Source organism: Vanessa cardui, chromosome 25 (assembly GCF_905220365.1).
Source record: "Vanessa cardui chromosome 25, ilVanCard2.1, whole genome shotgun sequence".
Classification (NCBI taxonomy): Eukaryota; Metazoa; Arthropoda; class Insecta; order Lepidoptera; family Nymphalidae; genus Vanessa; species Vanessa cardui.
This window is the reverse complement of record NC_061147.1, coordinates 8,431,239-8,538,815: the sequence shown is the minus strand read 5'-3', so window position 1 is coordinate 8,538,815 and position 107,577 is coordinate 8,431,239. Positions and strand designations below refer to the sequence as shown.

Genomic DNA, 107,577 nt, shown 5'->3' with positions numbered 1-107,577 from the left:
AAGAAATAAATTTATTGTAAACATACTTCGGTCTTAACGTACATCATAAATCCACAACAGATCGCGATAAAACTTAAACATCTGTACTCTTTACTACTTTAGGCTATTTTTGTTCATCACCTGGTCACACCGAGTCATCTGGGCGGGCTGCCCGAAATAGCGCGATGCAGGGGTGGGGGGTACGGCTGCTTACGATTTTCAGTAGAGCGGCGACGGTGGCGCCGACAGCACGCGATGGCGTCCGTCGCCGCATGGCTGCCGTTCGCGCGCGCCGCTGCCATCGGCTGGGTACCCATAGCCACGCACCCGCTTCCTCCCCCGCCCGTCCCCAAGGACCGAAGACGCGCCGAGGACGAGAAGCTCCTCATCAACGTATCCGGACGACGTTTCGAAACATGGAGGAATACTCTCGAGAAGTATCCAGACTCCCTCCTCGGATCGTCCGAGAGGGAGTTCTTCTACGACGAGGACAGTCGGGAGTACTTCTTCGACAGAGATCCAGATATATTCAGGCATATACTCAATTACTACAGGACTGGGAAGCTTCATTACCCAAAACATGAGTGTCTAACTGGTTACGATGAGGAGCTCGCGTTCTTCGGCATCTTGCCGGATGTTATTGGCGACTGTTGTTACGAGGATTACAGGGATAGGAAACGTGAAAATGCGGAACGTTTGATGGACGATAAGCTCAGTGAGGCGGGAGACCAGAGCCTTCCCCAGCTAACAGACTTAAGGCAGAAGATGTGGAGAGCGTTCGAAAACCCTCACACGTCGACGGCCGCTCTAGTATTTTACTATGTGACGGGATTTTTCATCGCTGTCTCGGTGATGGCCAATGTTGTAGAAACGGTTCCGTGCGGGCACCGGCCCGGTCGCGCGGGCACCTTGCCCTGTGGAGAGAGATATAAGATAGTATTCTTCTGCCTGGACACGGCCTGTGTGATGATATTCACGGCCGAGTACCTGCTCCGACTGTTCGCTGCACCGGACCGCTGTAAGTTCGTGAGATCTGTCATGTCAATTATCGACGTGGTCGCGATCCTTCCGTACTACATCGGCCTGGGGATCACGGACAACGACGACGTGTCGGGCGCGTTCGTGACCTTGAGAGTGTTTCGAGTGTTCCGTATCTTCAAATTCTCGCGGCACTCGCAGGGGCTCCGTATCCTCGGTTACACGCTCAAGTCTTGTGCCAGCGAGCTTGGATTCTTAGTATTCTCCCTGGCGATGGCCATTATCATCTTCGCCACTGTCATGTTCTACGCTGAGAAGAACGAGCAAGACACCAACTTCACTTCCATTCCTGCCGCCTTCTGGTACACCATCGTGACCATGACCACACTTGGGTAAGTTTAGCTTAGTTGTATTACATTTATTATTTACATATAGTATGAGAAAAGAAATTCTGTTATATATTGGAAGCGCGGAGCTGCCACCTGTCGCGGACATTAAAAATTCAAGCCCTGTCATGGCGTCGAAGATTTCCCTCCATAAAGAGCTTAACGGGTGAAATATTGATGCTAAGCATTCAGTTTTAATTGTCTTTTCATTTGTGTAAAAAATTTACGATCGTAGATTATTAAGTCATTTTCAGTCATTTTCGTTAGAGAGGTTAATTGGATCTGGGTATTCAATCGTACAAAGATATTTTCTTGAATTGGCAATGCTTTGATTAATGGAATTCAGTTTTAGAATCAATGAAATTATAGTCTTATTATTAATTGATAATCATATAAATGTAGCCTAATTAGTAATTAATTTTACATTATACTGATAAACACAAATAAAAAAACTATTGTACGTGATGCTAGAAATACGAGTAGTATAAATTTACGTGTTTTAAATTCACCAATGCGAATTTATATATTAATAATGTGTTCGATTATTATAATAATTGAAATTATTGCATTGATATTGAAAGCTATAATTTAACTGATATTTTAATATATAAAACTAGATATAAGTCTTTATTGCAACACTTAGTTTTGATGACAGAACTAAAAAGATGAAGTAAAATACTTATAACATAATACATAAAAACAAGTGTATTTACAAACAAAAAAATACATGGGAATGAAACACTTCTAGGCGTACTGCCAAGTAATGGTAAACAATTTCTCTATTCGGCGCGAGTTGATCTTCGTGAAAAAATGTTACACAGATTAAATAAACATAGAAAAAGTATTTATTTGATACATTTTTTAAATTTTAAATTTGATTGATGAATCCACATTTATAAAATATACCAAGCGCGAGTAGGCCTCCCAGACTATGGGTTATTGGTATATTTAAAAAACGACAAAAAAAATCATTCAAATCATTACTGCTATTAATCCGTCATCAAATAATAAACGCGGTGAAAATAAAAATATCCCGTTTTGAATAACTGTAATACCAAAAATAAATATGTTATTTTAAAATCTTATATAAAAAAAATATTCTGTAATATGGAAGCTTTAAGCCTTAAATATTTACTTCAATCTGTTTTTTATTTTTATAGAGGAATTTTTCAACAGTAATAGATTATCTGTGAAAATTTCAAGTGTCTATCATGGCTTATGCTGACAGTCGATAGATGGACAGCGGAGTCAGTAATAGGGTCGATTTTACCCTTTGTGTACGGAACCCTAAAAATATACTTAATAGAATATTAAAATGATTGATTTTTATATAAGGGACGTCCCTAACTGGGTCTGACGTGATGAAATTTTTGCAAAGGAATTCGTTATGCAACGAAAATGAGGTAACAGAAAGTATAAAATTTATCTCCTAAGGGATTTAAATGGAAGATAAAATTTTGTACGGAATTACTATTTCTGATATTACAATATGGTAATTGGTATTCAGACTTATGTCAGTGAGATGATAACGGCTAAATTTTATGCAAATTCATCACCCAAGAAGGTGAAACTAGGGATGAAAGTTTGTAGCTTTGCCTTCTCTCATTGTTTCAAATATGTGAATAAATATTTATTCTTCTGTGCATGGGTTAAAAAAACTGATAACTAATTAAAATTATAAATCGTTTAAGTTATTTTATATTTATAAGTAACAGCTGTTTTCGATAGGAACCCATCGCATAGATAAAATAAATATCTTTTTGATAAAAATCTCGATTTTTCTATCTACATATATTTTTACTTTATAAGATATTTAAGTCATGAAGCTTCCCGTCCTTTAAGGGTTGCAGATTGAAAATCTTTCGACGTTCGACACAAAGGGATGATGGGACGTTGATGGGACCCTTGCTTTGAAAACCTAATGGTGTCTTGCGTCAGGATATTCAAAGATATGCTAATTATATCTCTTAACTTTTGGTACAAATGCCTTCGAAATTACCATTTATGAAATTTGAATGACAAGTTTTTATTACTTATATACAATTAAAATGCAATGATTTTGATTTCATCCTGAGGGATGAAATGAGAATCAAAATATATTCTATTCAAGGCCGTAAAATGCTCATTAACTCTTAATTTCAAAAAGTAATATTTAAACGTTTTAGCTTTTCTTACATTTCACATACGATATACTACCTCCAAGTTTTATATCATGTCTTATATTTATTGAGTAACATAATTAGGGGTAATAACGATGTTACTCAATAAATAAAGGTAACAGTAATTACAATTACGAATCCTAATAGCATTACATAGTATGGCGGTTTCGACATTTCTAAAATATGATGCGATATTAGCTCTTGAAATTGCTGATAAAAGTCTATTTTCGTAGAATATATTAAATTATAAGTTTTTTAATAACAATAATCTTGTTCATATAATAGAAAAAATGTTATAAAATAGCTACTGAACTGTTAATATCATTCTTTTGTTAATAATTATTTTAAAAATTCCGAGGTCACGATTTCTTTAAAGTTCGACAGTTCTCATTATAAATACAATTATACTAACAAACACAAATTACAGACTTAACTACAATATATAACGATACATCCTGACAGCTTGACAGACAACAACTTCCCACTTATCGAACGCAAAGAGTCCTAAAAACAAAAAGTGTCCGTGACAGCTGCGGTATGTATGTGGCCTAGTGTCCACAGCTAATGATAATGTATTTTTTTCTATGTAAGTTTAAAAATACTAGCAAAGATTTTAATGATTACTTTCACGTATTTAATTATATTTCTTATGTGTAACTTGTGTTCTTTTTGCGAACTATTCCCCCAAAGAACGTAATGTTCATATTGCTTATTACAAAGGTGAAATGTTAAACGTCACAAGTCATATGTGACGTAAGGCTCGCTAGATTTTTTTACTATGTTGAATGCGTTTTATAATAAACTAGTGACCCGCTCTGGCTTCGCACGGTTACAATGCTCACATTAAATATACAGTATGTCTTACAATGTTTTCAGTTTTTCAATAATTCTCTACTATATTGTGCACTTATTATACATACAAACCTTCCTTTTGAATCAATCAATCTATCTATTTAAAAAACCGCTTCAAAATCCATTGTGTAATTATAGATCTAAGAATAGGGATAGAGCGGTAAGCGACTTTGTTTTATACTATGTAATTTTTTTTTTATGGGATAGGTTGGCGGATGAGCATATGGGCCACCTGATGGTAAGTGGACACCATCACCCATAGACAATGAAGCTGTAAGAAATATTAACTATTCCTTACATGTTGTGCCACCGACCTTGGGAACTAAGATGTTATGTCCCTTTTGCCTGTAGTTACACTGGCTCACTCACCCTTCAAACCGGAACACAACAATACTGAGTACTGCTATTTAGCGGTAGAATAACTGATGAGTGGGTGGTACCTACCCAGATGGACTTGCACAAAGCCCTACCACCAAGATGTAATGTAATGACAGTTCTCACTGTTTCATATAACTGTATATACATAGAGTAGTTTAAATAATACGTGGTGCCAAACTAAGATATTAAACCTAGAAAGTTTCACCTTCGGTTACGTAAGAACCTTTTCTGGGTCGAACCATTTGGAGTTCAGACGTGATAGACACATAGACGCCTCCCAACGAGTGGAAGGGGTTGATAGCAATGTTGTTACAACATATTACCAAATATATATTTATATATCTTACGAATCTATTATATGATACGTGGTTTGAAAATGGCAAGATGGAGTCTGGTTTATTTATGTTATTATGTGTAACCCACATTTAAGTTTTTTTTTTATTCTTCACAAATATGGTGAATCGTCCGTACCTTCTTTGTGATATTTTTTTTCTTTTCGTAATTATTTAAATAAAAAATAGCAATAAAATATATATTTACATAGGCATTACTTAGATCACAAGCGGACAATATAGAGCTAAAGATAATGTGCCATTGAATAGAAGCGATATCATTGATCAAATAGTCTCTGACTAGTATAACCAAACGTTTTTAGGAATTTCAGAACGTTTGACAGGTTTTTTTTTTAATTTTATTTCATTGTAATCTGCATGACATCGACAGTTAACACTAAAATGATGATACCACTTTAAAAAAAAAAAAAAAATAAAATCAAACATTAATTTAGTTACAATTACAGTATCTCGAAAATAATTTACTTTAATTTTGTTTATAATTTGAATTATTTTCTTAAACAGCCGTAGAAGCGTTTTCCAAGTGGCCAGTAACTTTTTCCGCTCTCTAAAATTAATCCTTAAAACATAACAATTTAGTATATTGCTACGGCTCGAACTCTTCAAAATGAGACCATAACCAATATTCTAGGCAGCAACTCCCATAATCACTGGGACAGAAATCGGCTAACGCTATTAATATATAAATTTTTTACTACGGATTTGTGAATATGTTATGGAATTTTGAATATCGAAGCAGAAACAAACACCACAGGTTTGTTTCTTGGAAGTGAAATGAAAGTAGAATACATATAATTAAATATTCATCAAAATGCAAATCGCAAGGAATGGAATACGTTAATCTTTGTTTACCTTCATTTATTCCTCCATTGGAACAGGCTATATACGTATACTCTATTCCAGTCGTACAACAACAACAGCCTGTAAATTTTCTAATGGGTTTGGAACATATTCCACCACGTTTTTCTAGTGTGGGTTGGTGGAATACACATGTAAACACAGAATTTTGACATTTGACACATGCAGGTTTCCTCACGATGTTTTTCTTCACCGTCGAGCACGAGATTAATTATAAACACAAATTAAGCGCACGAATATTCAGCGGTGCTTGCTTGGGTTTAAACCCGCAATAATCGGTTAAGATGTACGCGTTATAACTACTAGGCCATCTCAGCTCTAATAATTCTAGCCATAAGAGGAGATAAGTCAAATAAACATTTGACAAATTGACGAAATACCATTGGTCGAGAGCTTGTATAGTCTATGATATTCACTATGGATTTGCCAAAAAATTGGCGTTTTAAACATCGATGAAACTGTTATCGGAATTATGGTAGTGAAATTAAAGTAGATATCAGTATTATTTTATATTATATTATTAATTATATAGTTAGAACGCGTGCATCTTAACCGTCGATTTCGGGTTCAAACCCAGGCAAGCACCGCTGATTCATGTGCTTAATTTGCGTTTATAATTCATCTCATGGTCGGCAGTGAAGAAAGACATCGTGAGAGAACCTGCATGTGTCTAATTTCATCGAAATTCAGCCACATGTGCACTCCACCAACCAACATTCGAAAAGCGCGGTTGAATATGTTCCAATCCCTCTCCTAAATGGTAGAACCTTAGCCCAGTGGGAAAATTTACAGGCTGTTGCTACATAGTAATAATAAGTGCACAATATAGCTAAAGCTAAGTTTTGTTATCTTTGTTCCTACTTCGATTGAAATAGGCTTGTTAATAGAGAAGCTAAAAGCCTGTATATATTGAAACAATGTAATATTAATGGTTGAGGTATTCGTGACAAATATTAATTAAGATCGAAAACGTGTCGCGTGTTTCAGGACCTGGGTTTTTCTAGTTCAATTGGTAGGGGCTGTTAAGTTCGTTGTATTTATTCGTTTATCGTAATGTAACCTCTTTGGTGCTATGAAACTATAATGTTAAGATTGAAACAGATTGCGTATTTATTGTTTGTTAGGAATTGACGTATAAAAACAAATTTGACGGACACGTTATGTTATAAACTGTCAAGTATAAGTTGGCGTTCCTGTGCACGCACCTGCTACACTTTTTGCCACTTTTTTGTTTATTTTACCAATATCTCACTAGAAAATAATTCTGTACGTCTCATGTTTAATAGATTTTGGGTAAGTTTTCTTAATAAGGGTAAATAAAACAAATAAAATATTATATGAACAAAAAAAAAATTAGTACATGTTTTTGCCACACGCCAACTTACACTTGACGCGCTATAGAAAAGGCGAAAATATTTCGAAATGACAAATGCACCTCGAAATATTATGTAATAAATAATTTTTGAATTTAATAATTTATTTATGTCATATGAGCCAGTATGTCAGATGACTGAAACTTCATCATAATCTAGACCTAGAAGACCGTAGACTAGGTCTGAGTAACAGGTTATTGATCTTTAAAAGTTGAATGACCATTCTGCATGACAGCATGGTCAGATTTGTTCATAGCTTTCGGCTGATTGCAAATGCAAAAGAAAAAAAATCATTTAGGTAATTATAGTGGCAAAAGGCTCATCTGATCAATGGTCATCGTTGTTAATAGTCATTGATAGTTAAGTAAATATTAATAATTCCTTACATTATCAACTTTGTGAGCTACAATGTTATTCCTTTAAGCCTTGGTCGACTGGCTTGAACAAACCATACAGAACAAAGTTGCTGTTTTTACGTAGATGGTGACGAGTGGGTGGTACTTGGTGGTAGGGCTTTGTGCAAGCCCGTCTGGGTAGGTACCACCCACTCATTAGGTACTCTACCGCCAAACAACAGTACTCAGTATTGTCGTGTTCCGGTTTGAAGCGTGAGTGAGCCAGTGTAACTACAGTCACAAGAATGTAACATCTTAATTCCGAAGGTTGGTGGCACATTGACGATGTAAGGAATAGTTAATATTTCTTACAGCTTTATTGTCTATGGGTGATGGTGACCATTTACCATCAGGTGGCCCATATGCTCGTCCGCCAACCTATAGCATAAAAAAGAAACCTTACGGATTTGCACAGAGCTCTCTCGAGTTGAAATGACGATGTATTATATGATATATAAAAGTATTACATAGTTTCTATAAATAATCGAAAGCTCAGCTTGATGAGCGAGTGCACAATTGATTAAAGCGTCACAAAGCTTCGTAATTATGAAAATAATTATTTGTTAAAATTTAATTTTAATAATACTTTGACGCGGTTTCTCGTATACAGTCAGGGGGAAACGGCAGCTGTTACGGGTTTTAATTACAACATAAGGTTATATATTTATATATGTATATGTTCAGTATAAATTACATTCTTTGTATTGTTAACAAAACTATTTGTAACCTACGGCCTCACTCGCGTTTCAAGTATTTGACATTAAAATAGCCTATTTCGTACTTTGGAGTTCAAAATTGATTCATATCAGATTTATCAGATTCAATTCCGAGAAAGACGAAAAATTAACCTCCTCCTGTTGGTCTTAGCATGATAGTATATAGCCTATAGCTCTTCCCGATAAAGGAGCTAGCTAACACTGAAAGGTATTATTAAATCTGCCCAGATGTTTCTGAGATTAGTGCGTTCAACCAAACAGATATATGTATACAAGATTAACAGATAATAATTATTGAGAAGTCGGTCTGAATTTAACATGAAAATACTCCTAAACTTTATTAGTATATGTAATCAGAAATTATAAATCAGAGTACAATTTGCGTTATGAAAAAAAATAGCAATTTTGTACAACGTATATAGACCACAGATTAAATAAATTAATTGTAAACGCGATATGCAATCTCTGACAGATTATTTGCGAGCACGAAATGAGATTACGCCCAGCATACATACCAACATATATATGACGCAGCTAGTTAGTGTAATTCGCTTTCTATAGCGCTGAATATTATTTATGTACATATATTTCAATATTAACAAGTTTTTACATAATATGTGTTGAGGTCCGTCATTGTAAATACATAGTTAAGCTTTTCTTTTGTTTTTTTTTAAGTAAAGGGATGAATACCTGATGATTAAACAAAAAGTCTTACCAGTCTTACCACCAAGTAAATTAAAACAAATACAATTAAAATTAGTGCAGTCATTCCGCATCCAAATCCGTTGTGTAATTTTAAAGATCAAAACATAGGGATAGACAGCGGTAAGCGACTTTATTTTACACTATGATGTTCCAATTGGTATTTCTTATGAGGCAGATTTCTCCTGACACACGTAGTTTCCCAATTGTTTTCATACTGAGCTCTACATATAATTATAAATGTGAAAGTAACTGTCTGCTGTCGCTCTTCCACTGCCAAACCGCTGAACCGAATTTGACGAAATTTGCTATGAAGCAAACTTGAAGTCCAAGATAAGACATAGGCTATGTTTGCCTGACACATGACAAGAAACTCCTAAAGAAACTCCTTTACTTGGTGGTAGGGCTTTGTGCAAGTCCGTCTGGGTAGGTACCACCCACTCATCAGTTATTCTACCGCCAAATAGCAGTACTCAGTATTGTTGTGTTCCGGTTTGAAAGGTGGGTGAGCCAGTGTAACTACAGGCACAAGGGACATAACATCTTAGTTCCCAAGGTTGGTGGCACATTGACGATGTAAGGAATATTTCTTACAGCGTCATTGCAAATGAAAAAAAAAGCAAAGCCGCGGTCACAAGTAGTGTATTATGTACACAAATTAACCACTATGTTGCTTGCTTGTATCACAATATAATATAGAGTCAAGTTGTGTGTTTGTATCAATCAGTGAATTTATTGTGTTAGCCAATAGGGCTTCAGTTACACTGTAGTTCATGGAAGATAATCGGTTTATTCCAACCGATTCTAGTAGTATCTTCAAAGTACATTTATATACTATATCAATATATATAAGAGTGGGTGTCAACTGATTTTTATATATTTCTCTCCTGATTGCAACTCGATTGGTTCCTAGAGTCTGTTTCCTATGCGCATTTGTTTTTGGGCAATTTTTGTATTTCCACTATATAGGTCGTATTTTTCTATGTCCTTTTAGTCCTTTCCAACTCCGAGCCAGATTTATGAAATGCCATTTTAGAAAATATGAAATTTTAGTATAATTTGGAGAATGTCTAAAAGAAGTGATAATTATTTGACGACCTCCATGGTCGAGTGGTGTGTACACCGGTTTTCATGGGTACGCCACTCTGAGGTCCCGGGTTCGATTCCCGGCCGAGTCGATGTAAATTACCATTAGTTTTCTATGTTGTCTTGGGTCTGGGTGTTTGTGGTACCGTCGTTACTTGTGATTTCCATAACACAAGTGCTTCAGCTACTTACATTGGGATCAGAGTAATGTATGTGATGTTGTCTCATATTGTCTCATATTTTATCAGATGAAATTACAGCTGATAAGAGGAGTTAGACTAATTCCAATTGGAGTAGAGAGTCCAGCCAAAAAATATTCATTGCACTTCAAATGTTGGACAAGATTAACTAATGAGTTTCTTGCAGGTTCTTCTCAATAGAATCTAAATTCCTAATTAGAACCAATACGTTTAATTCAATGTAATGACGATTCAAATATGCCTGGAAAGCCTAGTTGAATAAAGTCAATTTTGATTGTGATAACATACTGTTTTTGTAAGACAAATTAATAGTGTATAGAGAGGTGCTTATCTGCTTCACTTTGTGGAACCAGCTTTCGCAGCGAAAGTAAGAAGAAGATAGGGGACATCATCTTAGTTCCTAAGGTTAGTGGCGTTTTGGCAATGTTAGGAAAAGTTCCTTAAATTACTAACATTCGTCTTCAGACACTTCTGCCTCGCACTACCACTTTGTGGTAATTTTCGCCGGCGGTTTTTCCGAACCGACACGACATGGGAACCTTCGAGAAAAGAGCTTACTTACTCCTTCCTTAAAGGCCGGCAACGCACCTGCAAGCCCCCTGGTGTTGCAGATGTCCATGGGCGGTGATAGTCTTTTTCCATCTAGCCTCCTGCTCGTTTGCTACCTATCATATTTTTATAGTATTTTTCACATAAAATATATACTAATTATATAAGATATACAATATAACGACACTTCTACTTTTCTTTTGTTCCACGATTTCTTTAGTAATTTACTTATGCTAAGCGCTTTAGATCTAAGTAACTTAAAGTTCACGCTTTAAGCGGATTTCCTTCTTTACTATGAATCTGTTTCGTTAAAGCCAGTAGAGCCTGATTAAGAATAGTGTGACTTATTTAAAGATTTCACTGATATTTTCGTAATCAAAAAAATCATTCAATTGAGTTAATCTGAAGAGCTAAGATGGCCCAGTGATTAGAACGCGTGCATATTAACTGATGATTCCGGGTTCAAACTCAAGCACCACTGCTTAATTTGCGTTCATAATTCATCTCGTGCTCAGCGGAGATAGAAAACATCCTCACATGTGTGTTCCACTAACCCGCATTGGACCAGTGGGAAATTTACAGTCTGTTGTTGTTGTTTTGAGCTATTCTGTAAGAAACTCTATCAAGACCGTAGGGCACGATCGTGAAAATACATCGTAATTTACTCGTGAACATTTTTTAATCTCACCAAAGATAATATAAACAATTGTTTAGGTGATTTTATGGACGAAATATTTATGCACCCAGATGTACTATATATTGCCTAAGCTGATAGGATAGCATGAGATCACCTTTGTGAGTTTACAATGCAGAACTAACAGCTTCACGTGCTTTCTCAGGCACGCTAATGAAAACTGTAAAGATCTAAGCTGAGAGATTTCAATAAATTGACAAAAACACTCATAACATTGACAGCTTGCAAGACTGCTAGGCATCTTCTCCCAGTGAGAAGAAGGTTTGAAGCATATGCTCCAATGAGCACCGTTGTGGAATATGCTTCAAACCTATCCATTGGGATACACATGTGGCAGAATTTAGTTGAAATTAGACACATGCAGGTTTCATCACGATTGTCTAACACGAGATGAAATATAAACACAAATTAAATAAAACTTCCGTGGTAGTTTGATGGGTTTGAACCTGTAATTATCGATTATATTTTGGCAATTTTACATAAAATGAATGGACAATTATATCTCATTGAATTTGTTGAAAAAATGGTAGAGTTTGGTTACGCTATTTACCGAACCGAATCTTTAAAACTATAATCACATTTATAAAGTAATTCGTGGACAGACGACGAAACGACTTCGATAACAATGTCTGAAGCGATTAATCATCGAATCAATTTGTCATTCGAATTAATATACCGAGAATTCTAAATGCGGAACAAGAATGTGTATAAAGCCATTATAAGTAGATTTCTTTGGATAAAACTCAAATAACGTACGTAACGGCATACGAAACTGTAGTAATACTTGTTATGCGTCTCGACTTTGTACGATACGACTTTTTTTTATATATTTTTAAAATGTTATAACAATACAAATTTATATCAGAATTTTAATTATATATATGTAAAGATGTTTGTTTGCTTGTGTGTTTATAAATCATCTTGTGATCGGTAAGCGAATATTTTGTAAGGATTTTTTTTTTATAATAGCCCAACCATGACATTTTCATACTAATTTTTTCGTATTTAATAGCTAGATTAACTCGCGGCTTTGCTCGTTAGCAATTCAGTTTTGACGAAAATCCATCTATCGACGAAGCGAGGATGAAAACGAAAGTTATTCAAAAAGTTGCGTATAACCCTTCATCACCGAATCCCTTTAGGGATGAAAAAAGTATCCTGTACTATTGCAAATTTTCACGAAATTGGTTCAGTGACTTAACCCTGAAACATAAAAAAACATCTATATGTGTATTTGTACACATATAGATTTTTGTAATATTGTAGTCATCTATACTAATACTATAAATGCATTTTCAAGGCTGTCCATATATTGCTCGTTCATAACCAATCCACTAAATCCATTTGGTATAAAGCTTTAACTCTAAGAAACGACATGGGCTACTTTTTATGCTCAGGCATGGGTATAAGCACCTAATGTGCTGCACGTAAAACGTGAGCAAAGTCACGGACGACATCTAGTAGTATACATCACCCAAGGGGGTGATAAAATACCATATTAAGTGGGTGAAACCATACAGAGAAGCTAGTTTAAATAACACATTAAAAAACGCTACAGTATCGAATGAATGCATATATTGAAAAAAGCTGGCGTTCGTCCAGTTTTTTGTCGAATACGATACATTTGGCCCTTGAAACGGACGGCTTTTGGCACGTCGCTGAATTAATCCCTTTAGAAGTATTTCGTTCGCTCCTTATCTATTGTGCTTTGTTTGTACATAATATTATAATATGAATTACGTAGGGCTGCCGTTGAGGATGCAGAATGAAACCGAACGAATTTAACTTATACGTTTATTTAAATAATTTAATTTAACAATTAATTATTTCTAATTTATAATATACGTGACAGTCTGTTCGATGTTAGAACAAAAAGTGAAGTTCTGTAGTCTGAATTACATATTTATATACGAAATCGGTAAATCACTGAATGGTCCCCACGGTAAGGTGATTCTTGGTAGCGCTCGATGTTCGGGAGGTCTTGCGAAACAAAGCAGCGACGCTGGCAACAGGTGGTAGCTTCAAGGAATGCATGGTGTGATTATTTCTCACGGTATGGTAATTCTTGGTAGCGCTCGATGTTCGGGAGGTCTTGCGATTATTTCTTAACAACTCCCTCCGCAGGATCAGCAGCTATTTGGAGACTTTTGTCGAAAATAGTGCTGATAGAGACATAGGATCTCTGGGGCTGTCCTGGACTTCTTGTGTTCTGGTTGCCTCATTGTCCTTCTGGTTGGTATTTCTTAAATGCATACATTTGCGACGAATGAGGACGATGCTAATAGTGAGTACTGATGCACCGATGAGTAGGTAGACAGGTATAGTCGTGTGATAGAGCGTGTCTAAGTTCGACAATTCCAAAGTCACTGGTTCTTGAGAGGCAATCCTGGTATTGGTTGAATGTAAGTGAGTCAAATCTATACTGTTCAATTTCAAGATGTTCTTCGCTGTCGCTTTGTATGGATCTTCATTACTATATTCTATATTCAACATTTTCAAAACTTGTCCTTTTACTTGATCATGGTGGTTAGTGATGGTGAAGATGGACGTTTGTAGAGCACACCCTTTAGGTATTTCAGCTAGATAGCTTCCGAGAAGGTTTTTGTATTGATCTTGAGAACAGGTTAAATGAACTTTCGTTAAGTTGGGAAAGCTCAGAACATAGTGACGATCATCCAATTGTTCCATGGCTTGAGAAGATAAGATTACTGGAGTAACCCGACAGGTTTCATGGATATGTTGCTGGAGTATAAGATGTTGAATGCAGCTCGTTTGCTCTCCATAGTGTCGGTTTAAGTTGTCCTCGCAAAGATGACCGTGACTGTACTTCGGACATTCTGTCTCTATATACAGTAGATCTTTCTCGTTAATTGCTACGTATGGATAGGTAGGGATTATAATTTTATCATTACTATTAGGGGCTAAGGACAATTTGTAAAGGATGTAGTTATTGGGATTCATGATTGGAAACTTAATTACCAAGATTATATTATTATCTTTATAATAATATCCTAATCTTAATAGATCTAAATATTCCCTAAAATTAATATCTAGCACTACATTTGAATTGTATAAACCTTTTAGTTTATTTAACATAACTATATAAGTGTCGTAATCGAGAACGGAATAATGGATGCTTTTAGCTCTTATGAATGCCAATAGATTCTGTAGTTTTGACAACTCTTGTGACAAATTGTCTATGTCATCACCTAGTATTGTAAGTAGCTGGGCTAAATGAAAATACTTAATTGCATCTTCTTCTTTCCTAACATCATTATCTAAGATGGTTTTAATAATGTTCTCTATTTTCCTCTGGTTTTCTACTATCCTATCTGTAACATTTGAACTCTGAGATGCCCACTGCTTGCTTAAACTTATTTGATGATTTATTTCAATGGCTAAGTTATTTTCGTTCTTTTGTAGAATAGCAATGGCATTTTCGTACTTTAGTGCGTCCGTATAATCTAAATTTCCGGAGATTAGGTACCCGTTTCAGGCGCGACTTGGGTACGGGTCCTCTCTTTCTCTTTGTATAAATATGTATAGGTAAATCTGTTACAACCGTATCGTTCGTATAGCGGGCAGCTAATTTCTGTCTATTAGCTAGGGGATTTCTGACATAGATTCGTTGATCAGGTGCATATGTTTTATTTTTTATGCCATTTCTATTAATGTTCTCGGTTATTTCAGTACGACGCTGAAGGGCGGTTTCATTAATGATTTCGTATACCTTTAACATTCGCTTACGGTGATCTAGTATATATTCCTGCAATAGGTGCTCTGTTAAATAAGGATCGTAATAATCGGCATATTCATCGTATATAGAATTGTCAATGAAACTATTGTAATTTACTTCTTTAGATTTAAAGTAGTTCGTAGGGGGTGGGTTCCCGGATTTTGAACCTTGCGATAAAATAGCTAAATCGTTATATAGAGCGGTCTCATCTCGTTGGTCCGCGAAGTTGTTCACTAAAGCAGTTCGAATGCCTTGCCAGTCGGATGGAATCCCATTAGAATTAATTAAGCGAGCAGCAGAGCCTGTTACTTTGTTAAGAATTCCGTTGAGAAGAGCACACCTACTTAATTCACTACTACTATCACTACAAAACTGTCCTACCAATTGATCACATAATTTTAAAAATCTAGTAAGTACATTTGGGTTCCCGTCGAACTCGGGTACCAACCTTAAGGCTTTATAAATGGTGTCTAACTCAGACATTTCCGTTTGTTCTTCTATACTACTTAAACTAATATCTCTTCTATTATCTACGAAAGTTTGCCTACTACTAATAACTATCCTAGGTTCCTTCGATTTTCTTAAATGAAAAATCTTGGCAAATTTTATTAACACACAGGTTAGTTAGGCTAGGATTGAGCAACCACTAAAAAGAATCTAGTGTACTCACATGAACATGTTTCGGTCTCTCTGCGTTATCGATGTCTGGATACCTCTCGTGCAGCACTACTCGTAGATTCGGATGCTACGGATGCAGCAGCTAGACAAGCTACGGCGGGGCTTCACGCGATTACGGAAATCTTCTACGCGAAACGTTCCGCGAGCATCCTACCGACTGCGCCAATTACGTAGGGCTGCCGTTGAGGATGCAGAATGAAACCGAACGAATTTAACTTATACGTTTATTTAAATAATTTAATTTAACAATTAATTATTTCTAATTTATAATATACGTGACAGTCTGTTCGATGTTAGAACAAAAAGTGAAGTTCTGTAGTCTGAATTACATATTTATATACGAAATCGGTAAATCACTGAATGGTCCCCACGGTAAGGTGATTCTTGGTAGCGCTCGATGTTCGGGAGGTCTTGCGAAACAAAGCAGCGACGCTGGCAACAGGTGGTAGCTTCAAGGAATGCATGGTGTGATTATTTCTCACGGTATGGTAATTCTTGGTAGCGCTCGATGTTCGGGAGGTCTTGCGATTATTTCTTAACATATGTGAAAGTATCTCTGCCTGTATATATATATCGTTCTTTCACAAGCAAACCGTTGAAACGAATTTGATGAAATTTGGTATGAAGCAAAATTGAACTCCAAGAAAGGCATAGGCTACTTTTTTTGTTTGACACAAGACAACCGCGGGTGACTACTAGTATTTTATATAATATATCAATAATAATCACAAGCACAGCACAACAGCCTGTAAATTCCCACTGCTGGGCTAAAGGCCTCCTCTCCCTTTGAGGAGAAGTTTTGGAACATATTCCACCACGCTGTTCCAATGCGGGTTGGTGGAATACACATATGGCAGAATTTCTATGAAATTTGTCACATGCAGGTTTCCTCTCGATGTTTTCCTTCACCGCTGAGCACGAGATGAATTATAAAGACAAATTTAGCACATGAATCAGCGGTGCTTGCCTGGGTTTGAACCCGCAATCATCGGTTAAGATGCACGCGTTCTAACCACTGGGCCATCTCGACTCGAGTAATAATCATCATACTAGTAAAAATGTTTCGTTGGTATGGATGTGTGAGGAGCAGAAACATAGGTGACTAAAAGAGAATGAACATAGAAGGAGAAAGAAGACGAGGGCGATCTAAGAAATGTATTGAGTGTGTGAATGGGGGATATGGATGTGATGAGGTGATGTATAGAATAGAATGGATAGATAAAATATGCTGCACCGACTTCAAATAAATTGGGATATCAGCAGCGAAAGTAAGAAGAAGATAGGGGACATCATCTTAGTTCCTAAGGTCGGTGGCGTTTTGGCAATGTTAGGAATAGGACCTGAAATTACTAACATTCGTCTTGAGATACGCCTTTTGATTATTGAAAGTTAAAAGGATCTTTAATTTCGTTACGGAATAAGAAAACCCATGACGCATCAATAGATATCACAGATCAGAAACTTTGTGGAACAATACGACGTAAAGTCAAAGTGTTGTAATAAATATATTTACATATTTGTGACGACGTGATTTTGTAATATATTACAGGTATTTTGGAGTATCGAACCTTGGCCCGTGACGTAAATCCAGACATTGACCCATATGCTTTGATCGATATGATGACGTCACTCGAAACCGTTTAAAAAGCGATATTTCATTGTTTTTTTTTTCTTGGCAAATGTCCGATTTGACAAGTGGATATATGTTTTAATTTCAAAGAGTATTTATTGAGTTTTTAGTTAGTTGTTTTTTTGTTAAATGCTAACGTATCGTATTCTAATTACTTGACTGGAATTGGGCCAAGTGAAATGTATATGTTACGGTGAGAATACTTTTTCCAGATAAAACTGGTTTTGACCAGTTAAAACCAATTTTGACTGATTTTGATAGACAGCTTGAATTGAGTCTTATTTAGTTGATTTTTATTTGAGAACCATTTCGTACATACGTAATATAATATACGCACATGGAAATACACGTTTTCCATTATCGTTAAATCCCCGTTTGGTTGATACGTGTAGCAAATTCAAATTTATTCATCCAATATCAGAAGCATTACACGTACTTATTGAAAATAATCAAAGCAAAAAACTACCAATGATTTGGAAAAAGAATTACTTGAAATATCTTAGTATTCCAAACTTAAATATTTGTATTTGTGTTCCATTTTCGAAAACCAAATTCAAATGCAAATCTGATAAAATTAAAAGCAATTTATTTTTAAGAGCGATCATTTTGTTCTTATATTATTAGTAATTTTATACAGTGTAAGCGAACTTGCTTCATTTCATAATTAAACGATATTTTTAGGTTTTCTTATATGAAAACTATGTATATTAAATCAATTTTCCCGCTATGACGAACATCTGCCAGTGTTAATGTTACCAGATTAAAAAATATAATATTATTAACCAAACAAAACTACTTTTGTAAAAAAATTTTTGCCAGGATATAAAATATTAATCATTAACAACAAAATACTTCAATCAATTTCTGGTTTTCTAATATTATTACAAAAACAGTAAAACAATGCTATGCCTGACCGTATTTCGCGCCACCTCCCGCAAAAAAGAGAAATAATTTTAAAAGTCATCTGTCAGCTTGACGCATGACGTTCGGAAAGTCACACTAATTCTCCTTATATTATTATAATGATTAATATACAAATTGACAAAAACACTGTTATATATTATGATAATAATAAATCTGAAAGCTTAACTTGGCTAGCTATATAGCGAATTAGACCAACAAGATAAATCAAGACATATATTATATGTTACAATACAGAAAAACAGTGGATATAAAAATATTTTACCCTCAGATTATTAAGCTAAAAGGCTGTTGGAGCGCATCGAACATAATACTGAAGTAATAAAAGCGAATACAAAAAAATCAAAAACGAATATGCGTGTAATTATTTAAAAGCTGGACGCTCGCCAAAATAGTAGAGTGACAATAACTGTAATGAAATCAAATTATATTTATTTAATAAACGTCATTAGTTCTATTAAAATTGACGACGTTATTTAACTCTTCATAAAACCCTAGTCTTTAACGCTTACACCTGGTCTTTAGCACTTACTTTCTCTGGTTGAACTGACGCGAGAATCTTTAGCGACGAATAGCGTCGAATGGCGCGACATGAAGTTATTTCTATTGGTCGAGTAAATCGGCAGTTATTGTTTGTATTTTCATTTAATTGCATTTTCCTGTGGCTTCATTTCATGCGAAATGTGCAAAAGCACAAATTTTCAACCGCCGTTTAACCTTCGTAGGGGTAAAATTGCGTAATTTCCAAATGTCTAACACCCTATAAAGAACGTTTACAAATTTGAAATTTTGAAGCTGTATTTAAATTCTCAGATTTTGTGATTAATTACTGAGGTATCTTTCGCTTCTTTATATAGCTAGTCTGGCTTAGCTTAACCTGTGGCTTTACCAGTGCAAAATTTATAAAACACACAAATCAAAATAAAATATACTTCAAACCTTTCATAAGCACTTTTGAATCGTCATTTAACAACTATTTTAAAAATCAAAATCAAAATCAAAATCAAAATAAATTTTATTCAAGTAGGCTTTTATAAGCACTTTTGAATCGTCATTTTACAATGTGAAGCTTCCACCGGTTCGGAAAGTAGATTCTACCGAGAAGAACCGGCAAGAAACTCAGTAGTTACTCTTTTTTAACATTTAAAAAATACAACGTCATGTTAATTAAATACAATTATTTCAATTAATGTATCCTGCTTGGAAGTCAACAGGTATTACTCCACGCTTTTTTATCATCTACAAAATCTTGTATCGAATAGTATGCTTTTTCTACCAATGTATTTTTAACAAACGATTTGAATTTACTAAACGGCAAAGTTAAAAATTTCTGCGGAATTTTATTATAGAAACGGATACCTGGCCCCAAGAAGGATCCATTGACTTTGCGGAGTCGGAAACTTGGCGTTATAAGTTTATCCTTACCTTAAGTGAAGTTACCATCAAACTTCCAAAAAAGGATTAGAGTTTCGTAAAATCCTTTCTTAACGGGAGTCTACACTCTATAAGGAACCAAAATTAAAGTTTATAACTGTGATATATATTTGCTTTTATATACATAGATTATAATTACAATAAAATTTTATTACTTGTATGAATTTAGAAAATATTATATGAAATATTTGAGCGATGTTCATAATCTAATAGGTTAATTATTTTCATAGTTTAGCGCCAGTTGCCAAGAACGTGACCAAGTTACTTTCAAAACGCAAAATCAACAAGTGTAAACGAAGCACGTGAATCGTGATTTTTTCACTATACAGCCGTCAACAATATTGCGGGTATACATTCAAGCGTTAATTTGTAGGCGGAGAAACAAATTTTTTTGGAACCAATTTTTACGCAGCTTATAGTAAGCTGGCAATATCGGCACGTAAGAAAAAGACTTTCCCTCGAGAGAAATAGATAATCTCTCTATATTTTTCTTATATATGACTTTTTATATGACACTATTGAAACAACAACAACAACAAAAACAGCCTGTAAATTCCCACTGCTGGGCTAAAGGCCTTCTCTCCCCTTGAGGAGAAAGTTTAGAACATATTCCACCACGCTGTTCTAATGCGGTTTGGTGGAATACACATGTGCCAGAATTTCTATAAAATTTGTCACATGCAGGTTTCCTCACGATGTTTTCCTTCACCGCTGAGCACGAGATGAATTATAAAGACAAATTAAGCACATGAATCAGCAGTGCTTGCCTGGGTTTGAACCCGCAATTATCTATGAAGATGCACGCGTTCTTACAACTGGGCCATCTCGACTCTTACCACTATTGAAAATTATTATTAATATTAAGTCAAGTCACATTCCTTATACAGCTGTAATAGTTTTATTTAAAAAAAACACGCAACTGCAACATATACAGTATACTGGAGTTGGGTGTTGGGTGTCATGTATTAGCCAAAAAAGGAGCATATGTCCTTTCTTGGAGTCCAAGCTTTCTTCATATCAAATTTCAACAAAATCGGTTTGGTCGTGAAAGAGAGACAGACAGACAGAGTTACTTTCACATTTATAACATTAATATAGATTAAAAACGCGGGCAAACCCGCCATTACTCATGTTACCGCTAAACAGTAATGTTTAGATAGTTAATATTTTATTCAGCCATTATAACTACATAGGCTCAGGACGTAACGTATTAATTCCAACGTTTTGGTTAGGTTAGGTTTGGTTATTCATCAGCGATGTAAGGAATGCTTAATATTTCTAACAGTGTCTATGGGCAGTGGTGACTTATTACCATCGGTTGGCACATTTCTTCTAAAATAAGTGCTTATTAATAAATCATTAAGTCATTCGGGTTTTCATTATGTAACGCAAAGATTTGACAAGTGATTTCATTTTTCACCTTTGTCTATTTTACTTTTTTTAATAGAAATGTAAAGTCATTCTCCTGCCCTTATCCCAATTTTATTTGGGGTCGGGGCAGCATGTCTTCTTCTTCCATACTGCTCTATCTGACGTCTCAAGTAACATTCTTTCTAACCATATCGTCTTTCACACGGTCCATCCATCGTTTCTTTGGTCGCCCTCCTGTATATCCATCCACATCCATGCTCAAGGCCTTCCTCACAATATGTTCTAATTGGAATGTAAACTCTTGTTTAAAAATCGAATTTATAACAATCACTTCCGATTTTTAGGCTACAATAAATAATGGCAATAGCCCAAATGGATCGCTCTCAATACCTAAATTAATATTTTTTACAGAACATTATGAATAATTTCAGAACGAAAAACCAAATGAAAGTATTGTTTGTTTTAAGACAATGAAGCGCGTGCAGCGCTTTTTCATAATATTTACAAGCGACCTAAAATGTTTCTGTTTACACGTGACTTCGCCATCTCGAAACTATTCTTTGTATTAATTGGGTTAAAAAAACCGTTTTTATTTTTTATCCGCTGACTGTAACGGCTTTATGCAGCGCTGGATTTCCACGAGGTTTTGTATTCATTCGTAAAGATGGCGATTTGAAAGTCGATCTAGTTTCTATGGACTATTATGTTCGTAATAAAAGTCAGTCGTGAAGCTGGAGGGAAATGCTTCTTTACTTTTCAAAAATTTTAATTGCTTATAATTTTCTGGTGTTAAGTTGACTTTTATGAATATTATGATTAATATGGTAACATTTATAATATTAATAACTGTTTTTTACTAAATGCATACCTATGTATTTATTATTATACATTTACCAAAATATATATTTTTTTTCAATTTTTATCTGTCTCTCTGTTCCGGCTGATCTCTGCAATGGTTGGTCCGATTTTAATGAGACTTTCACTGTCAGAAATGAAATAATTTAAATTTAAACATCCGCAAATTCGCGGGCATGGGCTTGGCATAAGCTACATTTCATTCTACATATGAAGCCATTTTAATAACATAGGGAGGTGACTCAGGTCAGATGCTGTTCTTCATGGTAGCATAGGTAAGCAATCCAGTGGCGATCTTTGGGTATTCTGGTGTACTAGGGCGCACTTGATCCTAGGCAAGTCCCACATACACTACATACACGTGAAGAAAGCAGCGTCATAAAAAAATATTAAATACTCTAGCATGGCAGGGGAAAGCGATCCCTTGACATCCTTGTTTTTAATGGTTGCCCATTCACTTATGTCCTGGAGACGAGAAGTTTTACATACCCACTACCCTATGTTTGTTTGTACCCTATGTTTTTTGTAACAAAGTATAAGTTTGCGTTAGGATTGAATATATAATTATTATAACACTCGATTACTACATAGTTACTGTACGGAAAATTGCTTCGAGCTAATTATAATTAGTCTGTACGGCCGGCGGTCTTATGACTAATTAGTTATCCCCTCCAGACAACATTACCGAAGATAATACGCAAAAGAAGAATACTTTTGATTTTACATTTAGATTTAAAAAATGCATTGGCAAATTTACCATCTGATTATATAATTATCTCTAATGCCCATAGACATTGTATCTGTAAGAAATATTGATTCTTAGTGGTAGGATTTTGTGAATTTGTCCGTATTTGAATTTAACAAAAAAGTTGTGTCACAGCGTATCGTTATTATTATTTTATATATAACTCTAAAATTAAAGTTGCCTAAGTTACTCCTTTTTAGATCAGCTATATGTCAGTGAAAGTCCCATCAAAATCGGTCCAGCCGTTCCAGATATTATTCGGAACAAATAGTCAGTCAGAAGAAAATACTATACAATATACAAATAGACACTCCAATTTGATTATATGTATAGACTTCAGACTTACTTCAGTCTTTGCTAACTTCGGTTTAAATGGTCAGTGAGTCAGCATAAACAGCACAAGGGACATAACATCTTAGATCCAAGGTAATCCCATTGTCGATCTATAGTTTTGTACTTCAATGCGCCACCAACCCTTGGCTGATTAATATATCACACGGCGCCAAAGTCTAAGGGCCAAGGTTGATTAGTTATTTCAAAAAAATAAAGGCTTAAATTAACCAACGCAGTCACGAAGTGCTATTTATAAAACTCATTAGAGAAATTAAATAAAAATTCTAACGCAACGTAACTAAACAATTGTACTTGGAATATTATAATTCGCACACACACACACAACACACACACATACACGCCTACGTGCAACCAAAGCAATTAAAATCCAACGCTTTTAACTGTTTTATAATTGAGGCCATTTTTTTATAATCTTCCTATATAAGCTTACATCTAAGAACTCTATTAATATGACTATCTACTATATATAAAAATTAAGTTAACGAAATGTTAAATTATAGTAAATCGTATATTTCTTACTTATATAATGATTGATTGCACATGGGATTCAAACTATCTCTGTACTAACTTACATCCAAATCGGTTTAGCGGTTTAAATAAGAGGCGAGATGGCCCAGTGGTTAGAACGCTTGCATCTTAACCGGGTTCAAACCCAGGCAGGCACCGCTGATTCATGTGATTAATTTATCTTTATAATTGATCTCGTGCTCAGCGGTGAAGGAAAACATCGTGAGGAAACCTGCTTGTGACAAATTTAATAGAAATTCTGCCACATGTGTTTTCCACCAACCCGCATTGGAACAGCGTGGTAGAATATGTTCCAAACCTTCTCCTCAAACGGAGAGGAGGCCTTTAGCCCAGCAGTGGGAATTTACAGGCTGTTGTTGTTTGTTTGTTGTTTGTGAACTTTACTATTCTATATTTATTAGGGTTAAGTGGTCAGGTGTTAGGTAACAAAAATTCTTTGTTCATTTTCAGTATTCAAGTTTGCCTCTTATCAAATTTCATCAACCCGTTCTGGGGTTTGACCATGAAACTATAACAAAGTTAAAAATATATATATTAGTATGGTAAGAAACCCTATTTTTGACTTCGACGTCTAATAAATCCAAGTATATATAAATGCGATGTTGTATTAATAATTTCGTGCAAGCCCACGATAAACCCGAACGAAACGTATCCACGATTAAAGATTGTTAAAAAAATATATAAAAAAAATAGATCCCTCTGAGTTTCTTTCGCCGGTTCTTCTCAGGTCTGAGGTATTATATTCCGAACCGGTAGTTGATTTTCGACTATCAATAAGAAAGTGTAAACACTTCCATTTTGAATAAATTAAACAATTTTGATCTGCAAAATTCGTATAATCGAGTTTTTTTTTATGGTATAGCTTGGCGGATGAGCATATGGCCACCTGATGGTAAGTGATCACCATCACCCATAGTCAATGACGCTATATTAACTATTCCTTACAATGTCAATGTGCCACCCACCTTGGGAACTAAGATGCTATGTCCCTTGTGCCTGTAGTTACACTGGCTCACTCACCCTACAAACCGGAACACAACAATACTGAGTACTGTTGTTTGGCGGTAGAATAACTGATGAGTGGGTGGTACCTACCCAGACGGGCTTGCACAAAGCCCTATCACCAAGTAATCGAGATATTTCGATATTATGTCAACAACATTCAGTGACATGACAGTTCACGGGCGGCCATATTTGACGTTTACGGGCGCGTTCAGAAATTGTGTTCCAAATAATAATTTCGCGCAGAGGAACAAGTTTAGCTTCATTTTACTCTTGTGAAACCGAGTTTCTATGTTGTATAACAATATTTTATGAGACAACATCACATACACTACTCTGATCCCAATGTAAGTAGCTGAAGCACTTTTGTTATGGAAATCAGAAGTAACGACGGTACCACAAACACCAAGACCCAAGACAACATAGAAAACTAATGGTAATCCACATCAACTCGGCCAGGAATCGAACCCGGGACCTCAGAGTAGCGTACCCATAACCGGTGTACACACCACTCGACCATGGAGGTCGTCAATTTATTGCAGTTAAATGTAAATTTAATAAAAATGAATGTATATTCAAGAGTTTATTACAATTTACACAGCTCGCGAGTTTTCTACAAAGACAAACTAAATCTTAATGTTTTCATAGGTTAGGTTAGCTTTTAAGGTAACCTAGATTTTCAACGTTGAGAAATGTGTTTTGTTTGTAATTCAGTATTTATTTAGTAAGTAAAAGCCTGTACATTTCTTACTGCTGGGCGAAGACTTCTTTGAGAAGGTTTGGAGTATATTCCACTACGCTGCTCCAATGCATGGTGGACCTCATCTAAGCTAGATGCAGTGTTTCATTATTTTCTTTATCCGTCGAGCACGAGATGATTAATAAACACAAATTTAATACATGATTATTCTATGATACTTACCTGGGTTTGAAAAGGTGATTTGAAATACTTTGATATAATTTTTGGTATACACGTATCAAAATCGCGTATCAATCTAAGTTGGTTGTGATTATTATTCTAGGTAGAGTATAGAATATTTATCGAGAGGTTTCCCTTGGTCGTATATTAGTCCAGGCACGATATACCTGTTGAACGTGACCTTGGTTTGTGGATAAGGTGAATAGCTACGAAACGAAATCACTTTATTTCACTTATAGATGATTGAATTATTATTAATTGACGAGTATTGGTTTTCATGGGTACGCCACTCCGAGGTCCCGGGATCGATTCCCGGTCGAGTCGATGTAGATTACCACTATTTTTCTATTTCTCTTGGGTCTGGGTGTTTGTGGTTCCGACGTTACTTCTGATTTTCCATAACACAAGTAATGTATGTGATGTTGTCCAATATTTATTAATTTATTTAAATAGTAGAATATTTTTGAAAGCATATCCTTATTCCGATTTTAAATTTTATCATACATGATTTCTGCAAAAATAACTTCTCTAAATATAGAAAGTATATATATTGTACTTGTCTTGCAACATTTTTTATTAATACTTCATTAGGTGATAGTATGATGGTAAACAGCCTATGTACTTTTTTTAATTCCTGAGATGGAGAACATTGCCGTTGTCAGAAATATTAAGCATGACTTACTTTACCAATGCGCCACAAAACTTGGATGTTATGACTAACTTGGATGTTGGATGTTATGGATGTGATAACTAAGATGTTATGACCCTGGTGCTGTTACACTGGCTCACTCACCCTCAAACAGGAACACAACAATGGTATCTGATGAGCAATAGCTACCAAAACGGGTTAACAAAAGGTCATTCCGTCAAAAAATAATATGATTAAAAAATTATATTACCAGGCGAACAGAAATGCTGATAGGTTAAGTAATAACTCCTCATACATAATAGAAGTTAGGAGCTGAAATAAGTTATGATAACATTCCTAAAATTTTAATATAACCAAATAATAGTCGAAGTGCATGACCAATTACATAATGTCTTATGAATAAACGTTCTGTGCATATATTTTAAATTCAAAACAGATTCATTTTATTTTATTTAAGCTGTAAAATTGTATACAGCGCCCCATTTAAGGGTCGCTGACTTTATAACGTTGTTGCCATCAAGCAAAATAACTTTTTGTTGCCAGTGCTTATAATAAATATTCATTTTATAGAAATGACTTTAACATCTTTAACCAACTTCGAAAAAGAGGATGTGATTTTTTGTTTAATGTTTGATGTTAACAGGTCACCACTGGTCACATACATAAAAATAGCCTTTATTCTACCAAAAAACAAGCTCACAATATTCCAATTATATTAAATTATATATTATTTCCATTTTATTAATTATCCTTTCATTATATAATTTCATTAATTTACATACGGTCACATAAGCAAGCAAGCACAACTGAAAATTTATTAGCTTATTTTGTGTTTATAACTCATCTTGTACTCTGCGGTGAAGGAAAACATAGAGAAAACCTCGTCTAATTTCATAAAACCGAACCCATTCCAAATCTTCTCCTCAAAGACAGAGGAGGCCTTAGCCGAGCAGTGGGAAATTTACTTAGAGAAGAGTCTTCTTTCATTGAGCTGATTAATTGTGCGTCAAATAATTCAGTAAAATATGTAAAGGTGTGGTTTTTATATGTATTTATTTTTAATTCATATTTTTAAGCCGATGCACGGCGAGTGTTTTGTTCATGGCGTAATAAAAAATCATGTGTTAAATTCTGTTGAGTGAAATTTGTTTTTGCTCTGAAATTTTTTAACAAAACTATAGTTTCAAATTGCCATCAAGTGCTCTCGAGCCGCTTCTCAACAAGTTGTTCAATTAAAACGAGGCGAGCCTTTGGTTTAAAAGCTAATTTTATTATAGCAATTTTGTATGCACATTTTTGTTTATTTTGTGTTTTTATGTAACATATTTTGAGAGAAAATAAGGCTAGAATATATATCGTGTTATTGAAAATATACCTACAATTATATTTAAAATACTTTTGTGAATGGTAAAATAATGGACTGATATTTATTGATAACTTAGCATTCTACGCAAATCAAATAAAACGAAATCAGAACAACACCCCCTTTTCGAAGTTGATTCTTACAATCATCATTACATAGTACAATAAAACAAAGTACCTTAAAGCTGTCTGTCCCTATGTATATATCTTGAAAATTACACCACGGATTTTAATGTGGTTTGTTTTTTTTATAAAATACATAGACAATTTAGTAAGGAAATATTAATAAGTTTCTAATGTGATGTATTTCACCCGTGCGAAGCCAAGTCGTGGCGCTAGTTAAAATTAAAGTATTTTTTGTTTTAAGAGAACATAATAATATAATATAACGAATATAAATTATATCGACAAGATAGACAAGAATCCATACATTCCTCATTATACAAGACAAGCGAGGAATATTTATGACGAAAGCGACTCGCGCTGCTTATTGCACTAACTTTATGCTTACCGGCCATTCTTTCTAACCTCATCACTAAAGACCTCCAACAATATACACACAAGCCCGCTCATATCCCACTAAACATAGGCTTCGTCTTTATTTTTAGGAGAAGATTCGAATTGCTACACACACGTGGTAGATTCGTATGCACCACGTGCTGCCTTTGGACCATTATACTTAACTAAGAGAAAGTATATAATATTAAGTGAGAAAATGTGCATATGTAGAATTAAAACAGTGACATATCTAGCCACCATTAAGCACTTGAGCTGTTTTTTTATGGCATATCTTATTATTATTGTTAGTATTTAGATATCGATTTAGAGTATTTACCACAGCCCATAGATAATGGCGCTGTAAAAAATATTAACCATTCCTTACATCGCTAATGCGCCACCGAGCTTAAGAATCAAGAAATTATGTCCCTTGTGCCTGTAGTTAGCAAACGACAGTACTCAATATTATTGCGTTCCGGTTTGAAGGGTGAGTGAGCCTGTGTAACTACAGGCACAAGGGACATAACATCTTAGTTCCCAAGGTTGGTGGCGCATTGACGATTTAAGGAATACTTAATATTGCTTACAGCGTCATTGTCTATGGGTAATGGTGACCACTTACCATCAGGTGGCCCATATGCTCGTTCGTCAACCTATACCATAAAAAAAAATCGCGACACAACGATACTGAGTACTGATGTTTGCAGGATATGTGATGAGCAGTAGAATAGTACTAAAGCTTGTCTTCAAAATACCGTTCATATAAAGACTGTCACCTTAATATATGTCAACGTTGAACATTTTACTTAAATGTCAAAAATGTCCTTTACAAAATAAGATGAATGGACGAAGATTTTTGCTTACTTTAAAGCAATTAATAACTCCTTGAGGGGGACACGTCAGGCCCTTCTGTTGCGGCAAAATTTATTACCTGTGCTAAATATTGTGGCCTTATTTCACTCCTTGCAACGATGAAATATTTATTCAACCTAGCCGTTTTCTAGGCTGTGTTTTCTTGACCTAGAATATTAGATTTGTGGGTTAACAATTCGCTTTTTAATATTATAATTTTCAATTTAATAAAACACATTTAAATGCTGACTTTTTGTTTACATTGTTATAATGAGTACAACACAATTCTCCAAATTAAACAAAGAATTACTAATATTCCTATTGACCTCTCCTTTTAAGTTTGTGCTGGGAATGGGGATGATAAATAGCTCAATTGGTCAGGATTGACCTTGCATAATTAAATCGCTAATTAGACCTTAAAGTATTATAAATTTAAAAAGAAAGAAAGAAATGTTTTTTCAGACACGACACAATTATAAAAAGTATAAAAAATTAAATAAAAAAAGAAAGCACAAAGATAGAAAACGTATTAACTAATTATAACTACTGACTAACTTAATCTAAAAAAATAACAATAAGTCCAAATAAAAAAATAAATATATACTAGTAGTCGCCAGCGGCTTCGCTTGCGTTTTAGAGTGGTTATCATGCGTCAGGCAAAAACAGTAGCCTATAGGACATAGGCTACTGTTTTTGCCTTTTCTTGGAGTTCATGTTTGCTTCATACCAAATTTCATCAAATTATGTTCAGCAGTTTGGTCGTGAAAGAGCGACAGACAAACAGACAGGTAGAGTTACTTTCACATTTATTATATTAATACGGATTTATTATGAATACTCATGTAAGATATTTCGGTCAAACTGGATCAAAACTTCTTCGGGCGACATTGTGTGGGTGTGCGTGGATTACGTGTAAATTGAGATTTTTCAACAAATTAACTGTTTTTAAAACTATTAATGTCATAGGTTAGTATACTGGCGAATGAGTCACCTTCAATGAGATTCTATAAGTATTCTCTTCGTATCTCATCTGTCAAATTTTGACTGCTGACTAAAAATGATACGCCATCACTACATAGTATAAAACAAAGTCGCTTTCTCAGTCCCTATATCCATTTGTATGCATAAATATTTAAAACAGCGCAAAAGATTTTGATGCGGTTTTTTTTAATAGATAGAGTTATTCGAGAGAAAGGTTGTTGTATATAATACGTGGACAATATAGTAATGAAACGCTGATAATTTTAGAAGTTTGTAATGTGAAGTAAATCAACAAATTCTGTAGTAGATTTAGTATTAGTTTTGCATCTGAGCGAAGCTGGGTCGGGTCGCTAGTTTAAAATAATTGTAGTAAAAAAAAAATACAGACGAATTGATAACCTCCTCTTTTTTGAAGTCGGTTGAAAATGGTCACTAAATGCGTGACTTTTAAAGACTGAGCAGTTCCTATGCAGATTATAGAAAATCAAAATAAACTTGTAAAGTGAATAAACTTTATTGTCATTTAACAATTAAGTGAAGCTACCATCGGTTCGGATAGTACATACTACCGAGAAAAACCGGCTAGAAACTCAGTAGTTACTCTTTTTCAACATTTAAATGTATGTAATGTATCCTGCCTGGAAGTCAACAGGTATTAATTCCACGATTTTTTTAATCATCTACAAAATCTTGTATCGAATAAGATGTTTTTTTTTACCAATGTATTTTTTACAAACGATTTGAATTTACGAAACGGCAAAGTTAAAAATGTCCGCGGAATTTTATTATAGAAACGGATACCTTGCCCCGATAGCTTCTCTCATGCGAATTATTATACTGGTTTTACAGTATTCATGAAATACAGGCCGATGAATTCTACACGTAGATTTCAAACAAAGATTGCCTTCAATCCGTGTAAGCACTATTGAATTTACTTGTACAACCTTCTACAATTTGTATTCAAAATTCATCTCGCGCAAAAAACGATATAAATAAATCTGTATTTGGTGGAAATGCTCTCAAATACGTGGAAGAAATAGCGCAGAGCAATGAGTTCCAAATCTTCTTCAAAATGTAATGGCAGAGGCTGGCTTTGGACATACTAAAACCGTACTTATATTTTATCTATATAACTACATACCTATTATAAACCAAAGTCCGGTCTCGTCTATCTGTCTGTATGTTCACGATAAACTCCAAACTTACTGAGCGGTTTTTCTGAGTTTTCAATAATAGTCGGATTCATCAGATATATGTATAATTTATTAAGGTTTTTGTGTGGATAAGTCGATATAGAACTTTGTTCATCATGTAGGAAAAAAGCAACAAAAGATATATAAATAAATGGTAAAAATATAAAGACTTATGTCCACCCGTGCGAAGCCATAGAATATACGCTAAAACCCATCCGTCTAAAACGCAACTGAAAAATAATTAGCTGTAAGTGTTGCGCGTTTCGTAATCGCAATGAACTCTTAAAAGGGATCGAGTGTATTTGCCCAGTCACCTTTGAAAACGAACTGTATTTTTAAGATTTCCTGTAATTTTTACCAGTTTGCTCAACCCAAAAAATAATCAAATAATAATACAATAACTGTACTTCACTTAAAGGCTATGATGTAAATAAATTAAAAACAGTGAAATATAAATAAATAAATATTGAATATCATCACATACATTACTTTGATCCCAATGTACTCGTAAGTAGCTAAAACACTTGTGTTATGGAAAATCAGACCCAAGACAACATAGAAAACTAATAAACATTTTCTACATCGACTAGTACGGGAATCGAACCCGGGACCTCAGAGTGGCGTACCGATGAAAACCGATACACACTACTCGACCAAGGAGGTCGTCAAAAATATAATAAGTCGTATTATCCATATGTACCTACAATACGTATTGTACATCTATACATATAATTAAATAGGAGTGTATGTTTGTAATATTAAATTAGCTCTTTTTTACTCAATGAACATCTATGTATACACGGTCCATATACTAAAATAACATTTTTTACAATTTATGTCAGTCTGTCTGTCTGTTTGTTCCGGCTAAACTCTGGAACGACTTGACTGATTTTGACGGGACTTTCACTGGCAGATAACTGATATAATAGGGAGTAACTTAGGCTACAATTTTTTGTTAAGTTCAAACACGTACAAGGTCGCGGGCGCAGCTAGTGTGTCATATAAACAAACGATCATACTGTGATATTACTGTAATTGAATACTAATCGCTGTTTACTGATTTGTAATTATGTCTGATATGCACTGAAGTGTCGACATCGGTTGGTGATTTATGAGTATTTAATTGCCATTTTATTTAAATATTATTAAGTAAGTAAAGTAAAGCTACAGTCCGTAAATTTTCCCACAGCTGGGCTAAGGCCTCTTCTCTTATTGAGGAGAGAGTTTTGGAAGATATTCCAACACGCTGTTCCAATGCGGGTTGGTGGATTGCACATGTGGCAGAATTCCGATGAAATTAGACACAATCAGGTTTCCTCACGATGTTTTCCTTCACCGCCGAGCACGAGATGAATTATAAACACAATTATTAACACTTATATATCGTGGTGCTTGCCTGGGTTTGAACCCAAAATCATCAGTTAAGATGCACAGGGTCTAACCACTGGGCCATCTCCGCTCCGCTCTATAATATTATACGAGTGATATATATTGATGGATAGTTGTTGCACGCGTTCTCGTTTTGGAGGTAGGTTGTCACGTGTTTAAAGTAACCTATGTCCTTCCTTGTAGTTTAAGTTTGCTTCATAACACATCAAATTCGGTTCATTGGTTTAGCATGAGTTACTTTCACATTTATAATATGAGTATAGATTATATTAAAATGGCTACAGTTAATGTGGACCTAGAAACTTTTTTGATAAAAAGAAAGAAATTTTGATTAAATTTGGCATGAAATAAACTCAAAGTCATATTCATCAGCCAGACATTTTACACCCTTTGTGAGGGTATATTGGGGATAAAGTGTTTTATACGACCACCTGTTTGTAAGTGGTCACCACCACTAATAGACATTATGCTGTAAGAAATATTAAATTTACATCGTCAATGCGTAACTAACCTTGTGAACTAAGACGTCTTGGTAACTACCACATAGTTAGATTCACTTACCCTTCAAACCGGAACACAATAATACTAAACTAATATCTGACGGTGTGTGGTATCTAACAAAATGAGCTGGTACAAAGTGTATTCTGAAACTGGTATTGCTAGCTATACATATTTCATTAAGTTTTTAATATAAATACAATATGTAAATTGTTATTTACAAAATTAATTATTATGTAAAGCTACCCATTCGGAATGTAAATTTCACTGAGATAAACCAACAAAAAATTCTGTATTTACGTTGCGGAAAAAGATATCTCCGTATTTCAAATCTCCCAAAACTATCTAAAAGCTAATTTATACAAACATAGTTATTCAAATTCAATTAAAATTATAAATGAAACTGAAATAATAATTGAAACACATCCTTTTCAAATTTCGAACTTATTAAATATTCAAAATGGCAATTGCTTTATTGTATTCAACCTTTTTGTTCTACCATAAATTCTATAATAAAAATGAAGCTTTATTAATTTCTCAATAAAAAAATATTAAATGTTCATTTCGAAGGAATCATTTTCAAACGAAACGTAATTAATGTATTAATTTCCCGCGTTCTGGCAAGCGGCCATTTTGTAACACCATTTCGATTTAATACACTGGTAACACTGCAGTGATTTTTTTTTCTTTTTAAGCAAACATCTGCCAGTATTTGCGTTTTAGGAAATGGTTATAAATCACTTTCAATATCAGGATATGACTTCTCCAGAAGAAAAACTGTCTTAAAACTGTAAATGAACTCACGTATAATCGCCGATTCTCTTGTCTATTTCGATGGCAGAAGGAGTTAAGATACTTGTAAATAAACTAATTTGACCTTGACATTTGATTCGACAGTTTGACACGACACTAACGGCCGAGAGCTAAAATAATCAATACATATAATAAAATTGGTGTGTCTGTTTGTAATATTAAAATAACCGCATTTTACTAAATGCATATGTATGTATATATGTACAATTTTTTACTGTTTGTCTTACTGTTTGTGACAGTTAATCTCTGGAATGGCTAGACCGATTTTGATTGGACTCTCACTGGCCGAAAGCTGATGTAATTAGAAGTGACTTAGGCTACAAAAATAGCTTTTTTGTTAAATTCAAACGCGCATGAATTCACGGGCACAGCCAGTCTATAATATTTATTATGAATTCGTGAAAAATTGTTCTTGCAGTATTGTTAAGCAAACTATGAAAATTAAAATAAAGTTGATATAAATAGTTAAGTGAAATAACGTTGCATCATCATTACATAGTATAAAACAAAGTCGCTTACTGCTGTCTGTCCCTATGTATGCTTAGATCTTTAACATTACTCAACCGATTTCGATGCGGTTTTTCTTATTAATTAGAGTGATTCGAGAGGAAGGTTGTTGTATATAATACATGGACAGTAAAGTAGAGAAAGACTGATCATTTTAGAAGTCTTTAATGTGTAGTAAATAGACAAACAATGTATCAAATTTAGTATCAGCAATGATTAGTTATAAATAAAGATATATTTATCAACAATTGTTTGTAACGCATAACATTGCAGGCAGGCAATCACAGGCAGTATGTAAATTTAAAATTTGTTTAGTTTGCCGCTAGTATTAGAATACGCTATAGCTGTTAGTATACGAGTTTACAGAATAATATTATTCCTTGGTAGGGCTTTGTATATCCGTCTGTCTAGCTAGCTACCTACTCATCAGGTATTGTAATTTTAGCGATTGAGCCCGTAGCTACAGTTACAAAGGGCATAATATCTTAGTTCCCTAAGTTGGTGATTGGAGATGTAAGGAATGTTTATAATTTCTTACGCCAATGTTTACGGTGTCCACTTACCATCAGCTGATGCATCTACCTATTTCATAATTACATATAATTAAGATATATATTGGAAATGCTATGGGATAACTGACATTAGGGGACAATTGGGATATTGTGATTAGATGTGATTGTAGGCTTTTGCAAGCACTTTTGAATCGTCATTTAACAAACTATATTAAGTGAAGCTATCACCGGTTCGGAATGCAGATTCTACCGCAAAAGAAACGGCAATTCAGTAGTTAGTCTTTTCCATCATTTATCAGTACAAAGTTAAATACAATTATATATATATATATGTAATATCCGGCCCGGAAGTCAACAAGTTCAGCTGTTAGTATATCAGTTTACAGAACAGCAATTACTGAGTAAAGTTATAAAAGCATTACCAAGTTGTTAGAGGTAGAGGAAATGACATAGGGTACCTAACATCTGCACCCACCTTTATTTTTATAAGCTTTGATCTTGCCTTTATGTCATTTCGTATCTAATTATAGAAATTAATATTATAAATGTGAAAGTGACTCTGTCTGTCTGTTGCTCTGTCACGACCAACTCTCTGAATTGAATTTCATGAAATTTTGTACGAAGCAAACTCGAACTCTAAAAAAGGACATATTCCACTTTTCTTGCCTAAAGCATGACAACCAACATCCTAAAAATAATGACAATAATTTTTTTTATGGTATAGGTTGTCGGACGAGCATATGAGCCACCTGATAGTAAGTGGTCACAATCACCCATAGACAATGACGCTGTAAGATATATTAACTATTCCTTACATCGTCAATGTGCCATCAACCTTGGGAACTAAGATGTTATGTCCCTTGTGCCTGTAGTTACACTGGCTCATTCACCCTTCAAACCGAAACACAACAATACTGAATACTATTATTTGTCGGTAGAATAACTGATGAGTGGGTGGTACCTACCCAGACGGGCTGGCACAAAGCCCTACCACCAAGTAAAATATTATTGTCATTCGATATTATTTGATGATAATTTTTTAACAAACAGAATATTTTTTCGTATTGTAAAGTAAAAAAACAAAACTCAAGCTCCGTTCAACAGTGTTAAAGGTTTTTGAAATGGACACAAAAGGGAGTGTGGTAAAGTGCCATCGTGATGACGTGACGTCACAAAGGGCTGCGTTTGTACGACACTTGGACGGCGCGGCGTTCCGCGAGACAAGATAACAAATGTTTACGAGAATTTTATTAAACGTACTTTATCGTCTTTACGTGGGTACGACTTGAAATTTACGACACAGGAGACATCGATATATCATCCTTAAAGACCTATAAGATGAGTATCGCCCAAAACTGGCGTATAGTTACTTACAATATTAATAAGCTTATCATTTTTATTTATTTATTTAAAACACCATTGGTATGTTCACAAAAAACAATGTAATAAAAGTACACGGACCAGTGCAGTGTGATACACCACTACAGGCATTTACATCACTGTAAATTTCTGTAGTAGTAGTAGTATCACACTGCACTGCTCCGTATACTTTAAGCTTATCATAATTATCATTACAAAGTATAAAACAAATTCGCTTACCTATGTCTGTCCGTGTATATGTATGCTTAGATCTTTAAAATTACGCAACGGATTTTGATGCGGTTTTTTTCAATAGAGAGAGTGATTCAAGAGAAAGGTTTTGTATATAATACATGGACAATTTAGTAAAGAAACACTGATCATTTTAGAAGTTTCTAATGTGATGTCGTAAATACAGAATTATGTATTATATTTAGTAGCAGTATTGTCCGTGCGAAGCTGTGGCGAAGCGCTATTATATAATAAGAATCAATTACTTGGTTTGCCAAGCAAAGGAAAATACCTTTGGTTATTATTAAATCGTGGTATCATGCTGTATACTTGAAAGATTATATAAAAAAATAAAAGTGAATAATTGATTAGCAGGTTCCAATTATTAACATAAGGCATATATTGTTTAAGTGTGTACATAAACATAATTGCTCTATGTATTTCTTAGCTGTCATTTTTTGATCCTAATACGTCGTTACTGAACAAGTTCTGGAACAGCTTTAAGATCTCTCCAAGGCACGGGATATGACTCTAATAAATTCCAGAGTGATCTTGAGTTTCTGAGTAAATCTCGATATGAAAACGCGAAAAACGTTGAGGATTTGAATCTAGAACCTCGGGATCTAAGTTGAAATAGAACCTCTTGTGCGAAATATAAATTTTATATGATTCCGTTTCATTGACAAAGCCTTTTTAAGCGTGGCCTGATTCTATACACAGAATTGCCTCATGGCGAAATTATTTGAAAGTCAAAGGCTCATACACTAAATGTCGATAAAATGTATTTATATGTATAGCATTATTTACAAAATGAAGTCCTTAAATATATATAAATTTGAATTAAAAATAGTAACTTTGCGAAAAACCAATGTAGTAAATTCATAATTGCTAGTTGAAAACTGCTGTTGAAACACTTGGGTTTAGGAGTAGTGCAAAAAGATTCATTAAAAGTATTTCTTGTCTCCACTGGTGACACGAAAGCTGGTTCGTTTTTTGTTCAGAGGACGGCATTGTGATTAAACTGGGAAATTGCGCTAGCGTTCATAATACCATTTCACCATGATTTATAGTATATATTTTTAATTCTAATTCTATACATACATATATAAACGCGAAATACTACTCATTGATAAATCATGAAATCTCAGAAACTATAATCTACAAACTTGAAATTTGCTATCCTTTTAGGGGGTAGGTATCTGCTAAGAACGGATTATCTATAACTCTACCCCTAAGGGGGTAAAATTGGGATTGGAAGTTCAGTTATTATTTATCGTCTTTATGTATATAAGTGGTATTTAATTATTTTTTTAAATCCAAGAGAGGTTAGCTTCTTACATAATAGTAAGTAGTATTTATCTTTCAAAGACCATTATGTTGTGTCGCTAAAATGGGTAAAGTTAGGAACTGCGATCAAGTTAAGTATTTGATTGGGTGTTGTGGTTTGTGTTTGGAAGTTTGAGTAGCGCTGTCTTAATTTGTTCTTGTTCGACAAAATAGGCTGAAGTTTGAACGCTGCTGCTTTTATGATTATGATATTGATTTTGATGTAAAAGGTTGTTTAAAGTACATGAAGGTAAATAACTAAGGTATAGGTATTATAAGGAATTCTACCGCCAAACAATGCTTAGTATTGTCATCTTTTGGTACTTATCGTTTAAGATAAGTAGGTAGCCTTACTATAACTATAGGCTTATGGATATAACATTTTATCTTCCAAGTTTTGTGGTACCAATATCAGTGGTAATTACTTACCACCAAGTGGCCAACAAGCTGTGACGTAGCTATCATCGGGCAGGTAGTGTAGTGCACCAGGGCAACGGGGTTCAGGGATACCTATAAACTAAACCTAAGCTGAAGCTAGAAAAATACGACCTTGAGATTTCTTATTTAATATATTTAAAGAGGGGAACAAGGGGGTGAGGGCCCGATTAGTTTTCTATGCACCGGGACCCTTCCTCACCCAGCTACGTCATTGCCCACAAGCTTGTCACCTATGCTTTATAAAAAAAAACTATTTACCTGACAAGGATGAATTTCTTTTCTTTTTAAAAAAAACATATAAAATAAATAGTCGTAATTCAAACAAAGAATCGAAAAAGTTTTTTACGAAATCATATAAATCAATTCGTGAATGATCTAATCGATGAGAAGTTTAAATTTACTTCCAGAAATAATACGCAATTATATAAACGGAAGCTTAACTAGTTGTTAATGATCAGCGTAGCGATTAAAGTCGGCTTTTCACTAAAGAATATAAAATATAACACCCTATGTAATTATATATTACGATGGCTACTCATAGCAAAGATAAGTACGAAAGAGACATATCAATAAAGTAGATAGTGCACATAATATAAAATGCAGTTGAATATATTTACAGATTAACTTAAAATATTAAGTTATTTATGACCTTTTTGTATACCACAATGGTATGTTCGTTTTAACTTAAAAATTGACAGACTTCCAAACAAACTTTCAACATTTATTTCACCACTTTAGGGAGTAAAATATCAAAAATTTTCCCTTAGTGGGTATCTATACAATAGAACGATCCTTCTCACCACATTCGGCGATGATGAATTAGTCAGTCAGGACATGCTATTTTATAAATATAGACAACTAGCAGTTGTCCACGGTTTTAGGTTGGTTGTCATATATTAGGCAAAAAAAGTAGCCTATGTCCTTTATTGGAGTTTAAGTTTGCTTCATAACAAATTTCACCAAAATCGGTTCAGCGGTTTGGTCGTGAAAGAGCGACAGACATACAGAGTTACTTTCACATTTATAACATTAGTTTAGATTTATTCAATTCAATACTAGTAATATAACAATGAAAGTACTTTTATGAGGCTATTTGAATGGAAAATTTCATAGCAACGATATGATATTATAGCTCGTAGTGAAAAGCCGGCTTAAGACGCAGTTATTTGCGCTTTCAATCCGACACAGGATGTAAGGTTATTTACGGCGTTACGTCGATGACTATATTGCTTTTTTTCGTTTTAACGCTAGAATTTAAAACTGAATGACTTTTAAACATGATATCGACTAGAACTCGCTTCAATTAAACTGTTATTGTATTGCGTGCAATACGTTATATTCTACAAATTATTATTAAAATAAAACCTAAAAGTTAATAGTTAAATGCCGATGTGAACTAGTTACAATATTAAACCGATTTTCTTTTTTATATTGTTCAAATCAAAGTCAAAGTAAATTTTTTTATTCAAAATAGAAGTGATTACACTTGCTGATTGATAGTCAAAAATCTACCACCGGTTCGGAATTTAACACCTCGGACCAGACAAGAAGCGGTGAAAGAAACTTATTTTCACTATTGGTAGGTAAATGGTCAAATCGGTCATAACGTCAGAAGTCACCACCGTTCAAAGACAATAGCGCTTTAACAACATTTTTTTCAAATTGAAAATGAGTTACAAACTTCAATAACTAAAGTGATTTGTTGTTTCTGTAGCCACTGATTCCTTCAACCTTCGAACTTATCCCAAACCCCTATCTATAGAAAAATGAGACCTAGTTGTATCCGCCCTTAAATCTTAAAACTAAAGATACACTGGATTATTACAACTTAGAAGTTATATTTTTATTTTATTACATAAAAAGTAAAAATGATAATATGTGTTACGTTTATTTATGTATTACATTTGAGAAATATGAAAGCACTATGTGGAATGGAAGGAGGCATTATTTATTCATTCTTCTAGAATTCAGAGATAGAATTGCTTGTTTCGGTGGTATATAAACTGTGATTTTATGAAGTTTACAGGAGTTATTTATGATTATTCTCATCGGATCCAAGATTGTCTGGAACCCGAAAATTTTTTGTAAAGTTAGCACCAAAAAATGAGTAGATTCTCGAGAAGAAACAACACGTCACTACTAGAATCTACTTTATTATCATTCGTCATTTATTTGATTACATTTATTACATATGCACACTAAAATGTTTTATAGAAGTACCCAAATGCTTTTGGGCGCTGTTTGAATCCTTAGTTGAGCCCGAAAGCGCCATTGATACTTCCAAATAAATAGTACCCAACAAGAAAGCATCGACTTATCATTGATAGATTTCCAAGCAGTTATTTATATTATTGAAAACAAGTAACTACTGAGTATCTTCTTGAATCTTCGCGGATTTGTGTTCGAAATTGGTATATTTACATTTCATTTTCATAATAGTAACTCAACAAACCATAAAAGTAAAGTAACTTTTATGGCCTGTAAATTTCCCACAGCTGGGCTAATGGCCTCCTCTCCCATTAAGGAGAGGGCTTGGAACATATTCCACCACGCTGTTCCAATGCGGATTGGTGTAATGTACATGTGGCAGAATTTCAATGAAATTAGACACATGCAGGTTTTCTCACGTTTCCTGTATTGTAGACACAAATTAAGCACATATCTATAGTGGTGCTTGCCTGGGTTGCAACCCGAAATCATCGGTTAAGATGCACGTGTTCTAACCACTGGGCCATCTCGGCTCAGCAAACCATACAAAACATAAATTAGAAAATAAAACCTAAGTCTCGTTTGGCAGATTTTCGAGTGAGATCTTACGTAAAGCCAAAGATCGGTGCTTCCAAAAAAACCCAAAACAGTTATATAATTAGGATCAACAGACATATAAAACCTCATATAATAAAAACCTCCTTCGTCATTTTAATCGGTTAAAAAAGTAAATTTGAATAAAGAATATTGAAATTATTCTATTTTGTTACTGAAAAAACCTATAGTTATAGTATGGACTATATATATTTAAGACGATATATAAGAATTGTATACATAAATACTAGTCAGCTATACATAATGATGCTACGTCAAAGTCTACGGACTTTTCGACGTAGCAAATTGACGACTTAACAAATGACTCGCCGACTTTTCTACCTATACGAAATAGTCTTTAGCAATTTAAAAAAAAAGTTTTTGTTCATTTACTCAATGTTAGTTAAACTATGATGTCAACTATTACTAATTTATAAAAGATATATGAAATAAATTTATCAATTTCAATTATGTTGCCGAACGTCATACTTTACTTTAAAATATGATTAAACTAAACTTGGTGGTAGGGCTTTGTGCAAGCCCGGCAGGGTAGGTACCACCTACTCTTTTTTTTATGGAATAGGTTGGTGGACGTGCATATGAGCCACCTGATGGTAAGTGGTCATCATCACCCATAGACAATGACGCTGTAAGATATATTAACTATTCCTTATATCGTCAATGCGCCACCAACCTTGGGAACTAAGATGTTATGTCCATTGTGCCTGTAGTTACACTGGCTCACTCACCCTTCAAACCGGAACACAACAATACTGCGTATTGTTGTTTAGCGGTAGAATATCTGGGTCAACTGATAGTAAATGTCCACTGTCGTCCACAACGGCTTTATAAAAATATTAATCATTTCTTACATCAGCAATGCACTTGTGAACTAAGATGTTTCATCTCTTGCGCTTGTTACACTGCCTTCGAAATAGACCACAACAATGAACACTGCTGTTTGACGGTAGAATACCTGAGGAGTGGGTCGATAACCCCGACGGCTTTACACACAGCCCTACCACGGAATTTAATTTCCTTGCCCAGTTTTGAATCCACAATAAACAATTGCGATACACACGGTTTTACTTTGGTGGACTCTAAAGTCTATATAATCTTTTCCTTTATACCTTTCGATAAATAATATAACTTCCTAAATAGTTACGAGTTTAATTCAGTCATATAAAAGTATATAATTTAAGTAAAACATATTTGGCCGCGTTGAGAGTAAATTACAAGGTCACGGCGAAAACGTTCGTCACTTCCATCTCGCAAAAAAGATGGAAGATATGTGTTTATATAAGATAGAAAGAGATGATGATAATGATGTTCTTGACCGATTTCGGCTACAGACATTTTTAATGGAGACTAGCTGGTGGTTAGTGTTTGCGTCAATACAAGTATACTCTATCCGATTCATTTTTATAGCGATGGAACGGATATAGAACAGTAAGTGACAAAGACCTCTTTCTCAACGAACTGTCAATTTTGGTGAATTTTTTTTTTTTTTTTGTAACTCAAGACCTTAGTTTTTACAGCCTTATTAGGAAGCCCATATAATGTCAGTGAATTTCAATTATTTATTAATCAATTAAATATTGTATTGTATATATTAATACCAATGTTTTGGAAAATAGACTGGTCTGGGGATAAAAAAATACTATTGCTATTGCACTGTGTGTACTGTTTTATGCCTATATCGTTCATTTTTTATTTTTTATTAAAACATATATAAAACCTTTTTAAAAAAGTATACTCATATTTTTCGATTAATTTCGCGAGTGTGATATCATACCTACTTGTGATTGAAAAAGTTGATTCGAAATTCAAAAAAATTGAACAGAATTTTAGAGTAAGCTAGCCTCTGATAACTTCAGTCGGTGACGACAGGTGCAACTTTGTTGAAACAAAGAATATGTGTAATATGATGCAAAATATATTAAATAGTAAATAAATAAATATGAGACAATATCACATACATTACTCTACTTTTTAGATTACTCTGATCCCGATGTAAGTAGCTAAAGCACTTGTGTTATGGAAAATCAGAAGTAACGACGGTACCACAAACACCCAGACCCAAGACAACATAGAAAACTAATAATAATTTATTATTTATATTATACGAATATATACGTATAATATAAATAAGATCAGAAAAATAAGATTCGATATTCGAGATTCGATATTTAAAAATTCGAATGGAGACGCTATTTAAAAAAGACAATCGAAATTTAGAATGCTTTTGTAGTGTTACTTATATTGTCACATTTGTTGTAAAATTTTAGCATCAAAATTAAAAAAAAAATTTCATGGCGTGCCTAAATAGATACTTTGAAAAGTATTAACCATAAGATTCACATTAAAGCAATGATGTTAATTTGAATCGTTAAACGTTTAAATATGATTCGTGTTTACTTTCAGTTATCAACAAAATGGCGGACTGCCAAGATCTATCTCGTTACATGATTACACTCATTCATAGTTCCGGTTCTAAATTATAAATATTTAATTTGTTATTCATGACAGTATAATTAAAATCAATTAATATTATTTTTAATGCGAATTATGATGATTTACGATTTTATACAGATGTTAGATTAAATACAGTTACTGAGTTTTATAATTCTTAAGACTTTGCTTTGCGATGGTTTAGTAATTTTATAGCGTTTAAAAATCTAGTGCTCGACGCTGAAGGAAAACATCACGGGGAAATCTAAATATATTGGATGATGTAGATACTTGTGTGGATGCACAGCACACATATAGACAGGGTAGAGTGTTGAGAAAAAATATCCAATATACACCAATACACCAACGAAGACGTCTCTATTCTTACCATAGCAAGAAAAAAGCAAAATGACGCGATACCATTGGTCGAGAGCATGATTAGTCTATGGTATTCACAATGGATTTGCGAAAAAATTGTGTTTTGAACGTGGATGAAACTGTCGTCGGAATTTTGGAAGTAAAATTAAAGTGAAAATAAGTAGTTAAGTGTAATACTTTTGTAATATAAATAAAGATATATAATCGTACATTTTTAGTAGTGCACAATATACATAGTTACAAATCGACATAAATACGTAAATTTAAGGTTTGTTTAATTTTTTTCTTACTTAAAAAAAGCCTATAGATGTTTTTGCACCATAAGATATTCTAACACCAAAACAGAAATATTGGGTATATAATATGTTCAGTTCATAATATAATATGTTCAGAATTGTAGAGTAAGATAATGTACCCATGAAAACCGGTAGTACCGGCACTACACGACCACGGAGGTCGTATAACTCCTTCCAAAAAAATAACAATTAAATAGATCTGCATCTTATGGGATGTTATGTAATTTATCCAATACCTAATATTAATTTCTACATGGAATTTAAATTATATATGTATAAACATTTGACCTAATTGTTTATCATACATATTTACGTAGTAATTTAAATTATAAATAATTATTTTTAATTCACATTATATTTTAACCGTGAAAGTCAAAGGAAACGTGCTAAAGGTCTTAATGTCGAGAATTCAAAGAAACCACCCACCCGTTCGCAGTGAGGCGGAATGGCGAATCATCTCATTAGTGGATTTGCCTTGATTTAATTAGATTTGTAATTGCGTAGCTAAATATGTCTTATTTTTAGGTTGTTTTGTTCATTTATTTTGTAAACGTTAATCGTACAAATATTATAAATGGGAATTAAGGTGAGTCAGTTATTCGATTTCGAAAGGCTGGACAGATTTTGGTAAAATTCAAATGAGAGGTTTTTGTTTTTTTTTATATATATATACGTACTTATATAAATAAACCAACTACTAAGATGCTATGTTTTGGTGCCTATACGCTCACACACACCCTTCAAACCAACAAAAATACTAGGTATTGCTGTATTTGATAGAAAGTGCGATAAGAGGGGGATATATACACGGACTTGTAGGATCGTCTACCAACAACAACAACAACAACAACAGCAGCTTTTAAATTTCCCACTGCTGCGATAAAGCTTTATCTCCCTTTGAGGAGAAGGTTTGGTACATATTTTACCACGCTGTTCCAATGCGCGTTGGTGGAATGCACACGTGGCAGAATTTCTATGATATTTGACACTTGTAGGTTTCCTCGCAATGTTTTCCGTCACCGCCGAGCACAAGACACCAAATTAAGCACATGAATTCAGTGGTGCTTGCCTGGGTTTGAACCTGCAATCATCGGTTAAGATGGACGACCACCGAAGGAAAAACTAAATCACATAGAAGCCGTATTCAATGAAATTTTCTTTCCTTTTCCCTGGTATCTAGGTCATTACACTGCTTCCTTGATATGCAACGTCGGGAAGTATAATATACGTTTGAATGCTAATATTAAATCTATACATACATATGTTGACTTAAAGCTTTGTATAAGGAATTCAATTTATCAAATATATGCAATTCATGTTTCCTAAGAACCTTCTATTCCCCAACAAAAGCAGATATTATACGATGTAATACCATAGAGCACAGAATGTAATAGAAGTGGCTTAAGTCGCGTAGGTATTGTAACGCAACAGGTTTTTGTTTATAGTGAAATTCTTTGGAAGACTATTATTTTAGTTGTATTAATTTATTATAAGTGTTATCTTTTATTTTATTTTCGTTAGGTTTATTTTTAATAATTAATATAAGATGATATGTAAAAAGGAGATTATGTTGTATAACTGTTGGCTGTTTATAAATAAGTTGTCAATGTTTCAATAAACAATATAGAAAATTGATTTGACATAAAAATGTTACTTCACTTTTATTGGCGACAATAAATTGATATGATTCTGAATTTACACTCGTTTATTTTAATTCAAAGTCTGATTCAGATGGGATCAATAATATTTAATACTAAACAAAAATCTATCAAACATAGTTTCTATAGTTGTACAGTCAGAGCAGAGTCAGTTTTCAAATTTATTCCTATATCGAGAAACTAAACATCAAATCATTGCGATGCAATATGCCATTGTCGATCGGTAAAGCAGATTGTCGCTCGTACTGTGGACACGAAAATAGATCTTAAGATGACGAACCTTTTCTTACTCTGTCTGTACATATAAGGTTCCCAAATAAGTCTATATGTGTGCGTATATCTCTTCCAAATTACACTGTTCAGAGGAACGGAAACGTTCACATCTATTATATGGAATGTAATGACTCGTGTATTTCATATTTCAGCTGATTATTATACTTCCAATTTGGGGAGGCCAACACATCTATATGTTTTTGAGATACTACTTGTATATATTATTAGACATATTAATATCGTTGCTACATGAAATAATATTCTTATTGTATGTTTAATGTGCTAATGGGATGGTTCTTCCTTTTTTTTTGTTGTTTCATTGAATATTACGTGTTTTATTGCTATCTTTTCAATATTGAATGCTTGGCTATACTAATATTATAAGAAAGTCTGTGTCTATCTCTCTTTGTTGCTTTTTACCGCAAATTACTGAATTTGTTGAAATTTCATATGAATTCCAATAAAGTAGGGTATGGCCATTTCGATATTAACAAATTTTTTTTATTTTCTTATAATATGTATGGTATACATACATATAATGAATCATGTATTTAATAATAATTTAATATAAAAATGCATTTAAAAAAACGGTTAATTTAATATTACAAACAGACACTCCAATTTTATTTTATGTGTAGTGATCGAAAAAATAAGTGCTTACTATTTTCCATCAACCTCACAATCCGATGGGATCAATGCAACTCAACAGAGTAAAGTACAGGCACAGGACCAATGGAACTATTTACTTTTCGGAATAAACCATAAAGTCTGCCAAGTTCCAAATTCCAAGCTGTCAACATATTATTTCCCAGCATAAAATCTAACTTTAACTGTCTAATCTATGAAACGGTAAAATAAAAATGCCGTTTTTTTTCGCTTGCGTTAGCTTTGGTTGACACACGTGTTAGTGAGATATCTGTGTTATTAAAATCATTTTGTGTTGTTCTTTCAATAATTTTTTAGTGCAAATAGTTAATTTATATGGTTTCTGGGTTTTACTAACATTATTCGGTTTCGGTAAGTGTTAATTTTCTTTTATAGTTAACATATATTAGTTAGTAAGTTAAAGTAAGTAGTTTAAAAATGGATGTCGACCCTCCTCCTGAACCTCCCGATCCTGGGGGTTTGGAAACTGTTATTGACGGTTCGAAATCTTCCGCTCGGAAACGTTCTGGGGATAAAACCTCCGTTTCACCCGATTCCTCCTCTAAGAAGACAGTCACCCATCCCACTACCGCAAATCCTTCCATCCAGACTGTATATGTCAATCCCGCCTTTACTGATGGCCCTAAAAGTTACGCTAATGACGATAAGGGCCCATTCATAGTTCATGTCTCACGTGAAGTTGCTGACCCAGCTGCAGGAAACTCAATTCGTGCAATAAAATTCGGTCAATTCTTGCATAAACATAAAATTGGCTCCATTGTTAATGATGGGGTAAAAAATGTTGGCCGGAACAGAATAGAGGTACAATTTTCTTCAGCTCAAGCAGCGAATAACTTTTTAAATAACCCTATCTTGGAACTTTGTAAGTACAAAGCAACATTACCAACTTACAATGTTACCAGAATGGGTCTTGTGAAGGGTGTACCAGTTGATTGGTCTATGGAGGACCTTCTAGAGTCTGTCGAGCTTCCTCATGGTTGTGGTGAAATTATGAAACTGAGACGATTGAATCGAAAAAATGTCAATGAAGGAGTTGTGACCTGGATCCCAACTCAGTCTGTAGTTATAACTTTTAAGGGCCAAATCCTGCCTAATAAAATTTATTCCTATCATACCTCTCTCCCGGTTGAAACCTACAATCTTCCTACCATCATTTGCTTGAACTGTTGTCGTTATGGCCACATCAAGACACAGTGTAGATCCACACCCAGATGTTTTAAATGCTCAAAATCTCATACAGGTGACTTGTGTGAGGTTAATAAGGAAAACTCTACATGCCTTCACTGTTCTGGTAAACACTTTGCCACTGATAAAGATTGTCCAGAGTACTCACGGCAGCAATCAATAAAAATTGTTATGTCGCAGGATAACATCTCTTACATGGAGGCAGCCTCTCGCTTCCCAAACGTCCGCAGATCCTACGCTGAGATTGCAAAAGAAATGTTCTCCTCTCCTGTGTACACTCCGCCAAGCCCTAGTTGTCCCTCTAGCCTTCAGTCTAAATCCACCCCTCCTCTTAATAGATCATATAAACAGACCGTCTTCCGTTCTCCTCCCCCTAGAGTTCCTCTAGGAAAGGGTTATGATAAACATGCCCACCAAGCTATAGTTGGTAATTGCCCCTCCTCGTCTCCAAATGGTTGTGCTCTGAATGTTGGTAACCCCTCCCCTCCTAATAACAATCCCAACTTACTAGAATTACTAATTAAAACTCTCCTAAGCATCCTAAGTACATGTAATGAAATTCCTCTACCGTCCAACGTTGCCAATGATTTAACTCAACTCTTTAATATATTTAAAAATGGCCCCAATCAGATTCCTTCAATGGAACTGTAAGAGTGTCCGTCATAAGAAACCTGACCTCCTCTCTCTTATTAATTCTCATAAACCTGTCATTGTTGCCCTCTCTGAGACATGGTTGATCCCCGGTTCCCGTTTTCGGATTCCGGGTTTTTCCTGTTTTAGGGATGACAGAAATGACGGGTATGCAGGTTGTGCCATCCTGATCAGGCACTCTGTCCCCTTTTCCCAAATTCCTCTTCCTCCTTTTAGCCAGCATATCAATGCCGTGGCTATAAAGGCCTTCAATATTTCTTTTTTATCACTTTACATTCCTCATCCTAATCCTTCTCTTGCTCCTGAATTACTCTCCATTTTCTCTTCCCTTCCTTGCCCCATTCTTGTTATGGGAGATTTTAACTCCCACCATACATTATGGGGCTCCTATTACTGTGATGGATTTGCTCCCTTGTTGGTGGACATTGCTGAGGATGTAAATTTATGCATTCTTAACGATGGCTCGCCGACTCGTAGAGTTTACCCAAATCAGAATCCTCGTTCCGCTGTTGATCTAACCCTATCATCTCCCTCCCTATCCTCACAAATCTCTTGGAATATCCTCCCATCATCATTTGGAAGTGACCATTTCCCTATCCTTCTTTCACTTAATAACAGATCCTTCACACTCATCAAATCATGCCCACTCTTAAAATATAGACTCAACAACGCTAATTGGTTAGCATTCGCTAACTCGGTTGATGCCATGTTGGACTTTCTTCCTGATTTTGTGAATGATGAGAATGTCGTTGCCTGCTACGAACTTTTTCTTAATGCGATCAAGTCCTCTGCTGATGCTCATTTTCCTATAAAAAATACAAATAAGAAGACTTTGCTTTCCCCTCCTTGGTGGGATGAGGAATGTAAAGTCATGGTCCAACAGAGATCTGAAGCCGAAGAGTCATACACAGTCTCTATGACTCCGCAAAATTTCATCAAATATCAGCGTATTGATGCCAAAATTAAAAGACTGTTTTCAAAAAAGAAAAAGCAGGGTTGGACCAACTTCTGTGAATCCCTCAGTCCTCGGTCTCCACCTCAAACAGTTTGGACAAATCTTAAGAAATTTCGTCGTTCCCTCAACTCAGAAAATCCAAATGCCAATAATCCCTCCATATGGCTTAATGATTTTGCTGCTAAGCTTGCACCCCCCTTTGTCCCAGACAAAGATAGCTTTTTAATGCTGCAACCAACATCCGCATTAGATGATATGGATAGCCCCTTTACTCTCGCAGAACTCCATACAGCCCTAAAGGGACTTAAGGACTCGTCACCAGGGGAAGATGGCGTGCCCTACTCTTTCATAATTAACCTTAGTGATAAAGCTAAATGCGTCTATTTGAATTTAATTAATGCTTTTTTCTCAGCAGGAATCGTCCCGGAATCTTGGAAGTCCCAAATTATTATCCCCATCCTCAAACCAGGAAAATGCCCTTTGGACCCAAGTTCTTATAGACCCATTGCTTTATCATCTACATTAGTAAAAGTAACTGAACATCTCCTGAAAAACCGCTTGGAATGGATAATGGAAAGCAGGAATATTCTCTCGCCCTCTCAATTTGGCTTTCGAAAGGGTTTGAGCACTCTTGATAGTCTCAGCATTCTTACGACAGACATTCGAATAGCCTTTTCTAACGGAGAGTACCTTGTGGGTGTTTTTCTAGATATTACTTCTGCATATGATAATGTTCTTCTTCCGGTACTCAGGCAAAAACTGCAACAGCTGAGTATCCCTCCGAGGATGACTCATTTCATATGTAATCTGCTTTTTTGCAGATCAATTTCTGTTAAATACCAAAATTGTATTCTGCCCCCCCGATTAGTCTGGAAAGGTCTCCCGCAAGGCTCAGTCCTCAGCCCTCTGCTTTATAGCATTTATACTCACGATCTCGAGCTGTCTGTTAATAACTTTTGTAACATTCTTCAATATGCTGATGACATTGTATTATATCTTAGATCTCCTTCAGTCCAAAACTTAACATTGCAATTAAACTCTGCTTTGCATTATCTTGACCTATGGCTCTCTGACCATGGCTTATCTTTATCAGTAGATAAGACTCAGGCAGTTGCTTTTACACGAAAAAGGTTAATCCCCGTCTTTGATCTGTTTTGTGGGGATCAGCGTATCAACTTTGTCAATAAGGCGAAATTCTTAGGCATCATACTCGATAACAAGCTGAACGGAATTTGTCACTCTGAGCATATTATCAAAAAGTGTGAAAAAGGCATTAACGTCCTCAGAGCAGTCTCAGGTGTCTGGTGGGGAGCTCACCCCTATTCTCTCAAACTACTGTACAATGCAATAGTTCGTAGTCATTTGGACTATGGACTATTTGTTTTAGACCCATTTAATAAATCTGCATCCGATAAACTCAATAAAATCCAACATAAATGCCTTAGAATAATTATAGGAGCTATGAAGTCTTCTCCTACTAACGCCCTGCAAGTTGAATGTGTTGATCCTCCACTTCAACTGAGAAGACAATTTTTATGCGACCGCTTTGTGGTAAAATCATTACAGCTGTCCTCTCACCCTCTCTGGTCCCGTTTAAACATACTGTCCCAACTATGCGATCGCCCTAATAGTAAATCCTTGCTATTAGACAGTTTTTTAAAATTTACAAAACTCCCTCATCCTATATTAAGATTCAATCTTAATCCTCTTTTTTCCACTCCATTTAGAGCTCTTGTCTATAATCCTCCAATTGTCACAGACCTTGGTCTAATCAAAGGAGCCCCTGATACAAATGTTAAGTTTCAAAGAATTTTTCATCAAAACTGGTCAAACCACCTCCAGATATTTACTGATTCCTCTAAAATATCCCCTGATAGCTGTGTCGGTTCAGCCTGTTGGATACCTAAATTCAAAATTATCCTCCAATTTAAATCCCCTCCTGAAACATCAATTTTTTCTGGTGAAGCGATTGCTATTCTGGAAGCAATCCTATTTGCCCATTCACATGACTTAAGACAGACTGTAATTCTGACAGACTCTTTGAGCTGCCTGCTCGCAATTAGGGAAAATCCGTTTCGTAGCAGGCGAAGATTTTTTATCATTCTTAAGATCAGGGAAGTTTTGCTTGCCTGCCATCAAAAAGGGTTGGAAATATTACTAGTCTGGATTCCAAGCCACTCTGGTATAACAGGCAATGACACTGCAGACTCGTTCGCTAGATCTGCTATATCATCTGGTCTAACTAAGCATTTTAATAATTCTACTCAGGACTTGTGTGCTCTAGCGAAAACTCACCTTGATAAATCCTGGAACTCTCTTTGGAAAGCATCATCAAAATCGAAGGGTAAATTTTATGCTTCTCTCCAACCAGACATTCCAAGGCGACCTTGGTTTTCTCTTCACAGGCAAGCTAATCGTTGGGTCACCACAACTATCTCTCGTATTCGCCTTGGTCATGCATGTACTCCCATACATCTGCGTAAAATTAAAGTTAGAGATCACTCTTTGTGTGAATGTGGTCTAGACGAAGGTTCCTTATCCCATATATTGTTCTCCTGCCCCAATCTCATTCATCCTATATATGACGTTCTCCCTCCTAAAGTCCCTCGCCCTATTAACGTTGAATGTTTGTTAATGTTTGTGTTTAGTCCATTTTGTAAATTTCTATGTAAATATATTGAACGTAATAAGATTAAGTTGTAAATTATTTTGTGATTGTTGTTATGCATTTTAATAGTAGTTGCCTTATTTTATTTACTTTTTATGTAATTATTATTGTTGTGTTGTTTTAGGTTATGGGTCTCCAATTCGTCTAGTGCTATTATGCCTTCAAAATTAATTTGAGCATGTAATCTCGACCGAACCGATCAATCTCCATCGTGTCTTCTCCATCGCACGTGACATTGGCGAAATAATCTGTGCCTCTTTGGCACAAATAAAAGCCACAAAAAAAAAAAAAATAAATAAAAATGCCTGCATTCTTTATTTTTCGAAACATGAGATTATAAAGACTTCTTAGTCCCAGAATCAAGGTAGTTACTTAAAATCTCCAGGCAAAAACCTTACACACTTTCATTAATCTAATATATGATTTGAATCCAGGTCCTCAGTCTTACAAGCTACACTATCAAAGATTCAGTCAGACTAAAGCCCACCTACATTTGAAATCCATGAGTAATATCCATTAATATCTTTCTTATTATGATCGAACAAATGTTTAATTTATACAATGCAATAGATAATTTAAAATCACACGTACATTTTATATATCATCACTTTATGTAATGTATTGTTATAAGGCACACATAAATGAAGCTTCGTATATTTGAAATACTGGGAATACTATTATTGAAGGATTGTGTATGTGTGAGTATTTTGTTTGATACTGACAACTGACTGACTGGAAAAAGCAACAGTCTGTAAATTTCCCACTGCTGGGCTAAGGCCTCCTCTCCCACGAAGGGGAGGGTTTGGAACATATTCCACCACGCTGTTCCAATTCGAGTTGGAATGCACATGTGGCAGAATTTCGATGAACTTATACTCACGATGTTTTCCTTTACAGCCGAGCACGAGATGAATTATAAACATAATTCCCACCACTGGGCCATCTGAGCTCTCCTTATTTAATTAATTTGCGAAGACCCAATATCGTAACTAATCAGGTTAATCCAAGGCGATGATTGCGACTTTTTCCTTATTTTAAACTTATCCCCAACAAATAATAGATCATATATAGACATAGACACATATGTTTTATGAAAAGTAAGGTTTAGTTTTTCTTTTAACGAGCAAAGGCTGGGTTCCATATAGTGTTAATATTATAATACCTACCCTCCGTACCAATCTTACAATCTTAAAAGAAATCCCGAAATATTGACTACGCATCTTTTATGGGAGGGTATTATAATTCAGCTTGTGTTCATCTACAGTCCCTTCTTAACGATCTCTTAATGCATACTTAATATCGGTCTCCCACAATATCTTGACATTTTATTATTAAGAGCTTATATCGATCGAGCGAAACATGAGAATACCATAACATTTTTGGGATTAAAGGAATAAGTTAGTTATGTTTACAACATATCACATCATCCTGTAAATTTTACCACTGCTGAGCTAAGGCCTCCTCTCACTTGGAGGACAACATTTGGAGCATATTCCATGACGCTGCTCCAATGCGGGTTAGGGGATACCCATTTTGAATTTCGTTGCAATTTATCACATGCTTTTCTCACGATGTTTTCCTTCACTGAGCACGAGATGAATTATAAACATAAATTAAGCACATGACAATTTAGTAGTACTTGCCTGGGTTAGAACTCTCAATCATCGGTTCAGACGCATGCCTTCTAACTACATGACAATTTTATCTCTTACTCATAAGTGAAGAATCACTTGTGATTGACCAAACCAATTTGGAACTGCTCACTTGTCAAATATTCTACCTCTAAACAGCTTGCTTGGTATTGTTGTGTTTTGATTTGAAAAGTGATTGAGCCAATGTAATTAGAGGTACAAGACACATAACACCCAAGTGCCAAATGTTGGTGGCGTATTGGTGATACGTGATTGTTAATATTTGTAGTTTGTAAATGTTGTAAAAGAGTAACTACTGAGTTTCCTGTCGGTTCTTCTCGGTAGAATCTAATTTCCAAACCGGTGGTAGCTTCACTTAATTGTAAAATGACGACTCAAAAGTGCTTGTAAAAGCCTACATGAATAAAGTTGGTTTTGATTTTGATTTCTTACCACGCGAATTTCAATGGGTAAACGTTTCATATGGGATAGGTATATATGTCTATACTAATATTACAAATTAGGTTAGTATGTAGGTAGAGAACAATCTCTGGAACTAATGATCTGAATCTATAACATACTTCATTGGTAGCTTTATTATTCCTGAGCAGTGTAGCGTGGTATAAATCATATTTATATCGTACATTTTTCATATTAGGTACTGCCATTGTAATCGGTCATTATTATAATAAAGTGAGACAGCGTGGTGGTGACAGTACACGGCTTGTTGGGGAGATGCTTGAACGGTCTCTAGAGGCCACCTCAACAACGCCACAGACATCAAGATATATGAGAACAAGATAGTAAGCGATTAATTCACGAAACTATTTTCAAAAGAGATCAAGTATCAAAACTATACTGTAAAATAAATTAATTAAAAAAAACTGACATTCGAATTGTTCTTTTTCAAAAAAAAAAAAAATATCTCTTAAAGGTTATCGAACTATATATCATACGACACGCTTTGAACAGCTTCACACCCAAAACCTTATTCGTCACCATTGCGTGTTATTAAACGACATCGTAAAAAAAAACAGTAAATTCTATACTAAAAGTTTGATCTAGTTTATGTTGGAAATAAAAAGTCATTCAATACCAATGAAGAAAATGTTCTCAAGGCAAATGTATATTCGAGCCACCAGTTTAACTTGAACCGTTTTAAATATGCACTCGTAACCGTTAAAATGTCAGTCTGGAGATAAATCGTGATAGGTTGAGCTCTGAATCTGTCTTAATAAGAAAATAAGCGGCTAAAGGCAAACCGTTGGAAGAGTTATGCTTTCCACCCACTCACCATACGTTCGAACTACTGGGGCTACTGGGGGCACAGGCCTGTTTTGGTATATTAACATTTTTGATCTTTATTTAGCCAATCGTAGTCTAGATCAATGGCCAGTGGACGGAAACTTCCTGGAAAAGCGAGACTGATATTAATCGAGATACAAAAGTTCCCGTTTCTTCATCTTCTCCATTAATTTCTGTCCCCAAATTTCTTCAGGATAATGGTCTATCTGTCTGCATTTGCCAATCTAGTTTTTGCTTAGTTTTCACTCCCATTATTTCTTCGAGATACTTCTTGGAAATAGGCTGAATGGGCTGTATTAATAACAGTCTCTTTTTCGCCAATTGGCTAATAACCTTGCCATCACTAGCGTCACGGCAAAAAAGCAGAACATACTAATTGATCCGATATTTGCCAGTCCACTGCCAGTGAAGACATTGTTAATTCTAATCCAATTAACGCGTCGACATATAAAACGTACGAACCATTTCGGGTAACATTAAAACCCATTAATCAAGATTAAAGATGTTGATGAATACGTCCATTTACGTAATACGCTTTTGAATTTTTTCCTTTACACTTTGAGATTTTTCATTCGCGATATAACTTAATAAATTATTTAATAAAATATATTTATTATTTCCGCCGCACTACTGTTAAGTAATAGCGGTATTTTTATTCGGCCCGCATTGCAGGCGAGGAAAATCGATGTCACTTGAATAACGTCGAAATGCATATGCAAAAGATTGAATCCGAAACACGGCTATATTTCTCATAAATTAGAGTTTAAATCAAAATCACGGAATCGACGAAGTGTTATAGAAAGTTGTTTTAAATTTCAGGCAAAAATGTATTAACATTTCGACAATATTTGACAAAACTATTTACTAGTTTTTCTGTCCTAATTTGATGATGATTTATTACTGATTAATTTCGACCTGATCCTTAAAAGAGAACAGACACCTTCACTGTGGACACAGGTTAACAAACAAAAATGGAATTCGTATTCCGTTGAGACGAAAAATCCGTCACGAAAAGACTTCAGGTAAAGGATTAAGGGCTTTAATACTTTCTGAGACAAAAGTGGTGAAACGCTCCAAACTCCGAGCAACTAAAAATGTCTTAACAAAAAACCCAATATTGTTATTGCGTTTCAAAGACCGTTTGGAATTTTTCAATAGAAGTATCCTCAAAAGTCGATATGGTTTATTTACGTAAAGACTCAGCTGATTTTAATAAGGTACTTGACATCAATATTCACGATTAGCATTGTCAAGTAATTTGCATGTATAATGAAGCACAGAAATGTCAGGCACCCAGAATTGCCCTAATCTTGCGAGATACTATCTTGTCTTCTGATCTCTGATAGGGACTTGGGATCTTATGATAGACAGAAATAATACCGATAGTCTAATTAAAACTGGTGTAGTCGTTCTTAAGAACCCAGATACTGAATTTTTAGTGTTTAATTTGTGTTTGTAATTCATCTCAAGCTCGGTGGTGAAGAAGAACATCGTAAGGAAACCTGAATGTGCCTAATTTAAACGAAATTCTACCACATGTGAGTTCGAATATGTGGTGAAAAAAGGTCTTAACGTCTCCACGTTAATGGGAGAGGATGCCTTAGCCCAGCTGTGGGAAATTTACAGACTGTTACTGTTCTATTATAAACCAGTTTATAAGATACTTCAAAGATATCATCAGACTCCAAGACCACACATATGAAGGGATTTGATTACTTTTATTATTAAAGGTAGAACGAAAAAACCATTAAAGCTACAGAAAAAAAGTTTTTTAGAAAAACCTTTTTTAGTTTTGGTTATTTTGTAAAAATATATTTTAAATTTTACTGGATACATTGGTACGGTCACTTCACAGTTAGAGTGCTCAGAATTTATTGCCAAACATTTCTATTAAATATAAAATATTTTAAATCCGACTTACATTTTACGCTTTTATTTAAATTCACCTGTTTGTGAGTGTGGATCAAATATACCAAGCTCAATTATAGACTAGGTAATCTTTACCGATTAAGGTGAAATTTCGCACAAATGTAATGAACATTAAAAGACTAATTGATGATTGATTTAATTTCTGTTTATAATTCATCTCATGCTCGGTGGTGAAGGAAAATATCGTGAGGAAACCTGCCTGTGTCAAATTTCATAAAAATTCTGACACATGTGTATTCAACCAACCCGCATTGGAACAGTGGGCTGGAATATGTTCCAAACCTTCTCTTGTAAAAGACCTCAAAGGGCGAGGAGGCCATAGCCCAGTAGTGGAAAATTTAAAGGCTGTTGTTATTCATGTGCTGATGATACTAATGCTATTAAATTCACATTGAATATAATGTAATAAACCTGCACTGCACGATTTTATCCGTCTTATACATACTGCTGTTGGCTGTAATGTGATGTTAAATAACTTCCTCAAGAATTGGACTGTCAAATGCAAAAATATATTTAACTAGTTCAAGAGATTAGTTTCCAAATCAAAAATGAAAGAGATCGTTTCGATTAAACCTGGTGATACAGAAATTTTATTTTGAACCTTAACCACCTACAAATAAGATAAAATATAGCTCAATTTAAATATATTATTAAGGTTTCCATCTTAGCAGCAAACTCACTTTGCTCATGGTACTTTTTTATTTTTACTCTTTATATTGATTGTCTCGCTGGTCTTGTGGCTGGGTAAATGGGCGAAATGATGAAAAGGATATTGGGTTTGTCTATTAAATAATTTCCAGTAAGAGCCTGAAGGCCTGAAGCCTGGACATATGGAAGTGTTACATTTTCAGGGAGCCGAGAAGTAAAAATGTGGTATTTTTTCTTCAGACTCAATGCAAGATAAAAAGAGGTTTATTTCAAATAGGTTATATATATAAATTTTTTAATTTTATTATTTTTAATTTACGCATGATATGCTTTTGACGAAATAATAATTATTACATTTTGCTTTCTATATGCTCTTACGTAGTACCAATTGATGTCTTTTCACTTTACGTTTCTTTTATTATATCAACTAAATCTAGGTAACTGGGACGTGCAAAAATGACACGCCCATCTCTATATTGACTGACCTCTTAAAAATAGAAATTATAACGCTATAGATACAAGGCTTACCAGCGTCATAGAAATACTAAGGTTACTATAAACGCACATTGTCGATTTTAACCTATTATAATTTAGCAGCGGTTGATAATTTTGATCCTGATTTTTATTAAGGCATTTTTTTGTCATAAGTTATATGATATAACATTGTAAGGTAGATGGGTAAGGAGGCTGATAATAGCTGTTCCATAGACATTGGCGCCATAAGGAAAGACATACATCCCCAATTCATCACCAATCTTTGGTTTGTCTGTAACATTGGCTTACTCATCCTTTAAACTGGAACACAGCAATACCAATTATCGCTACTTGGTGAGAGAATATATGCTAACCACTATGTGACCTAAAGTCATAAAACTAATTTAAACCCTGAAAAGAAAACAGAAACATCAAGATTGCAAACATATTCCATAATGCTAATCCATTACTGTGTCTCAGATACACGAAATTATAACGGAGCTCTTCCCACACATGATTACCCAATCATATTTCACGATGTTTTAAAATAAAGGCAAAAGCACATTGATGACGTGTTATATCCGCCGATCAAATTATTGATTAGAAGTGACAGGAAAATGTACAATGTGCGTTCGGATTTATATTAAGAATAACTCAAGAGGCGTTGATGATATAAATGAATGTATTAAATTCGTTCCGATTTAAAAGCATTGGAATTATCGCGTGGTTTTTTATAAATGTTTGTGTTATAACCATTATTCCATACTATTGAATCTATTAAAAATATCGGGCTGAGATTCATTTATAAATCGCAGTATCATCACTATCAGGACATATTATGAAACAAAGTCTTTTTACCTCGTCTGTCTGTCTGCATGTTCGCGATAAATACTGAACGGTTTTTATGCGGTTCTTCGCACAAGTGCAAGACTGATACTAAATATAATACATTACTTGTTTATTTACGACATCACATTAGATACTTCTAAATTTATCAGTGTTTCTTTACTATATTGTCTATGTATTATATACAGAAACCTTTAATCAGAAGCGTTTGAATTTAACAAAAAAAAAATATATATATTATTGCAGCCTAAGTTACTCCTCATTATATCATTTATCTTTCAGCCCGTTAAAAACGGTCCAGTCATTCCAGAGATTAGCTGGAACAAACAGACGAACAAAAATTATAAAAAATATTATTTTGGTGTATAAACCGCGTGTACATACAAATGCATTGAGTAAAAACGGCCTGTTTTAATATTACAAAAGAATATTAGTATAAATTAAATGCGTCTTATTAAATTATTACTTTTGTTGCCAGTGCTATGAATAAATAAAATATTACGTTTATTTAAAAGCTGGCCGCGGTTTTAAACGATTTTGATTCGCCCACGTCTAAAGAATTCGTCTATCAAATACAAAAATAATCATACGTCGTGGTATGAAAAAAATATCAGTGAATTTTATTGATGCGGGCGCAGGTTGACATTAATATAATATAGTGAAGTTGCTCCCCAAACTGTCAATTAAACGTCACTCGAAGTAGACAACTTCACACCTTAACAAAGTGTCTTTTTTAAATTGTGAATGTTTAAATAGGTCTGTGAGTGTTATAGTAGTGCTTAAAGAAGATCTAGATTACATAATAATATTATATAGAATACTATCGGCCAGTTTTATTTATATATTTAATATATTTAGTTTTTATTTATACTTTTTTGTTGTTGCTTCTTGTGACATGATTAAAAATTGACGTTCGATTTATTAAAAATTACGATGGATTATGATGCGGTTTTATTAATAGAGTGATTCGAAAGAGAGGGCAGGGAAGTGTTTGTATATAATACATGTACAATATAGTAAAGAAACACTGATCATTTCGTAAATAAACAAATTCCATAGTATATTTAGTATCAGCTTTACAACCGTGTAATGCCGGGGCGGGTCGCTAGTATTCCCTATATGACGTGTATAAGTATATTTAAAAATACATAGAGTAGTGAAATTCTGCATCAAAATTGCATTAAACTCTCAAAGTTTCAACAAAGCTCAAACCTAATCCAGCAATGAATCATAGCTATGATTTCTGCTGCATAATTAATGCGGTTTTACTGACAGTGATTACTTACCCAAGTATATTACTTAGATATTGTAGCCAATATAGGTGCATTGTTTGCGTGGTTCGCTCCGCAAAACGAACTGCGCAAAATATTGCGTGCAAACCGATCATTACTTAAGTGGAATTTGTTAATAGCACTTTTTAATTTGTGTAAAGTAACTACGTGTGAAATGCTTGTAATAATATTATATTTTAAGCTATATAATGATACCTGGGATTTTCTATAAGTATTCCTTTTTTATGGTATAGATTGGTGGACGAGTATATAGGCCACCTGATGGTTAGTGGTCACCATCACTCATAGACAATGAAGCCGTAAGAAATATTAACTATTCCTTACATCGTCAATGCGCCACCAACCTTGGGAACCAGGATTTTATGTCCCTTGTGCTTGTAGTTACACTGGCTTACTCACCCTTCAAACCGGAACACAACAATACTGAGTACTGTTATTTGGCGGTAGAATAACTGATGAGTGGGTGGTACCTACCCAGACGGGCTTGCACAAAGCCCTACCACCAAGTACTATATTTTTGTGTTAATAGTTATAGGTTTAAAGAATTAATCTATATTAATATTATAAATCAGAAGTAACACTGGCTGTCTGTTGCTCTTTGACGATCTAAACGCTGAAATAAATTTGATGACATTTCGTATGAAGCAAACTTCAACTCCAAGAAAGGACATAGGCTACTTATTTGCCTAACATGTGACAACCAGGTCATCATTAGGTTCTATTAGTCATATTTAGAGAGTCATCAAAGCTCTTACGTAACTATGTCTAAAGACGCCATAAATTTGTGACATCTTCATTCCATAAACGGTTTAGAGTATTCTAAGATATTTTAGAAAACTTTTGGGTGCAAAATTTTGTAACATCAGATTAGAGTTATTACGGAAATTCTTCAGCAAATACGTGTAGTTCAGACAAGGATATTTAAGATACATCATAAATTATAATGCCGTTGGTATTGATGGTAAAAACGGGTGAAATCATTAATTCTATTGGTTATTAATCTTATGGACCAACTGCGTCGCGTCTATTTTGGTTTCCACTATATTATTACTAACTTATGATGAATTCTGGTAAATATAACGTGTACTATTAATAATTCGACCAAACATACAGAAGCTCTAATAATAGTTTTTAAAATTTGAAAGAGTATATTGGTTGGTACAATAAATCAGCAGTATAAGATTAAATTATGATTTCTTCCACTGATAGGAGTTTGGGGAAGTCTCTTTGAGCAGTTACCATTTCATCAAGTAAGATATCCAGTGCCATAATGGCGTATTTGTGTGTTGATACGATTTATAATAATTTTTGAAATACCAGTGTAGATGACGTAGCTGATGATCAAGGCGTATGAAATGTACCCATGTTTTGTGGAAACATAGAACGCACCCTCTCTATTCGACGTCCTATAGTACCCTGGGATAATCCGAAGAGGCAGAGATACTTGGTGCAGGATCAGTCTTCTTGTCTGTCTTAGCACAAGAGTATAAACACAACCAGCTTCCTTATTCAATTCTGCTGTTGTTTTTCTTCGTTGAGAAATCCAATAACGTATTATTACCCCAATTTGTAATTTGAACTCTAGGATCTTGGCTTTTGAAGCCTCACAAGCTAGCCACTAGACCAAACGAGACTTTCACCATAATCTTTGTAATACTATATATTTATGAAGAATTAGGTATATATTTTTAAGCATGTTTTACGCACGCAAAGATTATAAGATTTGCTATAGATTAATTATATGGTAAGACAGTACATACAGCTAAAATGTATGTATGTTATGTGTTAAAATGTATTGGCTATACCTATACTAAAATTGGAGTATCTGTTTGTAATATTAAAATAGCCCTTTTTTATTCAATGCCTATGTATACGCGGCACATATACCATAATAACATTTTTTACAATTTTTGTCTTTCAGTCTGTTTGTGCCCGCTAATCTCTGGAACGACTGGACCTATTTTGACGAGACTTTCACTGGTAGATAACTGATATAATAAGGAGTAACTTAGGCTACAATAATATTTTTTTTTGTTAAATTCAAACGCGTACAAGGTCGCGTGCACAGCTAGTATTAAATAAAATAAAAGAATACATATTAACAACAGCGTACGTCGTTTCTAATTTGGAATTAAATAACGCAATTTTTATGTTTGTCTTAAGAATTGATGTATGTTATACTTTTATTACCTATTATTTACAAATGGCGGCCATTAGTTATAATAAAATAATATCTACTTCAATCAACAGAACTTAATTTGGACTAAATATTTACTTAAATATTTACAAGAAGCCCAATCGAATTGAAAGCGATTACGTTAGTAAATTAAGCGAATACATTTTCAAAGGCTTTTCAGAACTTAAATAGGTTAAAATCAATGGAGCCTAACCTATTGGTGGCGTAACGGGAATTGGGTTACGACACTTCATCAATTTTTCCTGCTGATGTGTTATTGAAGTGATAAATGTATGAGCAATGTATTGTATTTTAGATTTTTATTAATACCGAATGTCTTTTTTTTAAATTTCATATTAATATAATATCCACAGACATGTAGTCATTGCCTTTGATGTATTTTATCCTTTAGATTTTTCTTTATTTGAACTGGCAACAATCATCACGTAAGCAAAGGGTTAATCCCCCTTCCAGACTTTCCCCTGTATCTCTATCTTTCTATTGTATACAATTTTATATAATAATCGTTGTAGCGAGCGGTTATCGAAACGAAAATTATTTATTTTCTTATATAGCGCATTAATCAAAACAATAAAAACAGGCTAAAATTAAAAAGCTCGTGTGTGTGAATTACTACTGTATATGATAATCGATGTGTGCGTGCTTATGATGTCTGTTTAATAGTTTAAATTTGTAAGACAAATTGTCGTAATGGATAACCGTAATCAATTATTTTTTTGATAATGTATTAATAATATTATTCATGAACTATTTTTTAATAATGTTGCCATATACATTTTGGGCAAACATTTCTCGTTTCATTTGATTTATATTTAAAACAATGTTCATTGGGACAAAGTCTCCACTTTGGTTATAACTTATTTGTAGACGTATATATAAAACTAGTAGTATCTCGCGGCTTGACTTGTTTTATGGTGTTGGTTGTCACGTGTCAGGCAAAAAAAGTACCCTGGGGGTCCTTTCTTGGAGTTTAAGTTTGCTTCATACCAAATTTCATCAAATTCGTTTCAGCGGTTTGGTCGTTAAAGAGCGACATACAGACAGACAGAGTTACTTTCTCATTTATAATATTAATATAGATAAATGGTAACACTATTGCACGTGATAATTAATTAGCGTCGAGATATAATCTTTAGAGTCGAGATGGCCCAGTGGTTAGAACGCGTGCATCTTAACCGATGATTGCAGGTTCAAACCCAGGCAAGCGCCGCTGATTCATGTGCTTAATTTGTCTTTATAATTCATTTCGTGCTCAGCGGTGAAGGAAACATCGTGAGGAAACCTGCATGTGACAAATTTCATAGAAATTCTGCCACATGCGTATTCCACCAACCCGCATTGGAACAGCGTGGTGGAATACGTTCCAAACCTTCTCCTCAAAGGGAGAGGAGGCCTTTAGCCCAGATGTGGGAATTTACAGGCTGTTGTTGCTGCATATCTTTAAGATTAATTAATTATACTAATGGTTGTTTTATTTTATTACAAATTCATAGTCGAGTTACCGGTCATTTTTTTGTTACTTTTATTTTCCATTACTTTACTATCAACGGTGTAGTTAACGATACAGTTTTCGAACTAAGTGACCTATATAAGCTTATGAGCCAATGCTTGGCTTATAAAATTTTCGATGTACATATAAACAAAATCATTTTGGATAGTATATGTAAGGAAATAGAATATATTAAACAAATGTTTTTAGAAGCGTTATATACTATTAATATTCATCGAAATACTTTTAAAAGTTGAAATTGAAAACAGACATAAAATTGTCGTTAACGTAATAATTGGCATAGAGCATTGGAATATTCTAGAATGGAAGATTCTAGAATAACTGTTTTCTTTTACCGAGATTTTTTGAATCGTGAGAAGCTACAGTTAAAGTATCGATTCTAATGCGAGCAAACAAGACCCAAGAAACCATTGACCCGATTTCAACAACGTTTTAAACTTTTGGTTGATTTAAATATTCTTTGAATACAATATATATTTTCACTAAGTTCCCTTTTACGATCAAATTTAGAACATTATTTTCATTAATCTTCTACAAAATGTACTTAAGTGACATTTATTCAACGTTATTTAGTTGAAGATTATTCTCTCTCTTTCTGTCTTTACTGGTTTAACATTTGAAAGAAAAAGACGAATGGTTTAACTAAGCACAGCTATTAAATTGTCTGATATTATGATCCTTAAAAGAGATGCAACCTGTAATATGAAACAAAAAGCCTAACACAGTGACAACAATTACGGCTACGCAAAAAGGTTTTAACTAATTTTGATTTTCATTTATTCATATTCGAATACATAAATAGAAGAGAAGAGCCGTGATGTCCCAGTGGTTAGAACGCGTGCATCTTAACCGATGATTTCGGTTTCAAACCCAGGCAAGCACCACTATATATGTATATGTGCTTATTTTGTGTTTATAATTCATCTCGTGCGTGAAGAAACCTGCATGTGTCTAATTTCATCGAAATTCTGCCACATGTGCATTCCACCAACCCGCATTGGAACAGCTTGGTGGAATATGTTCTAAGCCTTCTCCTTAATGGGAGAGAAGGCCTTAGCTCAGCAGTGGGAAATTTCCAGGCTGTTACTTTCCTTTTTTTTTAAGAAGTTTCGATATCGGTGTAGAAATGAAAATTAATTGTACGAATACTTAAAATACTTCTGTTTAGAAGTTAATAGAAGTTTTTATTAAATAATTAATAAAAACTTCTATTAATTATTTAAACTTATGATATTTTTAAATTAAAGTTAATTAAATTTATATTTTTATACGAGTGCATGTATGCGAACATGTTCTTATACATATATAAATATATAATGTATGTTATCGTTAATTATTCAGTCATTGTTTTTTGGTGTATTTACTTTACGTCTTATATTTACCTGAGAAAGAATATTTGGTTTAATGACTTCAATTGGTAGCTTTTATAGCTCTGTATTTTTATATAATAATAATAATAATTTATTATCTCTCACACATTATAGCTCAAATGATAAGTACGTGTGAGGCAGGAGCCCAAAGTAAGTTACCTTGTACTATAGGGTCTCTTGGAATGTATTGAGTATGTGTGGTTTCAATCAGATAAACAAGTCTGATCTTTTATTTTGAAGTTTCAGAATTGAAATCTTTGGTCTATACTATAAAGTTGCAGAATTTGACGACATTATTAACAATATTGCACCCACAACTGACCTTATTATAAAGTTTTTTTTGAGGTCCTCTGGAGTTTCGAAGTCCAGGGTCTACGGATAAAGCCGTTTGTTTCACTTCCGAACTATCTTAGATCTTATTAGATTATGACACTGAAAGTAGTAAGAATGCGTTTAGTTTATCATGGAATAAATCGGAAAGGACAATATCATATACGTATACATATTTATCATTTCACTCAAGCGAATAATATACATTGATATAAATTCCGAGTTCGCTAGTAAGTCATCATAAGCCTTTGATTACAAGCTACTTTAAATGTATCTTAGCATTACAGCGGGGATTTAGTGGTATTACGCGTCAGAATATTAATAGATACAGTTGAGTTACACAGGGGGTAATATTAGGTCACGATTATTATATTATTTATATCGTTGAAGTTTTAAGTTTATTGATGATTACAGTGTCAAAAAATTATTTCAATTTAATAAAACTAGACTAGACTAGACAAGTAGACATTGTCCTTGGGTCAAATAGCATTTTTTTCGCAAGAATTTCTTTAGGTAAGAATTAAGGATTCATACGCTAAGTTGTTAAATACTGTTTCGATTTTTTTATGAAATTTATTTATTTATTTTTGTTTGAAACGCGAAATTGGTGCTTGCTTGGAATGTAAATATTAGACTTTTAAAAGGTAAAATATACAGCAATTGTATTTTGTAAATAATTGATAACCTGGGAAGATAAATAAGATCCTACTAAAATGAGTACCTTAAATAAATTGTTTGTTTTGTATATCTGATATTTACATTGCGATTCTCACAAGTATCAGTTGTAGAAATATGAAAAAAACACGCGTTTTTCCGCAGCACGTAAAGTATTTAGACGAAGAAATCGGACATTCTCTAAAATTATATTTAGTAAAGCGTCTCAGTTCTTATGAAATGTTATACTGCCAAACAAAAACTTTGTTATTCTTTCCTTCTACCAGTTGAATATGTTTCAGATTATTTTAGTATTATTTTTTCTATATTTAGTATTTATATTGGCCCTTGTCGTCTTGACAGCATCACAGGTATGGAAACTCGAGTTCTGAGACACAGCCAAGAAAAATAAGGTCCATATGAGGTCGCCAAAAGTCTAAGTTTCTTGGCATTGATCTAGATCTGCCAATTTTATTTTAATGCTAATCTCTACTACCCTTATTGAATATATATAGAATTGACTCGATAAAGTTATTCGCCATAATTTCAAGTTCATTATGAGTAAAATTATTTGCCACCATTTCATGATCATTATCAGATAAACGTGATAGAGAACAGCACTCTTTTGCTGTTTTTCTAATCTAGGATGAAGATGAGCTGTCAGTGGACAACTCAGGATAAAAAAATGATGCGACTATATAAATTTAAAGGTTAGTTTTATTTGTAGCCACGTCTAGCAACAAATTGGATAAATATTTCACGTGATTAATTAGCTCTTAAAATAAGTCTTGTGATCAGCGGTGAAGGATAATATCGTGAGATATACATGTATTGTGTTAGATTAGTGTTGATAAGTTATGACCATGTGTATCTTAAAACCCATGGAATAAAGTGGTGGCTTATCTTTGATTATATAAGATTTATTGACAAATTCCATCATTAAAATAAACGTTTAATACTAAATAAACATACATACACCAAAACAACATTTTTACAATTTTAGTCTGTGGATAATTACATCTAATAAGGAGTAACTTAAGCTACAACAATAACTTGTAAATAAATTCCAGATCACACGAAGTCGCGGGCACAGTTAGTCTAGAATACATTTCCAATTATCCACATGATCGTTGTTCTACATATTCACTAATACAAACCTTTTTTCTTCGCCAATTTACTTTACAATACAAACAAATAATAGACGATATATATCTTCAATATTATTAACCTTTGAAAAACTACCAGAATTAATTGGGACTATTTCATATCTAGATCAGATACAGATACAACAAACATCTGATATCCCAAAGGAGAATAATTCGACTATTCGTTACGTAACTTTGTTGTAGTTATTCGTGAACACGCTGCATTTTATATTGAATTAAAAAGTCGTTGATTTCACGAGAAATTCTTGAATGTTGATACTAAATCAGTTATATCGGCTTGTTGAGAGACACTATCAATACGCTTCTTTATACTTGTAAATTTATCTCTTCCAAGACTTTTCTCTTGTAATGAAACTTTTGAATGACTTTTTAATATAATACTTAGATTCAGATACTATGAGGAATTTAATCTTACATTCAATGGGATTAAATTGATGAGTTACAAGTTCTGTTAGATATAAATTGTGAAGTAGTAGCTTTATAATAAACTAGCTGATCCTGCGGCTTGGTCAGCATGAAATTTGTAAAACTTTTAGGACACAAATTGTCGAACCCCAGTTACCCCCTCGAGGGGTGAATTAAGAGGTTTAAACGTGGCTAGGTAACAGAAAAAGTTCAAAATATTAGTATGGATATAATCCTGTAAAGTGATTTAGTACTCGTACAAGTCTATTTGAATAAAATATATATTTGTCGTAAACATTGATGTTTTGTCTTCTTCCTTCAAATGTAAAAATTAATAATGTGAGAAAGAGTAAGACTAAGAGACGTCAATTAACTTTAATGACAATTAATGAGGTAGTTATTGTCTTATAATCGTTTTAAAAAATGATTATTTGGTATTCAAGTCAATAAGACTCCTCGAATACGTATGTAGGTATATAATATCGATATGAAAATGATTAGGAGCCAAAACGGCTCAGTGGTTAGAACGCGGCCATCTTGATTGTGGGTTCAAACCCGAGCAAGGACCACTAAATATTCATGTGCTTAATTTGTGTTTATAATTCATCTCATGTTTAGCAGCGAATGTTAACTTCGTAAGGAAACCTGTATGTTTAATTTCTTCGAAATTCTACCACATGTGTATATCACCCGCATTGGAACATGTTCTAAACCATTGAAAAGGAGAGGAGGCCATATCCCAGCAGTGGGAAACAGGCTGTCAATTTAATGATTTTGCTATAATGATCGATATAATATCAAAATTGTTAGAGGACTTTACTGTACGAGCGTTTACAGACGTCACACCTACACCTTTTATTAATGTACGCACGAACACTAAAAATACACCAAAACTTATAGAGCTAAACGAAATCCATATTATAACTCGATTATTAATACTAAAGGTTTCAGTGATAAGACGGACATTACTTAAGTAAGTCAACATTTAGTAGGAGACATATATACTTTGCATCATATGACAGTAAATAAAAATAAGGGAGTGACCCTTAGGGAAAACAATTGCGGCCCAATCCCTGCTATGACATCTATATCATATGTAAGTTCCCTAACCGCTGAGAATTAAATATCTGTGGTTTAACACTAAAAATATCAATATCAATAATTCAAAAAAATATATAATAAAATCAGAATAGAAACGTCTTAAAGATGTTCGTTGGTTTATATAACATATGTCTTTTAGTGTCAGGAATATTAAACTATTTAAGCTAAAAACGGTTTAGTCTAATTTATATAGTCTAACGTTTATATTCGTCTAAAACCTTTTAGTCGTTTTCTCTTTTCTTTTATAATTTGGCAAATGATAAAAAGTCACTTATTTATTTTCAAATACTCAGAGTTATATATTTTAAAAGAAAATGAAACCAAATTGGTTTTGCATTTTGAACCTACAATTTTCGTTCAACAGTCACGAGCACAATCATCTAGGCCATCTGTGCTCCGCGAAGGAGTACACGTAAACATTCGATTTAGAGTACAATTTAATATATTTTATGTCTACATGTCGCATAAATTGTACGTTTGTTTGTCGTGTTATAAAGTTGAACGTGTAAACCCATCGTAAACACAGTGTAAACATACAAAGCGTTAGAACAATATACAGTTCGGAGGCGCGTGACTTCCACCACTTTGGGTTGACGCGGCGGCCATTTTGTTTACGTGTAGGTAGATGAGACATTTTACGGCATGCATTTTATTATCGTCATAATATTTCTCGTTGTATTCGATTTAGAGTATATTCGTGTATTGATTTTTCTTTTTTCTAATTCAAAGCTTTATCGCCTGTGTAAGATTTTCTATGCCGCGATATTTATAGTATTTTTTATTTGATCGTTCCGTTGGTTTAGTCTAGACATACAAGACCAGCTTATAGCCACTTCAGAAATCTAATTTTACAATCCGCGTCGATAACAAAGGTTCTTCGACGCATAGCCTAATTTCTGATTTGATTCTTTAAATATTTCCTAATCGCTTCTTTAATATATTTTGGACTAACAATGGTCAGGATGATGACTTTTCATCAGGCCGCCTTGCCAGTATCTACCTTTTTAATTCCTTTAAAGGTACTCAAATCATAGCACACTTTTCCTGTTTTAAAAATCATTACCAAATGGCATCCACGAGCTGTATAGAAAAAAAAATATAGTGCTGTGATAAGCTGAGTGTATATAACACTAACTCTTGGCCAAATTTTGTTAAGAATAGCGTCATGACTCTGAGGTTACAAACTGTGGTGTACCTAATCCGCAAACAAGGTTCATAAGAATTTGGGAATTAAATTTATTTACTTTGGATAACTTCTCCATATTTTTGTTCTATCGTACCATTCGTTCTCATTCCATTTGTTCTGTCGCCATAATAAGTTGAATGATAGCAATATAAATTCCAGATTCTAAAGCTATACATAGAAAGTGATTTTACATTTTTATTTTATAAACGAGTATTATCAAATTGATAAAGTAAAGATCAATCATTGACTATGACGAAACAAAGCGAGCTGTCTTTTTTACTTTCATAATTATTATTTGCTAGTGATCAGTGCAGAAGAGCAAAAGAAACGTAATCCTTTTATTCTCTTTATAAAGTAGCAGAAGAATTGTCAACATTAATAAACTGTAGATATGAATTAAATCAATATAGCTCCTCCACGCTTGTTTTGAATTGAATCTGAAGATTGTCATGCACCATCTACTCAGAATCATTGCATAGAAAAACTTCATGCTCTTGCCTCCTTGCTCGTTGGGACTTAATCTTGATACTTATTGAAGATTAACATTTTCCATTCATCATCATCATCATCATCATCCTGCCCTTTTCCCAATTTTATTTGGGGTCGGCGCAGCATGTCTTCTCCTTCCATACTTCTCTGTCAGACGCCATCTCACAAGTAACATTCTTTCTAACCATATCGTCTTTCACACAATCCATCCATCATTTTCTTGGTCATCCTATACCTCTATATCCATCCACATTCATGCTCAAGGCCTTCCTCACAATATGTCCCGAATTCCTCCGCATTACATGCCCATACCATGATAGCCGCCTTCCACATAACTTCTCGGCTATCAGTGTCACTTTCAAACATTTTCCATTCATTAGGAGATTTAATCGTACTGCTTAAATAGTATGATGTATAGAACAGTTACTCGATGTGAAAAAGGCTCATAAGAATTTTTATGAGGTCGAAGAACAAGTGAAAAATAAACAGCATTGCAAATAGCATTATGGCTGTTTCTCTTGGCTCAGTGTTAAAAATTGGTTTATTGCATTAATGAGGTGACCGGTTTGATTTTTTTATTTTGTGTTTACGTTAAAATATGATTCGTTTTGGACGGATGCCAATTACGTCCAGGTACTATGGAAGTAAATCAATTAAATTCTATCGATATTGTAAATATTTTGAAAGTGTTAGCGGAAAGACGATTTTGTTTTCGTGGAACTGTTCCTCTGATTTGTTATTTTGTTTCTTTTCACGTATTATTTGAATTTTAGTATATGCATCTACAGTCCATTAGTTCGGACGAAGACGGAAGCTTCATTTAAAAAAGCCGATGGAATTCTAGTGATTTCCCTTTCATAAAAACGACTACATACTATGCAAATACTGTACTATTCGTTACAAATTACTGAAATAAATGATTTTGAAATTAGAATTTTATTATTAAAGTTATTAATTTCGGAATATTTACCATGGTTTTTGTTTTTTTTCGGTGGAGCTCGATATTTCGACATTTTGTACGAATGTCTTGTTTACGAGAACAAGACATTTATAACTTTGATAATAAAAATAACCATGTTAATTTGAAATCTTATATAGAATTTTATTACCGGTTTCTCCTAATCCCAGGGTATAACTTTGTAAAAATTGGCATACGGATTGGTGGAGGCACTGTCATGCTGGTAAAATTCAATGCCACCACGGAGAATGGGAAACCTTAGATTATTTTTTTCTTTACTTAATAGATATTACAGTGTCCTGGTTTCCTGGTAGATAGACTGGTCCTGATGTATACAGGAATACCTAAGAAGAATACAAGGACACCAGGAGTGTCCTGGTATTTTTCTTCTTCTAGTGAGATTATAAATTAAATCTTGTAAAGTCATATAAATAGTTTAGTAAATCGGTTTACAATCGGCTACCACATCCAAGGTCATTCACAAATATCTACGAAAGAAAGCTGAATTGATGATTACCTTCTTTTTATAATGTTTACCCAAATCGAAAAGATTTTTTTTCAATCAGCATTTTTTCCACTTTCCTTTACGAAAGAAATTCTTATGTAATGTCAATTCAAGGTCATTTATTTACCTTTTTCATCTCATGCTATTGGAATTCATAATAGAGCGTTCTTCGTTGAAATTGTTTTAGTCATTAATACCAAAATAGCTGCAAATCTATTCGCATACTATCATAAAGATATAAAGAAGTTGTTCCTCTTGTTTTCGTCTCCTAACTTTGTTTTTTGTCGTTAAATTTGACATATGATGTGTTTATACAGAGATAGGTATAGTACGACACAACTTAGATATTAGTAGTTAGGTAGTAGCATCGGCAAAATTCGTAAAACCGATCACCTCTAAATTAAGTAAGCTATCAAAAATTATCAATATTTATTTCTTATGTGAATATGATCTTTACACAAACGTAATAACTTGTAATATCATATGACCTAATATATTCGTCAATTTGACACGCCGGCGGTAGCGGCGAATAGCGTCGAATGGCGCGATAGGGAGCTATTTCTATTGGTTGTGTAAATCGACAGTAATCGTTTTTATTGAATTTGCCGATGCTACATCTAAGTTGTGTCGTACTATATCTTTTTATTTATTTGGGAACCATTGGTGATAAGTGTTCACTACCTTTAAGAACTTCAGGCCATTCTTATGTCGCCAATGTGTCACAAACTTTTGAAACGAGGATGTTATGTCTCTTACACATTCAGTGACTTTGGCTCAAACGACCCAAGAACACTATATTTGGCGGTAGAAATAGTCATGAAAGGATGACATACCTTAATGATTACAAAGACCATGTAAATCTCAATGTTTGATGGCAATAATTTCCCTCCAAATTAATGTTTGAAACTTATGCCAGTATGAATGTATATTTTTCAAAGCATTAAGATCTATAGATTCAAGAATATGCCGAATAAATAATCATAGTATTACAAGAAATAGCTCGAATGGACATATGAACTCATCTACCGAATTTTTATGTGGGTAATTTACCTTTGATTCTCCTGTTTGGTCGTAAAGGAATAAATCGTGAAAAACCATACACCCGATGAAAGTTCAGATTATAGCAGCGTAGTGGAATAACCACCAAATTAGAGGAAATAAGATCATATTTGGGAAATTTACGGGCAGACTTTTATTTTACTTAAGCCAAACTCAAGCAAAGCGAAAGCAGGAATCTTACAGAATTCATAATCTTAATTCATACCCTGTAATGTCAAAAACCTTTTAATAATTCAGCTTCCTCAGTTTTTCTCGTCTTATACCTACGAACGTTTTTGGCACTTATTAAAACAGTATTCATTTCAGTACATGTATTTGTACGATTTCATGTGTCAATTAATCTACCATAAATTAGCTCGTTAAGTTACGAAAGAACCTCTATTTATTCTTATCTAATATTTGATCTGAGAAGTTTGGTTATCGTCTTAGAAAAAATGAGTATTGTTTTATTCAAAATCATTTTGGTACTCATTTGATATTGCACCTCATACAATTCGGCCACAAATCAATTTCAGGCGGAGTTTTAGTGATAATAACAGAGGTACCATTAAGATAATTAGCGCGCCATTTTGTATTAATTATGTCCCCTTGAATATTATAATTAAAAACCAAGGCTTTTATTTTTAAGTAATACTTATTATACAGATAGGTCAGTCTTCCGCTTTGGTATTTAAAACGTGACTCTTTAACAACAACAACAGCAGCAGCCTGTAAATTTCCCACTGCTGTAGCAGAATTTCTATGAAATGAGACTCATGCACGTTTCCTCACGATGTCTTCCTTCACCGCCGAGCTCGAGATGAATTATAAACACAAATTAAGAACATAAATATTCAGTGGTGCTTGCCTGGGTTTGAACACATAATCATCGGTTAAGATACACGTGTTCTACCCACTGGGGCATCTCGGCTCTTTAACACTTTTGGTTAATCTCTCGTCTTGTATTTAATACTCGAGTTGAGGTGATCTTTGCCCAGCTTACACTCATCCAATAGACGTATCATATGTCGTGAGTCGTGACCAACAAATCGAATTCCGAGAGATCTTGACATTTATTTTTTGGTACTATATTCTACCCTGGCTGTTAATTTGAGCAAGTCTCTGATCCTTTGACACAGACCAAAATTTGAAATATAAAATATTTTCTGTAATACCTGTATATTTCAGAATGTTAATTTTACGATAAGAATTAGCTATCAAATCAGTAGATATAACTATAAATTATATAACATTAATCGCGCAGGTGTGCTCGGTATTTCATTGCAAATAATTTACTTATCCGTTAACGCTAGTATGGAGCTTGCACTTTGCAGATTCACACTTAATCAGCTTCAGCTAAATTGCACAATTATAAGTTATGGCGCCCTGGTACTTCCGTTGCTTGTATTTTATACTGTGGCTATATTATATAATGCTTTATTTATACTTACACAAACTTGCACATAATTTTGCATCAGAATCCAAGTCTAAAATATCTTGTACCAAGTTATGACAACCTGGTACGATTTTTTTTATTTTTTTATTTCATTGTATAGGTTGGCGGACGTGCATATGGGCCACCTGATGGCAAGTGGTCACCATCACCCATAGACAATGACGCAGTAAGAAATATTAACTATTCCTTACATCATCAATGTGCCACCAACCTTGGGAACTACGATGTCCCTTGTGCCTTTAGTTACACTGACTCACTCACCCTTCAAACCGGAATACAACAATACTGCGTACTATTGTTTGGCGGTAGAATATCTGATGAGTGGGTGGTACTTACCCAGGCGGGTTTGCACAAAGCCCTACCACCAAGTAAACGAGCGTGCACTTATTTAAATATTTAGGAAGCTATGCTACTTTTGGCGCCGGTAATAGCTAAAAGGAAAAAAAAACGGTATATTTATAGATTCGTCATGTCTGTATGTCACATGTAACTTCTACTTTTTTATATTTTATCCAGAGACATGAAACTACACAAAGGTGCTCTATGAACCGCCAATAAAGTGTCACGTCGCCCGAAATTATTGGAATGAACTCCACGCCTTATTATTTTACAATTATTGTTTCATTACGAATTTAAATTGGGAATATTTTAATGTGTAATAAGTGTTACATGAGCCGAGATGGCTCATTGGTTAGAACGCGTGCATCTTAACCGATGATTTCGGGTTCAAACCCAGGCAAGCACCACTATATATATATATATGTGCTTAATTGTGTTTATAATTCATCTCGTGCTCGGCGGTGAAGGAAAACATTGCGAGGAAACCTGCATGTGTCAAATTTCATCGAAATTCTGCCACATGTGCATTCCACCAACCCGCATTAGAACAGCGTCGTGGTATATGTTCCAAACCCTCTCCTTAATGGAAGAGGAGGCCTTGTCCCAGCAAAGGGAGAGAAATTTACAGGATGTTACTTTACTGTTATGACATTCATTTGTTTTCATTTGCACTTGACTTTAGAATAGCATCAAGTTGTACTTCATTTGTTTCTAGCTACAGGTAAAACCGCGTGAAGTAATTAGATTGATAACACTCATAAAGCCGAGATATTAACGTGAGCGCCTGTCACATTGATAGCTATATAATGTTTACGTGTCTTCCATTCCGCGTCTGTTTCAAAATGTTTACATTTCAAAACAGTCTAGTGTCTGCCTCTGTTATTTCTGAAGCACATATCCTAACAATTTATGATACCCTGGTACCATATTGTGTCATAATTACGTTTCTGTTTCTTGCTTCAAAGTTAAGTGCCGCTGCTAAAATATGAAAAGTTTACAAAAGAGAAATACTGTTCTATTTTTAAAAAGAGAGTCAATAAATCTTTTGACGTTTAAAAACAAAACATCATTAGGTTTTATTATTGTCAGATAACGTTATTACACACGTTTGCCGAGTATATGATATTTTATTAATTTTTAATCTGTGTTTTTATAGTTTCCAATACGATGTCGGTATCGGACGAGGATAGCTGACAGTCACCAGTCGACACCATGTTCTATTTTAACACATTCTCGACAAAATCGTTCCGATTCGGCCATTTTGTTCCATAGCTTCGCGCGGAAAGATTATTATGGCAGACTATTATAGAAAACTTTATTTAATGTATCTATTATATTTGAGACGCAAAAATATTACAAAGGATGTACTTGATACATCCAATTATGGAAGCTAGATATTTCGTTTTGTATTTATGTTTTCTTACAAGGGGATGGTAAGGAGTTTCTATAGTTCTTAAATATTATTAAAAAATGCGCAAAATTAAGATTATTTGAAAACAAACCTAGATAACAGAACACAGAACAGACAGAACCTAATAAGAAATAAACATTTCAAATAGTTTTTACTTTGAAAAATAAACATTAAAATAAAGTCTTACATAATTTGGTCCCATACGTATTTCATACAATTTAATTCTTTCGATATCGGATCGGCGCCCGACACTTATGTATATAGGATCGGATATGTGGAAACGCTCTTACTCTTGCTAATGGTATTGGCATTCGTCGAGCTGTCTGAGAAGTAGTCACATTGTGACATTTAGCGCTAATTATGTCGAAATTCTCGACACTAAAATAAATAAATAAAGGTTTGTATGTATTTTATATAAATATTGGACAACATCACATACATTACTCTGATTCCAATGTAAATAGCTAAAGCACTTGTGTTATGGAAAATCAGAAGTAACGACGGTACCACAAACACCCAGACCCGATTTTTTTGCTGGAAAAACGCTTTACGCGTTTCCCACACGTGACGAAAAAAGGGATATGTGGGTCTCCCCGGGTTTAATTTTTTTTTTTACTCATAACTACAAATATACTTTTGTATATTTATAGTTATGTAAAATTTTCTTTTAAAGACGGTGTAGGAGTGTTTGTTATAACCTCAAATGAGTCAATCTAAGAACAAATACTTTAAAGGCAGACTACCTTTATAAACCAAAATGATCACTTTGAACATGATTTATTCGCCCACGTGCGTATGACGAACTGTTTACATCAACCGAGATGCGTTCGCTTTCGTACTTTGTAAACTACATCTTTAAACATTTTATGACGCCCTGGTACTACGCGCTGGCTGTTTATAACTAATACACTAGAAAATTTTATGTTTGTCGGCTTGTACTGGGTTTCCGACTAAATTGAAATTTCCAAGAAACAGTTTGTTTAACTTTCAGTTAATTTGAAAGAGTTTTTTTTGTTTCTATTTTTTTTTTTCTAAAGTTAAAAGCTTCTATTAGGATGATCACGTATGTATATTTGTATGTACAGTCGGGGTAAAAAAAGGCTCGTCACCTTAAGAGCTACGCATTATCACGTGTTTTATACATATGGCTGTATGCCTATTGATATCATAAAACAAATTCTAGATCCAGTTTTTTCCGACCCCGTACACAAACGAAATAGCTTTGAATATTTTTGCACAAATAAATCTATTCATATACAAATTTCTTTAAATATTTATCGTGTACATACGACATAATATGTGTTATTTAGTTTATTGTTAATTAAAGATTTTAGTATCTTATCATAAATTTCATCTGCGCACTCGAAACAGCCATATTTTTTTCTTTTAATAATAACTCTAGTTACCACTTATTAGTTTGTCGTCAGGCAAAAAAAATACGTCATATCCTTCCTAGGGTTCCAAATTTTTTTATATATATTAAATTTCATCAAATTTGATTTAGGCGTTTGTTATTAGACAGACAGATTTAATTATCACATTTGAAGTATGATTGTAAAAAAAAGTAAAGTAACAGCCTGTAAATTTCCCACTTATGGCCTCCTCTCCCATTAAGGGGAGGGCTTGGAACATATTCCACCACGATGTTCTAATGCGGGTAGGTGGAATGTACATGTGGCAGAATTTCAATGAATTTAGACACATGCAGGTTTCGCGATGTTTTCAAAGCCGAGCACGAAATGAATTATAAACACAAATTAATCACATATATACATATATAGATGTACGCATTCTAACCACTGGGCCATCTCGGCCTTATGATTGTATGATATTGATTTTATTTCACATACATTTTAACAAAGAACCAATAATATTTCGACGTACACTGTTAATGGCTATTTTCATATCTCGAACGAACTATTCCCTCGTCGTAAACAAAGTTATTAGGTAAGTCTGAAGGAAATTTAATTTCCGTTTTCTTGCTTCTTTCAACAATGAAAATTCTTTCAATGTTTAAATATAAATCGAAATCGAAATATTCTTTATTCAAATATCGCAAGTCTGGAATCGTTATGTTACAGGATTCCATTGGATTGAGCAAAAATTGAGTCGAGATGGCTCAGTGGTTAGAACGCGTGCATCTTAACCGATGATTGCGCGTTCAAACTCAGACAATCACCGCTGATTCATGTACTTAATTTGTCTTTATAATTCATCTCGTGCTCAGCGGTGAAAGAAAACATCGTGAGGAAACCTGCATGTGACAAATTTCATAGAAATTCTGCCACATGCGTATTCCACCAACCCGCATTAGAACAGCGTGGTCGAATATGTTCCAAACCTTCTCCTCAAAGGGAGAGGAGGCCTTTAGCCCAGCAGTGGGAATTTAAAGGCTGTTGTTGTTGTTTTTGTTGAGCAAAAATTCCAAACCGTGCTTTATATATAACTAGGGTTTATGTATCAAATCGTATTAAGACATAATGATGATCAGAAATGTAAGTAATAAAATTGGAGTGTCTGTTTGTAATATGAAAAGAATATAACAAAATATATTTTTTTACAAATTTTGTCTGTCTGCCTGTTGCGGCTGATCTCTAGAACGGCTACACCGATTTTGACGGGACTTTTACTGGCAGATAGCTGATGTAATAGGGAGTAACTTAGTACTTTTATTTTGGAATTATATATTAAATTTCATTTTAATTCAAACGCCTACGAAGCCGCAGGCATGGTGAGTTCGTAATATATTTTTTCGATAGTCACGTGTTCTTCTACGTCATAGTGACGTTGCCATGCCAGATTGTATGATAAAAAACAATTATAATTAAACTTTTTGGTGCTTTGACATATACTATTTTAGTTTTAAATTTCACTTCACTATCACATAGTATAAAACAAAGTCCCTTTCTCTGTCCCTATATATGCTTATATCTTTAAAACTACGCAACGGGTTTTGATGCGGTTTTTTGTAATAGATAGAGTGATTCAAGAGGAAGGTTTTTGTTTACAATACGTGGATGATATAGTAAAGAAACACTGATAATTTTAGAAGTTTGTAATGTGATGAATGTACAAAAATCTGTAGTATATTTAGTATAAGTATTCCAACAGTGCGAAGCCGGGGCGGTTCGGTAGTTGATGTTCTCACGATAAAAAATAAATAAAACCTCAATAAACTTTTTGATGCTTTGACATATACTATTTTAGGATTGATTTTCACGTTTTTCTGTCTAATTCTGCTTTACTTTCACCTGCTATTCAAATGAAACATGATGTTTTAGTGGTGCATATTCACGTAAGCGTACAGAATACAACGTATAGATAAACTATCATTTTGTTAATAGTATCCCCAGGATCTTAGACCGAAATCCTAATAATCCGAGACCAGGAAACAGTTAAAACGAATCAAAATCAAAATCAAAATAAACTTAATTCAAGTGGGCCTTTACAAGCACTTTTGAATCGTCATTTAACAATTAAGTGAAACTACCACCGGTTCGGAAAGTAGATTCTACCGAGAAGAACCGGCAAGAAACTCAGTAGTTACTCTTTTTCAACCTTTAAAAAATACAGTCATGTTAGTTAATACAATTATTTAAATTAATATATCCTGCTTAGAAGTCAACGGGTATTAATTCCACGCCTTTTTATCATCTACAAAATCTTGTATCGAATAAAAAAATGTGATACTATAGCGGGCGATTTCTGGACGAACCAGGAAGGAACAACTGACGGCCCGTTACCGTGAACGGGACGTTGGAATAGTCGAGTCTGGACACGCGTAAAAAGAACTATGGCGTCCACTCTTGCGCAGTTAATTATTATTGGTCTTATCTCAGTTGTTTTGTTAAAATTATTGATTATTTAATTACAGTAAAGTGTTAATCATTTAAATCTTAACTAATGAGTTTCTTGCCGGTTCTTCTCGGTAGAATCTACTTTCCGAACCGGTGGTAGCTTCACTTAATTGTTAAATGACGATTCAAAAGTGCTTGTAAAAGCCCACTTGAATAAAGTTTATTTTGATTTTTGATTTTGATTTTGAATCGTTATTATTATTTACACACCGCTATAATACTCTGGTTTTTTTAAGCAAATATTTTTTTCTATTAAATGGAGTTTGAACTACATTGTGTAGACAAAGTCTCTTGTGTATTGAGTTGGATATTGTTTATTTATTGCAATCGTTTCGTACCGATAGAGAATTGGAAATTATATTGAAATTCAAAAGTTTTGGCAACATTTTTCACACGTTTATTTTTCCTATACATGTTTTACAAATACAACACTTTTATTATTCGAAAAATATAAATAATAAAATGTCATTTTTAGGCAACAAATTTATTTATTTCTAAATATTTATAGAATACTAGTTGAACCTATTGCTTTATTTGCAATGTATATAACACAGACTTCCAACCTTCGGTTTAGGAAAGGATTTTTTAATATAAATATTACGAATTATTAATGCTCTGTCTTCGGAAGTGTGTTTTTATTACATTATAAAAAATAAAAATGTAAAGAAAACTAAACTATTCTTTTATAGACATATTGCAATTCTAAATGAACTTTTGTACATTCAAATGATTTTGGTGCTAAATGTTGATGAGACTTGCAGTTTATAATGAAATAAGTTCAAAATAAAATCTGTCATAGGTTTGAAATTTCTAAAATATATTTTAAATGAACACGAAATTTCGCGTGTGACCTACTATTTTTTTTCAAATGCCATTTGAATTAAAAAAATAACAACATATAAATCTAAACAATATTGTAAACAACAGTATTGAGTGTTAAATTTATTAACATAAGAACATAAGAATTAACAACATTAAATGCTTAAATAAATATATACAAATATGAACTAAAACTAGTTACTGTATAAATGACCGTGTGGAATGGTGGCAAGAATGCTAGCAGCATTTCCCCGTTGAATCGCAATTCCGATCCTCTGGGCAAAAAACGAACCAGCCCTCATGTCACCAGTTGAGGCAATGAGGCGAGGTGTTATACTTTTGATGAAGCTTTTTGCACCATTACTCCAAGGGCCAAGCCAACAGTATTTAGAAAGATGGGGAAAGGACATAACACTTTGCCCTTACGTAATGATAACATCACTGGCAGTTTGCTTTACTCTGAAAAACTTAATAGAACTTCGTTTCAAAAAAACATATTAATAAATATCAAAATTATCACATTTTGTACTAAGGATGTACCGCGATTAAATAGTTTTGAGCCGTCGTGTAATGATAATTGGGAAAGTTTCACAGTGTCTCACACAGCGGGTTAATATAACGATTTAAGCCAAGGGTCCCACTGGGAGAGGTGAACGGCAGGTAATTATTTACATTTAGAAATTGTGCAAATATTATTCAGTGCAAGATTATGCAGACGATAAAAATGCGTGAAATTAATACTTGTTGACTTCTAGGCAGGATACATTATATAATTGTAATTAACTAACATGACTATATTTTTTAAATTTTTTTAAATTCTTTTTTTGTATTTTATTAATTTTGTGTTACTTTCTTTTTTTTTGTGTTTTGTTTGTGGTGTGCAGTAAAGAATAATTCATTCATTAATATTTTTAAATGGTTAAAAATAGTTTCTTGCCGGTTCTTCCCGGTAGAACCTACTTTCCGAACCGGTGGTTCTTCAATTAAAATTTTTATTAAATGACTATTCAAAAGTGCTTGTGAAAACCTACTTGAATAAAGTATATTTTTATTTTGATTTGTGAAACTACATGAAGCAAAGCAATGTTTTAGAGGAACATAATAAAGTTTTGTGAGGACAACTACATTTATTATAGAAAAGAAAGTATACGTCTATCATTCCCTCCGCAATGCGCCGTGACGGTTTAAGTAATAGAGTCTTCTTATTTACTGCAAGGAGACGAAGAGATAATAAATATCCGTCTTGATAAATGGTCGGTTTTTTCTCAATAGTAAACAGACTGGTAAAGGAGCTTGATGGTGGTAAGTGATCACTTCTATCTTATCATCACTTACAACACCAATGCCACACCAACCTTGGAAACTAATATTTTTGTTGTATACCTGTAGCTACACTGGCTCACTCATGTTTCAAAATGGAACTAAACAATACTAAGACTTTATTGTGGATGTTATTCATGGGCTTAGCCTTTTGTGTCAACCTTAGCTGACCTGCTTACATGATCCAAAAACCATGGATTTCAATAATGGTGATTCAAATAATAACAGTTCTGCATCTTCTGCGTGCATTGATGTTGGGACTGCTGACCATCATATCACACTAACATATGGTAGACTGACAACTGACACCGGGCTGATAATTTTTAAGCCCAGGTAGGAGCTTAGAGAGATTAAAGTCTAAATGTCTAAATATCAATGAAGTCGCTCTTCAGCTTAGGACATTATCGAATTGTGAGACGGTGTACGGGGCACGTTCGGTTTTGACGTCTAACGACTTGACGTACTTAACTGAGGACTTCGAGATAGTCGGCAGAGACGTCGTAAGTGTAGCGAGTGCATTGGTCCCGCCCATACATCACTTTCTTCGTATTCGAAGTACGAGTACTTATATATATTTCAGTTAACCAAACGTTAGCGTGATTCAGAAATTTGTTTCGTGGGGCAAAATATATATATATATAATATATAAATATATATATTTAAAATATATATATATATATATATATATATATTTTACATGTGTTAAGTAGTGATAGCTCTACTGGTCTTTACAGGTCGTTGGGTCAAGTCCTAGATAAAGCTTTGAGTTAACGCCTTTTCCAGCTCGAAAGTAACGTGCATCCCGAGAGTCTCCTATGCGATGACACCTCGTAAACCTTACCCCAGAACGTAGTCGGAGGGATGACACGCTTATGTATTTGAAGTATCGAGACCTTATATACATTTCAGTTAACCAAACGTTAGCGCGATTCAGAAGTCATTAAATAATTTGTTTCGTGGTGTGAAATATTACATAAAATATTTGACAACGCATTTACTTAATGTTAGGTCACATATGTGTGTCATTTAACTTAATAACCAGAATGTACATTACATAAAACTGTGAGGATCTTGGGACGGTTTGATAGCGAGCTTAAGATAATATCTTAGTCCTAATTACTCTCCGAGATACTATTACGGAGATCTCGACTTGGTAATAAAAACAAATTTGCAACACAAAATAAAGACTTTGAGTAAAAGTGTAGTAGAATATTTAATCTTTATCTATATATTTAAAACAACAAGTCCTGACCGGCTGACTTATATATATTTGTATAATAAACGGGATACCACTTATTGATTAATCACGAAATCTCAAAAACTAAAACCTCAAAACATGAAATTTGAAAGATATAGGATAGGATAGGGTGCAGATATTCGTTAAGAACAGGTTATACCAAACTTTCCCTAAGGGGGTAACATTTGAGTTGGAGGTTATATTTTATAAATTTCGCGCAGGTATAACTGCACGTTCAGTTATATATATATATGTATAATAGTTATTGAACTATGATAATACTGTATAACTTATAAGCCACAATGGCTTGATACCTAGAATACAAGGAGTTGAACCGAAACTGGGCTTACAAGCACAATTTTTCATACCCTTCATTATGTGATTGTAATACGTCTTCCTCTGATGTTAATTGTATGGATGAATTATGGCACATGTACAGACAGACTCATGTTAAATTAGCCGGATGAAATAAGCTTAAAACGTAAATCACACGCTACTTTGTGACCATGAATATAACGTAGACGTGTTTGAATAGAAATTGATCCGTCAATAAATATGAAAACTTTTAAACAGAGCTATGAAAGATTTGTTTATACCCTGTATTGTAGAGTTATCGTGAGACGCATCAACATTTCATAAGAGATGAAAACATACGTGTGAATCAAACCTTATTAAAATAACAAAAATCTGAAACGACCTTTACCAAACAAACTAACTTAAACAATACTATCTACTAATAATATAGTGACGTAACAACCAATAACCTCGATAAGCGATATTGAATTCAAACATAATATATATAAAGAGCTATTTACTTGATGGTAAAACGATTCCCATAGCCTGTAAGCATGCGGAAACATAAAATTTTCGCCAGCGCTGTGATTTTATAATGCGTTAAAAAATGTAATGGATTGTTTATTTTTTTATACATTTTTAATATTGCCTCGAAGTACTCGTTTATTTTTATTACATTAATGTAATATTTTTCTGCTTGTTTTATGTTTTTATTAACGATTATGGCGTAAGTAATAGTTTATTTGTAACTATTTCATATTCACTTCTCGTGTAAGTAATTTATATTTAGTTAATTAATATTTTAATTGTATTATGTTATTTTGAATGTGTATTCTGTTGTTGTAACCACAGTAAATTTTGCTTTGGTCTTTGATAATATATTTACAATCATGAGAAAAATAGACCGTTGATCAAAAAGGCATATATGTAATTTAATAAAAAACATAGCGTTTTAAGGTTATGTTTTGTCAGGTGTCAGGCAAAAAAAGTAAACTATGATCTTTCTTGGATTCATGTTTGCTTGATACCAAATTTCATCAAATTCGGTTCAGCGGTTTGTGTGTGCGTGTTATGGGTATAGGACAGCGATGTCCTATAAAAAAATAATAAAAGAAGTATTTTTTGTTTTCAAAATGTATATACATTTCTGTATGTATGTATGTTCTAGATACGATGTAGAAGTTAAAATCCAAACAAAAAAAATTGCCTTAATGCGTGCGTTGATTTAACGAATAGTTCAAAGAAACGCAAACGAATTATGAGCTTCATGTGTTAAGTAACTTGAATCGAAAACCATTATGAAAAGATGTACAAGACGGAGATCGCTTTGATCTCTGAATAATTGACTCCAATTCTACGTCTTTTATAAACGATAGTAAGTAATACTTTCAAACCTACGAAATTATGCATTAAATTATGTTTATGCAAAGGGATATGTGTTTTAAACTCACTTCCTGTGTGAGTGAGTTCTTTAACGAAGTTCTTTTATCCCTACTCTAGCATTTTCATCTCATCTAGACGCTTATATCTTAATTTAATTACGATTACTTGCAAACAAATTTAAGTTAAGGGTATTTGAATATATAAATTAGTACGGATGGTTTTTAAGGGTTCCGTAGCCAAAGAGTGAAAATGGGACCGTATTACACTAAGACTTTTTGCTCATTCGTCTGTGTGTCACCAAGCTTGTATATCGAGAATCACTGTAGCTTTCTCGCTATAATAAAAAACAAAATAAAATCAATATTTAAACGCCATTTTTGCCTATTTTTGATCAATACCAATAAGTGTGTGTACCTGTTGTTTACAAAGTCAATGGTACGGAACCATGCGTGCGCAAGATCGCACTTAGATATACTTAATACCCAAAATTTAGGGAAAGACAAACCATAAATCGATTGTCTTTTTATATTCATATATTGCAAATTAGTATATATTAAAACATATAAACTAATTTGAAGATTTTAAGAGAATTTAAGATAATTATGATAATAAAAAATAATTATGTATATATATTATATGTATATATTTCTGTTTCGGATAAAATAAATTGTTCGATATCATACTCAATATACATTTATTTTTCAGATACGGTGACATGGTGCCAGGAACGATCGCCGGTAAGATCGTGGGCGGTGTTTGCTCCCTGTCCGGTGTGCTGGTGATAGCTCTACCCGTCCCTGTCATCGTCTCCAACTTCTCGAGAATCTACCATCAGAACCAGAGAGCTGATAAGAGAAAGGCTCAGAGGGTGAGGAATATTGCTTTACTTACTAGCTTTGAGACGCCACTTCATACGAGTTTGAATTTAACAAAAAAGTTATTGTTCATTTCGAAGATTTAAGTGTACTAACTATACTGTGTGTGAACTACTTAATTCAGAATTAATAAATTCTGAATTAAGTAGTTTTTGTGATATTCAAAATCAAAATAAACTTTATTCAAGTGGGCTTTTACAAGCACTTTTGATCATTTAACAATTAAGTGAAGCTACCACCGGTTCGGAAAGTAGATTCTACCGAGAAAAACCAGCAAGAAACTCAGTAGTTACTCTTTTTCAAAATTAAAAAAAATACAGTCATGTTAGTTAATACAATTATTAAAAATTAATGTATCCTGCCTGGAAGTCAACAGGTATTAAATTCCACGCCTTTTTATCATCTACAATATCTTGTATCGAATAATACGCCTTCTTTACCAATGTATTTTTTTATAAACGATTTGAATTTACGAGACGGCAAAGTTAAAAATGTCTGCGGAATTTTATTAAGTCGTTGGTGGGAAATATATAAAATGTATGCAGAGTGGTGGCATAAAAGTAGCCTAAGAAACTCTTTATTACCTCAATTATCCGCCAGTGAAAGTCCCGTCTAATTCGGTCCAGCTGTTCCAGTAATTAGCCAGAACAATCAGACAGACAGACAAACATTTTATTTTGGTATATGTACCGTACACCTACACACAGAAACTGCTTGAAATTTGCACAAAATGTCAAATGTCATAATTAAATGAGCCGAAATGACCCAGAGGCTAGAATGCCTGCATCTTAGCCAATGGTTGCGGGTTTAAACCTTGGCAAGTACCACTGAATTTTCATGTGCTTAATTTGTTTTTATAATTATTATCATTCGGCGGTGCAGGATATCCTGCATGTAACATTTCAATGAAATTCTGCCACACGTGTCTCCACCAACCTGCATTGTAGCACCGTGGTAGTTTAACCTACACTTTCCACCAGCCTTTCTCCTCAAAACGAAGAGGATTCTTTAAAAAGCATCAAGACATTTACAGGAGGTTACTTTTATTAATATTTTGTATTTGACAATATTACTGATCGTTGCAACATAATTGTGTTATACACTCATGTGTTACTAAAGAATAATGCAGCGTTACATTAAACAGAAACATCCATCGTTGCTAAAATCTCCAAATTAAAAATTGTCAAAACTAAGACATTTTTTGTCATATATTCATGCATATCGCAACCAATCCACTCAAGGACTGCATACTATCCTGTTACAAATTTACTATAGCCAAAGCACTCTGTATTACAGTCTGACTATCTCTGTAGTCAACTACAGAGAGGTGACTAACCTATACACGAGTAGTCTATTCCATCTTAGCACGTGGTGAGCTAATTAAGAAACTTGATTTACGTCATCCGAATTAAACACATCTATCAATCAGGAATGTAAATCCATCAAAGATCGCAGTAGCAAACAACTTCAGCCCAAGAGTTTTTTTAATAGAAGATTTGTGCATATTTGGTCAAACGTTTGCCAAAATCAAGGCCAACCAATTATGTAATTTTAAACTTAAAGATTTTATTTATAATGTATGAAGGTAAACGATTCAACTGACAGTAAGCGATCACCATCACTACAGGCATTGGAGCTATATGTAATATTAACAATTCCTTACATCGTCAATGCGCCAAACTTGGCAAATAAGATGTAATGTCCCTAGTGCCAATAGTACACTGGCTTATGTACCCTTCAAACCAAACCATCACAGTGTATTGCTACTGCCAAGACTTGTAGTACTTACCCAGACTTGGAAAAACCTCTTTCACATCTCTAAAGAGTAAGTAGTCTCCTTATGAAACTATACTGTTACCATCAAAACCCAGACTAGTCCTAAAATTTGAACCGGAATCTAGCCAATCCCGAGAGCATCACTTGTTAATTATATCTACAATATTCAAAGCCAAAAAAAAAAGTAACCAGATGCTCCTCTTGTTATATTTATTAGCTTCAATTAATAACATTAATTAATCTATCATTCACAGTACTTTCTCTTAGAGGTTGACATTTTGAATGATACTACCAACTAATGCCAAATTGCTCGTTCTAATTCCAGAAAGCTCGCCTCGCTCGCATCCGTATCGCTAAGGCTTCATCTGGCGCAGCATTCGTGTCTAAAAAGAAGGCGGCGGAGGCTCGTCTCGCTGCCCAGGAGTCCGGGGTGGAGTTAGATGACGCTGGAAGAGATGAAGATATATTCGAGTTGCAGCATCATCATCTGTTACGTTGCTTGGAACGTACAACGGTATGTTTGATGGTCTATCTATTGTTACTGTAGACCGATATAGAAATTCACAATGTACTGATGTCACAAATGTTACGTCACTCTTGAAAATGCTTTAGGAGCCCTAATCCACTTATGCACACGCTGCAAATCCGTGTAAAATTTACGCGCCATTTTAATTTTTTTTAAAGACGTCAATTTCTGTTACACTAGTAATCATTGTAGTAATCATCGCGCTGTTCTTAAATGTCTGACAGAAATTACGCGATGTATTGCAGCGCCTTATTCCAATTATTCATATCGATTACTTTTTTTATCGGACAACATCACATACATTACTCTGATCCCAATGTAAGTAGCTAAAGCGCTTGCGTTATTAAAAATTGGAAGTAACGACGGTACCACAATCACCCAGACCCAAGACGACATAAAAGAATAATAAACGTTCTACATCGACTAGACCCGGAATCGAACCCGCGACCTCAGAGTGGCGTAGCTATGAAAACCTGTGTATACACCACTCGACCACGGGGGTCGTCAAACCTATATTTTTTACATAATGAAAAATATTTAACATTGGTGTTTGGCTGTCTTTGTAAAATGTTTTATAGTTATTTATGTGAAGCCACTAGGAGTCACCCGTGGCTACACTGGCGTTTTAGAGTGTTGGTTGTCATGTGATAGACAAAAAAACAACCTGTTTTTTCTTGAAGTTCAAGTTTGCTTCATAAATATGAGACAACATCACATACATTACTCTGATCCCAATGTAAGTAGCTAAAGCACTTGTGCTATGGAAAATCAGACGTAACGACGGTACCACGAACACCCAGACCCAAGACAACATAGAAAACTAATGATAATCTACATCGACTCAGCCGGGAATCGAACTCAGGACCTCGGAAGTTGCGTACCCTTGAAAACTGGTACACACCACTGAACACTCGACCACGGAGGTCGTCAAAACAAATTTCATTAAATTCTTCATAACAAATTTCATCAAATTCAGTTCAGTAGTTTGGACGGGAAAGAGCGACAGACAGACAGTCAGATAGCAGTCATATAGAATTACTTTCACATTTATAATTTTAATATAGATTATTGTTTTATTTGCCATTATTTGATAAAATCGATATAAATCGACTGTTAATTGGCAACTTTTATTATATGTTATATATATGTTTTATTTTTGATAGCGAGTAAGTGTAAACAATATTTCCTTACAGGTGCCGTAATATTATCGAAGTTAAGAGAAAAAATGTAAACAAATTATTGTTAATAATTTTTATTTTATTCCTACAGATGTGTGATTATATTAAAAACGACTCTATCGAAGAAATTATAACAAAGAAATGTTAAAAAGAAACGAAGAAAATTTATTTACATTATTTCCGCCTAAGTTTTAGATGCACCACGCTATAAGCAGTATCGATTTACAGTTAAGTGCTTTGATAAATACAGAGAAGTCATTATATGGGGGCACGTGTCTCATAAGTTCATTGACCTCAATTTCAGGACCGTGAGTTCGTGGAAATGGAAAATCCTTACAATGGCGCGGCTAAGCGACCCGGCTCGCCATCGCCGCTGGCGTCTCCCGCGCACTCCGGCCGAGCCCCTGCGCTGCTTGCTTGCTGCGCTCGATGCGGTTGCTGCCCACAAAAATATCAGGTACAGTCTCATACTGAACATAATTACAACATAAAAGCCTTATCATCAGGTGTGTATCGTATTATCTTGAAGTAATATCAGGTACAGTCTCATACTGAACATAATTACATCATAAAAGCCTTATCAGGTTTGTGTCGTATTATCTTGGAGTAAATTTTTGTATGAAATAAATTTACGAGCTTCTATATTTTGATTTGATTATTGAATCATTAATTTAGTATGTCATTACTGTATTGAAAGCAGATAGTCAATACATTTTAGTTTAGTTATCATTCATAAAAAAAACTCAAATCTTAAGATAGAGTGATATTCTGTAAGGAGTCATAGCGCTTCGCAATTTTGAAACTTACATCCTTTAAATGTTACAATGATAGTCAAAGTTACTTATCACTTTTCATAATCATTTTCTTGAGTGAGTTTCGAATTTGTTCATACAGAATAACACTACATAATTACAATTGCGAACACACAAAACACAATATAAAAATGACTCATACATACAATTAATTAAATGAATTATGTAATCAATTAAATAATACTTATTCTAGTTAAATAATATAGTATAGTATATTATTCAATATTCTGACGACAGAGGCGCCGTCGTTCAGTACGGTGCGTGAGTCCGATCGGCCTCGCCTCGTTCCCGTGTCGTGAGGTACAAAAGCACTCGTTGTCGCGTACCAATTACGTATCGTTTCTATAAAATGGTTTAAAATAAAAGGCGGGATGTCATTTAAAAAATGTCTGATTCTAAACAAAATTGGAAAAGGTATCATACATTTTTTATATGAGTCTCACCAGACTGGGTTCTATGGCCAATATATTTATTTATGTTTTATTTCACTGTTCAATACTTATGTGCTTGTTTTTATTTGAAATCAACATATTATATTTAAAAGTGTCTATGTCTAAATTGGTTGTATTCTGTTCTTGATTCCCGTTATTTGTTTCACTTTTAATTGTTTATTTGGTCATAGAAGTTGAGATTGTCAGTTCAAATACGTAATCGGGGCCCGTATGTTGCTTATGTGGCTAGACCTTCGTGTTATGTCCCCTGAGTGCTTATGAAATTTAAAAAAAAAACCTTTTGACATTTATAAAAAAAAAATTGCTTTTGCCTTTTTACGTAAGCACAAAATATTTGCTATTTGTCCGCTAGTCCACACGATTTGACCTCTGTTCTGTGACCTGTGTTGCCAGGATAAAAAACAACAGTCAGCTAAATAAACGCTTGCAAGATTTAAAAAAAATTACAAATATGTATATAAAGAAGGGCAAACATATTTCTAATTCAAATTACTATGTAACTTTAGGGAAATTGTTATGTACAAGTATTACATAACAACGAGGTAAGTATTCAATAAATTATTAATTAAAATAAAACTTCAACATATATTTCTTATAATTATGTACGACGAAAAACTATATATAATAAATATTACATATATATTTAATGAAACAGTTATGTATTACAAATATACCTTTATTTTTATTAGCTAGTATATGTATGTATATATAATGTCTACGGCTAAAAATGTCACACAGAAAATATAAATACAGATTATGCAAAATTATAAGACACAGCTCAGTCACCAATTGGCTCTGACAGGTCCTGCTTTTAGACTCGAGTAGGAAGCGATCTCGTGGCGCTCGCAGGTACACGGCGACCTCCCGACCCTCGGATACCTCAGTCTCAGCAGCCCCCAGTGAAGACCCCCTACCAGTACGTCCATCTGGTATTACCACGCAGCGATGTCCCTTCAAGATTAGCTTTACGCAATCGAAATTCAAATTTCTTTTTTCTTTTTTTTTTGTTGTTGTTGGCATAACGCTGTGTGGTAAAGACTGGAATCTTAAGGCTTTAAATGTCTGCAGGGTGTTGGCTGCTAATATGTCGCTTAATGGATATTCCTCTAAATATAAGTATTATAATTATATCTGTAATCAATGTCTGTATTATTTAATAAGCTTGCGCTGTGGTGCTGTCGTTGTAAGATTATTTTATAATTGTACGTGTATTGTAAATTTATTATATAAGTATTGTAATGTGTATTGTTAATAAGCCGCAATATTATTATTAAAAAAAAAAGAAATACACAGATTGTTTGTTTGTGGTGTTGCCATTATTAAAATATGGTAATATAAGATATAATAATGCGGTTTCTTTTTGTAAAAAGTAGATCCAAGAGTGTTGTAATTGATGAAGGATGTCGTACAAATTGTAGATATGTAGTTGCAAATGTTATTATAAACTGCAGTCGCCAACACACTGCATACATACGGCAAACACAGGGTTGCAATACAAGTGTTGTTTATTTTTTTCTACTTTTATATATCGAACGAACATAGGCACTAAAACCTTTTTGGTAGTCTTTGACATCTTTGACATGACGTTGACAGGTGACGTCTAACACAGATAATTAAACTCATAACATAACAATAGATAACACACTACACGTTACACACTGATGGGTCTACATTAATAAAGGTTTTTTTCTTTTTTTTATATCGGCATGTTTCCAGCACATATGTTACACTTTTTTCTGTACATCTGCGACTCGATCACCCTCAAGATATTTTTCTTATCATTTAGCATATATGTTGTTTGTATTTATATATTATATATTGTTATTTATGTATTCATATGTTCCCTAAAGCTTTTTCTCGATGTTGAATGCTTTCAAATTGACTCTCTCTGTTATGTAGATTAAAAAGCTAATTGGCTTGAAAGATGTCTGTTTTTAAATACCTTCTAAATAGTATATAAATTATGTTTAATATAATGTACTATTTTCAATAAAATTTATTAAATCTGTGCCACATAAAATATTATATTAATTTGTACTTCAACAGTGCCAAATACTTTCAGTCAACATAACATTAATTAAAAAAATTACAAAATTTTAAATGTTTACCCCACAAAATTAAGCAATGTACCCACATTAGTGTTGCAATATATAATATTTTTCTTTCCTTTACAGCAAGCGTGTGGTAAATACATTCCAGCGGGGAGCACGGTACAGGGTAATCAGACCGGAGTGGCAATGGACGGTACCTATCTTGTCGAAGCATCCTTCTAGGATCCGACAACTAGCGCTCATGTTGAGAGCTACGTGTGAATCAGACTTTATCATGGATTGTGTTGCCATGTATATCCTGAAAGACTATCGCGCAAATCTGATAGCAATTACTAGAATACGTGTATTATCTTGTTAATTTTAACACGATACTGCCTAATGTTTAACAGATATCATGTTTGTATGTGTTATTCTAATGGAGACCTCAGATGGACATATATCTATGTCTCCTTCTAATTAATACTTGAAGCTAATACATACGTCCACAGAAGTCGCATTATATATGTATATATTTGTCACAGCTACGGTGACGTGAATGGGCGACATTATTCAAATGGAATAAAACCCCCCATACATCGCTTCGCGTACGTTGAATAGATAAACGTCAATTTATAATAAATAGTTAGCTTCGAGTATGAGGCATGAATATGACAGTTTTGCGCATGTAGAATTACGACGTATCAAGGCTAGTGGACAATGCATTAGTGTGTGTAATAAAGATTATATATTTGAGCACACTACGATATATATACCTTTGTGCCTCTCAGGTCTCCATCAGAGTTTAACAACTATCCCAATCGTGGTTTCTTTTATTCGTATACATAGATATAAAACAGTATTAATAAGATTTTTAATGTTAATAAAATGTATGATTGGATCGAATCTCGCCCCACGAGGTTTTAAGATTTTCCGCTTCTGAAAATCGTTAGTAAAAGACAAAAAGTTAGTTTTTTGAAATTTCATTCTAGTCAATAGTTGAAATCATATCAATATTGGTAACAGAAAAATTAATATCTTAGCTATTTCTGAAGTTTTATTTGATCCACTAGGTCACTAGTGCCTTCAATGACTCATTATACTATAAACTGTAACTTACTCTGTGTTAGTGAACGATAGAAAATAGATATTCTTGTATAAAATAATCAATGGGGGCGTTTTAGGCACGTGGCACTAAATTTCTCTAGTGATTCCCAATTAGACCCAAATTGGGTCCAAAAATAGATACACTGACCCACGGGTCAAATTCGGAATATCTTCATCACCCTCTATCAATTGTTGTATATAATCTATAAATATTTAAACAGAACTCATATATATAATAAAAGAGATATAAGTATGTCTGTTTCCGCTTAAGTAAGTTACAGATTGTATACAACATAATTATGATTTTTTTTGTTAATTTAATACTCACAAATGTAAGTATCAATGCGATATGTGCTACGTGTCTAGTACATTGCGGAGTGTCGTCAACTATTTTCAATTTATGACTGGTTGAAACGCGCAATGAATTTTAAACAATGAAATTTTACGGTTGGTTTAAAATTTAGACCCCTATAATAGTTGATGTCTTATGATTGCTATAGGAAAAAGTGTTATGTATAGATACGTGAATTTATGTGGTTAAAAATAGATATTTATTTGATGATAAATGTTAATATGTAGATATAAGATGTAATTAATAAGTGTGTATTGCATTGAATGCATGTTTTTAACGTTCGGACGTTGAGAGAAGCGAGTCACTGACAGATTCATGATCGAATGTAAAGCATAACTTTGTAGTGACGAAAATTCAAAATTGAAATATAATTCTCGTTCATTTACCGTATTAACGAATAGTGTCATTGTGAGAAATTACAATAATTATCATAATTTTGACGTTAAATTAAATTTACAAGGTTATTTCAGCTGTCATTTATTTAATTGACATTGACAGATGTCAGTATCATTCCCTCAGCGGCCGGACCTTAGTAAAGAAAGTTTTTCGCAGATAATAATTGTGCATGTATTTGACAGATTTATATTATAAAAACAATTGAATGAATAATTAGTAGTTTGATAAATTGAATATGAATTAACCGTTGATCTGTGCGAAACTTGAATATATTGTAGTAAATTGTATAAACCGAATTCGATGTTGAAATGTCTCTTCCAAAAGTATTGCCACCTTTTTCTATTAAAATTTAATGAATTAAAAACTTAAATGTTAATGTTTAAGAGTCGGTTGATAGTCATTGAAATTTTCTTAAATTAAAAAAAAAATCCTATGTCTTAGTGAAGTTTGAATCTTTTTGATTAAATCGTTGAATCTTCATAATATAAATTTACTTTGAATATAGAATCTAAAAATAAACTCGATACGTTTCTAAAAGCCGTTGCGTTTCTAATTTTAAAATATGTATTCCATAAATTTAAATGATGATATTATAATGTTTTTTTTTTTTAATCTAGTCATAGAACTCCACGAAAGTCCTCACCTACACATAACGTTACCGAAACAGGTAATAAATATTAATTTAGAATTTCTTTTGTATCACTATAATAATTTTATTATACTGTTAAGCTCCTCTGTGAATTCCTCCCTGTGATTCTATGGCTGTTTAATAATGTATTATATATATTGTTATTATAATTTGATATTTTCTTATGTTTAAATGTTGATTTTATAGTAATTGTTATCGTTGTGACATGGCCTATATTATACCTTATATAAATATCTTGTCATCAGAATTTAATAAGAAAATGTCGACATTAAAAAACCTTTTGGTTTTGTAAATAAAAATATAAATTATTTTATTTCTCCACGAGCAAATGTTACCACAAAAATATGCTGTTCTACGTGTGATGAGTTTTTATTTAGACGAACGAATTGTCAAATGTATATTCGTCTCTTTTTAACAATGTTTCTTTAGTACGAGAAGGATCTCTTGGCGCTCGAATCACAAGGGGTTACCAGTTAATAAAATCACCTCAATTTCGGGGAAAATAAAAACTCTTATTATACTCGTAGAGTGTCCATGTTTAAAATAAATGGAGTGTAGCAATTATGAAACGGATTTGTGATTTACTATTATTCTTAATATGATCGTTCAGTCATTCTTTTTAAGTACGTAGACAGATAATTGAAGAGCACAAATAATACATATTGTTATTTCATAAATAAAGTGTTGAATATCAGTTAGGACGTCTGTTAATTACAGACAAAATATGTCACTATTATTTCCGCTATTGACACGCGCCAAGCGACCCTTAACGCACTGTACAAAGTATTGAGAACTTACTCTCACGTAAAAATAGATTATATATCATAACGAAAAAAAACAATTATAACGAATGTTGACAGTTTTTTTTTTAATAACCAAATGTCTATCGATAAAATTTTATTAATAAGGACACTATTTCAATTAATTTGAACTAGTCATATAATAATATTGTGAATTGATGACACCAAATTATTTGCCAAAATCATTTACATTTTAAAACATATTATTCAGAATTTTCTTTGTATTTATTTAAAATAGGTCTACACGCGACAGTAGTGGGATAATTGTTAACTGTAAAACATTATTTCTTAACTCGCAAGGGGTGAATGGAAAAAAAATATTATTCTACTGCGGCTGTATGATTCAAACCATTTGCCCATGAATGTTTAAAAATACAGTAAGGAATGTTCATAGTTTTTAAATTAAGAACACTCATTCCGAAGATTATAATTAGTTTCGTTTGACAATTATTTCGCTATTGTCATCTGAATGCAAGTTAATTATATATATAGTTTTATTTAAATTAAAATTATTAATTTATTAAATAATAATCATTGTAATTATTTCAAAGTTTTATAGATATAACAAAAAACTATCCGTAAATATAAATTTTAGTTAGCGCACATTATAGATTTTCTATCGATCATAGTTTTTATATCAGGCTGTTTCATCATTGATACCGATACGCAAGCGCACATTAAAGAATAACAATGAAATTATAAATGGATAATAAGTCTATGATGTGCATTAGCGCTTAGATTAATTAAACGTTGTATTATAAAATAAATCAATTTGAATGAAGTTATGTGAAAGAATTGAGCCGTGTTTCGATTTGATTACTATTATAGAGTAATTATGTGGTTGTGTTGGGTACTAGTCACGAAGACGTTCTTTGATATACTATGTTAACATGTGAGGACTTTTTATAAGCTACATTACATCAACGATTTTTTTTTGTTTTTATTTGTGCCAAAAAGGCACAGATTATTTCGTCAATGTCATGGACGTATGATTTGATACGGACTTATATTTTTTGACAGTTGACAGTTGGCAGCTCGCGAAACGTCAAATGCAATTGTGTGAAATGTCAGGTATAAAGAAGTGTCATTGCGTTTAGAAATAAAGTTGTGAAATAATCTTTGCCCCAATTGGGATAGATTTCTAATCAGACAATCATCACCATCAATAACGTGGTTTAAAAGAGTATGAATAAATATTACGATTGATTTTTAAGCTGGACTCACAAATATCTCTACTAACAATGGGCTAATATTTCATTATTATTGGTGTTTATAGCGGCAGCTTGACAATATTATATAAATAAGAAGAAAACTTGATGATGGATTTTACGAAACGGGATCCAAGCTGAAATATAATTGGTATGTTACTTCTTTATACGTAACGACCAATTCGTAAAATGTGTAGCCGCAGCCTTTTAATCATATAAACAACCGATGCATAAGTTCGTTGTCAAACTAGTTAAACAGAAACTAACATACGTACATACTTAATTATTAAAGTAATAATCCGCGTCCTATGATATTTCGCTCTTAAAAATTATAAATAATAATCTTTACTGCAATAATTGTACGATTAGTAGGTAATGTATGAAATAGCGTATCAACAAATCAAGAGCTTAAATCCATTATTCCACAAGAAGTGATTCGAGTATGCCGACGAAACCCTCGGAACGCGCGTGTCTCAATTCCAAAGTGACCTGTCCCATTCTGATCGCGAGTGGATTATTTACAATCATAGTTGCAAATATGTTTGACATTGATAATAATTAAATTATTTATATATTTCAAATATCGAATGCCACTTCTGCGTATTATAAATGATAATAATATAATTCCGTCAAAATAAATTATTTAAGTATGCTCAAATGTAAAAGCAATCTCTGACACCAAATTTCGCATTGAAAATGTGAATAGTCAAGAAAAAAATATCTTCCATGTTCATAAATATGATTTAATTATAGTAACACTAATTTCCAAAGTATAAAATCAAATTATTTTTTGCATTTTCTAAATTTCTAACTATAAATATTGAAGGTACACGTGTTCGTGATAAGTACGCCTTAGTGTGTCGCTGGACCAAAGGGGATGTTCTTTTGTAGGATAATAAGTAGATTAAAATGACGTTAACTTGTCGAGATTAAATGATTTTGACAGATTCGAAGTTAAAAGTGACATTGCCAGTAACGCCATCTATGATTCGTGTTGGAAAACGGAAGTTAAAAGTAATTTGACAACTGCTAGAAAAATTATAAAATTTCGTTCCATATTTGAAAACCTTTTTGTTTATTTAGCTTCATTTGTCAAACATAACTTGCTACAAATTAAAATGAGTGCTAGGCCGTTTTCTACATTTTTTGTAGTATTCTTGTATTCATAACAACATGGAATCTCACACCAGATGCTAATTTAAGTCGCAATCTAAGTGGCGTCTAATGTGAAATCTCCTTATGCTCTAAGATAATTTCTACACTTTATCGTGATTGTTTGTAATTTTTTTTTAATAACTTATTCAACTATTATTAAGTTAAAGTGAAAATTCAATTACTTTCAATAATATCTTCAGGGCAAATTTTATTCATCTAGAATGTTTTTGGGTTGGCTGCGGAACTTTAATATCAATGAAGCATTAATTATAAATTATAAAGTAACTGATTTAGAAAACAGCATTTGTGGTAAGACTTTTCAAATGTGGTAACACCCAACTGAGTGCGAAGAGTTATATTTTATGGCAGCTATCTATTCACGAATATTTTTTACAGAGTACCTTCCCATTCAAATCATCAACATTTAATAAGATGTTTGTAAGCAAATTCTTGCGTTTTAAACTTATATTTCCAGTTAAAAGTATACGTCATGAACTATTTATTACAAATTTAAATCATATAGAATGCAATATTTCCTATTATTAACATGTATAACACACATTTTAATTATTATATAAATAAATCGGGATAGAAAAGGATAAATCGATAATTCTTTGTCTCCATATTGTGAGCTATTATAAACAGATCAGGTCAGGTACAGGTATACATATAGCACAGGTCATACATCATACCTGGAATTTCAGCTCTGAGCTGAGCTAGATGGCTGAAATGTTTTGAATGAATGCTGTTTCACTGAAAGATGAATTTTATTAAGCTGATTCAAATATAAGTCATTCAAATCTCAGGAGCTCAATAGATTTTTATGAAACTGTGGTTTATAGATAGATCAATGTCCAATACAGAGTAGTAAATAGAATAATTTTAATTATATATTATAATAGCTAAGAAATTATCATTATTATAATTATGTAACTATTCTAAAAGCGCTTTCAAGCGATAGATATTGTTGGTGAAAACTATATTATTATTAGCTAAATATGTATTTTTAAACTGGCAGTGTTGCATTTTAAACAAATGTGTCAATGAATTTTAACTAACTATTATAATAAATTATAATATGTGATACGATTATACTTTTTTTATTAAAAAAATAAATTTAATTATTTTGACATAATTAGTATTGTATATATAAAACATTTTAGCACATTTTGGTGGCAAATTAAATAACGGGCAACACTCATGATAGTCGTGCTAATACACGTGACACCAATTTTCAGAACAAGCATTGTCCACGCGACTGGCTGGAAAAACCATCAAAATTGTATCATAATACTCATAAAATTGACAACGCCCGATTGATTTTAATAAATTAATTGTAATTATTATGTAGATTATTGTTTTCAAATAAGAAAAAATATACTCAATTCTAATCTTATAAATAAAAATAGTGGTTCTAAATGTTGACACTAGATGGCGCTGTACGTAGACTTCCAACAAAATATTAACTTTTCACATTAGCGCGGTGAATATTTCATCGCTAGTAATAAAAAAAATGTAATTGTATCACAAATATATTATATTGTAAGTAAAATCTTTGGTTTTGAACCTTTAGCTTAATTCTTTGTTATTTTGAGATGAAAAAAAAAATATAACTGTATATAACGACATATTAAATTTTATTTACATTAATTTGTTAATATAATTATAAATGGTGACAATTATAATATTATATCACACAGCGTTTGTTTGTTTGTTAATGAAAACCTCAGACCAGACATTAATTATTTGTTTTTTAAATTATCATATACAAAGGTAAGTCTCGTAACAGCCTGTAGTATGGAAGATGGCTGGTGTACAATATCGTGCTATTGATCCTGGTCTCTTGACTGGGTTGTAAAAAAAAAGACCATATAATTTGACCTTTACCTAAGGAAAATACACGATGATGAATTATTATAATTTTAAGATGGTAAAAAAATCTTTAATGTAAAATGTCTAATGAGTGATTAGACATTTTACCGCCGATAAACACTAGTCTGCATTGTCGATGGCACTTTGGCGGTTTAAGGAATGGTTAATATTCCTTACAACGCTTTTGTCTATGGGCGGTGGTGACAACTTACCATTAGGTGGTCTGTTTGCTCGTCCGTGTGCCTATAAGTATGAATAAAAAAAATATCCCTCCTGATTTGTAATATTAAGTAAAGATTACCCTCTTTTTACAAATAAACTCTTTTTACCTGTTTATATAGATAGCTTTTTGGAGGCGATTGCCGATTTGAGTTCTTATTAATTAATTTTAATTCCAACGAGGTTCCCGTCTCGAATATAATTCTACTAACGCCATCTTAATTTTAAAATATTTATTAAGAAGAACATTTCATACACGATACTAATAAATCTCCACGCTTCAGTACATTCTGAAGTAAGCAATCAGCGCCATCTATTGTCATAGGTAAAAACTATTATGCTGTTTCGGAAACTATCACAAGACTTACAAATTTTATAAAAAAAACTTTTAAATACTTTTTATACCAATAGATGACGTTAGTGAGCACTATAGATTTTTCACTAACATTTTAATAGTGTTCTCGTAATTTGGAAACATAAGTCATGATAAAAATAAGTGGTTTATGCCTAAAAATCAAGTCATGTTTATCAGTTGTTTTCAAAGTATAACCTTCAGAATAGTATCTTTAGTATAAATGTTGTAAATAATTTGTTTTTGCTATGTAAAATTTAAACTATTTTTTTTAAATATTGGTGTTTTTACTACTAGTATAGTAATAACATAACTAAATTCTGAATACTAATAACTTGATTACAGGTCGGTAACTTTGTACTAGCCAACGGGTACACTAATTAAGTACGAAGTTATTCCTGACCCAGAAGAATTGAAGAGAGCCGCCAAAAAATTTTTCGAGATTTTCTTTGGAGCCATATTTTAAAATTATATTTAAAAACCATTTATAGCCTGGAGGTGATCATCTCATTCCCAAGGAGAGCAATCGACTAAGAAGTCATTCCTTTTGTAACACCCTTTGGTATACAACCGCTTCTTAACGATTATTTAAATTTGACATAAGTATACAATACAAGCAGTATTGCAACAACAACAACAACAGCCTGTAAATTCCCACTGCTGGGCTAAAGGCCTCCTCTCCCTTTGCGGAGAAAGTTTGGAACATATTCCACCACGCTGTTCCAATGCGGGTTGGCGGAATACACATGTGGCAGAATTTCTATGAAATTTGTCACATGCAGGTTTCCTCACGATGTTCCTCACCGCTGAGCACGAGATGAATTATAAAGACAAATTAAGCACATGAATCAGCGGTGCTTGCCTGGGTTTGAACCCGCAATCATCGGTTAAGATGCACGCATTATAACCACTGGGCCATCTCTGCTCAAATTGACAGCAGTATTACAATACATTATAATTCTTTCTTATTATTTACTTCTTTAATGATAGGAATGGCGATGCCTATTTCCGCCACGACAAGCCAAGGCTAACTCAGATCAATTACCGGTGTAACCCTTGTGCCAGTCATTACGCTGGCCATTCACGCAAAGCCAGGTCACAATCTATCTCCTTACTACGTAAAGATTCCAGCAGTTCACTCAAAAAATTAATGTAGTCTTGTGAATAGGTGGAAGAGCAAATAGGCCACCTTATGGCAAATGACCATTATCAGGATTTGTGTCGTGAGTAATATATATCATTTCTTCATCACCAATTGGCCAATCTTCAAAACTGGGATGTTAAGTCCCTTGTTTATTAAGATCCATTGGACTCGCCTCAACTGGAACTCAACAATACTGAGTGCTGGTTGGTGGTAGAACATGTCATCTAAGATTGTTGCTGCTACAGAACGCTTGAAGCTAATACCAATTTTAAAAAGTAGGTACCTAGGTTATTACAATATATCTAGGGGGACTATATAAAATTGTGAATGGAATAATGTCTGAAAAGCCCATGATGTGTACTCTATTCCCATGTCAGATCGATAGGTCATAGGTACTTAGAGATTGGGATTAGTCAAATGGGCATTACTATTTGCATCAGTCATTCAGATTGTATCACGATGTATTCCTTCAACGCGGAACACAAGTCAAATAATACACTAATTGTACACGAAAAGATCAATACTTATTAAAATTAAATTAAAAAAAACTAAATGAGTTTCTTTCGTCGGTTCTTATCGGATCCGAGGTGTTAATTTCCAAACGGTTGTAGATTTTTGACAGTCAATAAGGAAGTGTAACAATTACTTATTTATTAAAGAATTATTTTTTATTATATGAATTTAATAAAGATTTTATTGGCAAAGTAATTTTTCGGCACAAATAAAAACGAAACAAAAGAAAAGGATTTTTGATTTTGACTTTAATAGATAAATTAGGTACATGAAACTTTATTGGCTAGGTTCTAGAGATCTAGAATTCTCCTATCCCTTTCGTAGCTAGTATGTCTTATGTAATTAAAATTAAATATAAAACAATACATCATTACGTATTCGTACGTACGAGTTCAATACAAAAACAAGACATTCATAGATCATTAGATGGCGCCAGAATGTATTTGTCATGGTTCATTTTTATCTAGAAGTTCTAAGTAACTCACATGATTGAAAAAAAAAACAGTTTTACTGATCTGCGTCATATAGGCGCCATGGACTGGATGCAAGCTGATTCCAGAGCCGTCATCGAGAAATCATGGACTTTTTTGTGTAGCAAACGCTAGTCCAATATGATCAAATACCAAATCTAAGCATATGTGTACTCTCAATATTATAAGTACACAGTGGGAGAGGTAGGGAATTTCAGACCTGGGCGCCCCCCCAAATTTATCGTCACCCAGAGTGCCTTGCTATCGTTGGCACTGCTTCTATCCTACGGATTTGCAATCTTACGCGTTGATTCAGTTCAGATGTTTTAAAATGTTAATTACTGTTGGTATACTTTTAGTGGTATGATGACTTTTTGGCTATCATACTAGTTCGGGCTGTGAACAAATCATCCCAAAGTATTTTAGTATACTAATATTGCAATGGAATAGTTCTGGTAGGCAAATTTTATAGATAACTTTCACACATCAATTCACATCATCATAAACAGACCCTTATACAAATATATAGAAACGGTTTCGTTTCACATTGGCTGACTCATATGAGTGATAGTAAATATGTATATATCATTTCAAATATATCCATAAATACTTATAAAGTTATATAGGAATTTTTAAAATCATTATTGACAATTATATAATAAGTATATTTTTAAGATTTTTATATATTTTATATAAAACAGGAAACTGTGTAATCTCGACATCAGAAAGTTTAAAGCTATAAAACAATCTTGAGCTCTCTTTACAGTTATACACATACATACACACGTACACACACATGGCCAGTAATTGTGGAGAGAATAAAAAAATTGCGCTAAGTGTGCCTTACTTGTGCGGTGAAGAGGGCACAGGCGCAGGGGAAGCGCTTCGGAAACATTTCAATTTCGAACCTATTCTTTTTTTAAATTATAATTAGATTTTTTGTCTTTGATTTTATATGAACTTGACTATGTGGAGGAGTTTTTAATCGTCAAGTATACGATCCATTTGAATAGCAGTGACTATCGGACAAAGTATTTTATCAATTAACGTTCATAAAATTTACTAAATACTATTTTTTTGTAATCGGGCTAATAAATAATTATATGATAAGCAATTTTTTTATCAAAACATATTGCTCTAGAATGCCTAGATAGATGTTATATTTTATTAGTAGAATAATGATTTCTCCAATAAACAATTTTTAAACCAACCAACCTACAGACATAAGCAAAATTAACGAATGAAATAAAGCCTTTTTTACTAAATATAACATATAAATATATTTAAAATTTTCAAAATAATAAAGAAATTGCATCGAGTCCCTCTCCTTAGAGTTATAATATAATCCTTAAAACAGGAACTCAACAAAGCTAAGTATTGCTATTTGACAGTAGAACTAAATACACATATATGTATTTGTATAAAATGTATTGTATACATTCTGCTAATACTATTACTGTCCCGTTTTCATACACAATAAATAAACATTGTTTATCCTATCGAATAAGAATTAAAGGTTATAATTTTCGGCTTTCTCTACTGTAACATGCATTTAATAAACATATAAACTTAAGTTCTTCAACAATTCTGTTTCTTGTTAAAAATTTTAATCCCTTGTGTACTTAAACATATCTAAGCATACAGACCACGGGAAGTGACTCAACTTCATAGTAATAACATATCTAATATTTCTATTAAAATAATTTAATATATATAATACAATAATACAGTTCCCCCTTCGCCTGTACATAGCGGGCTGTTCCGAGCGGCCACAGTTGGCCGACAGACCGCGAAGTTCAAATCTCCGTCGTAATTGATAAATAAACGGCGCGTGCGCAACTTACAACGGGTCAACCAACTTGACTTTATTGAGAACTATATGCTTTTACGTTAATTAGAGATTTTTTATGATTAATCTTGGCTTTGTGTATTCACGATGAGATCCGTAGGTTCAGTGGTAGAGGTGATCGGAATGCAGCTTTTATAGCACAACTTTATTCCGTGTGTCAGGTTAAATATATCTTATCAAATATATGAGATTTTTTTTTATTTTATGGAATAGGTTGGCGGACGAGCACATGAGCCACCTGATGGTAAGTGGTCATCATCACCCGTAGGCAATGACGCTGTAAGAAATATTAACTATTCCTTACATCCATTGGGAACTAAGATGCTATGTCCCTTGTGCCTGTAGTTACACTGGCTCACTCACCCTTCAAACCGGAACACAACAATATTGCGTATTGTTGTTTAGCGGTAGAATGTGATGAGTAGCTGGTACCTACCCAGGCGGGCTTGCACAAAGCCCTACAACTGAGTATATGTAATGAGATGACGAAAGCATTTTGTGTTGGGTTATGTGAAGCTATTTGCATTGGCTACTTACGTGATTATGGTACATATCAAGAGATGGCCCAGTGGTTAGAACGCGTACATCTTAATCGGCAATAGCGAGTTCGAACCCAGACAACCACTCAACTTCCATTTGCTTAATTACAGGAAAACATCGTAAGGAAACCTGCATGTGTCTAATTTTAACGAAATTCTGCTACAGGTGATTCCACCAAAAACTTTGGAGCAGCGTGGTGGAATACGGTTCTAACCCTCCTCAAAGGGAGAGGAATCTTTAGTCCAGTAGTGACAATTTTTTCATTAAACAAAATTACTTCAACATATATAATTTTATTATTTTGGACTAGAATCTGGAAACCTAGAATTCCCATTTTCCAGTTACTCGGTCATCTCTTCTAATTAAAATCAAATTAAATCAAGTAATAAGCCGTTACATATTCGTACGGCATGCGCTCAATACAAAAACTATACATTCATAGATCATTAAATGGCGCCAGAATGTATTTGTCATGGTTGATTTTTATCTGGAAATCCTTAATTCCGACAAGTATATATATTTCATAAAATCAAAATCAAAATAAACTTTATTCAAGTAGGCTTTTACAAGCAATTTTGAATCGTCATTTTACAATTAAGTGAAGCTACCACCGATTCGGGAAGTAGATTCTACCGAGAAGAACCGGCAAGAAACTCAGTAGTTACTCTTTTTCAACATTTAAAAAATACAACGTCAAGTTAGTTAAATACAATTATTTAAATGAATATATCCTGCTTGGAAGTCAATAGGTATTAACTCAACGCTTTTTGGTGGTAGGTCTTTGTGCTAGCCCGTATGGGTAGGTACCACCCACTCATAAGATATTCTTCCGCCAAATAACAGTACTCAGTATTGTTGTGTTCCGGTTTGAAGGGTGAGTGAGCCAGTGTAACTACAGGCACAAGGGACATAACATCTTAGTTCTCAAGATTGGTGGCACATTGACGATGTAAGGAATAGTTAATATTTCTTACAGCGTCATTGTCTATGGGTGATGGTGACCGCTTACCATCAGGTGGCCCATATGCTTGTCCGCCAACCTATACCATAAAAAAAAAAAAAAAATAACGGTTTTACTGAAGAACTGTATCAAATTTGATGCAATGTGTTATGAATTATATGTACATGATTATGAAGGGAAAGATATTTTTTATAAAACAACTGAAGTTAAATGTGAGCGTAACCGCGGACAATTACTAGTTCATAACAAAACTTCAATTCACTAAATAAATTTTATTATTAAATCTAGATTACAAAATATATTACAAGACTATTTAATTTTCCCATTGCAACTGGGTATTTCTGGCAAATGATAGCATGCATTCGTCAATCTATACTAATTTTATAATGAAAACGCAGACGCCTGGAGTTAGGCTCAGGTTCCATCAACGGGCACTAATTACTGTAAAGAACAGCATTATAAATCTGTTTATTTGAAAAGAGCAACTATGCGGTTTTCTTGTTGTTTCTTCTCGCTATAAGCTGCGTATTGAAAAAAAATTGCCCTTAAAAAAAAAGTTAGAGATGTACACAATTCATGACAAATTATATTCATATAAATTTATTGTTAACAAATAGCTAAATGCCCTGACTTTTGCTACTGTCTTATAAATCCATCATCAGTGGAAAGGAATCAAAGTCCATACAAGTGTAAAACAAACGAATTGTCACCTTTCCCAATCGAATAGAAACGTAATTGTAAACGTTTTCTATTCTATTGGGACCTTTATTAC

General features: G+C 33.7%; 2 protein-coding genes across 3 annotated transcripts; both read left to right on the top strand.

Moving 5' to 3' along the window:
• The first annotated feature begins 225 nt into the window (after positions 1-225).
• LOC124540511 (potassium voltage-gated channel protein Shal) lies at positions 226-98,998 on the top strand. Of its 2 annotated transcripts, XM_047118135.1 has the most exons (6): positions 226-1,349; positions 86,278-86,440; positions 88,549-88,737; positions 90,232-90,384; positions 91,994-92,107; positions 93,366-98,998. In XM_047118135.1, the coding sequence occupies exons 1-6, from the start codon at positions 235-237 to the stop codon at positions 93,462-93,464; spliced, it is 1,833 nt and encodes a 610-aa protein (XP_046974091.1). In that variant the 5' UTR covers positions 226-234; the 3' UTR covers positions 93,465-98,998. The 2 variants fall into 2 exon arrangements, with proteins under 2 accessions (XP_046974091.1, XP_046974090.1); XM_047118134.1 differs by lacking the exon at positions 91,994-92,107.
• Positions 50,568-52,599, top strand: LOC124540512. The gene is made up of 2 exons (XM_047118136.1): positions 50,568-52,098; positions 52,547-52,599. The coding sequence occupies exons 1-2, from the start codon at positions 51,216-51,218 to the stop codon at positions 52,591-52,593; spliced, it is 930 nt and encodes a 309-aa protein (XP_046974092.1). The 5' UTR covers positions 50,568-51,215; the 3' UTR covers positions 52,594-52,599.
• Positions 98,999-107,577: the final 8,579 nt, after the last annotated feature.

Excerpts from the sequence above, each read along its gene's own strand:
- LOC124540511 (XM_047118135.1), top strand. The coding sequence starts at position 235 with ATGGCGTCCGTCGCCGCATGGCTGCCGTTCGCGCGCGCCGCTGCCATC. Across the intron at positions 90,385-91,993 it reads GCTGCCCACAAAAATATCAG|GTCCTGCTTTTAGACTCGAG; the intron begins GTACAGTCTCAT and ends TGGCTCTGACAG. Across the intron at positions 92,108-93,365 it reads CCAGTGAAGACCCCCTACCA|CAAGCGTGTGGTAAATACAT; the intron begins GTACGTCCATCT and ends TTTCCTTTACAG.
- LOC124540512 (XM_047118136.1), top strand. The coding sequence starts at position 51,216 with ATGAAGTCTTCTCCTACTAACGCCCTGCAAGTTGAATGTGTTGATCCT. Across the intron at positions 52,099-52,546 it reads AGCATCATCAAAATCGAAGG|GTTATGGGTCTCCAATTCGT; the intron begins GTAAATTTTATG and ends GTGTTGTTTTAG.